This window comes from Python bivittatus, unplaced genomic scaffold, assembly GCF_059951505.1.
Source record: "Python bivittatus isolate LINGU-HERP-01145 unplaced genomic scaffold, Pbiv_v1 ctg000210_np1212, whole genome shotgun sequence".
Lineage (NCBI taxonomy): Eukaryota > Metazoa > Chordata > Lepidosauria > Squamata > Pythonidae > Python > Python bivittatus.
This window is the reverse complement of record NW_028277053.1, coordinates 7833022-7977200: the sequence shown is the minus strand read 5'-3', so window position 1 is coordinate 7977200 and position 144179 is coordinate 7833022. Positions and strand designations below refer to the sequence as shown.

Here is a 144179-nt window from a genome sequence, read left to right as displayed (position 1 = left end):
TGGATGCGGAGGGATTATTCAACTTCTGTCATCCACAAGCTTCTTTCTATTTTAAAATTGAAGATTCTAGTCATATAAACGTCACACACCATCTTTCGCCCCATTTTATTACTGACACAGTATGAAGCAGGGAGGAGGGAAGACTTTTCCAATAAGCACGGTGGGGATTCTTGCTCTGTGTGCCTTCTTTATACAGTCATAGACAGAGCCACCCACACACAAGATGAATTACAAGAAATCCAATATAAAAAGGGAAAAGTCAGTATCAGACTGGCAGACTGCCTCTGAATTCCAATTAAATGGTACTTTTTGTTTCAAATGAGATTCATCTCAAAGCAGCTCGGAGAATTGGTTGTTTGTTTTGACACCTAGGCATAATTATACTTTGTACGTAATGATCCTTTGTCTTTGTAAAGTACTACTGTACGGCAATTTCAAACTGAGTACCTCTCATAATTTTGAAATGCTTAGTCCCTTTTAATCTCAGATCCAAACTGCAAAGTTCATGAAAAAGTAAATGCTCCCTTGAGTCAGGCTTGACTCCTGGTGTTTTCATGGATACATTCATGATGTTTGGTTCATGGCAAACACAGAAGAGTTCTGCCATCAACTTCTTTGAGAACATTTGTTTAATTTCCCAATTTAGTCTATTCCTCTGAGGTTTCCTAGTTGTCCCTTACCCAAGTATTCACAGATCTGAGCCTCCTGGTCTTTCTAGATCATCCAAAGTTGGCTAGATGCTGCCACCTGCTGGGCCCATCTGAAATAACACTATTTTATTTCAGAACTTTCTTTTTGGATCTGATCTATCTACTCTACCTATATCCATCCATCCATCCATCCATCCATCCTCTCCAATCTACAAATGCAAATCTTTTGTTTGTTTTGTAATCTTTTCTCTCCTAAACAATCAACTGTTTAAAATTTCCCTAGAGTAGCTCTGCATGAATGGGCTCATGACTGCAAAATCTTTCTTCTGAGGGAGGACTCTGTCAGTCCCTCCATTCAGTTTTCCCACTCCTGACCAAGCATGCAACAGAAAGTGTTATTAAAAGGGGAGGGAAAGTTTTAATGCAATCAGTTAGGTCAGACCCAAAGGCCTACAAGGCTCCATCCGCCTCTAGGGATCTCTGGGGTTGCAATGATGCCATCGTTTGCAAAAATGCTAAATTGAGGTTCAAACATCATGGAGGTTTTTTAAGCAGGACTGGGTGGCCAAGAGATCCTGTTCTGTCCCAGACAAAATGTCTCTGCCAGAGCTTGCAATCAGGAAGCGTATGCTAGTCTGTAAATAGCCAGAGGTCAAGCAAGAGGTCTCACAAACAGTCCAAATATAAACAGAAGTCAGGAGTAAATCAGAAAGGCAAGCCATGGGATAATCCTAGATTCCCAGAACCAAAGTAAAGAGATAGCAGAATGGCAGGAACAAAAATTATGACGATTGATTCCAGCATCCACTGAAGCTTATATAGCCCACTGCTTGCCCTCCCCCTTGGTTCTGACTGGAGCAGAGAAGCAAGATCCTTTCCCTGGGTCTGGAAAGAGGGAGAGAGAGAGTAGGAGACTCTGTGACCTTGGCCATCTTCAGCAGTCCTTCATGTCTTGCTCTCCTTCCTGGGCTTTTGCAGCAAGGAACCAATCAGGGGGCCGCATTCCCAAGAGAGTTGCTGCAATTCTGACACTGTACACATTCCGTTGTGCTGCCTCAGTGATGGCTGTGGGGCCCTGCTTCTCAGGGCACGTGCTTAGGCTGTGCATTCCCCCCAGCTTTTCCCTTCTGCAAAAGTTGGCAGCAGAACCAAGGGAGAGAACGGCTGGACAGAGAACAGAAGCTGTGGCGGAAATGGCCATCAGAGGCCAACCAACTTTGCCTGGCCCAGGGGTCTCTTCCTAACATTTCTTGGGGAGGATGTGTTGGGGGCTGCCATGGACAGGATGCTGATACCAAGAATGCAGAGCCACGTCCTGCACATGGGTGGAGAGGAGACAAGACTTTCAGCATTTTTGCTGGACCCACAACATGTTTAGCAATTTTTCTCTCCATTTGGACTAGGTTCAACCCACTGTAGGACCTGGGCTACTGCTGAATGTGTCTCTGCCACCAGGTTTTGATCATTGTGACTGGATCAAAACGGGCTTCATGGGCTGGAAAAAAAAGAGGTTCAGAGATTTGACGCAGCCCAGCTGACTGAGGTTTCTTACCTGGGACAGCATGGATGCTGTTGCAGAAAGAATGGAGGCAGCTGAATATTGGCAGCAAGGAAACACCCGAAGAAACAATATTCGCATGAATGCAGGCACGGATACAGACAAATGCTATCACACTGAGTACCCCTCTGTCAGTTTCCCAGGAAATAAAAATAATGTGGTTGCTGAAATATATTCCACTCTTCTTTTCATAGTAAGCAGCAGTAAGTTTCCTTTGCTTCTGCATCCTCTGCAGTGCTGCTGATTCAGAGCAGAGCTAGGAGGACACGTTTAGCCCTCCCTCTAGCTAACCTAGGACAGGTGGCAGGAATGGAATAAAATGATGAACAGCTTAAAATAGTTTCTCTTTCATATTTTCTCTGGTTGGCAGGAGAAGATGTTCAGCTATCCGCAAGGAGACCATGATATAGATAATTGGCTGGCTCATAGCTGTCCCTCCTGAACTTACCCTGCTGTTGATTGGAACTATGTGCCATGGTGACACCCATGTGGTCTAGCCAACTATCATAGGTTGGTGTAGTCCTCGAGGAAGGGCTTTCTGCAGGGTTGCTTCCCTAAATACCAAGAGAAAAATTTATGATCCAGAGTTTCACTCTAGGAGCCATGATAGTATTTCCATAGCCTGGGAGAAGACAGTAACTGTGCATACCCTGGACTTCCTCAGTTCAGTAAAACTGGCAATATGCTCACTAGTCAATACGGCATCTTCTATAAGAATTAATACAACCTTAGAAGAAGTACTGCAGAAGATCCCTGGCTACGCACAGAGACTGCATTTTCTAGAATCTGCAATCTAAAAGAAATAGTTTTCAGAACCTTGGTAGGCACTTCATTGAGGGTCAGGTAACTGGGAATGTGGAGGTATTAAAAGTAGGATTATTGCCTTCCCTGTTGTAAACAGCCACAGAAATGACCTTGGAGAAACTATGATTGCAGTTAGCAAAACATGATTTAAGCCCAGGGCAGGAAGAAAACATTAGAAAGAAACTCAAACAAACTCTGCCTTAATTCCCTGGAATATAAGAGGGAGGGAGGGAAAATGCTGTCAGGCTTTCGAGATTCTGCCTATATCAAAAAAAGCAGAGTTCCAGTATTACTTGTGGAGTCTATTTCCTGACCTGGACTAGCTTGAACGGCTGACACCTTGTCAGCTTTGTCTTCTTCAGAGATTCTAGTCATCTAGCAAGTAATGAACATCTGACTCTCCTCAAGGTTGTTACCATCTTGCTCCTCATTTTTTAAACATAATTTTATAGAGGGCATAGAGTTCAGTGAGTATTCGTGACCAAGAGGGAGCATATAAACCTGCACAATATTAAATGAAGAATCCCACCTCTTCCAACAGACTGCTATCTTCCTACCAGCCACCTCCAAGTTTATCATTCCACCCTTTCAGTCAGCAGCACAACAAAACATTCCGAGAAGAAGGCCAGCTTGTACAGGCTGGACAGGATCTTTATTAGGGAGATCCACATCTGCTTCAAAACCAAAGAGTGCTTCTCAATGGTTCCTCATCAAACCACAAAGTACCAAGTCAAAAGTTGTTCCTCAGTCCAACAGGCTTCAATATTATAATTAATGACTTGGATGATGAGATTAAAAAGGAAGTTTATCAAATGCAGATGACACAAGACTGGTGGAATAGCTAATAATCTGGAAAAAAGATTACAATTCAAAACTATCTTGATAATTAGAGGTAAATGATGAGGAGGTAGATGAACCCTCCTTCAAGCTGCATTTGACTCACAGTGACATCATGGACACAACCATGCAGTTTTCTTAGCAACAAGCTGGAAGTGGTTTGCCCTTGCCTGCTTTCTGGATGTTACTTGATTTCCCAGATGAATAGCTTCTATTGTAAAAAAAAAAAGGGGGGGGGAATAAAAATGCTTTGGATAAGGTAAAGAAGTGGACTGAAAATAAATGAATTTCAGTAGAGACTAAAACAGAAACCTTTGCTTAGGAAAATCACACACACAGAGATATACGATGTGGGATTCTTGGTCTGCTAACTGTACCTGTGAAAAGGAGATTAGAAATTATATTTGATCACTAGCAGAACGATCTCTGTTGAAAAACAAATGTGATTTTATGCTTCATCAATAGAAGCATAATTTCCAAATCACCATAAGTAATAATTCTACTTTATTTTGCTTTGGTCAGACCCAGTCTTAAGTAATATGTCCTGGTTTATGCACCATACTTCAAGAAGAGTTCAGAAAACTAGAACAAGCTCAATGAGATGCAACAAGGACAACCAAGTGTCTAAAATTATGTCTTAGGAGAGACCAAGGAGACTGTTATATTCAGCTTTAAGAATAGCTGATGGAGACTGTATGGTAGTACTTGCCAGATACCTGAAAGGGTGTCACACAGAAGGTCAGGGGTTGCTCTTTATCATCCCAGAATGCAGGACATGAAGCAATGACTTAAATTATAGGATGACATATTCTGATAGAATGCTAGGGATAAAAAGTTCTAACAGTAAGAGGAATTGAATAGTGGAGGAGTAGACTTACCTTCACTGCATGTATTCAAGGAGAGGTTGGACAATCATCTACCTGAGATGATTTAATTAGCATTCCTATGCAGGAGATGAGGACTTGATCGCCTAAATGACATCTTTTCACAGAATCATAAAACAGGGATATCTCACCCATGACCAAACTATAACTACATCTTAGACTCCAGCCTAAAGGGCAGGCAACTGTTTGGCTATTGTGCTGGACTTTTTTATCTTGCTCTTCCCTTTTGACCTTGCAGCAGAAATGCTTTACAGTTAGCTCAGAGTAAATTCTGTGAAACAAGGAAGAAGTGGTATGCAAAGGATTATTCTATACCAAATTTCAAGAACAGGTAGAGTCCTTCTAGGAAGAGTCCTCCAGGTGGGCATAGCCAGATTTATATGATAGACCCGACTGGCTACATAACCCCCACAATATATCAAAACAGTCCATGTCTTCCTTCTCCACAATGGAGTGTGATGTAGAAAGCTATCCTGCTACTAAGTACAAGGGGTGCCATTGTGGGGGAATGTTGAAGGACTCGGGTGCAGAAACAGTCTGGTCTTTCTTATCTGTTAGTGAGAACCTCTTTCTCTCCATCCTAACTTTATGGCCTGCAATATGAATAGAATTCTTTCTTTCAAAATGAGTGATTCTTATTTGTTTCAATATAGAATAAATGGCATTGATATCTACGACTATTTTAATAAAATCTCAATGATCTGAATTCATGCTGCAATCACACACATTTTTTTATAATGTTCATGACTATTAGCAGAGCACAGAATTCCTTATAAAAGTTCTCAAGATGATTCTTTGCTCATCCCTCTGGCCAAGAACAGACTCATTGTTTGCCCATCTGTGAAAACTTCGGCATTGATGTCAAAAATTTCTAGACTCTTCAGCTTCATAGCTATATCCCACAGACAGGGGACTGAAAGTGTCACACACATACAGCACAGAAACACTTGTGTAAATAGAATCTTATTTGATAAAATTGAAAGAACATTCAGAGTCCTTATTAGAAAAACAAACATGAAGAAACAGATAGAGGTAAATTAATCTAAAAATTATTGCATTCCATTTTGGCAACCTTTAATTAACCTTTAAAGTTAATTGCTATTACTTTGCCTCCTACAACAAGCATTTAGGAGTCTGGTTCACACATAATGTGCTATATGTGATCATTTTCTGCCTCCTTGGGACTGTTTCTGAGGTCATGGACAGAAAGAAAACACAATTTTGTGGAGGAAAGAGTTGTAGTTACTCTCGCCAGTGAAAGCAACTCTGTAGGCAACTATTGTGGTCTTTATCTATGTGTAAGGTGAAAGTCAGTTTCTTAATTTCCACAGTGATGACGGGGGGGCCACAAGTTATGGCAGAAAAACCTCGAGATGGCAGCAGTTAATGGTGCAATCGAATATTCACCTGTTTTTTATGTGTGTTGCACACACACACATGTAAAAAACAGGCAGACCTTCGCTTGCTCCATCGCAACTACCATCCTGAGTTTTTTTACTCACCCTGTGGACACCCATACAAGAGAGCATGATCAAATGTAACGGGAGAAATGAATAGATATTATATTTAAAATGCTTATTTAAAAACAGAAAATGGAAAAAGAGTGATAGACATACTAAGCAACACATTCTAAAAGTAAATTATATAGAGATGAATATTTGGGGAAGAAAAAATGCTTATTATGCATGAGGTGCACCAGCAGAATATAAAACATTTAATAACCCCTGAAAAGGACCATTGTATTTATAAACCATAAATTATTAAAAGTGTAAACTAAAGCTGCTTTTGTTAAATTTGATTAGAAAGAAATGAAATTATCAGATAAAATAGCAACAGCAAAAGAAATTATAGAAGCAAAATAATCATATTAATAATATTCATATTTTTGCTCTACTTTGTACCTCAGCTTTATCTACACTTCTATTTTATTTTATATCTATTATATACTTCTGTTTTCTATACTTCTATTTTATCTGTAGCTCAGCTAATTACATTTAGCTCCTAAAGTCTGCAGCTATGTTACAGATTGGTCCAAAGATTTAAAGGGGGTAAAAAACTAGCTTAGCTGCCACGCCCAGAGCAAAGACTTCTGTTTAGACCAGTGTTTCTCAACCTTGGCAACTTTAAGAAGTCTGGACCAACTCCCAGAATTCCCCAGCCATGCTGGCTGGGGAATTCTGAGAGTTGAAGTCCAGACATCTTAAAGTTGCTAAGGTTGAGAAACACTGGTTTAGACCTACACAAAAGTTGGAAGAGACCAATCTATAAATCTGTGAAAAAATATTTAACTCCTTTCGAATTTTCTGAATTTGTGCAATTCTTTACCACTGAATGTGTTCAGAGCTTCTGGAAAATCCTGCTAATACATAAAGGGAATCTGAGAGAACAACCAACAGCAAAGCTAGTTTAGTTTATTTCATAAACAAAATAATCTAATGTGCAGTGTATGAAAAAAAAAATACTACCCTAGTTTAATCAATAAAATATTTCCCCATACTTTTAAGGCATTTTTATTTTGGGAAAGGAGTTCGGCATATGCTTTTTGGTTTTCCAGTGGCAGTTAGGAGACTGCTAGTATGATGGCAAAGTAGTTATTGCAAAGAAATGTAGAGGTGCCTCCATAATTTTCTACAGAAGTGCCAAGAAGTAGCAATAGAGAGATATTTATTTATTTATGCATTTATGCATTTATTTATTTAAGCAATTTGTATGGTCGCCCAACTCACTCATGGTGACTCCGGGCGGCTTACAGGAATAAAAATCCCAAATACAAAAACTACCACATACCCACACACTCCTGGCGACAACAACACATTTACACCAACCATTTGATGGGCTCCAGAGCAACCTGGGTTCCACAGGGCTGCTGGCAAAACCAGGTCTTCAGGGCCTTGTGGAAGAGCATCAAGGTGGGGGCCACTCTGATCTCTGTGGGGATGATGTTCCACAGGGAGGGAGCCACCACCACGGAGAAGACCCTTCTTCTCAGTCCCACTAGATGGATAACTTAACAGGGAGGACCCATAACACACCCTGCCTCCCGATCTGGTGGGTTGGGCAGATGAAACTGGGAAAAGGCGGTCCTTCAAATCACTTGGCCCCAAGCCACGTAGCGCTTTAAAGGTGACAACCAGCACCTTGAATTGGACCCGGAAGCAAATCAGCAGCCAATGCAGCTCCCGCAAGAGAGGTGACATGTGTACAAATAGATAGACATAGATTTCAGTGAAAAACAGTTTCATTTTCATTGAATTTTGAAGAATTTTGTACAAGGCTGCCACCTAAAAGAGATGGATTTGGATGCACTCTTTGTGGGAAAGTGTCACTGTGGGGAGTATTGCTGGTTCTCCTGAACTGGTTAGATGCCAGACAAGCAAGGGGTGGTATCTCAAACTCTTCTCCAGAGTGGCCCAGACTCCACTGAAGAACATGATCTGCTCTACGTTTTTTCTATACCACGTAGCCATGCTCACACAGAACATGCTTCTATTAGAATGATGCCTTCTGCTTGGAGAAACTAGAGGAACAAACTGGAAGCAGACCTGATAAAAGCAGAAGAACTCCACCTGCATTACCGAGACATGCACACAATTCCGTTAGACAACAGAAAGCTGTTAGATCCTCTCAGGGGTGACCCCATCTTATGGAATGACCTTCCTCCCAACATACGATTAGCCCCACCTCTGCTGGCTTCAGAAAGACTGTCAAGACCTGGCTCCTTCTCCAGGTTGTGATGTGTTGGAACCCCATCTGCATAATCATGTTATTTCTATTTGGAATGACATTGTATTATTTGATTGTCTGATTGTTTCATTATTGTTTCTTGGTTTCTGTACTGTGGGTTTTGTATTCTTTTTGTCAGGCCTTGTTGAATTTTCTGTAAGCCTCCCAGTCACCTTGGCTGAGTTGGATGGCCATATGCATGTTTTAAATAAATAAACAGATAGCGCCAGGAAACTGTGTGTGTGTGTCTGTATTAGTCTGTATAGGTTTGGTGAGTACACATTTAACATCATCATCATTAAAGGGTTTTTAGCAGTTCTTTTTAGTTTAGATCAGTGTTTCTCCACCTTGGGAACTTTAAGAGGTGTGGACTTCAACTCCCAGAATTACCCAGCCAGCGGCTGGCTGGGGAATTCTGGGAGTTGAAGTCCACACCTCTTAAAGTTCCCAAGGTGGAGAAACACTGGTTTAGATAGACGTATCTATCTAAACTAAGCTTGGAATAAATGGGTACTAAGATATTATTGCAGGAGGACACTCATGGAATGGCTTTGGTTGTTCTGCTTTCTTTGTAGGCTGTTCCACGTAGCCTTGAGCTGCTTGTCCCCCTTTTAAAACTGGCTGGAAATGAACCCAGCTGGAAATTAACCCAGAAAATAGCATCTAGATGTAAATCCTTCTTCAACTTTAGCAACAATGCTGACTAGAGCATTATTTAGCAACTCTAGCAACAATGCTTTGTGTCTAGAGGAGAAATTACCATGGCTCCAATTGGTTGATTCCCATTTCTCCATTCCTCCTCCCGTTCCAGGAAAGCAAGCACCAATTGTTTTCCTTTCCATGGCCATGTCTCTGAGGATATATGGTTTCCACTGAATGTTGAATGTGGCTTCCTTCTGTATAAACTCTGCTCTGTTGACTCCCCCTTGTACTTGATACCTCCCTGTCTGGCACATCCAAAGATGACAGACTTCTGCTTCTCCCAGACTTGGTGGGGTGGGGAAAAAAATACCAGAGGGGAAACTGGCGGCCCATCAGTTTCATCTGCAGGAGGAAGGAAGGACAACCAACCAACTTCTTTTAGGGTTTCAAGGGTGAACTTGTTAAAAAACCCAAACTTCTAACTTTTCACTGGTCCACCAAAGAATTTGTAACAATAAAACAAAAAAGAGGTCCAGAGTTTTATCAGTTCACTGACAGAAGGTGCTTTCAAAGGGGTCAGGCAGTCCAGTGGCAGAAGAGGAGGGTGTGGCTGTGGAGTGCAGTGACTGGTGACCAGAGGGAGGGGGCATTCCTGTCGCTAGCCAACTGGAGTGGAGGCATTTGTCAACAGCAACATAAAGCCCAGCAGGCAGACTTCATGGCACCATTTGTACTGGTAGAAATGGGAAAACATTACTTTTAACAGGGAGCAAGAAAAGGCGAGTAGAGGTTGCTTTTGTGGGAGGTTGAAGATGAGTACAGTATCTGGACTGAATTAAAAGAAATAAGAAACAGAAAAGAATACCCTTCTGGGGAGCTTACTAGCCCACCTACCCAGGCAGAAGGTATGGATAATGCCTTCCAGATCAGTGTGCCAGTGTCTCAAGAGAATAGGCTGCAGTGGTAATGAGATATCTCAACTATCCCAATAACCAGGTTAACTAGAAGTAGGAAGTTCAGCAAAAGTCTGATACCTTTTGCTGACAATTTCATTTTTCAGAAGGTGAAAGAAGAAACAAGGGAGTCAGCTGTCCTGATTTAGTTCTGAACAACAGAGAGGAATTGTCAGGCACCTTGGGTGAAAGTGACCGTGTCTTATTAGAATTAAAAGAACTGGAGGGTGGGAGGAGCTGATAAAGTGAAGGACATTCCTTGGACCAGATGCTGGCTGGGGAATTCTGGGAGTTGAAGTCTACCCTTCTTAAAGTTGCCAAGGTTGAGAACACTGCCTTAGATGTCAGGGAGGCAGATTTAAATGAACTCAAATAAAATTGGCAGGCAGCAGATCATGATCTGAAACCTGAAATGATAAAGCGAGCACAAGATGGGCACACGCACACACCAGGAGAAGGAGAAATGGGGAGTTTAAAAGGCCTGTATGGATGAATAGTGAGCTCACTGACAAAGGAAAGGGCCTAAGGAGGAATACAAACTGAGAAATTGAGCCTATCAGGACGAGGTTAGACAGACTAAAACCCAGAACAAGTTGAGGTTGGCCAGGAAGCAAAAGAAGGTTATATTTGGGCTACATCCAAAATAAAAGAAGAATCAAGGAGGCAGTTGGTCTGTTGTGTGAGGAAGGTAGGAATGTAATGGGAATAAAAAGAAGATGGAACTGCTTAGTACTTTCTTTGTATCAGAATTATAGAATCATTGAGTTGGAAGGGAACATCTGGGCCTCAGTGTGTCCAACGTCTTGCGCAGTGCAAGACTACAAATCAAAGCACCCCAGACCAGTGGCTCCCTTGCTTCTGAACACACCCACTGAAAGGGACTCATTTACCTCAATTTAGGTAATTGATTGTACTACTAGAACACTCGTATTAAGAAGTTTTTTCTAAGGTTCTATTAGAATTTGCCTTCCTGGAACTCAGATCAGTTCTGTAATCTGTATTCTGGAATGAGAGCAAAATTGTCTTGATCTGCTATGTGATTTTCTTTCAGGTATTTGAATGTCGCTGTCACATCCCCACTGAGTCATATTAAGTCATACATATTAGGTATTTCTTATCCCCTAATCATCCTTGTTGCCCTTCTCTGAATCTGTTCCAGCTTCTCCCTGAAAACTGGTGCCCAGAACCAGTCAAGACAAGATGTGACCCAAGCAGAACAAGGAAGAATTCCTATTTCCTGTGATTTAGAAAATATACTTCTGAATATGTAAGAGAAACAGCTTAAAATAATTAAAATGATCCAGATAGAAATGAGCAATAATCGGAGATGCCCAAAACATAGTATAAAAATATTTCAGTAGCAAATAGGTTGGGGGGAGGAAGGGGGGCGAAAGGGGGGCTCCTAAAATGCTTTTTCCTATAATGGTTTTTTTCTTTTTGTTTGCTTTGCCTTTTAATTTTTAAATTCTTTGTATGATCATATTTTCACTTCAACCTTTACTCTAGTGTAAAGTTTATTCTATATACATATTCCTTTCCTTTTTTTCTTTTTTCTTTTTTGTTGTTTGTTTTACTTAATAAAAAAATAAAAACGGGAAAAAAAGAAAATATATTTTTGTAGGTGCACCCTAAAGTTACATTTCCCTTTTTGCAGCTACATCACATTGCTGGCTCATGTTCATCTTATAATCAAATTACTATTCCAAAATACTTTTGACAAGGGTCATTATCAAACCAGGTATCTCCAGCCTATACTGATTTTTATTCCCTTTTGCACTTTTCTCTGTTAAACTTTCAGTTCATTTCTTCAACCTATCAAGATTGTTTGGAGACGGAGAGATTGAGGGAGTGCATCCCTGGACTTTAAAAAAAGAGCACAGGGAGAAAACTAAGTAGTCAGGAAAAGAAAAATTATAATTAAAAATAGTTCCTGCCAGATTTCAGGATAAAAGAAGATCATAACCACATTTCATCAGTGTTGATAAAGGGAAATATAGAAATTATTACAGTGCATGGTAAGCACTGGCTCAGTTGAATGGGTGGTCTTTCCTCTACTAAGTAGCCAATAAACTGCTGAGATCAGCCTGCAACAAACTGAAAGACTCCTGCCCAGATGCACTGAAGGTGATAAATCAGGGAAAAGTGTACTTTGGAAGTGGAACAGAAAAACATACCAAGGTCATTTGGATTAACAGAGGGCATTGTTTGTTTCTGCCCTCCAGCAATGGTTGCCTGACAGTTCTGGCAATGGGGAAACCAGGCAGTGTGGATAAAACAGGTATCTTTCCTATTATTTAGTATCAAGTCAAGGGTAGCCAATTGAAACCACCCCCTGGTTTTTAGTATGGGAAAACAGTGCACCTGTTAAGCTGCTGCTATGTCTGAATAGATGGTACGTATCTTTTCCTTTCTCAAAAAGGCTCCTGTATAATCCTTTTTATGCAGGACCATGATTGATAAATAACTATGATTATGTCCTTTATAATTCAAACAACAATTGTTAGGAAAGTCCTAAATCCACTAGGTAATTTTCTGTTTTGCTGGCTAGAGCCCAGACATTAGGAATGGAACATTTTGCTTCATTGGATAGAACCCACCTCCCCAGCATGGCTAACTTTCACTTACTGTATCCTCCGTATTGTATAAAACTGAGGGTGATGTTACCAGGAAAAAAAAAAAAAAGATGAGGAGGAAGAGGAGAAGAGGGCCTGCCCAACAACATCTAAGCAGGAGGCCCAGATTTTCTTTCTGCATCTATCTCTCTGCAATATACTGTGAACATGTGTTAAACTCAAGTGTAATCAAGAAGGTAATAAATAACTAGTTTATGTAAACTACCTTTACTGGTTTTATTTGGAAATTGTGTTTGTGACTATTGTGTTTCCTTATTTTTCTGGAATTCTTTTTCCCAATAAACTCCTTTTTAAACCTAGAGATGTGGCTTCATTATTTTAATAAGGCAATTGCTGTGCAAGACTCCATGGTTGTACAGCTACCTCTTGTTATTCAGAATAGAAAATGGTTTGTTAAATTTAGTACTTCTGGGCTATGGGCAGGAACATGTCAGGAACCTTCCTGTATACTTTTTCTTGGTAGAAGAACTTTCCAGCTAGGTAGACAACAGTGTGTCTGGAAATTCAGTCTGATTGGGAGCAGCCTATCAGAACCTTCTTTTAGAGGGAGCTCTTGAGAAAAGAGTAATGCCAGTGAGGTTTAAATTGCCATCCTCTCATCTTGCAATGTTGATCCTCTTCTTTCCACTCTGAAGGAGAAAGTTGTCAGTAGGAGAAGTCAAGAATTTTCTGGAATGACCTTGCTTGGCAGTTTGTCTCCCAACAGATGTCAGCATAATTAAAGTCCCCAACCACTTCATGCCTCTTTGAAAGAACTGTTATTTGCTTTTGGAAAGATTCATCCACTTCTCCTTGGGTGGGCAGGCGAAAGTAAAAATCAACATCATTTGTTTTTCTGCTTATTTTAACCCAGATGTTCTCTACACCACTGCCAAGTTCATTCAGTTGGATTTCTGAGCAGGTGTGGAGATTTTGAACACACAATGCAACTCCTCCTCCCTTTATATTCTGTCTGTTCCTTTTGAACAAATTGGATACGTTGATTGCTATATTCCATTCATGGAAATCATCCCCCTGGATCTCTGTTATGCCGGTTAAGTCATATTTCCATTCCTGCACTAAGAGTCCAGACTCATGTTGTTTATTTCTCATGCTCTGAGCATTAATGTATAGATAACAATGGCAATGAACTTTATGAGCCAAAGTTCTTTTCTATTTTTCATTGAGTGGTTCAATAGGTCCCATTACAGCAATACTCCCAACAGTGAACAAGTTCTTGTCTGAGATCCTTTTATCTCCAACTTGCACACCAGATTCAGTTTGAAGTCCATCTGATCAGATTTACCATGTTTTAACCAAACTCATATTTATAGTCTTTATGAACTATACCCTACCCCATCTCATTCTAATAATCCATCATCTAGATAACTCAGATGTAGAAATGAAATCTCTCCCATAGACCCCATTTCAACCATTTACCTTCATTATTCTTCTCTTCCTCTCTAATATCTCCTATCGGCTAGAAGGATAGATGAAAACAACTTCTGAGCCCCAAGGATCTTGAGCTTCCTTCCTTGAACTTCTAAGTCCATGGTAATCCTGTTTTCAGCAGCATCATTTGTCCCCACATGAATTAATTATTTGTGGACTTGGTAAGTCCTATAGACCGTATATGTAACCAGTTTATGGGTTTAGTTGGCACACATTTGCTTTGGTTCCTTGTACTGTAATTTGTTACCAACCACCATGAATCTTCTGAATGACTTTCTGCAGTGCACACCTGCATAATTACCTCCTTTGGGATCTACTGTTTTGCTTCCTATTCATCTAAAGTCTAGAGTCTGTGAAGACTGAGGTGATAAATAAATGGCACAAACAAACAAATGAATATTCAGCAGAGTCTTTTGTTTTCCTTTCTTGAGGGCTCAAAACCTGTTTATTCCTGAAAGGCCCAAGAACTATTTCTCAGTTCCAAAGGCACAGAATAACTTCTTTCTCCATTATGGAATTAAACTGTTCCTTACCCATCCTTGAGTTGGCAGAAACGTATATCACCATAAATTTCTCTCCCTCCACTGCTGATCGCTGTCCACATTGCCTCTATTGTCACTCAGTGAATCATCTGACTTTCTTCCAAAGTAATAAACCCTAACAGGTTTTATGCATCTTGAAGCTGCCCTGGGATTAAGGAGGGAAAATACTACTTTGATGCTGGTACAGTTCAGGATGACTGAAGTCTGACTCAGCTGAGGATATGGTGAAGACAATATTATGGAGATACGTGAGAAAAAAAATGTTGCTAAAACATTATTTGTGCTGTATTTAGGAGGACAACTATATCCTATGAAATAAAGAATTAATAACAACCATCATCACAACAATAATAAGTAGGAACATATCTGCTGTTTCTCGCTTCTGTTTCCCGTTTTCATCCACTGCTCCTTTGTTTGATGCTCTTCTCTATAGAGAATTGCTTCTTCTGCCAGTTCCTGCTGAAGTGTCTCCTTTGTATGATCTGATAAATCTTCATGCTCATGTATGGACCCTCACTGCTCTAGTAACCTTTTTTATTCAGGGGCCAATGCAAGCTTAGAGCTAACTACCCTTTCAATTTTATTGCACTGTCCTTCAAACTGCTCCACATGACTTCTCTTTCCTACTCCACTAATTAAAAGAAACTTTTCGAAATCTTGATGATATTAGATTTGTATGGGCAGGATCACCAAGGAACATTCAAGTGATGGTTGTTGTTGCAGTTAGACAGTGCTATTATAGATTTGTATAATTCATTAGGTATTAGATTTGGTCTAGTGGTGAAGGCACCAGGTTAGAAACCAGGAGACAGTGAGTTCTAGACCCGACTTAGGCATGAAAGCCGGCTGGGTGACTTTGGGCCAGTCACTCTTTCTCAGCTCACAATGTCAGGCTTGGGTAACAAGCTGGTCAGTCAATTCCTGTTGCAACCAATGGATCAACATTCAGTTGAGCCAAAAAAAAGGGGGACCCTTGCACCTGCGGGAAAAACACTAGGAAGAAAAATTAGGTATGTAGGTGTAGAAAAACAGGCAAGTGGAACTTTCTTTTTTCATTCTTGAGTCTTCCATGTGTGGCTAGCTCTGGACTGCAAAAATTTTGTTTTTGTTTTTGCAGGATATACTTTCTCACATAGTGGCAGGTATTTCAAATCAAATCAAAAACCTTATCAGTTATCAGAGTCAAAGGCGAGCAAGGCAAGTATTTTCTGTATATCCACCTACAATACTGAAACATCTTATCAAATATTCCTTCTGCTCAGTGGTCATTCGTCCACAGGATAAATGCTTAACTTTCAACAGTAGTTGATAAGATAGCAATTACACATTTGCTGTTTGTGTCAAAACTCCAATAGCTGGCAGTTGCTTTTCATGCTTAGATTAATCAAGAATCTTATTGCTTTCCCATATTCTCTCTTAATTTCAAAAACTTCCTTGGTTACCATGTGAACTGGCTGTTATTACATATTCAAATCAGCACTGCTCCTCATATTTCAGCTTTTCTCTCCTCGAAAGTTGTATTATGAAGAAAACATTTTTAAGAATTAAATTTGAGTAGGACAAATATTCAGATAAACTAAGGGAAAGGTCAGCAGTTGCCTTAGTGAAACACATGCTATTAATTTCATGTTATTAATTTCAGATGTTTCTTTTGTGACCAGCCAAAGAGCTGTTAGGATGGTTGGAAACCTCATTTAGAGTCAAGGCATTTACATGGAATGTACAGTGGAAAGGCAGAACCAGCCAGCTTTGGAGCTACGGTCCCTTTTCTCAGAAAAAAAAAAAAAAGTGAATAATTACAACCACATAAACTCACAGCCAAAACTAAGAGACAGCCCAAACAATGCAAGTATTAAAGATCCAAAGTTGCACAAATGGTGATAGAACTCAACCACGATAGAACGCTTCTCTGATCTCTTAACACCTGGTACAGTTTGGCATCTTCCTTTCACAAATCAACTTTCTATTTCATCTATGGGGCATAGCTTCCTTGTTAATTCCTGCTCTTGTCTAAACATGACAGGATACAATTTGAAGAGCTGTTACAGTTACAGGATACATAAATACGTGGGACCTATTTTTTTCCCAAACTGGAACAAATGAAAAGAAGAAATCCCGTGTACCTTTAGAATGATTTCAGAGCATCCCCGTGTGCCTAATTCTTCTGAGGATCAGGTGGAATTAAAGGATACGACAAGGCTTTATTTCAGAAATCCAGGATGGGAAGTATTGGTCAAATACAACTCACACACACCTTACAGAGGCATCTCCTGAATCCTGAGGTGAGCCTAAAAGGACTTAAGACATTGCATAGATAATGCTGGGGGGATTCTGTAGTAAAAGGCCACTACTGATAAGTTTTCTAAATTATTTTTGGCAATTCTAATTTGGCTCTAATGAGGACTACAGTTTAAGTCAGATTTATTATTTCTAGGTATTCTTACTTCATTACTTATTTACTATTTTTACTTATTACAATTTTTAAAAGGCAGATTAGTGCAATACAACAGAATCCTGCTGATACTACAATAATAATTTATTCTTGGCCCAGGTCAAAAATGTTCTAGCTCACAGCTGGGTTCAGATACCATGCCAGGTCATAATGTTGTTTATTCAGTTTAGCAGAGGGTGGTTTGTACATTAGTCAGTAACTGAGGCCTTTAATGCCTGGGGTATCACAGTTGCCCAACGGTGCAAGATAACCCTTACTGCATTATCAGATAATATTTTAATTCGTTCCAAACAAGCTCACTAAAAGTATAATGCAAGCTTTGACACACTGGAGCTCTTTATTGGGTGAGACATATAAAAGGGGGGGGGGGGACGGGATGAGAAAGCAGCAGAAAATTCCAAGATCTAAGATCTCAAAATGAAAATTACAGACTGAGTGCATTAGTTAATGAGATGTCACCGTCAGACTATATTTAGCATCCAAAGACAACTTCACGTAATATTAGTATGTCTCTCATCCAAACATGCTGAGCCACGGTTTGAAACCTTAATTCAATATAAGTACTCCCTGAGCATGCTTCCATCCATTTTAGCCCTCAGTCTTTCCCTTTATCTGACTCTTCACAATTGCCTGATGAAACATGTGCCTCTTTATCGCCCTTCTGAGCTCCAGCATTTCGAAGACCATTTCTGCCTGCCATTCTGGGCTATCTGTATTAATGATGCCAAATAATGTTACAAAAGAAATAATAAGAGACAAGTTAGTTGTTCCTTTGTGGACTTCTTAAGTTCTAATATTTCATATTATATTCTTCCCACTACAATTATAACCACAAGGTTATACAAAACTACTGCCTTGTTGGTCCATGAGAGCCATTAAACAGTAGAACTTTCAGCCCCACTAGGTAGACCCAACCAACAAATCAACTCCACCAGAACACTAAAACTTCTTTTATTGAGATTGGCTCTAATAACAGAAGCTTGCAAGTTTGATTATGTTGTACCTCCTCCTCCTTCTTATAGTTCAGTGAATTAGAGAAGTGTCTGTCCGAAGCACCTCCAAATATTATCTGTTGTGGACTTAAAATATGTTTCACCCTTGTTGTCCTGGCAACAGATCTTGCATACATCTGTCAAGCTCACCGTCTTTACTCTCTGCAGGAACAGCCTGCCTCCTGGAATCATGGATGCTCCATTTCTGAGGGTTTTCAAGCAATGATTGGACAGCCATTTTCTGGAATGGTCTGAGGATTCCTCCCCTGGGCAGGGGATTAACTGGAAGATCTCCAAAGGGCCTTTCAACTCTATGATTCTAAATAGTTTATCATGTATCTGATTTAGAGTGACCCATTCTATTTATTCCTAAAACTTCTAAGTTAGTGTGCTTAATTTCCACTTTGAAAAAGTTAAGATTTTCTTTGTTTATACTTTCCATTCCATTCCATTCCATGTTCCAAATGCACATGCCCTTGTAAAAAGAGAAATGTTAACCATCTTCTCCTGTGGCTTCCAGGTTTGAATTCCTTTTTCTAAGGGTGGCTTTATTTCCCTCATAACTACCCAGCCCCACCTCCATCTGTCCTCATCCCCATTGTAGATTATGGTAAGCTTTATCCCTTTCTTTTTGATTTTACCAGCAAGAGCGTTCCTACTAGGAGCTCCTACTAAAACTGCTCTCAGTGTCATTGGAGCTGTGGAGGTCTTCCATTACATTAAGGTTGCAATCCTCCAAGAGGATAATTTCTTCAAAAGATTTTTCAGTTTTCCCTGTTTAAAAATATTTTTGGATACCATGTATGCATTGTGTCTGCAACAAATACTTCCGCAATTCTACAAATTCATTAAGATTTGCTCCTGAATACATTGTATAGCACTGAACCACTGATCTAGAATTTATCTCTTTCTGCTAACAAATAATAAGGTAGCTTCCATTTGGGATTTTTCTATGCATCCTGTGGGAGACTAGAGCTCTGTTTTGTTCCAGTTCCAGGCAACAAGCCGGATCTCTGCTACTAGAAGAATTCAGAGGAGGGCTGTTTCTAGAGCCTTAACTTGGGTACTCAAAGCAGACATGAATGGTCCATGTGTATCCCTGCTGAAAAATTCCTCTCCATATTAGGCCTTCATTGAAATGATATGCTACCTTCATTGCATGAAAGATGAAAGCCACCAGGAAATTATTCACACATAAAAAATTTCCTGAACACATATTCTAAGTCAAAAAAATAAAATAACAACAATCCCACAAGTAATTTACAGACACCAATACTGCATGTTCTGAATTCTCTTCCTATAATAGCTTTACATGAGGAGATAGATGAGAGAGAGAGAGGTAGGTGGGGGGGGGGGAGAGAGAGAGAGAGAGATTTATTCCAGGAAAACATGCACTGATAATTAGGAATTATCCTAGTAGCAAACTTTGGCATCAGTTTGGGAAGACTGAGTTGATTTTGAGGCGCTTAGTCAGAGCCCAGAGACAGCACATCAAGAATACATTTATGATTTATAGCAAAAAAACCAAAACAAAACCAGGGTTTGTGAAATGAAACAATACAAAGCTGTAGAACATGTTGGCAATGGTTTTGAAGAATCAAGATATCATTAGTTAGGGGATTTCAGTAAGTATCTAGAGGGACATCTCTTTTTTTAAGAGTTTACTTGACTCTTCTGACCAGTGGTACAAAACAAAGGCTGTTTGCACATCATGCTTCACAGGATAGAGGTGATTTGTGCGCCAATGCTAGTCAGCACCAGTGTTATAGTGAGGTTTGGGGCTAAATCTCTTGGTTGGCTGTGACAGCTAAAGGGGGATGAGAGAGTTAATGGAGAATTAAACCTTTCTTCCTATTACCGAAACAGAGATGAAGGTCTGCAAAAAATGGAGTTCTTCTACATACTCCCTCTGACTCTTTTTTTACTCCCATCACAGCCACTTTGTCAGAAGCCTCGCAATCAATTAAATAGTTAAACAGCTTGCTGACTTTGTTTCTGCCATTATGGAAAAGGGGAGAGGGAGAGAACCGTTAAGTGCAGGTGGACTGTTATCAGGTTCCCAGAGACAATCAAGGTGGTACCAGCCTGAGTCCCAGGAAGAGTTGAGATCACCAACAAGAAAGGGATGGACTGGGAAAAGGGGGCAAAGAAAAGGGGAAAGAAAGGGGTTTTGGCGCGTGTGGGCTTTTAGTCTTGCCAATGACTTAGAACTGTAGACTGCCTCTTAATAAAGAATTCTTCTGTTTTGAAACCAACCCATGGTTCAACTGAGAATTTCTTTCATTGGGATCTGAGTCTGGCAGATTCTTACACACTTGTGGGGAAGGTAGAAGAGGGATAGAAAGAGCTAGGGTAGGCCATCTTGAAATATATTTATTTATTTGGCTCCAAGAAAAAAAAAATGTCAGAAATGGAGACTTCTGAGGTGGTGGGTCTCCGTTTGGGCAAGGTGCCATTGTGTACTGCCAGCGTGGGGAAGAGCTATATGGTTATTCCAAAACTGTCCTGCAAATACTTAGATTTGTAGCTCCCAAATGTCAGATTCAGCCGACATGGCACGGCAAGGCGAAAGCGCTGCTCAGCTCCGCCTAGTCAATTTCACCGCCCAGGCGTGAGCAGAGGAAAAGGGGAAGTGAAACCGCAAGCAGACGCTCTGCTGATTGGCAGCAGGTGGCGGCGCTTAACTCAAAACCGCAAGCGGATACTTTGTATCAGCGCGGCTTCCCTCGGGCGCTGCAAACAAAGGGAAGCGCAGCGGCTCGGAAGCGCAGCAATCAGCGCGTGATTGAGAACTCCCGGCTTTGCGCGCAACAGGAAAACCCAACAAAGACAACAACCGCACAACCAATAGACAACAATTAAGAACACAAAAGAACCAGACTGAATCTGCCATTTGGGCAAGGGGGGGGATTACTGCGGGTAATCAATAACCAAGCAATGGGGCAAAGTGCGGGGATGGGGTAGCTATAAAATACGTTGTAAGATGTGCCAAGCCAACCCTGGCTTTGTCTGTACTTACTTACGTTATGCTTGAGTAAACTTCTTTGCTGAACACACGTGTCACGAGAGTTTCTCTGAGACGAACGGGGTAAACCTTACACCAAAAAGACATGCTGATGGGCACCTTGCATTCTCCAAGCCACAATTTTTGTACTTCTTCTATATCCCATATCATCTCCATGAGAAGCATAAACTCAGCAACATCTCGGCACTGGCCTGAGGTGCATAAATTCTGACTGGCACGGATATATTGAGAATCCATTGAATTCAACCTACGGGATACTCCCTTTCATGAAGATTTGGATCTTAGCGAGCTGTAGAAAATGAGAGAGTTAGTTAAAATGGATTACTTTGTAACTTAATATTAGAAAATGGGAAAACTTTGTACTTCATATCTGAAATATTTAGGGCAAATATACTGTAATTTCTGTCATTAAAAAGTGTCCATCTGGAACAGTTCAACTGCATATCTCAACCCAACAGGAGAAAAGAGGGATACGTAGTATTCTGGGAAGTGACAAATGATAACCAGCCTAACTCTGTCACTAAAAACAGTGGCTAAAAATAATGGATAAGTCATCTTCCAAAGAAAAGTTTCAGTTTGATGCCTCACTCAGATTCTGTATTCTGAATTACCCAGTAATCTGGGACAAGCTGTCTCCCAACCCTGAACCTTGGAGAGAAGCCCAGAGCAGAAGGGTAATTTGTAACTCTCATGAAAATGGGTTTAACAACACTCACACAGAGCCAGCTCCTCTGTTCAGAAGAGCAAAGGATTGTTTACAAAAGATGGACAAATTAAATCACATTAACACCAACACTCAAACTTAAGAATTTCTCCTGAACAACATTCTCCCCACTGGTCTGGGCTTAACTAATCATCTCCTAGAAGCTGTTGCTTAAAATTCCATTCATCTCTTTGGTAGCCACATTACACAGCTGGCTCATATTCATGTTATTTCAACTAGTATTCCAGGATCTTTGTCACATATTGGTAACTCAGACATTTTTCAGTCTACAATTGCGTATTTGATATCTGTTTCTTATAGAGGAACTAAACATTTACCTTTGTTAAGTTTCAATCTGTAACTTTCTGCCCATTTCTCTAACCTCTCAAGATCGTCTTGAGACTTCTGTCTTCTAGAGCAGTGTTCTTCAATCTTGGCAACTTTAAGATGTGTGGACTTCAATTCAGAAACAACCAGTAACCAGAAATATTTACTGAATTGTTCTGTATTACTTATTGGGAAAATACGATGCTCTTGTAAGCAAAAGAAACAACTGTCTTGTCCCCCTGTTGTTCAGCCGACACTGGTGAAACACCTTCACCTTTTCAAGAAGGATCAGCAACTGAGAGGATTACATAGGACACAGTTCTCTTAAACTGGTTAAACATTAAGGATTTATCTTCCAAATCTACATATCTCATTTAATTTTCCTGACTTTAAGCTATTAGTTAACCTAATTAATGTACTGGAATGGGAGTTATATATCTCCTGTTATGGGCCCAATTGGATAGTATTTGCGCCCTTGAAATACTGGTAATTCTTGGTTCCAGTTTTAATAGAAATTCTGAGATAATGCTAAAGGCAGGTGGGCATATTTGGGCATTATGGGGTAAGAAATTAAAATCTGATCTTAGTTCTTTTCTCCAGATTGATGGTTTGGAATACCTTATTTAAAAATGGCAGGAAAGACATTTTTTTATTTTTTTTGGAAAACGGGTGAAAAATGGGATTGCTACTCTTAATTAGTTAATGATCACAAAAGGAATATAATTAATCAAGTTCAGGTGAGTGGTATACAGGTGAAACATCTGTTACCCTCTTTGAAATTCTGGTAGCTTTGAATATATTGAAGGTTTTTATAAAGGGTAAATTAACACTTCAATATTATCAGTAATTTTTAAAAATTACAAAATAAATTTGAATAATATAGAAATGTGGACTAAAGAATTGAAGTATCCTATGTTAAAAATACAATGATTTCAGATATTAAAGAATACAATATATAAAAATAGATTAACTCAAGGAAAAATCTTTTTCAGTTCTTTGGACTCACCAACAGATTTCAAAAAAAGGTTGATTATTGTCCGTCTTACATTGACCATGCAATAAATGTGAAGGTATATTCATGAAGCTGCTTTGGTCAAACTTATTGTTAGTTCCTTTTTGGATGTACATTATTACTATAGAGAACATTTTCTTGGAAGGATGTAAAAGGAGGACATGAAGGTTTAAAGAAGTTGTTGCACTGTTAAATTACATTTCCAAATTTTGGATCTTGTCTAATATGTTGAGCTTAGACACCTGCATAAATAGTGATTATGCAATCCTGGAAGGAAATATATATACCTCTATAGATTGGTTTAATAAAATTTGTCAGCTCTCAGCCTTTATATTGTTTTTATTTTTTACAAAGGAAAGGAAAAATTGGATAATTTGATTCAGTATGGCCAAGGTTCAATTTGTTGTTTAAAAATTAACTTGTAATCATTTGTATAAAGGTCTAACTATGTAAAGGAATTTAGAGCTGACTTTGAGGAAGGTATGCGAAAGCTATTAAGGGGGGAAAGAAGGAGCAACTTAAGGGAGACTTGGAGAAGAGATTACACAGTCCTGAGATAGAGGGAATCATGAGAAAGAACCCAAAATGATCTGACCTCGATTTGTTTAGAATTAATATGGGACAGAGAGAAACCTGGACAAACTTTCAAGATTCTGTTATTATTGTTTGTTTGTCTGTTTATTCATCACATTTACTGTATATAGCCACCTATCTCAGATACATGGCTCTGGGTGGCCTACAATAAAAACAGACAATAAAAAAACAAACATTAAAAATTACCATAATAAAAAATATAAAAATAATAAAAACATTAATATTAATTAAAAAGCCTAGGAGGAATCATCTTGATATTTTGTACAGTGCTCACTGGTTCTCCATTTCCCTGAGATCTCCAAGCTTTCTGACATAACCATGTTTTAAGGGACTTTCGAAAGTTTGGCAGAGATGGGGCCAATCTCACCTCGGGGGAATGATGTTCCACAGGGAGGTTTCCATGGCAGAAAAGGCTTGCCTCCTGGGTCCTACCAGATGTAACTCCTTAGCAGACAGGACCTGTAAAATACCCCTTCTGCCAGACCTGATAGGACAGGCAGATGTAATTGGGAAGAAGCAGTCCCTCAAATACCCCAGCCCCATGCCATGAAGGGCTTTAAAGGTCAAAACCTTGACCTTGAATTGGACCCAGAAGCAAACTGGCAACCAATGCAGCTTGTGGAGCAGAGGTATAACATGTGCCATCTTAGTGGCATACATAACTGCCCACGCTACCACATTTTGTACCAGCTGAAGCTTCAGAATACTCTTCAAGGGCAGCCCCATGCAGAGCGCATTGCAATAGTCTAGCCAGGAGGTGACCAGGGCATGAGTGACTGTGAGCAGAGCCTCCCAATTCAACATGAAGCTGTACAAAGGCCCTCCTAGCTAGAATTGCCACCTGCTGTTCAAGCAGGAGTCATGACTCCAGGAAGGGAGATCTGTTGCATACTGGATCTGTTTGGGACAGTGCCACCCCATCCAGTACCAAGATGGAAAATTTTTAGAAACAGTCCAAAAAACCAAAGCCACTCACTCTTGCCAGGGTTCAGCCAAAGCCTGTTGTTCCCCATCCAGGCCACCACAGCCCCTAGGCACTGGGATAGGCATCAACAGCATCACTTAATTCACCATGGGCAGAGATGTATAGTTGAGTATCAGCGTACTGATGATACCTCACCCCATGGTGGTGGATGATCTCACCCAGCGGCTTCATGTAGATGTTAAACAGGAGCAAAGAGAGTACCGAATCCTGCAGCACTCCAGATAGTAGAGACCCAGGGTGGGATCTCTCACCCCAATCAACACGAACTGGTATCAACCCCAGAAAAAGGAGGAGAAACAGCACAATAAAGTGCTAATCCCCAGAGTCGATCCAGAAGGATATCATGGTTGATGTATCCAAGGCCACTGAAAAGTCAAGTAGAGCAAGGTGGTCACACAACTCCCATCCCACTCTTGCCAGAGATCATCTAAAAGCACTACCAATGCCATTTCCATCCCATACCCAGACCTGAATCCTGACTGGAAGGGCTCCAGACAACCCGCTTCATCCAGGGTCCTTTGGAGCTGTTGCATAACTACCTTCTCAACCACCTTCCCCAAAAATAGGAGGTTAGATACTGGATGAAAAATGTTCAGTAAGTTGGGATCCAGTGACTGTTTTTTGAGGAGGAGTGAACCAACACCTGCTTAAGAAGTGGAGGAACAACCCTGTCACTCAAGGACGAATTAACCACAACTAGAACCCACCCACACGACACCCCCTGGGCAGCTTTAGTTAGCCAGGAGGGGCATGGATCTAAAGAGCTTTATTACTATAAAAAGCCTTTCTGGAATCCCTGCCACCCCTATTTTTTTAACCTGGTTTACCTTGAAGCATTAAGAAGCTACTACTATTCATGTACAATAAAAAAGCAGATAATGTTATTGTTTTTTTTCTTTTTTCCTTCCTTATTTTTTCTCTTTTTATTTCTGAATTTTTTAATTTGTTGTTGTATTATTTAGTCTTTTTATATATAGTCTTCTTTGGATTATTTTCATAAATAAATAATGTTTATTTATTTATTTATTTATTCATAAATAACTTTTTCATAATTTTTTTACAATTTCATTTGTAGTTTTTAAGCAAATTAAAAAATGCAATAATACAATTATTATATGGAAAGGATATATTATATCTAGATCATTTTCATAATCTACTAAAATAATCTGATAAGAAGATATAGTGTTAGTCTGGCAAGTTTGGTTCTTTAAAAATCCATGCTGAATTCTGGTGATCAAGGTGCATTAAGTTCTGCTCTAGCATCTTCTCAGGCATTGATATCAGACTGACTAGCCTACAGTTGTCTGGATCCTCATTCTTCCCACTTTTGAAGATAGGATTTGGACAGCATTTGTCCACCTTCAGCCATATGACACTTTATCTCTTCTTGAGGATTTCTCAAACATAATAAATCTTCTGCATATTCCTTTGGTTTCCTGGAGATTTAAACTCAAAGTCAAGAGTCTCTTTTAATGTTTCTTGAAAAAAGTGTTGGAGTGTGTTGTCTTATTTTATTGGTCCTTACAGTTTCATAGTATTGACAGTGGACTTTTCTCTACTAATGTGCTGAAGTACTATCAACCCAGTGTTTGTTTCCCACTTGGAAGAGAAATCTTTGAACTGACACAGAACAGAGGTCAAAGAAAGGTTAATATCACCCATGTGCCTCTCAGCAGATCTACCCTTTCTGTGAGATTTTTCCTACTACTGAGCTGAAGGGTTCGCAACTCATTCTTCAGAAAATAATATTGGCATCAAATTGGGGTCCTCACTGCCAAACCCTTTCCTGCCTTTATTGCCTCTGTTCCCAGTGATTCCAGTCCCTTGACTTCCCTACAGCATAGTGCAGTGTTTCTCAACCTTGGCAACTTTAAGATGTGTGGACTTCAACTCCCAGAATTCCCCAGCCAGCAAGTCCACACACCTTAAAGCTGCCAAGGTTGAGAAATGCTGGCAGAGTGGGTGAGAAAGCCTAAGAGAATGTTTGCATATTGACCTTGCCTTTGAATGGTGTTAGAAGAAGGGGAATATGCTACCTTAACCTTACAGATAACTTAAAAGTTGAGGGTTGAGATCAAGGGAATGTCATGGGTTATGGCAGCAAAAAGAGGGTGCCAGGTCATGTTTGTGCCATGGTTAGGGGGAATGGGGGGAGACCTAATGACTGGCAGTAACTCTCCAGAGTTAGAGAAAAGATACTCCAGGAGCTGAATCTGAACATCTCGGCATACAAAGTATTTGCTCTCCCACTGAATAATGATCCTTCTTAAATGCTTGGAAGCTATTTTTATGAAGAGTTACTTGGTTCCTTTGCTGGAACCTTTCTGATAATATTTGTCTGCTTCCAGCCTTATTTTCAGAATTCTCATTAAATATAATTGGAGGGTCTCGGATTCTATTTAAAAATTCCTTTTGTATTTTGGAGTGCTACGCACCTATGAACATTTTAATTCATTTAGGGAGGCTAGGTTTCTCTGTATCCCCTGTCCTGAACTTCAGGTATGCAACACATATAAAAAACAGGCAGAGCTTTGATCACACTGCCATAGCTGCCATCTTGACTTTTTTTTAACCATACCCTGTGGACACCCTAATTGTAAGTTTATTCCATACAGCAGATCTACTGTTTCCGGGTTCTTCCTCTTCTACTGAATGCAGTCATTCCAAAATCAATTTCTATAAATTGGTTTATTCTGAAATTAAACTCTATTGACAATTCACCTATGAACACTGCACTTGATTTTACTGTACTTGGCCACTTTTCCCAATTTTCTACATATTTCTTAAATCTGAATTCTTTATGAAGCTCACCATCCTGGGCTTCGTTAATTCCTTCTGTTTTTCTGCCTTGTTGTATTTTTTGAAATTGTGCCTTTAATATAGGTAGTCCCCAGTTTAAGAATGAGTTCCGTTCCCAAGGCCTGTCTTAAGTTTTGTATGTAAGCCGGAACAGTATTATTGTATAATACCGTATAAGTAGTATTATGTAATGAACTCAGACCATTGTGTATTTAACTCCAGTCATTGTGTACTTGACTCAATTTTGCTACAATAAGCTCCATTCTTTTTTTTATAAGAACTTATATAGTTCTTATAAGTTATAAAAAGCATAAAGAAAAAAGCAAACAAAAACTAATAAAGAGAGAAATAGAGAACAAGAGAGTTAGAAATAAAGAATCCAAAAGTGATGAAAATTAAAGAAAAGGGAAGAAAGGAAAAATCACAAAAAAATGACTTCTGACTCCTTATACAGCAGATATAGATAAATCATATAGTGACCTCTTACTCTAAAACTACATCTTAACATACATATTTTGTATAACCTATTATTTTAACTAATAATCAAATCCATAAATCGTAATTTCATTTTTTTCCCTGTCTTCTGCAAAAAGTCCAAAAGGGGCTTCCAATTGGCATTAAAATTAGGCAATGTTTTTTCTCTCAGCAAAGCTGTCAATTTTGCCATCTAACTCCAACATCTTCACGATCCATTTTTCCATTGTGGGTAATGTTGAGTCTTTCCACCTTTGAGCATATAAAAGTCTAGCTGCAGTTATCATATATAAAAACAAAGATCCATGAGCTTTTTCCAATTGTTTGTCCATCAGTCCCAAAAGGAAAGTCTTTGGTTATAACTGTATATTAACCTTCAAGATCTTCTGAATTAATATATGAATTTGGGTCCAAAATTTTTTAGCCTTATTACATGTCCACCAAAGATGATAAAAAGTCTTTTCTTGTTGTTCACATTTCCAACATACTGTATGTTTGAAACCCCTTTGTACATTTCAGATAATCTTTCTGGTGACAAATACCATCTATATATCATTTTATAAAAATTCTCCTTCAAATTATAACACAGTGTAAATTTTAACCCTTCCATCCACATATTTGCCCTATTAGGCTCCATTCTTAACTATGGGTCGTCCTTAAACTGGGCGTTCTTAACCCAGGGACTTGTTTTTAGAAAAACTCCCAGTCACCCTGCAGTTTGTTTTGCTTTACTGTATATTTCTGCTAAAGGAATATGACCCTGTAACTTTCTTCCTGTAATGTTCTGAACTGGAACACAGTCTAGTGTTCTAGAGTCTAGTAGGTTGTGAGAACAATAACAAAAAAAGGAGTCAACTAACCCAGTCAACTAAATTCCAGACCCAACAGATTAAATTTTAACCCCCAAAACATCCAGTTTTCACAAAGATTTAATTTGTCAACTCCACCCAGTCAGCTGTGCAACAGGAACGGCTGATAATGGTCTAACTAATATTCAGTCTCCCAAGATCAACACCAGACTCTCAAGGCACTACATCTCTGGATGTTTGCGATTTTGTCCTGTTCCCTGCTGCGATGCAAGAGGTGAAAACTGAATAGAAATGGTGGGAGATGGGCAACAGCCCCCCTTTCCCTGATGGTGCTGATCCACATCTCAGCAAAGTGGATTTTTTCCACTCTGGTTAAAAAAGAAGAAAGAAGGAGAAGTGGAGAGGTGAGTCTTAGCCCCCTTTGCAACAGGGAGAGCTGTACTTAGCAAAATTAGCTTTTATGAATCCAGGGTGTACATCTAACTATATTTCCCTTTCCTTAGTATCATGAATCTCAAGACGATGCAGTCCTGCCACTATTTTTACACCATCAACCAGTTCTTCCCTGCTGATGAGAATCAGGTCTAGAAGAACTGATCCTCTTTTCTGGATCCCTTCCAGAATATGAAATTATCAGCAAGAGTACCTATTCAGAAATCTGTTTGGATTGGAAAGATTTTTATAAGTCACTTATTTCAGACTTAAAATAACCTATGCATGATTAGGGATGTAGTTTAGAACTGAGAGGAGGCCCCCATCTAGTGGTAATCATACATGGTGCACTTAGACTTAATTAAGTAGAACTTAATCCTTGTGCTCAGGTTCAAACTATATATAAAAGTATGTACTGTATGTGATGTTTTCTCTGAGACACTTAATCTGTTAATCTAAAACTACTTTGGCAACCTGCGCTCTGAGTTTAACATTTATGCTGTGGACTATTTTCTTCCCACATCTATCCCATTCCTGTTCCCAAGTACTCACATAGGCTATTTTCCTAGTAGCGAGTTATAACATCTTCACAGCATTACCCAGCCTTCACTGAAATTATATAAAGCTTGTCTTCATTACTAATCTTTTGGCAGAACACTGGTTGAATGACTCTAGAAGATGCTAGCAGACCACAAATGGAGAAATGACCATATCGTATCCTAGGAGACTCAGTGCAACTTAGAAGGGAATTCCTGGTTAGAACAATTAAAAGCAAAAACAAAAACAAAAACAAAAAAAATGGAACTATTCATCTAATTAACACTTATAATAGATCCTGACTGAACTTATACTTCTGTTTTTTGGGTGTGCCACTTCAGGCTCCAAATAAGAGTTCATATGATTGTTCAATATATTCTTGTAATTTAAAATACTGAGATTTTATAGATGTGGTGCTACCAATTTCATATATATATTTCCCCTCATTTGCTAGGATATTTGAAGTTTCTATTCTCTTGCATCTTTCACAAATAAAGATACGCATGCTTGAGCAACGTATGTTATAGCAGTTTGCATTTCTCTCTCTTATTGGTTACCATCCTATGCATTTACTAAACAGAGTACGGTATTTCTTTTATGTAAACTTGCATAGGATTACTTTGTGATTTTTATAAATAGCTTAGAAGGTTAAGAGACTAATTGTTGTTGTTGTTTAGTCGTTAAGTCGTGTCCAACTCTTCGTGACCCCATGAACCATATTGCGCCAGGCCTTCCTGTCCTTCACTGCCTCCCTGAGTTTGCTCAGTTTCATGCTCATTGCTTCAGTGATGCTATCTAACCATCTCATCCTCTGCCGTCCTCTTCTCCTTTTGCCTTCAATCTTTCCCAGCATCAGGGTCTTCTCCAAAGAGATCTCTCTTCGCATTAGGTGACCAAAATATCTGAGCTTGAGCTTCATTATCGATCCTTCCAATGAGCAATCAGGGTTGATTTCCTTTAAGATTGACTGGTTTGACCTCCTAGCAGTCCAGGGGACTCTCAAGAGTCTTCTCCAGCACCACAGTTCAAAGGCATCAATTCTTTGGCGCTCGGCCTTTTTATGGTCCAGCTCTCACAGCCATACATTACTACTGGAAAAACCATAGCTTTGACTATGCGGATCTTTGTCGGCAAGGTGACGTCTCTGCTTTTTAATATGCTATCTAGGCTTGCCATAGCTTTCCTCCCAAGGAGCAAGCGTCTTTTAATTTCATGGCTGCAGTCTCCGTCTGCGGTGATCCTGGAGCCCAAATAAATGAAGTCTGTTACTGCTTCCATTTCTACCCCTTCTATTTGCCAGGAATTGATGGGTCCAGATGCCATGATCTTAGTTTTTTTAATGTTGAGTTTCAAGCCAGCTTTTGCACTCTCCTCTTTCACCCTCATCAAGAGGCTCTTTAGTTCTTCTTCACTTTCTGCCATTAGGGTGGTATCGTCCGCATATCTGAGGTTGTTGATGATTCTCCCTGCAATCTTAATTCCGGCTTGTGATTCTTCCAGCCTGGCATTTCTCATGATGTACTCTGCATATAGGTTAAATAAGCAGGGTGATAGTATACAGCCTTGTCGTACACCTTTCCCTATTTTGAACCAATTGGTTGTTCCATGACCGGTTCTGACTGTTGCTTCTTGGCCCGCATACAGATTTCTCAGGAGACAGGTAAGGTGGTCTGGTACCCCCATCTCTTTAAGAATTTGCCACAGTTTGTTGTGATCCACACAATCAAAGGCTTTTGCATAGTCAATGAAGCAGAAGTAGATATTTTTCTGGAACTCTCGTGCTTTCTCCATGATCCAGCGAATGTTGGCGATTTGATCTCTAGTTCCTCTGCCTCTTCGAAACCCAGCTTGTACATCCGGTAGTTCTCGGTTCATGTATTGTTGAAGCCTAGCTTGTAGGATTTTGAGCATAACCTTGCTAGCATGTGAAATGAGTGCAATTGTGCGATAGTTTGAGCATTCTTTGGCGTTGCCCTTCTTTGGAATTGGAACATAAACTGACCTTTTCCAATCCCGTGGCCACTGTTGCGTTTTCCAAACTTGCTGGCATATTGAGTGCAGCACTTTAACACCATCGTCTTTTAGTATTTTAAATAAGTCAGCTGGAATACTGTCATCTCCACTAGCTTTGTTGTTAGCAATGCTTCCTAAGGCCCACTTGACTTCACTCTCTAGGATGTCTGGCTCAAGGTCAGTGATCACACCAGCGTGGACATCAGGGACATTAAGATCTTTCTTGTATAGTTCTTCTGTGTATTCTTGCCACCTCTTCTTAATCTCTTCTGCTTCTGTTAGGTCCCTGCCTTTTTGTCCTTTATCATGCCCATCTTTGCACTAAACGTTCCTTTCATATCTCCAATTTTCTTGTAGAGATCTCTAGTCTTCCCCATTCTATTGTTTTCCTCAATTTCTTTGCATTGTTCATTTAAGAAGGCCTTCTTATCTCTCCTTGCTATTCTCTGGAAATCTGCATTCAGTTGCTTATATCTTTCCCTTTCACCCTTGCTTTTCGCATTCCTTCTTTCCACAGCTATGTGTAAAGCCTCATCAGACAGCCATTTTGCTTTCTTGCATTTCTTTTTCTTTGGGATGGTTTTAGTTGCTGCCTCCTGTACAATGTTACGGACCTCCGTCCATAGTTCTTCAGGCACTCTGTCTACCAAATCTAATCCTCTAAATCTATTCATCACCTTCACTGTGTACTCACAAGGAATATGATCTAAGTCATACCTGAGTGGTCTAGTGGTTTTCCCTACATTCTTCAATTTAAGCCTAAATTTTGCAGTAAGAAGCTCATGATCTGAGCCACAGTCAGCTCCTGGTCTTGTTTTTGCTGTCTGTATAGAGCTTCTCCATCTTTGGCTGCAAAGTATATAATCAATCTGGTTTTGGTATTGACCATCTGGTGATGTCCATGTGTAGAGTCGTCTCTTGTGTTGTTGGAAAAGAGTGTTTGCTATGACTAGCTTGTTCTCTTGACAGAACTCTATTAGCCTTTGCCCTGCTTCATTTTGGACTCCAAGGCCAAACTTGCCTATTATTCCGATTACTCCTTGACTTCCTACTTTAGCATTCCAATCCCCTATGATGAAAAGGACATCTTTTTTTGGTGCTAGTTCTAGAAGGTGTTGTAGGTCTTCATAGAAGCGGTCAACTTCAGCTTCTTCAGCATCAGTGGTTGGGGCATAGACTTGGATGACTGTGATATTGAATGGTTTGCCTTGGATACGCACTGAGATCATTCTGTCGTTTTTGAGGTTGTACCCCATTACTGCCTTTCCCACTCTCTTATTGACTATGAGTGCAACTCCATTTCTTCTAAGGGTTTCTTGGCCACAGTAGTAGATATAATGGTCACCCGAATTAAATTCACCCATTCCCGTCCATTTCAATTCACTGATTCCCAGGATGTCGACGTTCAATCTTGTCATCTCATGTTTGACCACATCCAGCTTGCCTTGGTTCATAGATCTTACATTCCAGGTACCAAGAGACTAATTAGAGGGGGTTAAAAGGAAAGTCAGGAAGATTAAACATCTCCAGAATGCTTGCAGGTTACTCAAACTTGTCAGTTGCCAGAGTCACTTGTTGAGACAAGGACAGCAGATGGAAGTCCCCCAAGATCATAAAGATCATGGAGACTCCACCACCAACCCAGTCATGGACTCAGCAGCCCCTGACTGAGGGAAGGGGAGGCTAAATGGGCTTTTTAGAGATGGTGTAAAGGAAGTAAAAAGGATACACACACCAGACTGCCACCACTCTGTTTAAGTTTTGTTTTAATTATTTGGGTTTGCTCCAATTTTTCTAGTTTTTAATTTTAATTATTTTACTTTTTTTGTTTCCTAGGAAACCATATTGAGTTATGGTTGAAGGAAAAAAGAAATGAAAACAATTGCCCCTGAAGAATTATACTATCTTATGTCTTCATCTGCAAATATCATTAGAGAGGGGATGTATGTGCTAAAAGATATATTACTCCTGAGATATCAGTATTTACATCTGCATAAACCATCTAAAGAACTAGGAGTTACCAGGCACAATGCAACTTTTTATTCTTAGGGCCTTTCCCTATTTGCAGCATGAATATATCCCATCAACCTCTTTTTTCCCAGCCATGTCCTCATGACATTGCCTTCATCTCATTCCCAGTCTATCTAAAGGTCATCCTTAGCTGTTCCTGTGTTAAACTAGTTCTCCTTTAAACAGGCAACTGGGGTTGTTTTGCCTTTAAACAGGCAAAGGAGCTGTTTTGCTTTGGGTGATATCTCATGTACTTTAGCCACCATTTGATTTCATGTTGCATCATCCTACAACCTCCAGGCTATTTTAGGCTGTGTGGGCAGGTGCCATCCCTTCCAGGTGTTGACTCAGACACCTGGATCAGGCTGAATAGCAACTAAAGCAGGAAAGGTTCTCTCTCTGCTGCTCACAAAATGTTTTTGGATATGGGTTCATTCCTCATTCAAAGAGTACCACAAGAGCAGGGAGGGGTAGGAGGAGAAAGTGGGCATTTCCACCATCCCACATCCACAGGGGCTACATAGTGATGTAGGAGAGCCGCTGGCACCCTATGAATCATCTGGGGGGAGGCTTTATTGGGTAGCCCCCACTGATCCCACATATCAGCTGGCATGGTACCAGATTCTGAAAGAAGACAAAAATGATGTCTGTGGTCATCTACAGGATCAAAACCTGCCTCTTCCCCAGCTGCAACCCATGTTAAGAGAGTGACTGGTGCATATTGTCCTGCCAGATGGGTAGGTTCCATGGAAGGAGAGGAAACAAATATTGGAAGAATCAATAAATCCCTTTTCTTAAGTTGCCCTGCATACCACAACCAAGGATACCATATCACTACAGAGGCAGGATGGAGACGGTCAATGGGGCCAGCAAATCTTATGCCAATATAGTTTTCTGCCAGCTTGAGGATGAGTCAATAGCTCTTTAACGTGGCTTTGGGGAACAGCTCTAGAAATGGTTTCCACAGAAATGGTAACGTCCTTCAAGCTTCCCCCCTCTATTGCCATCCCCCCTCCAAAAATAGATTTTCAAAAGTTCCAGATAAGCAGGTTTATTGCAGAAAAGCAATGAATCCAATGGGAAATAATTCCAATGACTGCTGTGTATCAGATGTGAGTCCTATTTATAGGGATATCAATGCTCAAATTCTTGTTCCTCCATATGAGTCTTGTTTTGAGATATCTGATCTTAGGCTGTTTACTTTTGACTGAGTAAGAACTAGTTCTCACAACCTGAAATATGAAGGGCTTCTCTGATCCCTGAAATAAAAGCAGATCTTCAGACTTTTTAAAAAAGAGCAGGTAGATACCGCCTTTCTGCAAGAAGCTTAACTCTCTAAAACAGATATGTGGACTGCAAAATGATTACATAACATATTCAGACATATTCATTTACCATCATTATGTTGAATGATTCTTGGACTTATGAAATATACCTTAACAAATATGTATGTTTTTCACAAAGATTATTCAGAATTCTTTACCTACCTCCATACAAAATTGACTCAAGACCAGCATATAATTTAGGCTGTAGACTAATGAAGAATTACAACCAGTTGTGGATATAGCAGCATCCACAGCAAACCATGGTAATGCCAAAAGGGCTACACACGCGCGCGCACACACACACACACACACACACACAGAAATGTCATCACACAAGTGCCACCATTACATACATGCAACATAAATGTTTGATAAAGTACTTAAATCATGACATTTGCACAATGACATTATCATATACATTTCCTCATCTCTCCCCCTTGACCTTCTGCACAAATCCATGTCGGGGTAAAAGTATCATGATTTTAAGAGCCATCTAAATCACATATGTATTTGTAGCTTTATAGAGGACATGAATATCAAAATGGATGATAACCAAGGGACACCCTGATGCTGTTAAGAATATCTGAATTAAAATAAATGGAGGGAGAAATTTTTTGAAAAATGAAAAACACACTTTGTGAACAAAGAGGGAGAGCTAACAAGAGTTTGCCAGTAGAGATGAACAGGAAACTATGGAGAATGACCAAAGAAAATGTATGTTCTAAAGGATTCTACATTCATCTGTCAAGATTTGGAAAAACATGTCCTGGAAACAGTTGATTTCCCACTGCGTATGATTAAGTGACTGTTTCCTGCTGAGTAAGCAAAGACTATACTAGGAATGTAAAGCAACTAGATTCCAGAGAGCAAACCCACTGAATGAGTCAACAGGGAAAGAGAAGTTTGCCAAGAGGTTCAACAGAGAAAGTTAAGGGAGAATCTCTAAAAGATTTTCTCTGTAAGTCGGGAATTTGTGTTTGGGTAACATATGAGCCTAAGAAAAGAACGAAAGGAAACATAAGCCTTTCTATTGATACTATCTTAATAAACAAAAATGAAGATGAATGGAAAATGCTTGTGATTTGCATGGGTATCCCCCACTATGAATTCTATGTACGATGGAAAGGCGGGGCTGCCCCCTAGAAATGGAAGGGGCAGAGCTTGTACACCAGCACCCAGAAGCCCCACACCACTATAAAACTGGAAATGGAGTTTGTCACACTCAAAAGCCCACCCCCAGCACCCTGGAAGGGTCAGGGCCTACAAAATGATGCCCTAGATCACAATTCAGCCCAAGCTAATTTATCTCCATTCTGGGTGCTGTTTTGATATAACTGAATCTATCACTTAAAATAGTCATCCAAGTTATTCAAAAATTCAAGGGGTGTCAAATATCATAATTACTCTTAGGATTGACACCCTTGGTGACATGTTTGTGTTCTTGCATTGTGAACAACCTTGCAAGCATTTGCAGCAAATGGTTACATTCCAGTTAATAGGAAGATTTATCTGTTTGAAGAAAGGGAATTTTACAACAGAAACTGGCAGTAGAATAAAATCTCCATAAAGAAAATAGACAAATGAAAGATTTAACCCATGGGACTAAAGTAAAAACAATACTGTTGTTGGGGTCTACAACTGGCACTCAACAACCATGACTTGGTTGTGTATAATGCCTTCCAAAAAGGCACAGTATATTGAAAATCTTTCAAAGAGATGTGATGCAATTATTATTTACTTAATTACTCTAATAGCTGTTGGGAGACAAAGTTGAGTAATAAGTTGAAAAGATTCTAGAGCAGATTATAAAAGTAAGCACTTTAAAAACAATGCAGTGATTATTACAAGTTGTCAAGATTGCCAGACTAAATTTATCTCACTGAGAGGGTACCTTAGTAGAATGTGGAAATATCATTTTGACTTGAGAAGTACCCCATAACATTCTGAATAACAAAATACTCAAATTTGGGTGGAACAGTCTGACACTTGTGGGATAGACTGTTTACTCAAAACCGTATTTAAACGCTGCTCATCAATGGTTCTTCATCAAACAGGAGATACTGAGGTTTGATTTGAAAGTCCAGATAGTTGGAATGCACCCAGGCTAGGGTTAGTGATATGGGCTGAAAAACACAATGAAATGTAACAGAAGCTGTGCTCACACCTGTAACACATCTATTTACCAAATCAATAGGATATGAGGGCCATGGCTTGGAAGATTCTCCAGGGCGTTACACATGCTAGCCATAACTGATGATGGGAATAATAACTCCTGTAGGTTTGGTATTGGCCTTTTCACCAGGACATTACTGACAGTAAGGCAGCAGCATTGCCCAAGCAGCCTTCCTCTGTTGGTCTTGGCCTAGAACTGCTTCTGGATATATGATTAGGGATAACTTGAAGGTGAGGGCATTTCTGGTTAATGCATCATATGACTGCATAGAGGTGGATAAGTGCCCCATTATTTGTACAAAATGGGGGTTGGATATGTATATCTCTGCATTCTCATCCAATATATAGTTTAGGATAGGGAGGAGAGTCCTGGTTTGGATGGGAATGCTACCTTTTTTTTCAGGTGAGTTGACTGATGCCTGTCCTGGAGGAATATCTGCTGTCACTGAGTTCCCAACAGTTTACTCCTTTGGCTAGTAAGTGGGCTATTAATAATTTAAATTAATTCATAAATACTTGGAGCGGTATGGTGGGTTTATGTTTGTAAGCGGTAGGATGCGTGTGGAAGTTTGGTGAATGAAATCTATGAGCAAATGTCATTTGATTTCACTGCTGGCTGGGATTGTCAGTTAGCCAGTCAGTTTCTGAGAATGATGTTTTGCAGCTTCTGGGCCTTGACAGCAAGTGTTTAATGTTATGCCTCGCATTTTCAGCTGGCTTATGCCTCCTCAATTACTTGATGCAGATGTACCTTCAGGGTTGATCAGGGCTGTAACTGAGAGGTTTATAGTAAACCTCCACAACCTGGGATTCATATCCATGAACTACTACATTTTCCTGTTATGTTTACATCAAGATTGCAGCAAAACTCTAACCTATATCCTTTGGGTCCATCTGAAAAGGATGACAAATGTGTGCAAGTTCAGAGAAATACTAAGCAGTGGTGTTACCTTTTCCTTAAGGTTTTTATGAAATTCCAGTAATGTAAGGATAATTAAGGAAGCTACCTTCCTTATTATTCCCTTATTTATTTATGGTCAAAGGCCAAAATAATACTTCCTTAATTTGGATTGATTTTACAGTTCTTAAATATTCAGATGTTCACTAGGGCTGCCAAGATTCAAGAGAGGAACGGGTATGCTAGCTATGCAGTTGTACAAATTCAACCTGCCGCAACATATTGTAAAAGATGACTCATGATAGACGTCAGCTTTACAGATTAATCTTACTTACATATATGTCTCATTTCCCCCTTAAGGTTTTGCAAGAGCATTTATTTCTGCTACACTAGAACAAAATCACGGTAACTCTCTTGAGCATTACATACTGCAGACGCCATCTCTTCGGCCTCCCACATTAATTTCCTTCAAATGATACCAAGGGGCCTATATGCTACATTTACACAATCAGTTTGACAAAATTTTGGCTTTTATTTATAACCATTTGTGTAGAAAGCATCAGTTTGTGTTTGCTTATACCTGTTGTGCAGGGAATTTCTTCACCACAAAGCACTTAAACGGCTTTTGCATTTGTAGTTGCTGAGGTTTCTGTTTCTACCATAAGTAAAATCTATTTGTGCTATAAACAAAATGTATGTGTCTGATGTGTAGACTATGGTAGACTAGGGTTGGTTGGCAGACAGGAATATGATACTGATCTACTGTAATCCTTAGTATGTGTACGTGTGACTAAAAGTCCCATGCCTTGCTTTCATTATAACTCAATGACCCATTACAAAATTTATTGTAATGCATTTATTTATCTCTCTGTGCTGCCAGGCTCCAAAGACTTCTAGCAGTTAACAGTCTGTCAAAGATGTTGGTTGGAAGATGCTGTGGTAGAATCCATGGTTAGTTCTCTCAGCAGCACAACATCAGCAGTTACAATCTTCAGAAAACATGCAAACAGAAGAGCACATATTTTATATTCCCCACAGAATCTCCTTCACAAATTATTTCCATTTGTCTCCTTTTTCAGTTCTGTCATTTTTTCTCTGGTGGGCTTATAATTTGGGGGTGGATCATGCTGACAGAGAAGTTATGCCTACCCTTCTGAAGTCCCCAGGAATTGTTCAAATCACAATTTGATCTGCTGCTGCTGCTGCTGCTGCTGCTGCTGCTGCTGCTGCTGCTGCTTGGTTCAGCCTTACAGTCCCAGGAAGAATAAAGCAAGGGGGAATGCCTGTTAAGGAGTAGCAGAAATGAGCAAAATACTCATCTCATAGACATTGAGTACAGTTTCCATTTGGTTATTCTGGGAAATTTCTCCTCTTGGGAGAGATTTTGTCCTCTTAAATGTTTTACCTTCTTTTGCAAATTTGAGATTCTTCTGAGCTTGCTGATATTGTACCTTAAATCTTATTTTGTGTTCTGCGTTTCTAGAATGAAAGATGTCTTGAACCTCTTCTCTGTGACATCCTTTCAGGTATTTGAAGACTGCTCTTCTATTCATCTGAAGGCTAAAAATGCCTTCAAACTTCATAGGTCTTGGTTTTTTGTTTCCCTTTGATATATTGGTTCCAGTTTACCTGAATCTTTTTAAAGTGTGGTGCCCAGAATTGGACTTGGTAGTTGCAATAAAGTGAAGCTTGATTTGGAAAGTGTAAAATTAGCACTGCACTTGACTTTTTTGCAGCCATAATAGGAAATTACCCAATTAAAAAATAAGATAATCCAGAAAGACTAGTTCTTCACAAATTCATACCTCATAATTACTGTATTGTTTTCATGGATGAATCTCATTATGATCTGCTTATGGATGAATTTCATTATGAACTGTTATAAAAATTGCCAGGTATTGATTTCGGACTGATTGGTTTGCAGATCCTTCTCTTTTTCCCCCCATTTTTAAAGGCAGAAACAGCTTTTTTTCCCTCTGCCACTTCTCCTGTTCCCAAGAAACTCTCTAAGTTAACCCTAAATGATTGGTCACACCATTGTCTAGGTCCTTTGGATGCAATCTTCCATCTTGCCCCTTCATCCCACTAATTTTATCTTCACACACCCTTTTTTTGTTGTTGTTGTTGGTGATGATCACAGTCAAAATAAGAATTGAGAAGTTCTGCTTTTTCTTTGTTATCTGTTAGTTGTTTTAACTGATCAGATGCTATCCTGATTTTTCCTTTTATGTTGAAATATCTAAAGAAGCCCTTTTTATTATTCTTAGCATCCTTCGCCAACTTCAGATAATTTTGAGTTTTAGTTTCTCTGACACAATTCCAGGTTACCTGTAGGAACTTCTTCATGATCTGGCCCTCTTTCATCTTGTTTTGGTTTTCAAGTCTTCACTAAATTTTTTGTGTAACCACTTTTTTCCTGCAATTATTCTTTTATTTCTATCAGTATTCTTTTCTGCAAGTATTCTTTTAGTATTCCTTCTTTAGGAATTCCCACCCATCTTGAATTCTTTTTTCTATTAGCTTTTTCTGCCATGGGAGTAGCATCCGTGCCATGGCACGCTACTATCGCTGCTCTGAGTTTGTGCCTTTGACTTGGCTATACTTAGCTTTAGTTTCCCTTTAAAAGGATGAACTTTAGCATTGTGCAATTGTTGCCCCCATATATAGCAAGTCTGCAGTGAACGAAAGGCTCATCTTCATGGCTTGCTAACTGTGACCAGAGATGTCCTACCAGCCATTTTTAGAGAATATGTCCTCAAGATGCAATATGTCCTCAATAGCATGGCAAATTAAAGTTTGGATGGCGGCGCAATGCAAATGATGCTGGTATACTTTTCTGCCAACTCAAGAACTGGTGGAATGCACATTAATACACTACAGGACTACTGTTTATTAATTTCTCAGCCCAACTTGCAAGAAAGACATAGATGGTATTGATGGTAATTGTAAATCTCTCGAACACTGAATTTTTTGCAATCTGTTTGTAAGGTAATCAACGGTAAGATCTGCAGGTGGTAATGGTTCTTGGTCTTAGTTCATCCCAAACTGCAATAAGAGTATAAAATGTCTAAACAAAACCGTACAGTTCTTCTGGACCATTCAGGGTGTGATATACTGTATAGCATAAATCTGATTAATGTGATTTCAATAAGAACCGTACTCCACAGTTGTCACAACCATACCATTTTCTGTCCTGAATTACATTTCTTCTAGAATTCTTAGTTCATTAATTTAAATAATATGTCACACTAACCAAGAAGTAAATTAGAAACAGCAGGAACATTATCTTTGTTACTACTTTTTGGGAATTGGGATCTGGGTTAGGCATGTGCAAAGTCTCCCTAATCCAATTCAAGGGTTTAATCTAGAGTTCCAGAAAGAGTACAGTCTGTACTGGGTCATTCCAAGAATAACCCTGTCCAACGTTTTATTTACTTCAAATGTGTAATTCAGAAAAACAGTCCGCAGTCTCCCTGAGAATATCCTTGTGTAGTATTTTTAAAAACCTAGCATCTTGATTAGAGAAGTTAGAGATCAGCCATTGCTTGGAACTTCTCCTGGTAAGACTGGTGAAAAACAGTTGCAATGGAGCCAAGCACTTTTTCCAAAGATTTTATTTTTAACTGGTTCCTTCGTTTAGGCTTTTGAACACAACACTTCTGTACAGAGGCCCAAAGATGTACGCCTAACTCCTTTTATTCCAAAAATCCTACTTCCCCTCTTGTGTATAAATTCAGTCACATTTTGACTGTGACTCACTGTGCCCCTCCACCCTGCTCTTCTGTGGCCAGTCATAAGGCATCTGAGCTGCTCTATGAAACCATTGAGAAAGGTAACTACTGTTTGAATATTGGTTTATGAAAGTTTCCCCAGGCATAGGTTGAGAATTTGGTTCTCCTTATTGATGGGTTCAGTTCATTGAACTTCAGTGTCATTGAATGACACTGAAAGAGTTTCCTGGGCACTTGGTATTCAGGCAACAGAAGATGGTACAGTTACCATACTTATGTCTCTTGGCCCCATCTTCATGGTCCTGCTAAGATGCTCCTAGTGTTTAAACTGGCTTCCGGATGTCAACTCTCATTCCTATGCAAGTGTTCTTGACTTTTGAAAACAAGCATAGCTTATCTCTAACTCAAATAAGGATTATAAAAATGTCATTATATAAACCTTCTTTGTTGTTACATTATTCAGGAACAGCCTGAATACATTTGTGATATGTCTGGATTTATACCAAAAACAACCATAGCTGATTCAGTCAGAAGTGTACTAAACATAAACATTATGTTAAATACAAAAAATATATATACATTGAAACTGCACTCACTTTGCTGTGTTTGGATGTCTTTAAAGTATTTGTTACTGAAAATGGGATTAAAATATAAATTCATTTCTGTGTTTAATCAGATACTTACTAGCAGAAGCAGAAATAGCATCCATGAATTGGATACAGATTTTTTTTCCTTCTGTTGTTCAATTTCATAAAAATATTAGCACAGAATATTAGAAAGAACAAGAATGTCTGCCCAGCCCCTGACAAACTGAGAAAATCTGTAAAAGTGGATCTGTGGTAATTGGGTAAAGAAGACCCCCTCCTCCAAATGTATCTGCTTAAGGGAGGGGATGCTGAGGAGAGGGACTTGGAAGGTGTCAGAGGAAAGAGGTATCTTAGGGAAGCTCAGATTCTAACCCTAGAAAACCCATAAGAGGGACAGTTTATGAATATATATTTAATGCCAAGGAAGGCAGCCTACAAAAATATAAGGGACTAGCAGTCATCTTGTGGTGCGACCTAAAAGAATATTCTAAAATAGTTAATCTGAATTATAATATTAAGGGAACCTGTTTACCACCCATTTAACAAAAGTCAATTTGTCTCCTCACTGAAATGTGGAAAAATGGACTGTGCTGTTCTGGATCTTCTTCATGTTCCAGAATTTCCAAACCACAAAAGGCTTTGGTGGTGGCACAAAACCAGCAGATATTGTGAGATATCCTTGGGTTTATGAGATTATGTTTTAATTTTGAAGAAAAAGAAAGAAAAAGAAAAAAAGACAGTGTGGATACACAACAATATCACTTTCATCAGGTTTTTAATTATTAATTGATTTTGCTAGTAGTAATAGTAGAATTTATTTGGTAATGTAATATCACAGGAAAACCATACCCCAAGCTTCTGTATTTCAGTCCATAATATCAATAGCATCCATCAATTGTTTCACCTGGAACAAGAATTGATTTTAGAGGCACCAGGACAGCCTGCCATTTCACAAAAATCTGATTTATGCTTCTGAATTCAATATGGCTAAAATTCATAAAATGTGGAGTTTGGGAAGATGTAAGCTGATTGTTGAACAGAAAATGGGATGTAAAAGTATGGTTTGGGGATCCATTTCTGTTGTAGGACTAACTGCTATGGAGCCCATCACAGCAGAGCCAGAAAGTTTCTCAGTAACCAACATCTCATTTTCTTCTATGAGGGCCTAAGGCATAATGTCCAGACTACCCACAATATAAACATAAGTGGTTCTGCCTTTGTTATTCTTTCTCTTCAGCTGATGGAAGACTTAGGGTAACACTCAGCTGCATTGGTTCAGATTGTTTCATTTCTTTCATAGGAGCATTGAAGTTATGTTGCAATTTTTTCAGAAAAACTGAAAAATTATTGAGAACCAAGCTACTTTGCAGCAATATCTTTAAGAAGACTAATGAGAATGTATGTATAGATTCTGTTTATTAGAAAACCAGGAAACATCAACTTTATTTGGGGTACCAATTGGACGACTTTCTTGAGATCATGTAACTGCAAGCTTTCTGCTGCCTTGTGCTCTCTACAACTGATATGCAGCTGGAGGTTGTAGAAAGAGAATTAAGCCAAAGGCAAAGCCTAGTTTTTAACTTAAGAGGCTTAAGTAGCTCTGCTTGCATCGATGGGCTAGAACAGGCTCTTCTGTCTTGTCTGATTGATGTAATGAGTGGATAAACATTGATGTTTTGCCACTTTTATTGCCACGGTGCAGGCTTGAACATGAGCTCTTACTCATGTTGAGTGAAATTCACTTTTTGTCTTCCTTCACCAGCATGTCAGGTGTTCCTCCTGTCATGTCACTTCCTGGGTCATAGTCCAGGTCATAGTCCATTTCACTTCCTGGGTTCATAGTCAACCATATGTAAATTGCACATTAACTGCTCTGAGGCAAAGACAAGGTCAAGCATATGTCCCCCAATGTACATCATGCCCAAGATAATTTAATACAAGCTCATGGTGGCCATGGAGGATATTAACTTCTGAGCCTTCCCAGGTCTTCTCCTAGGGCATGGAGGCTAAAACCTTTCAACATCAGGAATTGGAAAACTTCAAACACCAGTCCAGTGACAAGGTCCAGAAGTTCAGGAAGGGTTCCCTTTGAGCAGTAGGTGGGTAGTAATGAGCAGGAGTTTCAAACTGTGCCTATGGCCTAACACAAGCATTCACACACAATCTCCCCCAAAATAGGGCTACTGGTTATAGCTTCCTACAACATGAGGCATGAATGGGTTGACGTAGGAGATGCGGAGGAAAAGGATTAGCATGTGTGTGGATATGAATGAGATGTTCACAGTTGCTCTGGGAAGGTGGAAAATCCAGAGAAATAGCACTGAGGTTGGAGCTTCTCCAACCTACCCGCCCCCCGATTAACAGGGGAACTACACGTCCCAGAATTCTCACCCATCGTTGGTTGGGAACTCTGGGAGCTCTGGTTCCAAGACATTGGGAAGATGCCAAGTTGGAAGATGTTGAGTCAGAAGCAATATTGGTGGACCACCACTTAAGTATGAGTCAGCAGTGTGCTGCAACTGCCAAAAAAGCCAATGCAGAGTGATAGTATCTGGATCAAGGGAAGTGATAGCACCATTCTACACTGCACTGGTGAGGCCACATTTGGAATACTGCATCCAGTTCTGGTTACCACAATACCAAAAAAAAAAAAAAAATGCTGACGCCCTAGAAAGAGTGTAGAGAAGAGCAACAAAGATGATGAGGCTAAATCCTATGAAGAATGGCTTAAAGAACTCGGTATGTTTAGCTTAATGAAGAGAAGGCTGAGGGGAGACATGATTGCAGTCTTCCAATACTTGAAGGGTTGCCACAGAGAAGAGGGCATCGATGTATTTTCCATAGCACCTGAGGGCAGGTTAAGAAGCAATGGATGGAAGCTCTGGAGTCCTTGGGGTTCTCTGAGCTTGTTTGTTTTCTTGCAAATGTTTCATCACCCAGCTAGGTAAGTGCTAGAATGGAATGGGGTTTGCTCTCTGTTTATATAATGTGCCATGCCCTGCCTGTGTTGGTGTGGGTTTTGTTTTGTTTTATTTTTTTCCCCCCTGTGGTAGTTCCTTGACTGGGGTATTGTTTACTGCTTGATTGTATGCCTGGTGTTAATCTCTTCTTATCTGGGTGATGATTCCTGGTGAGGAAATGTTCTGGTCTTTTGTTTTCCTTTCTATTATCTCTTTTGAATAGTGTGTAGATGTTGTTTATCTTTATGTGCCTGTTGATGGCTGCCTTGTCTGAATACCAAGCTTCCAGGAATTCCCTCACATTTTTAGATTTAGCTTGGTCTAAGATGCTGACAGTTTCTCTTCTATTGGATGGAGGGACATCCAACCTGGAAATAAAGAGGAATTTCCTGGCAGTGAGAACTATTAAGCAGTGGAACAGCTTGCCTCCCGGAGTTGTGGGTGCTCCATCACTGGAGGTTTTCAAGAAAAGATTGGACAACCATTTGTCCGAGATGGTATGAGGAGTCCTGCTTGGGCAGGGAGTTGGACTAGAAGACTGCCAAGATACCTTCCATTGAGGTCCAACCTCAACACTTTCTCTGGATTTTCCACCTTCCCAAAGCAACTGTGAGCATCTCATTCACATCCACATACATGCTAATTCCTTTCCTGAGCCTTAACAGAAGAGTTTCAGGAAACAGTTCACCTGGACACCTAGATCCCTCTCATAGGTGCTACTGTTGGACCAGGTAGTGCCCATCCTGTACCTATGCATCTGATTTTTCCTGCCTAAGTTCAGGACCTCACTTTTCTCTCCACTGAACTGCATCTTGTTGGATAGGGCCCAGTGCTCAAGTCTGTCAAGATCCTTCTGAATCTTGAATCTATCTTCCGAAGTGTAAGCAATTCTTACAGCAGCTTTGTGTCATCTGCAAATTTGATGAGCACCCCTTCAATCCCCTTATCTAGGTCACTTATGAGGATGTTGATGAGCACTGGGCCCAAGACAGAACCTTGAGGTATCTCACTGCATACTTTCCTCCATGTAGATGTAGTTCCATTAAGGACCACACACTGAGTGTGGCTGATCAGTCAACTGCAAATCCATCTGGTAGTGGCACATTGTTCTATTTTACCAAGAAATAGGCTGTGGTCTACTTTATCAAATGCCTTACTAAAATCTAAGTATACTATATCCATAGCATTTCCTTGATCCACTAATTTAGTCACTTTATCAAGATTTGTTTGGCATGACGTGTTCTTAACAAACCCATGCTTGTTTTATGAGAAATGTGTGCTTTATGATTGTACAAGTCCATCCATGTGCAATAGTCATTTCTACCAGCTATACTTGAGAGTACCCATGACATTGTCCTAAATTCTAGGTGTGCCATCAGACCCTCAAACTGGGAACTCTGTTATATGCGACAATAATGTATTAGGGTCACCCAAAAGAAACATCTCAAGTTGGAAATTAAAAAAATTAATAGACAATGAAGAACAAAAGAATTACACAAAAGCACATTTGAAGGAATGCAGCTTGTCTGGATAACCCCAATGGAATTTTTTATTTATTGGGGCTTACATAAACTCTCAAGCTGTTTTGAAATGGCAGGCCTCTTTTTCCCCCCCTTCTTCAATATTTCTGACATTTTTAAGCTATCTCCTACTCTGTGACACTTTAATTATTGAGAACATCAGGGTTCTGACAGTGGAACATGCTATCTATTCTCTGTTTGCTCGTTCATTAGTTTTAATTAAACTCTTTAATTTTATTTATGCTGTCACATACTGATTAACAACTTGCCAGCACAAATCAGGAAGTCTTAAAAAGCACCTTGAGAAATCTTCCTTTCTCTAAGTGAAAATCTACTACAATAATGTACAGATCTGCAGGATTCCATAAACAGTGGTACAGAAATCTTGTCAGCAGTTCCCACTGCAAATTTCTTTTAACTGTTTCAGGAAAACCACCTAGCCTTGGTTTCTTCCTATAGAAATATTTCCCACTAAACTGAATAGTCAGAATGGTAAAGATAAAAGCCTGCTTCAATTGTACCATACAATATACCTTTGGGTGAAACAAGGCTGTGCTGGCCCACCTCCTCTGTCCAGTCTTAAAGCAATAAACAGACTGAACTTCATGTTCCCCTAATCATGGCATGAAGATGCCTTGCTAACCATTTTTAAAGGGCATATCCTTATGACACTGCCTTTATCCAGCCCAACAAAGAGGCAGCCTTTGGCTGTTCCAGTCTAAAAGTAGTGTTTTCCCTCCTCTCCCAACACAGTTTTGGCCATGGATATGATCTAGGATGCTTCATCGAGAACGTAGTTGATGACACTGTCTGGGACTGAGATCCACCTGGCTCTCATTGGCCATTTTAGGCTGCTGCAGGTATTCTCCATGATCTCCAATCCCTAAGCAAAGTTTTCTAGGGCCGTTGTGTTATTGGCAGTGAGAGAATCTGCTTTTTTCCCCCCCAAACTGGGCTCTCTTCTTGTACCTGCCATTGACAATCCATTGCTTCAGACTCAGTTTCCCCATTACACTCCTGCCAGCCCTCCCCGATCTGGCAGCAGACCCCCAGGCTGTCGGGGCTTGAGGAGGTAGCAAGAATAACTGGTTGAGTGGGAAACCAACTCTTTATCTGCGGGGTCTCTGGAGCTGTACCATGGAATCAGAGACATTGAAAGTATCAATGTAGATAAATAGAGCACCCCACTACCATCACCTGTCAGCCAACCAATAAAGCCAACAGATGCTGTGGCAAGAGGATATGTTAAGCTGGAGAAATCCCAGTTTACCACACTGACCATCCAATACCTTCTTCAGGCTACTTTAAATGTGAGTTTATCACTTTTCTGGAACAGTTTTAGAAATGTGTTAGAAATACCTTAGAAGCAGTTGCCAGGTATGGGGTATCCTCTCTATTCCATATTGGCCACATTACAGGTAGAATATTGCATCCAGTTCTAGACAACCACATTCTGGAATGGAGAAATATTAAGGGTCCTGTAAGGAAAAATTTATAAGGAAATGTTGCAGGCATTAGGCATGTTTAAGCCTGTAAAAGAGAAGACTTCAGGGAGATATGATAGCTATCTTTAAGTATCTGAAGGTTTGTCATTAGAAGAATTGTTCAGAATTGTTCCAGAAGACAGGAAGAAAAACTGTCAGCCCTCCAAGCTAGACCAGACTAGGAAATGCTATATTACTTTTATTATAAGATTATAGTAATAGAAAGTATAGAGTAACAGAATTTTGCAGGTCCACCCCACCTTTGTCTTTGTGAAAACTAGGCAGCGTCTTGTCTGAGATGCTTACTTGGGTTACAAATCTGACTCAGACTCCGTTTTCTTTTATCTGACCTTGTCTTGGTTGCAGCTCTTCCTCCTGATCCTCACAGTTATTCCTTCTGCCCATTACAGAAACTGTGTTTAAATTACAAGGAAATAGATTTTGACTGGACATCTGGAAAAAAACCCTCTTAATAGTAAGAAATGTTCAGCAATGGAGTAGACTGCCTTGGAAGGGGGTAGACTATCCTTCACTGGAGGTGTCTGGATGGCCAACTGTCAGGGATGCAACAGTAGATAGAAAGTTGGATTAGATGATCCCCAAGGTACTTCCCAATCTTTACATTATATGATTCTACAAAAAAGAATTATCTTACGAAGTGCCACAGAAATGTGAAAAGAAAATGCTTGGTGGAATGATGAAGTGAAAGGGGCTCTGGATGAGAAAAGAATGCATTAAGAGAATGATTGTGGTACAAAATGATGACAAAGAAAAGTTATTGAATAATGGATATACAGCAAAAAAGACAGTAAGTATATTGTAAAAGAGTAAGGTTAAGATTAAAAGAAGAAGAGAATCTGCAGAGTGATTTTGATAGAAATAAAAAACAACCTTGGACATGAGTGAAAAAGGCTAAACGTGCAGCTTCCAACAGGGTGAATGGGATTAAAAATAAAAGTGATGAAGTAATTTGACATGAAATTCAAGTGACGGAATGCTAATGATATGCTAATGAATGATGATTTATGAAACAATAGAAGTGAAACAAATATTATAAATGGCTGGTGTGGGTCTTCCGGGCTGTGTGGCCGTGGTCTTGAAGTCTTGTTTCCTAACGTTTCGCCAGCACCTGTGACCGGCATCTTCAGAGTGCGGGAGCACAGACAGGAGCAGTTCTCTCTGTGCCCAGGGTGAAGTGACCCTTCTGTGGGTATTTATAGAGATCTGGGGTGGGGGGGGGTTGGGTTACTGAGTGGCTGCTTGTTTTGGAGTCAGCACTCCAAAACAAGCAGCCACTCAGTAACCCAACCCCACCCCCCACAGATCTCTATAAATACCCACAGAAGGGTCACTTCACCCTGGGCACAGAGAGAACTGCTCCTGTCTGTGCTCCCGCACTCTGAAGATGCCGGTCACAGGTGCTGGCGAAACGTTAGGAAACAAAACTTCAGGACCACGGCCACACAGCCCGGAAGACCCACACCAGCCATCGTATGCCGGCTGTGAAAGCCTTCGACAATACAAATATTATAAATGTTAGCATCCAAAAATGGATTAAAAGGTAGTCATAAATGCCAGGAGAATGTTGAAAAAAGATAAGGCTAGAGCTGTAACTAATGAAACTGGAGCAATGTCAAATATATATGGATGTGTTTGCTAATAGAATAGCTGTGTGGCTTGTTTAATGAGTGTGAAGACTGTATCTGTGCTGACAATGGGAAGAATGTGATTACTATTCTATTATACAAATGGAAATATAACACAAGTGAATGCAAAAACTATTTGTTAAGTGTGCCAGGGAGATCCTCAAAGAGAGAGATATGAGAATTTTAAAGAACAAAAGGCAGTATACACATTGGTGGAGGGACATGTGGAGGTTTGCACCAAGTTAAGGAGAGATACGCTAAAAAGTATTGGTATAAACAATTTGATTTAGATTTCCTTTCCTTTCTCTTAGTTCCTGCCTTTCACTCTTTTTATTCAATACTTCTGCCCTTTGCACAATGTTGCTTACCCTGAATGGAATAGATGATGTGTAAATATATGTACTGTATATACTGTATATTATTTTTAATTTAATATTAATTTGCCTGTGGGAGAAGGATGTCACAAACTCAATGGTGATAGTAAACATTTAGATTATGCAGATTAAAACATATTGATCTGCAAAAGGTTTCAACAATGAGATAGTAGACCATGTAAAGGAAAAAAAATTGGGAACTGCTGGCTTTGTCCTGGCAGATGTGGGTGGTTTTAGCTATGTACACTGTCTGAATGTTCTTTTTTCACTGCTGAGCTCTGATTTTTGGCCTATCCAATTGCTTTTTATATATATTTTCTTCCTTGTTTGTTCCTATAAGCAGCTTTTTGTTATTTCATCTTATGAGCCTGGTGCCATTTCTGGATATCATGGCCAAGTCATGAGCCCTTTTCTTCACAGTTCACCTTTGCAACTGTATATGTGTCTTCTCTGTCCCAATTTCCCACTGCAGCTTTTGTAATTTTCCAGCTCAACCTTCACTCATACTCTAAAATACAGCATATTATCCTAGCCTTTATAAAAATCAATGCAGTAATACAGACTAGGATAAATGGATAGTTATATAAAGCATTACATCATACGCATACACAAACGCTAAGAATATAACTGCATTGCCCTTACATTTTATTACAAGCCCCCTTTCCAATTGACCCCAGAGGAATAGATAGATTTTTAATAGTTAGGCTAACTTTCCACCTGATCTTACAGCTTTATTAGTATGATTTATTTAGAATGATATATTTTGAATCCTTAACTGAGGATGCCTGGATGGCAAATTAATGCAGCGACAGAAGCAGTACCAGAGGTATTCAATAAGAAACTCTATGGGAAGAAACTCTTTCTTACTTGGGATTGATAGTGTTGGTCATTGGAAGAACACAGAATGCCCAGGTTTTGGGGGTGGGGCAATTCCCAGCAGCAGATTGGAATGAAAGGGTTTTTCAAGCGTGAGTAATGCTGTCAACGTTACCCTGCAACTGTTTAGATGCGAACTTGGTGCACCAATTTGTAGTCTGTTCCTTATCTTTCTTGAACAGAATACTTTCAGTGATGATCCTATAGGGAGAATTAAAATATGTGATTAAAAATAAAAAATAAGAAATCACACTGAATAAAAGTTGGATTGAAATTGGACCCATTACTTGTAATTTTAATGCTGTTATGAAATAATGAACTTTTATTTAGCAGGCCTTGATACAAATGGATTTTGGATGCAATGGACAAAAATCCTGCTGTATTTATGATGTTTTATGTCATTTGCATGTCATACAAATCATGTAATTTGTGCCAGTTTGCATCATCTGTGCAATGATGTCATTATACAAAGACATAAAACAATGCCAATAACATAATTTGTGTAATGATGTTGCTGCAAATGACTTACTATCTGATTTAATGGACAGTCAGGAAAAATGGATACCACCTTGGTCCATTAAGACAAGATTTCCCTGTATTTAACTTTCCTCCCCATTAAAATTATTATACAACTGAAAATTATGTCTAAGTCCAATCCATGAAAGTCTTTATAAAATAAGAAGGTTGAGCTATTTCTAAATTTTGCATGGCTTTTTCCCAAAATCATACCTATATGATAGTGCATCATGACTTGATGCTGGTCATATAAAGCCAGAGAGGATCTACAAGGACCTGAGTCTCACTTCCATATTTCTGCACGTATATACAACCTTTACAAATAGTTTTAAATCCACCTCATCACCCCAAAGCTTATATCTCTATTTGTACTCATGAATTTTTTTAAAGCTGATCCCATCCACCATAGCAGGAGGAACATTTCTCTTGTTTTATGTTATGTGCCCCTTGATTTCTGCAACATTTTTTCCAAATATGTAGGGGTCGGCAAGTGGAGAATGCCCCTTTCTCTATCCATCCATCCTTGAAAATCCAGAAACCAGGTATGACTTGCCTTCGCCAGGCACTCCACTTGTTCTCCAGTATGTGAGGAACAGCCGGGACCACTGCTTGCTTCACCCCATCCCAGCTCATAGCAGATGGAGACTTATTTCCTCAGCTTTGTACTGGTCCTTTGCAGTTTTTAGTATCCTGCGTGTGAGAGGAAGGGTGAACAGGAAAAGTTTATTTGCTTTTACGCGCTCATTGCCATGCTAGAAAAGAAGACCTGGAAATCAAGCCCAGTCTTGGGTAATTGAAAGGCGGGCCACTTTGAAGAGGTGAATAGGCAGGTATGGATGTATCTGAAATTGAGGAAGATTTAGTTTCTGATGTTATATGGACCCAGTATTCATACCTTTAATATGAATGATTGTGAGAAAGAACTTCCAGCAATGTATTATAGTCCCAATCCTGGCTATACATTTCATGAATTTAGATATCCAGTATGCCGTTCCTGTCTTTCTGCCATCCTCCCCCTTAATTATCCCCTACCAGCAGGAATTTGGTGGAATGCATTTCTTCTCCAGAGGGACCCAAGTCTGCTCTTTTTGGCCCCAGTGAAGACCCAAACTTGTGTTCTTTTATTTATTAGGATCTATGCTGTTATTCATTGGTGACATTTTTTGCATTGCTTCATATCATTCTAATGTTCTTGGTCTACCACAGTATTTCTCCACCTTGACAATTTTAAGATGGGTAGACTTCAACTCCCAGAATTCCCCAGCCAGCATGTTGGTTGGGGAATTCTGGGAGTTGAAATCCACCCATCTTAAAGTTGCCAAGGTGCAGAGACGCCGTTCTGCCGTCTAAAGAAGCCTTGCTATTTGGGAGTCGGAACTGCAACCACCTTTGACCCCCTTAAGCAAGCGAAGGGCTCACCGCACGTTGCCACCCGCTCCCAGCTCCAGCCACGTGCCTGAGCCGCCTATGTGGGGGGAGTCAGGCCCCAACCAGTGGCTCACCAGGAGACCGGAAGACGCTCTCCCTCGCGCAGGCGCCCTGAGCGTTCCGTGGCGGGAGAGCTCGACTCACCGGAAGCGGGCGAGCCGACGGGCGCGTGCGCAGAGGCCTGACGGGGCAGCGGCGGGTTGAAAGTGGCCAGAAGATCCGGCGCCGGAGCTGGCGGCGGCCTCGTCTCTTGCCTCTCCCTGAGCGGAGTGTCGTGGCCTTCAAGGGTGCGGACGGCCGGGGAGGGTTCGCCCATCCGTCCCGTGGCTTCTCAGCGTCTTTTCTCACGTCCTGTCGCAGTAGGTGCCGCTTTTGGGCTGCCTCGTTCTTCGGTTCGTCTCCCGCTTTTGTGCCGGAGTCACGGCCGTCCAAGCAAGGCGCCTGCAAGGCAGCCCCTGAACCCGCGGCTAAGAGAGAGCCGAGATGGCGGGGGGGGGGGGGGGAGAGGTAGAGGAAGAAGAAGAGGCAGGTGGCTCTAAGAAGCAAGCCGCTCTGCACTTGGGACCTAAGTGCTGGGCTGGAAACCAGGAGTCTGGGCCTGCCTGAGGCATGAAAGCCGACCAACCCTTCTCTCAGAGTGGTTGTTGTGGAGCATTAGGTATAGTCGCTGCCTTGAGTTGACCTTAGGGATAAAAATCTAGTGACAATACCATAAGAATGTAATCATGCTTTTTGTATAATGGAACTGTTAAATTATTAATTTAAAAATTGAAATTTTTATAAAGTTAACAACAATCGCAGACCTTGGGCAGCCTTGAGTTGCACAAAAAAAAGGTGGGATAAAAATCTAATCATCATCATTGTAACTCAGGTAGAGCAATGACTAGGATCAAAATGGTGCATCAAATGGGTAGTTAGCATTGGTGTCTCGCCAAAGGGGTGCTCCCCGTTAGGGTGGTTTATATGTTGATGGGAGGCCTGAGCTGTAGGCTGGGTGGGAAGTTGAAAATAAATCTCAGGAGAAGGTGTTGACACACCACTTCCGCATTGCTGCCAAGGAAAATGTATAGACCTGTCCAACAAGTCAACTCATGGCAGACTTTTATGTACTGTATTGCCTGATTTTGCAGTATTTAAGGGATAGTTGGGTAAAAGGACCAAGATGCTGTTCTGTAACTGCAAACATTGCAAAGTGGGTGGGGGGATATGCCATTGTATTCTGGAGAGATTCCTAAATAAATTATTTTCTGGAGAGAAAGATTCTGGAGAGATTCCTAAATAGATTGCTTTCTATTTAGACATTTCTAGTTAAATCATATGTGACCTCAGATATTGCTAAATAACTCTCAGGATTTCTAAGCCGTCTAAGGAATAAAGAAGAAAAAAGCTTTATTGTAACTTTACATGTAGAAGGTTTGAAGTATGCATCTCTGATCTCCCAGGGAGAAATGAACTTTAGAGCCCAGTTTTTTTCCTAAATTTATTTTGTTAACATAAAATGTCTAGACAGCACATTTCACAAAATCAGATCAATATTTTTTTACTTCTTAGAAAGCAAGGAGATTTTTAACATGAATATTCAGTTTATAATACTTATATCTTGTATAATGGGTGATAAAATTATGTAGGTGGTTCGTTACTGTTTTCATAACTAGAGTACTTTATAAAGCCATATAATACAGGGAAAAATGCTCTTATTTTCTTCAGCTGAGTAGGTTTCCTGCAGAGTTGTTGAGCAGAAGCCTAGGAATGGGGTTTCCATTCATTGTCTAGTATTTCTCTCTCAGGATCTTAAGTTCCCATATCTTCAAAGATTGGTTATTTCCAGTTTCAATTAATAATTTATAAATTTTTGCAAAATATTCTTTTCTACCATTATATAGTAAATGTATGTTCAAGTTCTATAAATGATCTGTTGGCTTGAATAAAAATCTCATTTTTCAAAACAATCTTAATCTGCATCCACTACAACCAGTTTAATTCAGTTCCTAATTTCTCTCCAATCTCAACTTTAAAGAATGAAGTCAAATTTATATTAAAATCTTTAATACAATACAGCCCTTTCTCTTTCCAGCTAATATATATTTTTTCATTCTGTCTCTATTTAAAAATAGAGGATGTAGTAGTATAAGGAATGAGGAGAGAAAAAATTAGCATTAAAAGATCCTTATATGATTTCTGCATCTTAAATATTGAGTAAGATCTGTTTTACAAACAACAAATCATTCCTAAAAATGTTTTCTGTAAAGATTTATCACCTACGTTGATGTTTTCTGATTTTATGTAGTGACTATTTAGATCTTCCTTACCGAAGACATTTTTTTTTAGTAAATTTAAATGCCTAAATATATGATTTCAAATTTGGAACCCCCCATCACACCTCATTAAGATGTAAATATAGCAAATTTCTTTTTATTCAAAGCTGTTTTGAACCAAAACAGAAAAACGTCAAGTTTGCATTGCTAATCATTTAATTGTTTATCAAAATTAAAGAAAAGAGTTTGAAATAAAAATAGTTTTGGTAAAGCAGATATTTTAATTGTTATGATTTTATTAAAAGTAAATGAATTGTCTTTAGACCATTTAATCACATTCTGTGTAATTATTTTTCCCAGAATCATAATTAGATAGGTTCATTTCTATATTTTTGTACTTTGTTTATTTAAATATCTATATACCTAAATGCTGAAAAAGTTTGTGTGTGTGGGTATTCCTGTTGATTTAGAAAATAATGTTTGGGGATGAGAAGGTCTATGGAAAAATGTAAGGTTAGAGTTTCCAAAATTAACTGTTAATTCAGAAAGTTCTGTAAAGCCTTGCAACTTTATTTAAATTCAAAAACTGCTTGAAGTGATTTAAATATCGTAAGAGTCATATCATCTGCAAATAAATTCAACAAATACTCTTTTCTTTCCACTACTGTTCCTTTAAGGTTCCCTTATTTCTTAAAGTATCACTAATGGTTCATAACTAGTAAAAAGCAGTAGTGAAAGGGAGCTATTTCACTACAGTGCCTCTTATTAACAATATTTCCTGTGAATTCAAAGAATTTCTGTATTTGTTGCATGTAGTGGTTAATAGATTAATCTATAATTTTCAAAAATTATAGCTAAATTTCAAAAAAAAATCCAATCCACACAATCAAAGGCTTTTAAATAAATAAACCATGTATTATTAAAGAAAACTTCTTTGCTTTAGTGTAAAAATGTATTTAATTTCCAAATTAAGTCAGTAACAGTTCTGTTTGGAATGAAATCAGTTTGATGTAAATGTATCAGTTTACCAGTTGTTAATGTTAAATTGTTGGCAATTAATTTTGAAATTACTTTCAAAAGGAAAGTAGGCCTATAGGACCTAATTTGAAGGGTTTTAGAATTACAATAGTAATTGAGTCATTCCAAACATTAGGAGTGAGTTTGAATTTCAATTCATCAAATTGTCCATAACTTAAGAAATTCTGTTAGTAATATATCAGGCCTAGGGTCTTGACCATTTCTCAAAGAAGAGAGAATGTTTGCCAGTTCACTTTTTGTAATGGAGGCAATCAGTAGGGCTCTATCTTAAAATGTGTCAGATATTTGACTATGGCGATTTAAAATTGGATATATGTATATGATTATTAATCTTCCCTCTAAGCTATTTAATTTTTATAAAAATTAGCAAATTCTCAAATCCGCTTTAGTCTGTTATGACCTGATTCTTATCAGGTATTATTGAACCAATAAATATTTTATATTACTTAATTTGATTTTGAATAGTTGGAATTTTTATTAAATCCATAATACTTTTGTTTCACATATAAAACTTTTTGTTGAAATTCTCTTGATTTCCAATAACTTTTTTCCCAACTATTTGAGCTTTTTTATTTTCAGATTTATTGAATTTATGCAGTAGGATTGAATATCTAATCCTAATTGTCCTGCCTTAAATAATTTCATTAAAATGTTCCTTTAATGCATTCCAACCCCCCCCCCCCAGCAACAGCTTTCATTCCACCAGTTTTACACTGCTGTTTGTAAATAGTCATTTTCTTTAAAATAACGTTTCCTGTTTTACTTTTAAACATTTATTTAGTGGCTAATAAAGAATTTAAGTGCCATGTTTTAGAGTGAGCATAGGAATGATCAATATCTAACTGAAAAGTTAGACCTCTCCATCACACCTAACGTCATTCTGTTTAGATTTGCATCAAATAAAACCCATCTCAGATTACATTGTTTCTTTCCGTCCAAGTCAAAAGCACAGTTGAACTCAGAAAGGAATTTATTCTCACTTTGAAGGGTGATATTCCTTTTTAAAGAAGGGGGCACATTCTTTAATGTGAGGAACCTTGTGGTTGATTATGCTTTCTGTGTGTCTATCATTTGCAGGCAAAATACAGAAGGAAATAACAAACATAGAGTGCTTGTTTCCCACATTAATACTTTAGTAATTTATATACATTAGGCTTATAACTCAGTGGCCAACAACATACCAGAGGCCTGTTCCAGACCTAGCATCTCAAATTCATCAATTGCTTGAGCCAACTACATTATGAATAGACAGCTCTGCTTGCTCCCTGGGAAGTAATGGTTCTAGAGTAAATGGATTGTGCATTAATTATGTGAACCCCTAATTATTTTTAAAAAATAAAAATTAAATTAACGATAGTTTTCTCCTTTACATAAAATTTCCCATAGTCCTTACAAGTACAGATAAAGTCATGCATCTTAATTGCAAAATGTTCTCTTAGAAATTTTGTGAGAGAAGGTGGTGGTATGTTAATGTTTAAAGTAAGGTTGCAGAACAGAGATAGATACTGAGTCTATAAGCCTCTCCAGTATGATGCTGCAGTGGCTGTTGATTTTAATTGGAGATTAGGGTTACATTTTAAAGTGTCTAAAAATATTATCTTCACTGATTTTTAGCTTTGGTCGTATTTGATCCAGGAGAATTCAAAATTGGAGATTCTGCTTGAAACATAAAATCCTTAAATTCAGTGTCCAAAAGCGCTTCTTTCTCTTGTGTTTGAACAGAGGATGCCTGCTCAGAAACTTCAGCCAGAAGGTAGCATTCAAGAACAGAATGATGATGATGGCAGTAGTAATTCAAGTAATATTGGAGCAAAGGAAGCTAAGCAGGGGAATGATTTGCTTCCCGGTGAATATCATATGGAAGACCATTGGAAAGTGCAAGCCTTGGAGAACAGAGTCTCTGCCTCATCAACCGATACTTCTTTTGGAACATTACGAAAGGGGTCCATGCTGCTAATTGATCGGCAGCAGATTCAGTCAGTAGCACCTAATGATCAAGCGCTTGAGCTCAGAGGACTAGGCGTTGATGTGTATGACCAAGATGTCTTAGAACATGGAGTCCTTCAGCAGATAGACAAGGCCATAAATGAAGCAGCTAAAGTGGATCGAATTGATGATGCTGAAACAGAGCAGCAGCCCAAATCAGAAGACGTGGGGTAAGTTAAATAACATTTTACTATATGCCTAGAGGTTACATTTATAGGACTTCTGAAAGTTCAGAATGGGATAGCATGCTTGAAAAAGCAACTGCCTTGGTGAACAAAGTCTCTGCATCGTCAACAGATACAGTGCATTCGGAAAGGAAGGAAGGAACCCCCTTCACTTTTTTCAGTTTTGTTATGTTGCAGCCTGATAACTACAATTGTTCAAATTCGTTTTTTTTCCTCATTAATCTATACTCACTACCCCGTAATGACAAAGTGAAAACAGAAATTTAGAAATGTCTGTAAATTTATTAAAAAGAAAAAACTGAAATATCACATGTACTTAAGTATTCAGACCCTTTACTCAGTACTTTGTTGAAGCACCTTTGGCAGCAATTACAGCCTCGAGTCTTTTTCGGTATGACGCAACAAGCTTTGCACACCTGGATTGGGAGATTTTCTGCCATTCTTCTTTGCAAATCCTCTCAAGCTCGATCAGGTTGGATGGGGACCGTCAGTGGACAGCCATGTCCAGGTCTCTCCAGAGATGTTCAATAGGGTTCAAGTCAGGACTCTGGCTGGGCCACTCTAGGACATTCACAGAGTTGTCCCTAAGCCATTCCTGTGTTTTGGCTGTGTGCTTAGGATCTCTGTCATGTTGGAAGGTGAACCAGTCTGAGGTCCTGAGCGCTGTGGAACAGGCTTTCATTGAGGATATCTCTGTACTTTGCTCCATTCAGCTTTCCCTCAACCCTGACCAATCTCCCAGTCCCTGCTGCTGAAAGATACCCCCACAGCATGATGCTGCCACCACCATGCTTCACTGTTGGAATGGTATTGGGCAGCTAATGATGAGCGATGCCTAGTTGCCTCCAGACATAACGTTTAGAATTGAGGCCAAACAGTTCAATCTTGGTTTCATCAGACCAGAGAATCTTGTTCCTCAGAGCCTGAGAGTCCTTCAGGTGGTTTTCTGCAAACTCCAAGCGGGCTTTCATGTGTTTTGCACTGAGGAGAGGCTTCTGTCTAGCCACTCTGCCATAAAGCCCAGATCGGTGGAGGGCTGCAGTGATGGTTGTCCTTCTGGTGTAAGATTTACCCCGTTCGTCTAGAGAAACTCTTGTGACACGTGTGTTCAACAAAGAAGTTTACTCGAGCGTAACGTGCGTAGTACAAACAAAGCCAGGACTGGCTTGGCACATCTTGTGGTACAATTTATATTTCTCCCCTTCCCGCGCTTTGCCCCATTGGTATGTTACATATTACAGATTGCAGATTTCAGATTACCCCCAGTAATCCCCCCTTTTACTTGAACGGCAGGTTCAGCCCAGTTCTGTTGTTCTTTGATTGTTGTTTCCCGCTAGCGTGGTCGTTGTCTTTGTTGGGTCTTTGCGCAAAGCTGGGAAGCTGATTGCTCTTCCTTGATCCGCGGCTCTCCCCTTTGTCTATAGCGCCCGCGGCCATCTGGCGTTAACACAATGCATCTGCTTGTAGTTAGTAAAGCGGCGCCAGCTGGCCCATTAATTAGTTTGCAGTTTCACACTTCCTCTTTCCTCGCTAGCGCTCGAGCGGTGAACTGACTAAAGCGCGGCTGGGCAAGTTCCTAGCTGTGCCACACCGGCTGAACCTGACATCTGGAACTTTGTCCCATCTCCACACAGGATCTCTGGAGCTGAGTCAGAGTGACCATTGGGTTCTTGGTCACCTCTCTTACTATGCCTCTTCTCCCCCGATTGCTCAGTTTGGCCCGGCAACCAGCTCTTGGAAGAGTCCTGGTTGTGCCAAACTTCTTCCATTTGAGAATTATGGAGGCCACTGTGCTCTTGGGAACCTTCAGTGCAACAGAAATTTTTTTGTAGCCTTCCCCAGATCTGTGCCTTGCAATAATCCTGTCTCTGAGCTCTGCAGGCTCTGAGCTCCTTTGACCTCATGGCTTTTGCTCTGATACAGTATGCACTGTCAGCTGTGATGCCTTCTATAGAGAGGTGTGTGCCTTTCCAAATCATGTCCAATCAATTTAATTTACCACAGGTGGACTCCAATCAAGGTGTAGAAACAGCTCAGCAACAGTCAAGAGAAATGGGAGGCACCTGAGCTAAATTTCTAGTGTTGCTGCAAAGGGTCTGAATACTTACGCCAATGTGATATTTCAGTTTTTCCTTTTTAATAAATTTATAGACATTTCTAAAATTCTGTTTTCACTTTGTCATTATGGGGTACTGAGTGTAGATTAATGAGAAAAAAAAATGAATTTGAACGATTGTAGTATCAGGCTGCAACATAACAAAATTGAAAAAAGTGAAGGGGGTCTGAATACTTTCCTAATGCACTGTACTTCTTTTGAAACTTTGAAAAGGGGTCCATGCTGCAAATTGACCTGTGGCAAATTCAGTCAGTGGCTCCTAGCTTAATTTCAGCAGTGAAATGAAAAGCCCTTTTCCACCCTTCTGAAAATGTTGGTTTCAAACTATCAAATGTCATCTTCATTATAACTAAGAATACAGTATTCTGGTTAGTTCACTTAATATTCTTAATAATCTTAAGGTGAAATCTACTGATTTGGGTAAGTTGAATCTATGTTCAGGATTAATATAAATACTTTGTGGACTAAACTTGCAGGTGGACCTGCTGCTCAGAGCTCTGTTGTCAACATTGTACGGCAGAGTGCTGCTCCACAAAAATAAAGGGGTGTTCATATTCCCCATTAATATATTTATGAGCCACTTTTTAATCTGAATTTCAAATATAATTGAATTTTATTTTCAGAACATGTACCTCATCTCTGAAACCATACGCTACAGTTCTTGAACAATTTACTCCTCAGACTAATAAGGATATGAGTAGAAAACTGGATTCTGGGAATGAACAAAACTATAACAAGGTAATGAAAAATTATTAATTGTGTATGAAATTTGTGTTAATTCTTATTGATGTTGGAATGACCCATGTTTAATACTCCTTGAAATTAATTTGAATTTTATATTTTATAAAATAATTTTACCAATGATCTCTTATTGGTAAATAATAATTGGTTGCAGATTGCTACTGCCGCTGAAGTCCTCAGAGAATCAGCTATTATCTGGTTTTGGTGTTAATTAAATCGTTAGAATATGTCCTGGTGAAAAGAAATGATAAAGCCTTATTAACCTGATTCTTAATTTTACCACTGAGAAGTTAAGTGATTTTTCTGAATTTTTATTGTCCTGATTCTTCATTCATTTGCACATGATGTCCTTTGCACAGTCACAGGTTTAAAAATAGTACAGTGGTACCTCGGGTCACGAACTTAATTCGTTCCGTGACTCTGGTCGTGACCCGAATTGGTCGCAACCCAAATCAAATTTTCCCACAAGGTTCAATGTAAATACGGTTAATCCATTCTGACCCCTACGAATTTGGTCGCCAACCGATTTTGGTCGCGTCCCGAATCAAATTTTCCCATAAGGTTCAATGTAATTACGGTTAATCCGTTCTGAACCATATGTATTTTTTTTTTTAAAACCACAAAAATATGAAACAAAATACAGTACAGTGCAGTACAAAGAAAGAGAATGCTAACCTTGCTCGAGGCGACTTCTGGCGTGGAGGACAGGAAGGCGGGTGGGGAGGCGGTTATTGCTTGGAGGGAGAGTCCCCCTCCCTACAGGAAGCCACGACCATGTGTCACAGCACAGAAAATGGCCGCGGGTCGTGTTCGTCACCCGATGCGGAGTTCGCGGACGGAAGCAAAATTTTGCGAACGGTGCTGTTCGTGACCCGAATCAGTCGTGAACAGAAGCGTTCGTGACCCGAGGTACCACTGTACTTTAAAACCAAATGCTCTGTCTTAATGATATGAATACCTACCCAACCTGTAGGTTAAAAAGCTGAATACTTGATCAAATATATCAAGCGAGATACCATAGTGCTCATTCATGGTCAGAAGCCCCTAAAAAGAGTGGGAGATCAGTATAGACAGAAGGACTTTCCTAAAAAAGCAAGAATAGACAGTATGGTGAGAAATCCTAAAGAATGGGCAGAGAGAAGAAAAAACAGATTTGCTTGTGTTCCTTAAAGCATACATATGAATGCAACTCTCACTATATACAGAATTCTTCTCAGATATAAAAATGTGAATATTCAGGTATATCTAATCCTGTGCTTTTACCACCCCTTTTGCATTGTGCAGAGTATATTTGTATGTATAAAAGAAAACTGAATTTCACAGCCATTTAAAAATGTTGCCTGTCATAGTGAGGAACTCTGTTGAATGAAGAACATTGATGAGTTTGCCTTAAATCTAAGCATTAGGCCAGGAGTACAGGAAGCATAGCTTTTCCAGTGATGTTGCATTTTCCATTGCTGAAGTACAGAACCTTAGAAAGCCTTAGCAGAATGTTGGAATATAGAAGGAGGCTTTCTCCATTCAGCTCTTGCCTGAGCAGAAACAAAGGTAGATAGTTTATATGGAGAGATTGAGAGAAACAAAGGAGAGGGGAATGAATTCTCCCCTAGTCTGGATATAAGCTGTAGAAGTACCCAGTATAGCTTTGCACTTGAGATAAACATTATTAGTGAATGTAATATTTTATATATTTATCATTTTCCATAAAATATAGTAAACTATTGAAAATAAAGCTGTACAAATGTGAATACAAACAAACATGCAAGTTTCTTTTTTGGAATATCACATACTTTAGCATTTAGGACAAAAACAGTAATCTTTCCTTGAAACTTTGGAAGATTCAAAATAAGCAAAAAGGGAGGGAAAATCCTGATTAGTTGCTTTATAAGATGAAGAGGGGAAATATTTATGTATAACATTAAAAAGACATGCTAAATGCAAATAGTCTCTTCAGTTGCACCAGAGGTTGCTGTGAGAAAAACCAAAGTTCTGTTTAGAAAGCTAGAAATTGTTTAGAATGTCCTGATATATCTTAATAATTAAGTTATAAACATATCCTTTGTAAGGAGAAGTCCTTAAATTTTCACTTCTGATACAATTTTAGATGGCACATTAGCCAACAGAAGCTAGATAGATAGCTGATACTACTACAGGAATTGCAGAAAATAGATTGGGATACTACACTAGATAGTGTGTGATATACAATAGTTAGCAATACTGCCACTAGACATAAATAGCTAATATATTAGTTTTTTTAAAGATAGTTCTCCCTAAATTCAGTTGATGAGAGAGAAAGACAGAGAGAGAGAAGATCAGCACAAGATTTATTGTGAGCTTTATTTCTGGAACCGAAAACAAAATTTTAAACTGAGCATGTTCTCACAGGTACCTTGTTTCTCAGTTCTTAGCCCTAAAGCAATTTGCACTGGTTATCTGTCTATGTAGCCGGAGTCTAACATCTATATATTCCTAGTCTAATGGTTAATGGAGGACAGTTTCTCTGTATCAACAAATGGAGAATATACTCTGAAGATCTCATTTTCTAGAAAACTAAGCATTGTGTTCTCCAAAGTTATTGCAAAAAATGCACTGGCAGACCTCAGACATACAGTATAAAAGGTGTGCTGTGCACACACATGCACATACACAGGAGGGAAATTCAAACACATACTTAATCTTAGAAAGTTTTAAGCTAGAGGTAATGGGAATCGTAATGGAGGCACCTGCAATTTTAGAGGGATAAAAGAGGTGCCCAAAAATATAGATTGCTATGTCTTTTCAGAGCAGCATTGTTTTAGGGTTAATTCTATGTTATCTTGCTTTCTGCTGTCCTTGAAAGGTTTAATCAAAAAGAAAGCTCTAATTCTTAAATAATTTTATCAACAATCTACTTCTTTTTAAAGTGCCTGGCACTGAATTGGTTGTGGTTTTCTGGTGAAAAATGAGGATTCAGCAGATACTAACAGAAGGCAATTTTTGCTAGTTCCTCTGAATGTCTACTCTCAGATAGTTAGACATTACATGTTGGCTAAGAAATTATTCTTAATTTACTTTAAAATGTCTTTAAAATCCCTGTAACAAACAGTAGGAGCAACTGTTAAACACCCTTGTTGCAGTGTGGCCTCTTTGCACAAAGACAGAACAGAACCAAATGATGAAGCAAGTGACAGAGATGGATTCCCTTCAGCGTAATTCCTGAACATCTGAACAGTTAAAAGATATTCTTTACCTACGTATCTGAACAGACAACAATGGAACATAGTTGTTAACAGTTACAGTTTTATACCTCTCAGCAGCATAGCAATATCTGCAGTGCCCGTGTATTACACAGAGTGCGCTGCTGTATTTGATATTCTGCCAGAAAATGAAAAGACAGCACAGGTAGAACACAGAAGGATAACAACGTTATATTACAAACCATGAATTTTAACTTCCCTGGCAAAAATGTAAAAGCAGCAGTAACTTATCTGCTAGTTTGTTTTTTTCTTACATTCGGAGTTGCTCTCAATTTTGCACCACGTATTTAACTGAACTTCCTCGTGGCCAACTCCTCCTCACCTCAGTGCTGGCCAGTGTCAGTAGGGATGGAACTTGCTCATTTTTGGTTGATGCAGTCTCAGTAGCTTGAGAGATTAAAAAAAAAACGGATGCAACAGGATGCCGGGACATCTGAAACTTGTTTTAGAGAGTGTTCCTTGCAGCTCTCCCAGCATTTCCTCTCAATAGTAGCTGGAGGGGTTATTGAAGATGGTATGTTTGGAGATTCTGCACTTGTGGTAAGAAGCTGTAAGAAGTTCTAGGACCAGCATCATCCACTGTGCTGAAGGGCTGGCCTTCCAAAGCCTTCATCTGCACTCATCTCTGATGCCTTTGGGCCTCCCTACATTTGTTCACCAACTGCCATTGCGTAGGCATCTGGTTTCAGAACAGGTGCCTTGAAGAGAGTTGGCAGCCTGGTTTGTCATGGCTGAAAGTCCTTAGATCGGCTGACCTGAGTCTTTCAGGGGAAGCAGATTGAGCCTGGAGTGGCCCCATACTGTACTGCCCTTGAGCCCATGGTAGCTGTGGCAGTTGTCTCTTGGTTCCTCTTGGTGATCACTGATAGGAGTGGGATAAAGGTGGGGCAGTTTTTTCCTCGCTGACATATGGAGTAAGTATACTGGGATGACAGTGAGCACTGCCACCTGCTCTACTTGTGCTTGGGGGATGATTCCCTGCTTCAGTCTCCCACATGATGCCAGCTGGTGGCATCAAGTTGCCTAAAGAAAAAATAGCATCCAGCAGTCTAGCTTTTGTGCAGCTGACATCCTCCTTAGACTAGTAGTCCTTTCTCTGACTTTCCCTCTAACACTCCCAGTCAGGGTTCTTGACGATTGAACTGCTGGAGGGGCAAGGTGTAGCCATAAAGGGCTGTATTAATTGGGTATTGCAAACAGCAGAACAGTACTAGCATTCACCAAGCACTAAATCTAAAGAATTAGTTTTCCCAAATAAGCAGTGTTTCTGTTTTAAAAAAGGTGAAATGTCCTAAAGTGGGATGAATTGCAAAGCAGGGAGTACGGACCTCTCTCCCTTCTAATATACTGGTCTTTATACTGATTTGAAACTGTTAAAAATTAAAAGTGAAGTAACACTAAAACTAAATTGTCCCTAAGGGCGGCAGACTGATATTTACCAGAAGAGTTCTAGCACCAGTCACCAGCTGACCAGTCAGTTGTAGCAGAGCAGTGTCCCAGTGGCATTTCAAGCTTTGAAGCTTTCTGCCCCATCAACCCTTCCAGTCTGAACCAAGACCAGCAGGAGCCTGACTGGTCCCAGCTTGAAAAGAGGAGCAAAAAGGCAGATCCTGGTGCTTGGAATAGGTGGAATGCTTGAAAGTCATTCAAAATGGTTGTCTTGTTCCAAGCCTGGGAGAAAACCAGAATGTTCTGTTTGAAGTTTGAAATGTTTTAAGCTCAAAATGTTCTATGTACTCCAAAGCTTCAGGTTTTTTTAAAAAAATAACTGCTAATCTTCATCCTGTTCGGTGATTTTTAGAATAGAACATGAGTTAGTCTGAGTTAATGCAGAGCACTCCTTTATCATTTCAGGAGTTTAAAAAAATGAAAACAAAACAAAAGCACCTTCAGCGTATTGGTGAAGAAAATCCTGATGAAGGAACAGTTGGTGCTGCAGTTGAAGAATATGAAGCTAAGAAATCAAATGATGAGTTTGGAGACCATTTTGGTATGTGTTTGCTTTAAATGAAATTTTGATAAGTTGAGTGCAAATGAACATGCTAATACATTTCAGCAGATTGTTCTTTAGAGAGATTTAGCACTGTTTTAATTTTGCACACCTGCAAAATGGGATATCTGAGTACTCGTACGGGAATTTTTCACAAATGAAAGTAAATCTTGGGATGGTTCAGAAGGGATGCTTACTCTCTTGAGATTAGAACATTGGTCTTAATAAATTGAAAGTGTTAATCAAATGAACTGAGCTACAGAAAATGTTTAAGCTGACAAAAAGCATGATTGAAGTATATTTTTCATTGCAATACTATCTGTCAACACTTAAAATTATGCAAAATAGAATAAAATTGTTTTAATGGAGCATGCTATCTTTTGAGTATTGGTGGTTATGTATGTATATTGAAATACTAAACACCAGCTGGAGACTCACAGAAAAAATATGACTTTGCCTTTTAACAGTTAAAATAAAACTGAAGGTTTGAGCTCCAGAAGGGTCCATGGGATGAGCAATTTGTCTGAAAAACTTGGAATCACAGAGTTGGAAAGGGCCATTTAGGCCATGGAATCCAACCCCTTATGTAGTACAGGAATCCAGTTTGAAATATCGCTGACAAATGACTAACTAGCCTCTGTAGAACACAGTCAGTGAAGGGAGTCTGTAATCTGTCTGGGTAATTAGTTGTGCTGTTGAACTGTTCTTACTGGTAGAAGGTTTTTTAACATTTAGTCAGAATTTGGCTTCCTGTAACTCACAACCATTATTTCATGACCTGTTCCCTGGATTGATAGGGAATAGTTCTTGCTCTTCTTTTAAGTGACATTCTTTTTCATGTAAAACACATTTCCAACATGGACAAATTGCATACATGACTCTGTTTGCACTGATTATTGTTGTTAGGAAAAGAAAATCCTGTATAGATCTTTAAAACAAAAGGCGTGTTTGTATATGAATGTATGTGTATCTTTTTTAGATCCTGGTCCTTCATCCCTTGGAAGTATGCTTATGTCAGCGCAGGGAGAAACTGAATGGGAGAAGCTTATCCGAACTGGTCAGATGACTCCTTTTGGAACGAAAATACTTCAGAAACAAGAGAGGAAACCCCGTAGGATAATGCTGAATGAGACATCAGGTTTTGAAAAGCATTTGGCAGATCAAGAAAAGCTCTTGTTTGAGAGGAAGAAAGCATCATTTCATAAAGGGGGCAAGCATAAACTGCCCTCAGAGAGTAATCAAACCAAATCTCTAGTTTGTTTCATAAAAGGCAAGGGAAACAAGAACAAAGGGCCATCAAAAGATGATAGCCATCTTCAGAAGCATGCTCTTTGTGTTCAAGCAAAAGCCAGGTTTCATAAGGCCAAGGAGTTGGAGGAAAGGGAACAACAGGAGGATTGGGAGGATTCTGGATGCATGTCTTATGAAGACCTTAACATTTCAGATGAGGAAGAACAATTTTTTCAGGAGGATGATAATGAGAAACCTATGTCATGGGAAAAGGAATACTTGCTAAAGCAAGAATGTCATGAAGACGACATGGACCATGATTTCTTCCCAAGCTCTTCAGAAGAAGACGACGACATTATTAGGAAGCGGAGAATAAAGAGATACAAAGATGATGGCAATGAAGATTACTATAAGCAAAGGTTAAGGTCAGTATACAGCACATATTTATATTGTGGAAGGTCCAAATTATGGGATTAAACCGGGTTAAATTGCAGGTAGTTCTCATTTAGCGACCACAATTGGGACCAGCAATGTGGTCACTAAATGGAAAATCACATGACTGCAACTGTGCTTATAGTTTTACTTCAGCTTTCCTTTTTCCCCACTCCCCCACCCTTTGAAATGCTTACCCCAGCCCTGGTATAATTAATAAGAAGGGAATTAATGTTTGTATTTACATTCATTGGAGAAGAAGGAGTTACAAGAGAGTAAGCAGGCACACAGTGGGGAATACACATCAGAAGGAATGCGCCAGTACCATTTGCCTAGCACCCTTGCAGCTCCCAGACTGAGCACACTAGGCAAACAGCCGGCGCTAGCATATTCCTTTTGATATGTATTCCCCATTGTGTGTCTGCTTACTCTCTTGTAATCCCTTCCTCTCCAATCTCTCTGCGAGGAAGGAAAAAAAGAAAAAAAAGGTCAGGCACACAGTGCATACTAACTGACTAATAGCGAGGATATGGCTGAGAGGGATGCTGCAAAGATTGTAAATGCACGCCTTGGTCACAAAGTTTTTTTTTTTTTAACACCATCATAACTTCAAATGGTCGGTGCACAAGGCAGCTGATGAGCAAGGTCTATCTGTATTCTAATTTGATTCTCACTGAGTACAGTGGGACAAATTAATCATTTAGTTCAATGATAACTGAATATACATTCCTTGAATGATGTTCTATGGCTTTACATTCTATATTTGGTAAATGAACAAAATATTCTTAGTTTCAGAATAAATCAAAGGATTATCTTTTTTTAGTGGATGCTTCTGTCTCAAAGATGTAGTTATTTCAACATTTGTAGTAAACGCAAAGACAAAGAATTGTTATCTGGTACAAAATACTGGTGGACACTCATTTCACATTGTTAAGGAACTGCCCATCTTGGATAGATGAAGTTAGTCATTTTTGTGTGCCTTTCCCTCTTCCCTTGTTGCCTTTATTTGTTCATAGGCTCCAAATTACTTTGAATGCTTGGGTTATTTCAGTTGTATAGCTCCAGTTATTAGAAGATTATTGGAGTGCACAACTCTGGAATTTAAGACCAGTCTGATAGATAATTGAGAAGTTATGCCCTTGATACATTTTTTACTTTTTTAAAAAAATCAAAAGATGTAGTTTAATATTCCTTTTAAAATTACAAATAACCAGCCGATCCTGCCTTTGCGTATCTTGGAATAAATGCTCTAGATTGGCCTGGAGCATTTAGCTCACAATATGTAAAATGCTTATTTTCAAAGAACTATATCTGGGTTCTAATCTCGTTTTTGAGAAGAAACCAAGAAATACCTGTAGCTTAAGAAACAAAAGCCTTTCTGAGAGATACTGCAAAGAATTAATACATGTTCAATGTAAAATATTTGCTATTTTATTAAAAGTTGGCTTTTTTGATTGACTTAGCTCAATATTAAATCATTTTTAATTCAGTGTTTTCATCAAGAGTAATTTATTTTGATTGAAAGTTTTAATATGATCCACATTTTAAATCCATTCCAACAAGTTTTTTTAATAACATTAAGACTGTAGCAATTTATCCTTTCTAAAGTCATACATTTCCTACAGTTGCTAAAGTTACAATAAAAGCCTAAATGAATTTTAGAGATATCCATAAGTATAATTGCTAGGAAACATTACATCTGAAGTTTCATAGACATAGTTATGGCTGTTAAACTGCATCTGTCCACATTGATGTTGTTGTACTACCACTCCCTAGATGATCTGCGTTGAGGGAAATGCTTCTAGGAGATAAAATGGAGTGAAATTGCTAACAAAGTATCATTTGCTCATACTTGCATTTTATTTCTTGATTATAGTTGATAAAAACAACTGAATGGAGATACGGTGAGTTTTCTTTTCCCCCTCCATCAGATAATAGAGGCAGTCCTCACGGATTGCTCAGTTGAGCGCTTTGCCGTGTGGGGAATCCCACTTACGTCAAAAGAAAGAAAACGAATTTTCTTCCCACAGAGAAGCTTTCAAGATTGCATTGGGGAGACGGTTCTTCATCATGACTAAAATATTATGTTTGTAAAGCTTGACAGCCAGCTGGGTGTCTCCTCTGAACATCTGAAGCACAAGACCAATTAAAAAATTGTGATTCCAGAGAGACAGGTGGGAAACAAGCAAGAAGGAAAACTCTCAGGTAGTTCTGACATGCCATTTGTCTGCAGCAGATCATTCTGAAGTAGTAGAAGGGTAGGCACTCAAAGGAGACGACAGGATAAATGTAGGAGTTTATGTTGCCATGCATCAGCGTAGCAGCTTGTGTTACTGTACGTCTAATGTAAGGACTGTCCATTTTATGATTTGCAAAAGACAGTATAAAACTTGAAAAGGTTGAAAAACTTAAGTCATGTAGTTTTTGTGATTTTTAACTCTTTTTAATTTTAATCTGAAATGGCAAAATGGCTAACCTAAAAACCTACATCAACTAGATTGTTTCCTGAGAATCTGAAGTGTAATTCACAACTCATTCTTAAATTGATATATTTATAAGACCATAAAAACGATAAACTAGTTAAACTGGAAGTCACAAGAACAGGGAATCGCCATTCATGAAAAGTTGTCTTAAAGGGATTAGGAGTTAGGAAAGTGGCAGAAAGGGCCATGCTTTTCAGTTGCTCCAGTCTTTGTTCTCAATCTTGGGCTGTGGGTCAGACAAAAAATCTGAATTCTGCTCAGATTGAAGTAATCAACATTGAGAAACATTACGGCCTGAAAGAGATGAAGTTCCCAATCGTTGTTGCCCCTTAACTGTTGGTTACATAAGCTGTCTCCCTGAAGCAATCTTTCTTGACACAACAGTGGCCAGCTGTTATTTCAGAAGAAAACAGCTGGCCACTACATCTAGAAGTGCTTTCTGCTACTTTCATGTGATGAAGGGATCTGCAGCCCTGCCTTAATTAGAATGGCATAAAATTGCTGATAATGGAAGCACTTTGGTTTTGGCCCAGATATGAAGTTTCTTTCCAAGGAAGTTATTTCTAACTTTGAAATGGTTATTTATAAAAACCAGAGATGTAAAGATACTTTTAATTGTGTATCAGGATATCAGTGGCTGAAATGATTACATTTGCATATTAAGAAATTATTCTCTCCCCCTCGAATTCTGATAATTTTTGTATTTTATGTTTAATACGGTCCTACAACCCCCTTCAGTCAAATGAATCCTTCAGTTATTAAGTGTCTTCACCTAGGGGCTATTTAGGTGTAATGCCACACAATGATTTGCCATTACATTCATTTGAAGAAGCAGTGGAATCTTGTGTTTGCCTCTCTCTCCACTGATTTCTGATGATTTACTTCCTACTTTCTAGCTGTTTAATAATGTTAATAATAGCTTTAATAATAAAGTAAAGACTCCCCTAAATCAGGCTTAACTCCTGGAGAACTACATAAGCCCATCTGTGTAGAGGCTTTGGCGTACTGCAGTGGAAATGATTTGGTGGTTCCTTCTTCTGAGACAACTTTCTGACTTCTCACTTTGTTCTTATAGTTTTGTCTAAGCAAACAAATATATTTTAGACTGGGAAAGAGAGACATTGATACATATGAAAGAAGGCAAAGTGTGTAAGCCCACTTCAGGACCAGCCTTTAGAAGTGGCACCTGTTAATATTTCCCCATTGTTCCTCTTTCACATTCTAGCAGGAAAAGAATTAAAGTGTATATTCTACTTACTGGATTATGTTTGGATGGCCATATTCTTAATAGTGCTTTTTCCCCTCATAAGGAAGAGAATGCCCAAGGGAATCTGTAAGCAATTTTTGCATCACAAAATCTCTTATGTCATTTTTCCATGATACTGGTTTTCTTAGAACCTCAGAAACTTTAGCCAGTGATCATTACAGGTAGCTTTAACTTGTCTTTGTCACCAACTGAGGGCAGTGAGGAGGTATTGTAGCTGCCACTTCACTCCCAGTGTGTTGATTGTCATGGCCCACAGTTTTTTATTGGCTTTAGTGTTGTCTCCTCTCCTTTCTGTTTATATAGAGAGGCATGTAGAGCCATATTCTACTTGTCTGCTTAGGTAAGACTGGCAACCAGAGATGAGCAACAACCAAAGAACTTCTTCCTTTACCATGTTGCCATGGTCAAGAGAGCCATTGCGGGGCTGGACATATGTTTGCTGTTTGGCTAAGGAATCCTCCATTGTTGGAAGAAGATAGGTAATACCCAGAACACGTACTGGTGGAAGAAAAGTATCTTTTTTAAATAGTGAGAAAATTGTATATTTAATAGGTATTCTAAAGCAACACATACAAGTACTCCAGCCTCTCTCCTCATAAAAATACTCTCATTCTTTTTTAAATGGAGTTCTTTTGAACCTCCTTTAAAACAAATACAGTGCTTCAAGAGACATTTAAACGTTACTGCATTTTAAGGACTGGGTAATCCAAAATACTAATAGCTTCATAAAACTCAGGAACATATATTCTGACTAGGGATCCAAATACAGCTTTCACTCCTAATTTCCAGTCAGTTTTTATTTATTTGTTAAGACTCATAATTCTAATAGCATACATCTAAACTGCCAAGGAAGCAGCAATTAGAGCGACCTAGCACAAGTCATAAACAGACTGATCTGAAGAATAAATCATTCTCTCAATTTCCAAAATGATAATGATCATTAAGGGATTCTTGCCTTTTGAAATAAAAAAGTATTATCTTCTAGAAACATAAACTATAAACCCAGCTTGATTCCTGGATATATTTTGAAAAATCAACTTGTTCGTCTTGTTCTTGCGGTACATAGAAAAGGATCATTCTGCTTAATCCTATCCTACTTATAGCTATTTGACTAAATAATAAGTTTTTTCTTGTTTATTACAAGGTGTCTAATCACTTAAAAATAGATGGGAATTCTGAAGCTGGTGTAGCTCAACATTTACAGATTGTCATATTATTTCAGTTTGAGTAATTTGATATTTCTTTTTAAATATGTGGCTCAGAAAATGCCAAGTTGGGTTTCTTTAACCTGTACAGGAAATTAAATGTATTGATCATAATTCAACCTAAGTGCAGATATGCTGATGCAATCAGCCATGCCATTAGCAGTCACTAATGCTAATACAGTGGTACCTCGGGATACGAACGCCTCTACTAACGAACTTTTCGGGTTACGACCAGCTCTGGCCGCAAAAATTTACCTCGATGTGCGAACTCTGCCTTGGGGTACGGTCATTTTTCCGCCCTGACACGTGGTCCGCATCCATTTTTCCGCCCCTGACACGTGATCCGCGGCCGTTTTCCCGCTGCGTGGCGCCCAGCCATTCTCCTGCTGCGCCGTGCCGCGCAGCGCTCGGCCATTCTCGCGCCGCGCCGTACTCCCGCCACGCCCGGCCGTTCTCCCGCCGCACGGCGCCCAGCCGTTCTCCCGCCCCTGACGCATGGTCCGCGGATGCCAGAACGGATTAACGGTAATTACATTGAACCTTATGGGAAAATTTGCTTCGGGGTGCGACCAAATTCAGAGGGCGGAACGGATTAACCGGATTTACATTGAACCCTATGGGGAAATTTGCGTCGGATTACGACCAACTTGGGATACGCCCAGAGTCACAGAACGCATTAAGTTCGTATCCCGAGGTACCACTGTAGTTGTGATAAATAGAAAGTAGGTGACCAAAAAACTGCAACTGCCAACTGCTCCTGCCAGTGTCTGAGGTACTGCTCCCCCACTATTGCAGGGACATTATTTCACTTCTATACCCTGGCCAAAAGTCTTTTGTCTTCCATGTGTTGATTTGCTCCAGACTAACTCAGTCTCCTATGTACACAACTCCTACTATCAAAAATCAGATCCATGATGAGGTGAGGAACACAGATATTTTTCCTTCTAGGACTAGCTTGGAAATGCTCATTCTCTGCCTCTTCCTACATATAATCAGACTGCCTTTCTTCCAGCACATGCTTTTTACTCCAAGCTGGAAGATAACCTGGCTGTCATTTCTGGTCAGTTGCCTGCAGCAAAAGCTAGGTTTACTCCCATTGTAAACTTGTGTGAAGCACAAATAACAACACAGCAGCGCCCTGCCACTCTGTACAGACAATCTCATGTTGCAATAAAAGCCTGCCTCCCCAAGACACCTACAGAGTATCTCCATGGCCCTGCCCCAAGGAATGCTGGGAATTGTAGTCTTAGTTTTAATTGATTGTCTTCATGTGCCGCCATGGTGGCATATACCTGATCCTAGTTTATAAAGATAAATCTTTAATTTTTAATTCTGCCTTTCATAGAAAGAACTGTGCTTTGCCTTGCAGGAATGAAGGTTAGAACAGAAGACAATGATAAACTGAGACAAAGCCATAAAAAATAGAAATATTTCAGTAACAACAAGGAATAGTTAAAATATTGATTTAAAATACAGCTGTGAAAGTTAGACACTGAAAAAAAGCAAAAGAAATAAAATATGGATTATGGATCTAGATATAATTACTAAAAGTATTATAGAAGAACAAATCAGCTTAATGATTAATTACTTTTAATTGTGGCTTTGGAATTTTTGATTCCTAGCATATATATGGTTGATTTATCATGTATGGTTTTGGTTTTAATCATTATTATGTATTTCAACTTAGATTGTGGACTTGAGTTTTACAGTACTTAGTTGATTGTAATGGCCTATAAGCCCAATAAATAAATTTGAAACACATGTTTTGAGCCCAAACAGATCATTCAGTTATACTGAAATGATGCTGTCCTATCTAGGAGTGTTCTAAACTTAAAAATGTGGCTGTTTTGAGCTTGAACTACTTCTGGTGTGGTTTGGGAGAGCTATTTTGGACATGAAAAAGAGCTTTTTAAGTTTGAAACGTATTGCACACAATTATGAAATATTTTACAGTTAAAAAAAAACTCATTCAAGAATATTGTCTTTGCCTGAATTAAAGACAGTGATTGTCATAGAGCTTCCCAGAAGAAAGGCTTGGTCAATACTGGGTAAAGCCCTGTTTTGATAAGGTAAAAATGGGAAATAATGGTAAAAATGTTAAACCTTATGGATATAAACAAGGACATGGAGTCAGAAGGGATGTTTCTTTAGAATGTAGCCAGATTTGAGATTCTGGTGTTTCAGATTTCTGAGATGGTGTGATGTATGAAGTCCATAATAAAAAAAATACATTTTAATAGCTAATTAATTAATACCTAATTGACCTGAACATTTTTTTAAATTTATACGGAGAAACAATTTTTAACCCAGTGGTTCAGTTCAGACCTCCACTTCAAAAGTATGCCACTCCCCTGTTTTTGGTTAACAAGAACATGCCACAATTTGAAATATGTTTTGATGCTACGTCTTAAGCTTCCTGAAAAACACCTGCAATCTGGGCAATTGAATTGAAAGTGTTAATTTCAGTCTCTTTACAGTGGGCAAAAAGGAACAGTGGACAAAGAAGTGTGCAAGAGCAAAACAGCATAAATTGCTCTGCAAGCATTATTATCTGTGGGATCCATGTAAGTGTGTCACTGGTTAGTGTTGCATTTATGAAAAAGTTCAACACTCTTAAGTTAGGGAGACTCAGGTAACATGAGTATGCAAAATGTATAAATTTCATAACATGAGTTATTTTATTTGTTTATGTGCTTATGCATCACAACTCTGGGTTGTTCACAAAACTGTAATAAAACCAACATCCAGAAACAAATCCCAGCACACTAATCAATGTTCCCTAACCCATCAGCAATTGCAAATGCAATTACTGAGCTCCAGTATCACCTTATCCCAGTGTTTAAGAGAAGAACTGCTGTTTTAAGGCCTTTGGGAAGGCAAGGAGAATGAGGGCTTGCCAAAGCAAGCTTTTATTTTTTTTATCATTTATTATTTTATTATTTTATTTTTATTTATTTTAGCTAGGAGAGTGGGAACTTGCCAGAGCTTTGTTTTGCTTTGCTTTGATGCATTTCTTGAATCCATAATTTGAGTCCTAGCAGCTCTTGACAAGAGTTCATGGAGAGACTCCCAATCCGTTTCCCTTCTCTCTTGGGTGGAGCTGGGAAAGCATGGCCCAGGGGCTACATGGAACCTGCCAGCATCTCTTGGCGGCCCTCAGGGTGCTCCTGGATATGTAGGGACAAAGTTTTCAGGCCTTTTTTCTCAACTTTGGAGGGAAGGGTAGGGGGCTAATGTGCACACGTGCCAATTTCACCTGGTCAAATTATCTAATTCCTCTTCCTATCTATGTACTGCCCACTTTGCTGTGGGCAGTACATAGATAGTCCTTCCCACTTTGCTGTGCAAAGCCTTGTGTGGCCTTAAACAGGATCTCACCCCATTTGATACCAGGAAACAAAATTAATACTTTGTAGAAAAAGATATTTTTTAATCATTGTGGTTCAGTAGCATGAGTTTGCCTCCATCAGTGCTGTTAACCCTATACTGATCATTTAGACTTGCAGCACTTCCTATGGTAATTGTTTTTCTGAGAACTAGTTTATCTGTATCCAGTATGACTCCCTGTCCATGCTAAAATCTGCAAATACAGTATTTTCAACTGCTGAAAGAAACAGGCATGGAAAACATGAAAAATGTTTGTACTATATAAATGACTCCTTGGTCCCCTTGAATTCCTTGCATGAATTAAATAATTTATTAACAAGTAATTTGCAGCTTTTAACTCCTGGTATATTATAACATGCTTCTCTTGGATTTTGGCTGGTATTTCAGTAGTTTCTGTCATAGTTGCAAAACAAGGAAATAGCACATTCGTCATTTTTTGCATCCTTCATCTTAATTACCTGTGTTGATTCATGTAGAGGGCAGAGGGAATGGCCTTGAGGAATAGGAGGAAGAGCTGCTGCCAAGGTAACAGTGAGATAAAAGGAGCCTGAGTCTGGACGCAAATATCTCAGAGAAGCCCCTCCCTATTCACACAAAGATAAAGGGAAGGAGGCAGGTGCATTCAGTCTTATAAGATTCTGTTACTATAACTTTACACTAAAAGCAATATTGGCCTACATGACATTAGTTTCCTAGTCTTTTCTATATTGAAGGACTGACAATTCCCCTTTATTGTGTCCCAAAGACTGTTACGTTCTATCAGCTAGATCGAGTAGGGACAATATGTGGCCCAGTTCCATCTCTCATCAGGCTTAAGGAGCATGAGGACTGGTGAGTGTTACAGATCAACTTGTGGGAAGCCACATTCCCTGTGTTAAATGAGACTTCAGGACTTCTGTTTTCTTGATTTAGAATAGGTCCCATTTGCTTCTCTCATTATGACAGTCGCATTCTCTGGAAGTACAGAATTACACTTTGAATATATAGGATATTCATTGCAGATAGGAATTACCATTGTCTTTACAAGCTTATATTTTGAAAAATCCTCATCTGTTAAATTTTCAGTCATTAAAAAAACAATTCAAAATTTCAAAGCAGAAAACATACCCCTAGGAGGTTTCTGTTTGCTTTTTGTTTCCCTTCAAATTTTCACCTTTTGTCTTGGAAGAAATTGGTTTCATTTTGCCCCCAGTTGAAGAGCCAGCACACACTGTACAGTGTGGGGTTTTATCTTTTTCAATAAATAGGTGGAAATGTGTCTATCGTGCACCAGAGGGCACCCTGTTTCCTCATTCTCTAGAGAGTGTAAAACTTGGGTTTTTTTTTTAAATTAGAAATTATGCTGCTTATGAATAAAACTAGAAATTTAATCTGCTCTTTCACGAACTACCTAATTTCCACTTAGTAAATTAATTTGAATTTTTAAGAGAAATTATAATTCCCTTTATTCCGAAGTTTAGACCTCATATAAAAGCAAAACTCTCATATGCGTAGTACTTTTGTATTATGAAATAATGTTAATTCAAAATAAGTTTCCTCCAGACAACTAGTTTGGTGTGTAGTAGTTAAGGTGCTAGACTAGGAGTGGGGAAACTGAAGTTTTAGTCCTGCTTTAGGTGTGTAAGCCAGCCAAGGCCCATCACTTTCTCTCAGCCCCAGGGAAAAGGCAGTGGCGTGCCTCTTCTGAAAATGTTGCCAAGAAAACTGCACAGACTTGTCATGTAGGAATCAAGACTGATTTAAAGGCATGTGTGTGCGTGCGCGCTTGCGCGCGCGCACACACACACACACGGTTTATTTCAATTACTCATCTGCCTAACTCAGTTGAGTATATTGTGAATTTTTCACAATGTACTCTGAACAGTGCACTGTTATATAAATTACCAGTCTATGAGGTCAGGTTGAAGGAGAGTTACGGTATTTTCTGTCATTGGCACTAAGTTTAGCAGACATTTAGTATTAGTCATGCTGCCTGCTCCACAAAATGCCTTGGGTATCAAACTGGGATAAGTTGGAGGAGGATGCATTATGGCCCAGATCTTAGGATTTGGATGAGAATGGAACAGACTACTATGAAAAGAATATAGTTGGATTTGTATATTGCCTGGCTAAAATATCTCTAAGGCTGAAACTGTACATTGGTTGATTGATTGTTGAGAAATATTTAGATCTAATTCCCTTAAAGGATGTACAGTACTGTGATGGAACAGATTCCATGGCAACATTTTTCCTTTGGTGGGCTTAGTGATTAACCTCTAGGTTGCATGTTTTGGGTCTAGATATTGTAAATGTTGATTTGTTTTGTTTAAATTTCTGTCCACTTCCAGACAGCCCTGTTGTGCTTTGAGGATTTATTACTGTGACAATTACATTAGATATGCTTCTCAGGGTTACTTTTTCTTCTCTACAAGCTCCCTAAAGTATCAAGTTTTCTAACTTTAGTAATGATGTGGTGATTTTTATTGTAATTTCAGGAAGTGGCACAGACAGCAACTGAAAGACCAAAAAGGGCGACAGAGGGCAGGAGAAGAGTCTGATGAAAGCGATGTGGAATTTCTTGAGGGTTTTAAAGTTCCGGGTAATCTCTTCAAGAAACTTTACAAGTAGGTATATTAAAATGTGACCTCTAGGTGGTTATAAGTATACAAATTTTACATTCTTAAAAGTTTTGTTTTAAAAAACTCTTGTTTCCTCCTTTTGTCAGTGCCAGAATAATTTTGGGTAAGTGTTGAAGGATTGGAAATGGAGAAAGTGAGGTAGAAAGAAGCTCACTATTTATTTATTTTTTTAACTATCAGTCACCTATATCAAGAACAATCAGCATAGTTAGTTTGGTCATGTTTATGATAGATTGTTATGGCCTGTAGACTGAGGTATATTTAAGAAGATATCAGAAAATGGGGAATTCAGAAATGGGGAAAGTACTTTAAAATGTTAGGAATTGTTAACAATTTGTTGGATATTTTAAGGTGTGAGGCTTAGTTTTGTAGGCTGTCAAGGAATGACTATTTTAAAAATTAGTGTCTAGATATGAAAAAAAAACACGGAAAGATAAACTATAACTTAACTAATATCTGTTCTCTGTTCTTTCATAAATAAAGTCTGTTCTGTTATTAAACAGCCTAGATGCAACTGTTGGAATTAAATTATTGGAGTAATAGTTCTTAGAAAATGGTCTTTGGGACACCAGTGTTTTTCAAACATGTGGAAGGTGATCTTTGAGTATCTTCAAAGATATTCAAAGACACTTAAACTTTTCTTTTACCGTACCTTTGTGGAAAGTGGAGTTTCAGAAGTCACTTCAGTGAAGACCAGTATTGAAATAGGTAATACGCTGGGTTCTGGCTCTAACAAAATCATACTTCAGATATTGGTGAAAGTTGCTGTCATATGTAAGGTCATGCATCCCATTAAGATTTATAATCACTGTGTTTAATTTGCATGTTTATTTTTTGTGCCAAAAAAATGTTTTGTTTTATAAAATATGGAAGTATTGTTCTGTTTATTTACTGCAGCCTTGACTGTTAGAGAGAAAGGCTTAGAAGTTTTCATTATGCTGTGGAGTGGACCGTGCAAATTCTGTTTTGCAGTGTGAAGGAAAGAAAGAGAGGTGGCTTAAAACAAGTGGCAGAAATCATTGTTGAGCTCTGCATGAGTCACAGAAATATTTGATAAGCTGTTGTGGAAAAGAGTATCAGTGGATGAGAAAAAAAGATTAAGGAAACAGATCATGCATACACTCTGCTTAGAATGCTATGTATAGGTTGGTATGCCAATATAGGACAGAGGCCTCTATATAGTGTTAGATGTTAGCCATAGCTTTTGGAGTCACTTGCTAGAGTGAATTGATACAAATCCCTCTGCCTACTGTAGTGCTTTCAGAGAACAGTGTCTTTCTGACCTCCCTTGACCATCCCAGTAAGCAGTGACAATTGACCTTCATAGATTCATCAAATTACTCTTTTAAAGTTCTTGTTCTTGTTCCCACAAATTGTTCCTGATAGGCAGGGCAGAATTTGTTGAAACCTATTCTTTATCCTAGCTGCTCATTTTGCTTCTGCTGAGAATCTATATGGTTTTTGGCCTTCCTCCAACTGTCACCTTGTGGCAGCTGTTTCATCTGGCTCTGAACTGTTTCCATGCCAGGTGGTCCTTGTAAGAAATGTTGCTTCACACACTGTGCCTAACTCACATTTTTCCTCTTTTCTCCAGATCCCCTTTTCCCTTGGGGGTGTAATATGTTTTCAGTGTTAAGCCTGAGGCCAGAGATTGTTAGCACCACACTCCCTTTTAACAGAAGAGCCATGGTGAGGTGGAAAGGAAACATATTTTAAGTAAATATGAAATAGATCTCTATTTTCAAGCTTCAGTTGACTAATTGACAATTTCAGTCATGGATTTGGAATGGTTTGTTTATTTTAAGACGTAGAATTACTTCTATTTGGTGTTTTTTCCCTCCTAATTTATTTACCAAGTATGAGCCGCCTGATTTTGCCTATTTTAATTTGGCTTAATTGGCTGGAACTTGTGTAAACATTTATTTCAATACTCTTCTCACCCCCACTCCCCAGGAGAAGTTCCTGGGTGGATTGTGTCCAGGATAATAACGGATACATAAATTAAGTTTGGGAATTTTGTTCCTGCTCTGTTACGTAACATGATATTGACTGGTTTCATATATGGTGTTAGTAAACCATAATATTGATTGTTTAATTTCACCTTACTGTAATGTCTAGTTCCAGCTGCACGTTCCTACTTTGATTTCCTAACCATGGTTGCTGAATAAACTACCCTTGCCTGGGATTACATAGCATGCTAAGCCCTAAACCATGGTTTATATACTATAGTGGCTGGATTTATACCACAAGCTAAGCCAAAGCCAAATAAATTACATAATGGCTTAGCAAAATGTGTGGATTCGATTTTATTCATAAACCATGATTATATGGTGAAGTTTTACCATATGGTTGGACAACCTGGGCCTCAGATAGTCATTTAGATGTCATATCTATTTTGCAGCTCCCTTTAGCTACAGTTTCCAGAAACTGTTTCGTGGTTGCCTGTCATTTTGAGGCAAGAAATGGGTGAAGGTGTCTTACACTGTAACTTAGATTTACTGCACCTAAAAAAAGAAGGAAATATTAATGCTCCACAAAACACCTGAGGAAAAACAGAAAACTTCAGCCCAATCTATGTAATCCTTGCCATCCCCCTCATGTGTACATAACCCCTTTCCCTTTAATCCATCAAAAGTATGTTGTCTGGAACCCAGCCATTAGCTTGCCATCGAAGTGCAATTAATAAAACATCATCTTTATTTGAAGAAACCATTTTACTCTTTGTTCCTTTGAACAGACCATTTGGTTACTAGGAAGCCACTATTGTGTTTCAGCATCTCTCCCAACTTATTAGGCTGCTAAAAACATTGTCCTTACAGATCTGATGAAAGATCTGTACAACAGGGAACTGTTGTATTCATATTAAATATGAAATACCCTTTAAAAAATGTCTTAGTATAATTCAAAACTCTTTTAACATGTAACTCTGGCCCTCCTGTAATATACATTCAGATGTTATGATTTGCAAGAATTAGAACATTATATACAACTAATCCATGTTATAATCTCTGTTTGCTCTTTTATTTTGCTTTCTTCTTTGTAGGTACCAGCAGACAGGTGTTAGGTGGCTCTGGGAATTGCACTGCCAGCAGGTAGGAGGAATTCTGGGAGATGAGATGGGATTGGGCAAGACCATCCAGATAATTGTGTTCTTGGCAAGCCTGAGTTACAGCAAGATCAGGACTCGTGGTACAAATTACAGGCAAGTGCTCTTTTGCAGACTGTCAGTCTGTGAAACTTGATTAATATTTCATTGGATGTATTGCCATAGAGAAGAAACATATTCATTATTAATGATATTTCAATTACAATATTTCTTTAATTCTTACTGGGGAACATCAAAGAATTTTTTTATGAGACAGTGGAGCTAGAGGGCAGGAAAAATTAAACATGTAACACTCTTAATGAATTCCAGGCATTGATGCTTCATTTTTTAGATGAGCCTCACCAGATACTATGGGTCAATACTGTTTGTAAGGCTAGGTAGCGCCAGTGGATTGTTTACAAGCTTTAGATATGTTAATATTGATAGTTTACATACTGTGGAATTTTCAATTAGATGTAACACTTTTAGAGGTTGTATTATATTTAAGGAAAGGGAATTAGATCTAAATATTCGTCATCAATCAATCAATGTACAGTTTCAACCTTAGAGATATTTTAGCCGGGCAACATGCAGTGTGGTCAATACAAATCCAGTGTATTCAAAAAGCTGTATTATTTTCATAGTAGTCTGTTCTATCCTCATCCAAATCCTAAGATCTAGTCCATAATGCATCCTCCTCCAATTTATCCCAATTTGATACTCAGTTCATATACATTCCTACCTCAGAATAAGAAGCAAACTGCTGAGTTTGTGCAAAAAGCAGGAGGAGGAGAAATCTCAACATGAAAACTGCCCAAGCAGGTAGGGATCCCTCTTAGTAGGAAGAAGTTTCAGGCTCCATAATGATGACAAATTGAAAGCTGATTAAAGCACCTCAAATTGTTATTGATTTGGGCTTCAGCATTAGATACAAGGCTATAAGCACCCCAGCCTGAATGGAGCAACATAGCAGGACCTGAGCACTTGCTTGGGATGCAATTGTGTGTGGTAAGCTACCCATACCTGCTTTCTTTACCCTCTTCATACCTGGGCAGCTAGTAGGAAACCCATGATGTACCTTATCTCATTCCAGTTGGGTCTTCATTGAAATACAAGGACAAGTGGCCTTGTGCAAACAGAACATCCAGAGAGAATCTGTAATGGAGTCCCCAGCGCCTGGGAAAGTAGATAGTGGTTTGCAAAATATGGGGCTGGGACATTTACACATTCACCCATCTCAGGGAAGCAAATAACAATCTCTCCACTGCCTTGAAGAGGTAGTCAGCAAGAAGATCCTCACCCTAACAAACTTACTGATGCATGGGGTACTAACATACTCATACAAGTAGTCCTCGTTTAGCGACTTCCTCATTTAGCAACTGTTCATAGTTATGACGGTGATGAAAAAGTAACTTTACGATTCATCTTTGCATTTATGACCTTCGCAGGTCTGTAAAGCAAAGGAACGCTGAAGGAAGTTCATAAGCATGGTCACTGTTTCACTTAGCAACCACTTTGCTTAATGACAGAGTTACCAGTCCCAATTGTGGTAGCTAAACAAGGACTACCTGTATCAATTTTCTAGGATTGTTTGAAATTAATTAATTAAAGCTCCTAGTAGCTGCTCTCCACCAAGAGGGCTAGATTCTCACAGTCTTATTAACCAGAAATATTGAAAGGAGAAAAGGGGTTAGGTTACTCTCATTAAGCATGCGAGAATCTCAAGGACTATGTGGGATAAACAACGGACTATACTGAGATCATGTTGAAATACCTGCGCTGCTTGCCATTTGTTTTCCAGGCACAATTTGAAGTGTTGATTTTAAGATTTTAAAGCCCTAAACAACTTAGGACTTGACTATCAGAGTGTCCACTTATATTGATATGAACCTAACCAGACGTTAAGGTTAGCAGAAGAAACCTCTTTAAGAGGCTCTCACATTCTGAGGGCCATTTGCTGGACACCTACAGAAGGGCCTTCTTCTATATTGCTGCCAAGTGATAGAATGCTCTTCCTTGCAAGTTGTGTTTAGCCCTGCTCTTTCTACCTCTAGGGAAGGAAACAAATCAGTCCTGTTTAGCCAGGGCTTTTCAGTTTGGATTAGTGATTTTAACTTTTTATCAGATTAACAATTTAGTTTTTTATAACCGGGCCTCTAGGCAGAAATGTGGATATAAATCAAATTAGTATTAATAATATATCCTCCAAATCAATTCAGTGCTGATCAGTCCCATGCTGCTGGTGTTCTGCCCCCTTTCCATTTCCCTAGATCATGAAGGGCAGGCACAACTAGAGATACCTGCGTTAACAATTCATGGAAGAGGATTTCCCAAGGAAAAAATGTGTAGAGTACATTGGGCACTGCAGACCAGCTAGCTTGTGTAGACAGCTACACAAAGGAGCTTCCTGTGGTTTGCTAGTCCAGTTTCTTGCATTGTGACGAAAGATAGACTCTATTGGTGATCCCATGTATTTGTAAAAACAGTAATAATGTTTTTTTATGATTGTAGTTGAGAATAACCTTAGCGCGCACACAGAAGACTACTCAATAGGATGTTTGGGAACCTCACATTCCACTCCCCTTAAGGTCTTTCAGGAGGTGCTGACGGTCTTATTAAGCTCTCACTTGTATCCACCTGGCTATGTCAGTGGTCCTATGAGGCTTAGCTTTCACCCAGAACATTTTGTGCTTTCCCTCTGCAGGTTATTTTAGTGAGGGCCACTTTTGTGACTGTAGACTCCTAATATATTTTCAAAAAGTCAAGAGGGGACTTGTCTGAGATGTTTTCTCAAGTTATTTTCTTGGCCCGGGCTCAAATCCCACTTATCTGACTGTTGCCTTGGTAGTGGTTCTCCTTCCTGCCCTTCAGAACCATTCCAAATGCCCTCTACAGATATGCCATGAAGCCTGAAAATATAGAGAGGTTTATTTGGCCTTCCCTAAAGGCTGAAGCTAAAAATGAATTAGTTGGCACTAGATGATAAAAATAAGAAAGCTCCTTCATATATATTCAAAATAAAAGCAGAAATAATTAGTATACCAGCTATTCAGTAAACAGAACAAAATGCCAGAAAACAACAACAAAGTAGAATCTAAACTTCTACTCGAGCTTAATCTTCTCTAAGGTTGTGTGTTCCACCAAGTAATTGTGAACAAGACAAATGAATACAGATAGTCCTCAGTTAACAACCATTCGTTCAGTGACCATTCAGAGTTATGGCAGTGCTGAACGAATGGTACTTATGCCCGGTCCCTGAGGTTACAGCCATTGGAATGCCCCCATGATCATGTCAAAATTCAGGTGCTTGGCATCCTGCCCGCACTTACAACCACAGGGTCTTCTGGAACCTCACAAGAAGGCTGCACCCGCACTTCTCCAAGTCACGCACAGCCTTTTCGCGAAGCTTCTGAGGCCTTCTGAAACCTCACAAGAAGGCCGCACCTGCACGTCTCCAAATCATGCACAGCTTTTTCACAAGGCTTTTGGGGCCTTCCAAAGCCTCACGAGAAGGCCACATGTGACTTGGAGAAGGACGTGTACAGCTGCCTCACATAGGGCCAGGCTGGGCATGCCTTGTCAGCAGCAGGAGGAAGTAGACAGTGAAAGTCAGCTGGGGGCAGCAGGGCTGGCAGAGTGCATGTCAGCAGGGGCAGCTGGGGCTTTGTGTTGGGGTGACTGGCCATGGTGCAGGACTTGAGGTGGCACTCCTCAATGGCGCTGGCAGTGCTGGGGCTGAAGTAGACGCCTGGGGGTGGCAGCGGCTGGCTGAGACTGCTAAAGGTCCTGGGCCTCTACTTCAGCCTCAGTGCCACCAGCACCTCCACTGCTGCTGAGGAGTGCTGCTGTTTGGGGAGACCAAAAGGGCAGAAATGAGGAGATAGGCAGGTGGGGGGAGTTCAAGAGGAGGCAGTCTTAGTGGGCTGGGAATGGCTTGGATCAGGGTGGGTCCTTGCCTAACAATTCAGTTAACAATGGCAACAGGGACTGCAATGCGGTCACGTGATGTTGCACTTTATGACTGCATCGCTTAACAATGGAAATTCCAGTCCTGGTTACCACTGTTAATCAAGGACTACCTGTAGATTGAAGCTCGGGATAAAGACATGGTCAGAGAATACTTATTTGAACTAATTTCTAGTTTAAGTCTACATTACATCCTAAGGTACTGAAGGAACTTACTGTATATATGCATTATCTTTGAACAATTCTAGAAGTGCTAGATGTTTGGATGAGGCAAGTGTCTCTGTCTTCGAAAATGGGAATGGGAGGATCTGGGAAGCTAGAATTGTCAGTCTGACATCAATACCTGATACTGATCTGTAAACACATAAATTTAGGGAAAAAAGATTTTGCCAAAGTATAATATCATTTTATGATTTGATAACTTCCTTAATAGATTTAGGGAATGCTGTAGAGATAATTTATCTTGATTATAGCAGGCATTAGGGAAAGTATCAGATGGCATTCTGATTAGCAGACTAGTTAAGGATGGGTTGAATGACATGATAGTGAAGTGGATTATTCAACAATCTGGCTCAAACTTTATATCCAAGGAGTATTCATCAGTGGTTCCTCATCAGATTGGAGAGAGGTATCAAATGGGTATCAAATCTCAGAAAGGAACTTAACAAAGTTCCTTAACAAAGACTTTCAGAGAGCTGTTAGAAAAGACAAGAAACAACATCTGTAAAGACACTGAATATGGAAAAAGACATGAAAAAACAAGAATTTTTTCAAAAGATTTCTGAGCTCAGAAGGAGGTTCCAACCTTGAATTGGTATGCTAAAGGACCCAATGGACAGATAGTAACTGATTCAAACGAAGATAGAAGGAGTATACTGAAATACTGAACAGCAGAGCTGTCAGTATCCAAGATATCTTAGAACAGTGGTTTTCAACTTTTTTAATCTAATGGCTGATGCTAATTTGTGCAGTCATATATCTTATAGGGGGGACTTCAGGGTGTGAAACTGAAAGTCCCATGATGTCACAGGTTGCTGGGACTCAGGAGAAGAAATGGAGGCAGTCTGCCCCTGGTGATCATGGAGGCAGGGTTCTGACTGCAGAACTTTCCATCATTTACTTGTGGCTCACTGATGCAGCATATCTGCAGACCTTTTGTGGCACACAAATGTGCTGCAGCACAGTGGTTGAACCACTACCTTAGAAGATACTCCTTACTTACAAGAACCTCTAGTACTAGAATATGAAGTTAGATCAGCGCTCCGGTCGTTGCCAAATCAGAAGGCTACAAGAACTGATGGGATACCTACAGATTTATGGCAAGCAACAGAAGAAGATTCAGTAAATGTTCTAACCAAGCTATGCCAGCAAATCTGGAGAATGACACAATGATCAACCAATTGGAAGAGGTCAATCTACATTTCAATATAAAAAAAAAGAAGACTTAACAGAGTGTGAAACTGTTGTACAATATTCTTAATTTCACATGGTAGCAAAATAATGCTTAAGATCATCCAATGCAGATTAGAGCCCTATCTAGAAAAAGAGATGCTAGATGTTCAAGCTGGCTTTAGAAAAGGCAAAGGAACATGAGACACTATAGTTGATGCACACTGGATGACTGAGAAAACCAAAGAATGAAGTCAGGATGTGCTTCATTGATTATATAGACAATATAACTATAAAAGTTATATTGTCTATGTAACTTTATCTTCATTAAAGATAAAGTTAGCAACATCAAATCAGAAGAAGACTGTCTGAAATATCTTGGTCTTCAAAGTTCCCCCCCCCCAAAAAAAACAAGAAAGAGGGAATTAGCTTAATCTTTACAGGGAAGCTGTTCTACAGTGTGGATGCTGTTACAGAAAAGTTCTTAAGGGGAAAAGAAATCAAATTCAGGTATGTAGCAGAGAGGATAGATAGCTTGATAAGAATACTTATGAAAAGGATCTTGGAATTGTAGACCACAAACAGAATCTGGTGTGACAAGGATAAGAAAAAAGAGCAGACACAATTATAGTTTGCATAAATAGAAACCTAGCTGCCAAACCATGAGAAGTAGTAGTGACTCTTTATTGCGTCACAGTCTGACCACATGTTTAGTATTTTGCCAAGTTATAGGCATTGTGTTTTAGCATGGAATTTAAAAAATTGCAGCAAGTTTTGAGAAGAGAAATAAAGATTTATATGAAAATTTGGGAACCTCCAATCCCAGAGCTCTTTGCAGCCCCTGAAGCTTGTTTTGTTCACACCAGATGAATATGGTGTGATATTCTGCACTTTTTAATCTTTGAATCTCAGTGTAACACCTACAATAGGTATATAACGGTTCGGGGGGAGAGAGGAGAAAAAATGCTCAATATCTTAAAAAGGAATGTTCCTATAATGGAATGGCCGGTGGGTTCCCAAAAACACTTAAGTGCTGCCTCTTGTCCCAATTCTTTTGTGCATGTTCAGCCTGGAGACAAGCAGATTGATTTGACAGCTGCCTAAAAGGAAAAGCAGTTTGTGGAACCGATTACCTGAGACTATGATTGACTCCCTCTTTCTTCATGCACTTAAGCAGTGTCTGGACAGCTATTCGTTGGGGATGGTTTAATTTTAATTCACTTACAGAACAGGGATTGGACTATATACTTCTCTTTCAGTTTTACGACTTTAATATCCTTTAGCTTCCATTCATGAAAAGGATCACGATTACCTGGAATCCGAGAGAGCAGCATTCAGTCATTCATATTATGTGTACAACAGAGGCATGTTACTTTCCCAGGGTGCCAGTGATAAGACACTCTTTTTTATGAGAGTTCAGTAAGAAGATAACCTAACTAGTATGATCTCTCTCCTAGAGCACTGCAGCAAACCACAGTTCAGTACAAAGTATAGTTATGAAGTTTGAGATTGAATGTGAAGTATCATATCCTTACCCCATGGTAGGGATATCCACAGGGTAATAAAAAAAGTCAAGATGGTAAGCAGGATCCAAATCCTGTCTCCTTTTATACGCATGAGACGACATACATAAAAAAGGGACCAGGCTTTGATCATGTGGTCACCCCTGCCATCTTGACTTTTTGACTTTCCCTATGGATGCACTTGCTCCATGGTTTGCTCTCATACGCTCCAAAACCTTTCCAGCAGCTTCACTGTTCATCTCCATCCATTATCTTTAGTAGCAAAATGGTGAGGTTTGTTTACGGGGGAGAAGCCAGAAAGAATCCAAGAGGCAGCATACAAGTTTAAGAAATTAATATTATTATTGCTGCTGCTGCTGCTGCTGCTGCTGCTGCTGCTGCTGCTGCTGCTGCTGCTGCTGCTGCTGCTGCTTTGGGCCATTTGATTCACTGTTTGAAAAGTTGATATTTCCTTAATAGTCTTACTGTCAGGAAGATAGCATACAAATTATTTGCATTACAGCTGCACTCTTTAATAATTTTTAAAGGGAAAAATAATGAAACTGTTGATTCATAAGAAAGGAAGGGATGCTAAGAAAGTAGTGTAAAAGTTGTTTTCTGGTTACATTTGTAGATGCCATGTTCCCATGAGGACACATAAAGGAAATGGAACTAAGAGAGGATTCTGTAGAAAAATGGACAAAAGAAGCAGGATCATGAGCAAGTGTTAGAATGCCAGGAAGTGGAATGTGGGAAAAGCATGATGGTAGGGAAACTCACAAGAAACAGTAAAAGAAAATGTAGCAGTTGATGTTACATCAATTTGATGAAAGATTGTAACTAGACAACACTTCCATTTCATTTTTTTATGTTAATATATAATGAAGCAATTACTGTATTTCCCAGTTTGATAATGAAAAGGCATTTAATAATGGGTTAATTTTGGCTACCCAGGAAGGGCAGGAATCATGTCGAGTATATTTTTGTCTTAATAAAACTTGTGGTCCTGCCTGCAGTTTCATTGCTGAACTTTGAGTTGTATGTTTTCTTTATTTATTTATGCTGACGTGTAAAATTTCCACTTTCTGTATTTTCAGTTCATTACTGTCTTTTTTTCTTTTTAAATAAAAAGCTTCACTTTGCCTCTGTCATCAAAACACATATTTATTACAGCTGTAGACCAACAGAAGGGGATGGGGTACAGTCATTACAAAAAAGCATAAAGCATCAAGAGTGAGAATGAAAATCTAAAAATAATTATAAAAAGACAGAAGATATAAAAGATATATAAATTAAAAACTAAAAGTATATATAAAAAGTGAGAACCAAAAAGAAGGGGTGGAAGCAGTAGATGGGTGCAGGGGAGCATAAAAAGTTAGTATATGGAAGATTGTATCAAGATACAAGCACTCTAATATGGCAGACTCAATGCTCGTTAGATCTAGTTTATTGTCTTATTCTCCCTTTTTAATTTCTCTTTCCTACTCGGTCTAAAGCTCACATGCTTTGTAGTCAGAATAGACAGTACCCGTTGAAATGACAAGGAACCGTCCATTAAAATTCCCAACATAACGGTACCCCAAGTTTGCTGCTAAGGGTAGAACTTTGTGTCTTGTCCATTTCACTACAGCATCTTCAAAGCATACTCAGCGCCACTAAACAAATCTCCTTCGTATTTTTCCACCTTTCCTCATTTCCAGAAAATGCTTTCCACAATCAGGACAAAGAAAGCCCCCCATGTCCTAGCCCTGTGCCATACAAACTCTGGTTCCCAGGGATTGAGAGTTCTAATTTCTTCTGGCAGTATCTTGTGTCCTCTCCCAGAGTTTGGTCTTACTCTGCCTGGCTGTCTGGTTTCAACACACAGGGGATGATTATCCTGACAAGGTAGACAAACTTTATTCTAGAAGACCATCTATGATATTTGTCTATGAAGTGCTATGTGAGACATTTACCCATTGCTGCAGTTGCAAACTGGTGTAAATTTATTTAAGTATGTTGCAGGTTAAGTTGGATCTAGGGCCAGTATTCTACACAGCTAAGCTTCTGTTTTCTCTCTGGTTCTGTCAGAAATAAGTTCCAGGCCTCTTAGTTCATACCACTCCTCAGGATGCATGTGCTCTGTAGTCTAACAGTATAGGCGCAAAGTTGTCTATAGCTTAGATGAAATTACTTTGTGTGCCACTGAAGTCAGAATCTCTTTGTTTTCTTAGGTGGAATCACATCTGCCAGAGCTGTGCTTTTTAGAAGAGCAACAATAATGATATTCATTTCACAACTTAATTCTCTTTTTCACAGACCTAGGAACTTTTGCCCTGTCATCAGAGAGTGGCATAATGTCTATACATCTGCTGCATGGTTAGCATCAGACAATTGTTATTATTCCCCACTTACTAGACATAAAAGGATCTTTGGACATGGTCACAGTTTATAAACAATGTAAGTTTCTGTCTGTCCATTCATTTGTTCAGCAGAGGTTAAAAAGCCCTGTTAAGTGCTTACATGGTCCAGTCCCACCACTTCAATCAGATGTTAATCTAAACATGTAGATCTGGTGGGTACTCTACTAGGTTCTACTCTTTCCATAAATCTCTGCCTCTTCCACTCATCCATCCCATCATTCAATTTAGCTTATGCAAGTCCCTTTATCTGATGTTTCCTCACACCAAACTGGAAAGGGGATTTCTATTTGTTTACAATGCAGGTAGTCCCTGGGTTAAAAACGGCTGGTTTAAGGATGACCCATACAGGTAGTCCCCAGTTTAAGAACAAGTTCCATTCCCAAGGTCTGTCTTTAAGTCGAATTTGTATGTAAGCTGGAACAGTATTATTGTACAATACTATATAAGTGGTATTGCATAATGAACTCAAACCATTGTGTATTTAAGTCAAATCATTGTGTATTTAAGTCAGATTTTGCTACAATAGGCTCCATTCTTAACTATGGGTGGTCTGTATCCTGGTAATTCTTAACCCAGGGTTGACCCATAGTTAAGAATGGAGCCCACTGTAGCAAAATTCGAGTTAAATGCGCAGTGATTTGAGTTCATTATACAATATTACTTATACAGTATTATACAATAATATTGTACCAGCTTACATAGAAACTTGACTTAAGGACAGACCTTGGGAACAGAACTTGTTCTTAAACTGGGGACTACCTGTATTAATCACTCAATCAAGGAGGACTCTGGACAAGGCACAATAAAGTCATACACTAAAAAGCAGAGAGACCCCCAAAACTATGAAAACACCTGGTAAGCAATCGAAAATTTCATAAGCACACAATACCTTCAGTTACCCTAAAAGCCAAAGGTACTGAAACAATACTACTTCAGCAATTTTGTGAAACATCAGTAGGATAGGAGCCATCTGTACCTTCAGGGAGAAGGTACAGTGGGGCAAAAAAGTATTTAGTCAGCCACCAATTGTGCAACTTCTCCCACTTAAAAAGATGAGAGAGGCCTGTAATTTTCATCATAGGTATACCTCAACTATGAGAGACAAAATGGCCCCCCCCATTTTGGGCAATATCAAAACTTCATCTCAATACTTTGTTATATATCCTTTGTTGGCAATGACAGAGGTCAAACGTTTTCTGTAAGTCTTCACAAGGTTTTCACACACTGTTGCTGGTATTTTGGCCCATTCCTCCATGCAGATCTCCTCTAGAACAGTGATGTTTTGGGGCTGTCGCTGGGCAACACGGACTTTCAACTCCCTCCAAAGCTTTTCCATGGGGTTGAGATCTGGAGACTGGCTAGGCCACTCCAGGACCTTGAAATGCTTCTTTCGAAGCCACTCCTTCGTTGCCCGGGCGGTGTGTTTGGGATCATTGTCATGCTGAAAGACCCAGCCACGTTTCATCTTCAATGCCCTTGCTGATGGAAGGAGGTGTTCACTCAAAATCTCACGATACATGGCCCCATTCATTCTTTCCTTTACACGAATCAGTCGTCCTGGTCCCTTTGCAGAAAAACAGCCCCAAAGCATGATGTTTACACCCCATGCTTCACAGTAGGTATGGTGTTCTTTGGATGCAACTCAGCATTCTCTCTCCTCCAAACACGACGAGTTGAGTTTAGACCAAAACGTTCTACTTTGGTTTCATCTGACCATATGAGATTCTCCCAATCCTCTTCTGGATCATCCAAATGCTCTCTAGCAAACTTCAGATGGGCCCAGACATGTACTGGCTTAAGCAGGGGGACACGTCTGGCACTGCAGGATTTGAGTCCCTGGCAGTGTAGTGTGTTACTGATGGTAGCCTTTGTTACTTTGGTCCCAGCTCTCTGCAGGTCATTCACTAGGTCCCCCCGTATGGTTCTGGGATTTTTGCTCACCGTTCTTGTGATCATTTTGACCCCACGGGGTGAGATCTTGCGTGGAGCCCCAGATCGAGGGAGATTATCATTGGTCTTGTATGTCTTCCATTTTCTAATTATTGTTCCCACAGTTGATTTCTTCACACCAAGCTGCTTGCCTATTGCAGATTCAGTCTTCCCAGCCTGGTGCAGGTCTACAATTTTGTTTCTGGTGTCCTTCAACAGCTCTTTAGTCTTGGCCATACTGAAGTTTGGAGTGTGACTGTTTGAGGTTGTGGACAGGTGTCTTTTATACTGATAACAAGGTCAAACAGGTGCCATTACTACAGGTAATGAGTGGAGGACAGAGGTGCCTCTTAAAGAAGTAGTTACAGGTCTGTGAGAGCCAAGCATCTTGCTTGTTTGTAGGTGACCAAATACTTATTTTCCACCATGATTTGCAAATAAATTCTTTAAAAATCAGACAATGTGATTTTCTGGATTTCTTTCCCCATTTTGTGTCTCATAGTTGAGGTATACCTATGATGAAAATTACAGGTCTCTCTCATCTTTTTAAGTGGGAGAACTTGCACAATTGGTGGCTGACTAAATACTTTTTTGCCCCACTGTATCAGATTCTGTTCTGTTCTGTTCTGTTCTATTCTATTCTTTATTTTAGTTACTTGATTTCTAATGCTGCCCACTTATCGTCAACTTAATTCTGGCAAGACGTAATAGCTAATACTCTGAATTGGACCTGGAAGTCTAATGGCAATGAATGCAGCAAATTCAAAATCGGTGTTCTAGCTTGACAGGATTGTAGTCTGACTGAGTGGCAATCAAGTTGCTGACACTGGAGCATCCTGGATGCTTTATCATGAAGGCCTCTTTTTAGGTGTACTAGCAACATTCAAACTCATACTAATACTTCATGGATGAGATACTCTGATTTATAGTGTAATTCTAGCAGAAAAGCAAGTGCCTGTGGTTTTGTGGTGACCTGTCTCCTTGGAAATGGTTACTTTAGCTTTTGGTTTTTGTTTACTTTAAAAGTAAATTCAGTACTGTAATTGGAACCAGAAGCTATTACAAGACAATAATTGTTGTTACATTGTGATTCCTGCCATTTCTGGGTGGTAGTGGGTTAACCTATTCTTATTGGATGTGTCTGTGACATAATACTGGTAAGAGTCTTCATGGTAAGTGCATACTGTACTTACCTTTCTGCTTCAAGACCTCACTAGGCAGCTGCTGTCTATAAAACAATAGTAAAATACAATTTTGCTACGCTGAGCCATAACTTTACCTTTAGGAATGCGTAGTACCCTTCAGTGAGGTCTTTCAGTATACAAATTTTTTAGCAACTTTCTGAAAGGGTGGGCATCAGATATTTTCACTTGTGTGTATCCCCTGAAATATTCAGTGAAGAGTACAATAAGAATGCCCTTTATTTCTGATACATTTGATAAGCAAATTATTTTTTTATACTGTACAAGTGGCCAGTTAATATTTTAGCTTAGATAATGAAAACCTTTTTTTTTTTTAACTCTTATGTTCCTATTCTCTGTTACAGGTTCAGAGGACTGGGTCCAACAGTGATTGTGTGTCCAACCACTGTAATGCATCAGTGGGTGAAAGAGTTCCATATGTGGTGGCCACCATTTAGAGTTGCAATTTTACACGAGACAGGTTCTTATCCTAACAAAAAGGTACCTGTTTTTTCCTTATTCTGTAACTTCAGCCTTTCAAGCTTTCTTTGCATTTATTAAATAATCCCATATAGGAGCAATCCTTATTTATTTCAAATATTGTATCAACATTTTCTGAATGTTACTCATGAATGTTACTCATAATCAGTATTTTAGCTGTTTCTTCTTTTTTCGGAAGGGGGATATGCGTAAAGTTACAGCCCTCTGACCTGGAGGGGGGATTTGCTTTATTTGTGGGGTGCCTTAAGATTCTACATTGCTTTGATGTCATGTCCCATGAGCATGCCATATTAAAGATCACACTGTGGTGTAAGTCAGGCTAGCAGAAACTGCTTTTATAAATCTCTTCCTACTTCATCCTTCCTCACTTCTTCCTAGGGGACTACTATCGCTTAGAAGGCATGTCTCTTTGTTTTCAGTTTCATAGCCTTCAGAAGCTACACAAGAAATAGGGCCATTGTGGAATGTCTTTCCATAGTTTTGGAATGGTGCATTTGCCATCTTTGCTTCAGGCATTCCACTTTGGTCAATGAACTCCTCTATTTTGGCTGCTATTTGGAGTTCTAGTAGTTAGCCCTACCAATATATATTCCACCCTTGCTCCTTCACGTAACAGGAATATAATTGTACCAAGCTTGGTTCTGCCCTCAGTAGATGAACCAGTACTTACTTTCTGGCTATCTGATTCTCAGAGTACATCTGAAGGTAGTAAGTAAGTAAGAGCATATAGAATGAGACCATGAGTTCCATCAGACACTTTACCCCAATCAGGCTTAATAGCTGGTCATCCAGTATTAATGTTTCACTGATGCAATCTGGTGGTAAAAACTGGTAACTTGTGATACCATGGTTGTCCTTATTCTTCGTAATACCCTGCATCCTGGAAGGAGGTTGAGAGATGTTGATAGTCTTTATTCTGCCAGTCTTGCTCTTACCACTAGAATTCTCTGCTCCTAATAGAACCAAGCTCTAATACCTTCTCAATTGGAGGATCAGGCCTGAGGTAGTATAGCACATAGTTTCTTTCCTCTGTTTTGGGAATACCAATTGTCAAATAGGTTTTATTGGGTAAAAAAATTGTTTTAGATGTTGATAAATGGCATATCTGCAATCCACTGCTGTAAATTAGATGTGGGTTTATTCTTCCAGTATTGCATAGTTATTCTGGCAATCACTCATGTGCAGAAACTGACATTCCTTGATGTTGTAATGGATTTCAGCTAATGGGGAACACAGCCAAGAAGAGCATATTAATATATACGTAGCATTTTGCCTAAAATCACTAGAATAGTGCTCAGGATTTTTGTCCAAACTCTGCCAGAAGTAAGACAAGTCCAAACTATGATAATTAATATCCCCATTCCTGGTGTAGTAGTTAAGGTGTTGGATAGGAGCAGGGAGAACCAAACTATAATCTGTCCTCAGCCATGGAAAGTCACTAGGTAACATTGGGCTACTGGTAGTCTTCAGGTTACAATGGCAATTGGGACTGGAATTGCCGTTGCTAAGCGATGTGGTCATAAAGTGTGACATCACGTGACTGCATTGCTTAGCGATGGCAGTCCTGGTTGCTGTCATAACCCCAAGATACACAGGTCATTAAGCAGGAAGGGTGGGAGTCCCAGGTAATGAGTGCAGGGGAGTGAGGGAGGCTGGGGGAGGGCTTGGGAGGCCCAGTGCAGGCTGCGCATGAGTTGAGGGAGGGCCTGGGAGTGCTGGTAGAGGCTGCGGGCAGGTAGGAGCAACTTACCAGAGTGACTTGCAACCTTCCCTGCCGCCTTCCCCGTTGACTTTGCTTGTGGGAAGCTGGTAGGGAAGATTGCAGATGGCAATCACATGACTGTGACTCCCTGCGATGTCGTAATCATGAGCCTGCAATCACATGATTTCAGGGGTGCCGCAATGGCCCAATCTTAAGGGACTGGTCCATTTTTTCAGCATCGCCGTAACTTTGAATGGTTGCTGAACGAATGGACATAAACCAAGGACTACTTGTACTTTCTCTCAGCTCAGCCTACCTCATAGAGTTTTTGTTGTGTGGAAAATAGGAGGAAGCACTATATATGCCATACTGATCACCTTAATGAAAGGTGGAATATAAATCTAATAAATATACTATTTAATGTATCCACAGTCAGAAGGTGATTGCAAACAACTCTTATTAAGTTATCTCTGAAGTGTCCAGTACCCATAAATATGTTAAGATAAAAAGTGAAACAAATATAAGAACAGGATATTCAACAAAACTTTTAAAAAGTTCTATTAGAACTGAATCAGATCAAGATTAATAATATTAAGAAAGGTCCAATTGATCAAGCAGATGTATGGAGTATTTTAGTTGGGATTATCGCATAATACAAGGTTTTCATTGGTTAAAAGGTCCCAATTATTCCTGTAATCCAGTATTTTCTTATATATCTTGCAACTTTAGGTGCATGTATTGACACTGATCCCTGAACGTACAAGGGTCTTAATAATAGCCAGGATTTTAATGGGGTGAAGCAGTACTGTAGTTTGCATGCGGAACTATTCTGAATAGTTCCACATACAAACTACTGAATATTCAGCTGAATTCTGAAATACCTTATTCCAGCCACTGACTGATGTTAAAATTAAAGCCCAGGGATCCACTTTGCCAACCATCCTGTAAAATATATGGTGTGAAAATCTCATGATGTCCTGCTAAATTTTACAGGCTTTACCGTTCGTTTTGATTTCCAAGAAATGTAAAGCATGTCATTAAGGAAGCTCAAGGTTTTACAGGAATCATCGAGCCTAACACTTCTTCCCTCTTATTTGCCATTATCTTGCCTCTCTCCCTTCTGATGGGATGAGCATGGTGTTATGGGACCAGTTGTGGAACAATATTTAATAAAGAAATTAACTCAGCAGAATTGAACTTCCATTTAAGGAGTGGCAGAAAGGGGGAAGTACAAACTGGGAACACATTGTGTAGTCCTCTCCACTGAACCCTGCAAGCCCATTTCCTTTTCAGTATTTAAAAGATTTATGGCAAATTTTACATCACCTTAACCTGAAGTGGAGAAGTGGCCGTGATGAATTGCCTTCCTGTGTTTTCCTTCATTGTCAGCACAACTCCTTGTTTAATAAAGTTTTGGCTTGAAGGAAATTTTAATTAATTACAGCTTCAGTAAAACCTGAGTAGGTCTCTGCTGTGCTGTGCCTACAGTGAATGGCCTTCATGTGCCTGTGTTCCTGCTCCTGTTCTCTCTGCTGCCTGACAGTGTGATTTATGAATGTTGTTTTCTACCACTGCACTGATTGCCCTCTAGGAGGGATTGGTCTCCTGAGCCTCTGTAATAACAGCAGCACTTTCGCAGAACATCTTTTAATGACAACGTTGCAGCAGCCTTCTGTAAGTCAGGATAATTGCAGACGTACCCTATTAATTGCAAAATCTAGGAGAGGTTACATATTTTACAAGCTTTTAATTTGAAATCGCCTGAGATGATTTGTTCTAGGTCTGAGTAGAGATTTCTGTAGTATTCTGCCAGAGACCATTGCCACAGGCCAGGATATAAAGATGCATAAATGTAAGTTGAAAACATAACTGCCTTGGAATTACAGTTTCACTGATGGAGGGTTTAAAAGTGACAAATTTGTTCCCTGAATAAGAGGCCTTGTGGTTTTTGAAGAGACTTACTACCAAAAACACCAGTGATGAGGAATTGGTATTATTTTGTTAACTACTACTTAGATTTCCTCCTTTGGAGACAATGTAATTTACAGAGTGATACTGTGATGCTGAAGAGGTCTTCCAATAAATAAAGCTCGTTAGAAGATTTGTGGCCTGGTCAGCAGATAATGAATTCAGAAGTACAGAGGCTCTCTGAGGTAGAATTTTCAAAGAATCCATTCAGTAATGATTTCTGCAAGCTAGGCCTTTTCTCGTTTTAAAGAGAAGTTTAAATAACGTATTTTTATTAAAAACATTGGTACCCATGTATTTTTTGTTGGGATGCAAACTGCAAATTTTCAGAAATTGCCTTTAAGGCTAATAATAGCAGAAAATAAAAGTATGGTATTTAAACAGGCAGGATGGCCGTCTGTTAAGGATGAAGTAGTAGTGGATTCCACAACTGAGAGGGTTGGACTAGATTGGTCTCTGGAATCCTACAGGTATCTACATTTTCAGCCATCTTTATGTTTAGTAATGGCTTCTCAGTTCTATGTATTTCTCTGTACTGTGTTGTTTCTCTATTGTAACCTTATCTGCTAAAAAGAAAAGCATGAGAAACAAACTTACATTGTTTTGTGGATGGGAAAGAAAGAAAGAATTTGAAGGAAGTATTAGACATCCCTGTTGAGGCAAACAAGTACAGTGGGGCAAAAAAGTATTTAGTCAGCCACCAATTGTGCAAGTTCTCCCACTTAAAAAGATGAGAGAGACCTGTAATTTTCATCATAGGTATACCTCAACTATGAGAGACAAAATGGGGGAAAAAATCCAGAAAATCACATTGTCTGATTTTAAAGAATTTATTTGCAAATCATGGTGGAGAATAAGTATTTGGGATTTAGCTTGGGACTGTAGCTTGGATTTATTTATAATCTCATTTGTTTTTGGAATTGCTGGTCCGGATCTTAATGGTCGGTTTATGCAGTCAAAAAGAATATAAGATGAAGATTACTTAGCTGCACTAATAAGTAGGCAGTTTGGTCTAGCCGTGAAGGCTCCAGGCTAGAAACCAGGAGATGGTGAGTTTGTCCTGCCTTAGGCGTGAAAGCCGGCTGGGTGACTTTGGGCCGTTCACTCTCTCTGAGCCCCACTCACTTCACATGGTTGTTGTGGTGAAAATAGGAGGAGGAAGGAGTATTAGGTATGTTCACCTCCCTGAGTCATATAAAAATAATAAAAGCAGGATAAAAAATCTAAAAAAAAGGGTACTTTTCTTGAAATCAACGACTACTTGACTTGTCTGTTGTAAACTATATGTTTCCATAATTATAGATGTATTTGGACCACCTGCAGTTTTACCACAACCCTGAACCGAAGTGATCCTATAAGAATGAATTTCCAGTTTTGCTTTTTGTGTGCTGTACAGTAGAAGCTCCCCACTGAGTTCTGTGGGGTGCAGCAAGCAAGCTACACTGAGAAAGACTGTGTGCACACACACAAAAATCACCCCGGCTCATGCCGCAAACAGTACTTGAAGCTGGGCAAAGTTAATTCCCTTCTCCCAATATTCCTGGCCCCATTGACTTAATGCTAACAAACTCATAATATATGGTGATGGCAGCAGTCATTCATGAGAGGTGCTATATGTGTATATTGTATACATTCATTTGTCTTTAACCAGCAAATAAGTGAATGCAAATTTACAGTTCTTTTAAATTGGGTCTAACAAATGGGTCATTTTCTGCTCCATTGATAGCGCTGGTTTTCTTCTGTGCCTGAGAATTATTTGTAAATTGAGATTTTTGCTTTCCCAGAAGTCGTCTTTGCCTTAGACTAGCTTTCCTTTGTTGGCCACTCATGTTGCTTCTTCACAAGATTCTGCAATATAATGCCATCTGTCCGCTGTTCAATATACGAAGCACCACACTAAACAGCTGTAAAATGCCCAAGGCATAATCTATGTTGCATCCTCCTTTCTCTGCCTGCCAGCTTTTCTTTGTACTTTTTTCAGTTGTAGTTTGAAAAAAACAATGTATGCCTTTGTGCAATGTGTTTCATCACCAAACCATGGTTAAATGAAACATTACTTCATGCAGAGCCTACTGGGTGTGAATCTTGAGAGGCCCCAGAGCTATGTGCAACTCAAAGGCTTCTCCAGAATCAAATTTTCCTCATGAGAACTTAGGTATGAACTAAAGTGAGATAATAGTTCTGAACTGAAAGAGGATAGGAACAAGGCTGTGGCTGGGATGCAAAATGGTGGAATAGTGTTAAGGCTTATTATTGTCTGTTTAAAGTGGCTTGAGCATGTTGCTTGAGCCACCATCATGTGCATTAGTAGATTAAGGGCAGGTAGAAGCATATTTCTACAACTTCAGTCATGGACCAAGGGAGGTAGAGGATTAGTAGAGCAACAGGCTATTTGAGAAGAAAAGACAAATGTTTCCATGCTGTCCTCCTTTCTGGTTGATCTACCATCTCTTGGCACCTGAGTCATTCTATCAGAGTGCTTTTCAACCTAGTGGTTACTTAATGCCATCTGTTGTCATAGATCATCTTTGCTTAAGGCCCTCTCCATCTGGGCCAGGGTTGAACCTTGTGATGGTCATAGGAACAGACCAGGGATGTGGAAAAGGCAGTCTCGGAGATGGGACTTCAGAATCCAGCCTGAGGTCACTGTTGGGTTAATACTGACTTAATGTTGTCTGTGGAAATGTCCCAAGTTGTTACTGGCCTTGTATGTAGAGCAGGACATGCTTTTTATATTGCATATTTGGTTTTGCAAATGGCCGCTTTGTTAAAGTAATTACCACTGACGTGTACATTCTATATTTCATTTACAATGCCTATTTGTGATATAATTCTTCATGTGGCTGATTCCCCTGTGACTACAGTCCATGTAATGATATGCTATCATCATCATAATCCTTATTATTCTTTAAGATCTCACAAGACTTTGCTTTTAATTTAATATATGGCAACTGTTGAACTGGTTTGATCAGTTTGGTCAGGAGAGCCAGTTTGGTCTAGTGGTTAAGGTACCAGGCTAGAAACCAGGAGACCATGAGTTCTAGTCCCACCTTAGGCTTGAAAGCTGGCTGAGTGACTTTGGGCCAGTCCCTCTCTCTCAGCTCATGGCATCAAGCTCAGGTGACAAGCCGGTTGGTCAATTCCTGTTGCGACCAGTGAATCAATATTTGATTGATCTGGGGGGGAAAAAAGCAGACCCTGCACCAGTAAGAAAAATGCTAGGAAGAAAAAACTGTTGTATTAGTTATACAAGAAAATAATAGACCCTTCACTGTTTAATAATTTTTAAAAAAAACTTTGCAGGTGAAACTGATTCGTGAAATTGCAGCATGCAATGGAATCTTGATAACCTCCTATTCTTCTATTCGCTTGTTACAAGACAACCTCCATAAGTATAATTGGCACTATGTGATTCTAGATGAGGGACATAAAATTCGGAATCCCAATGCTGCAGTTACACTCGCTTGTAAACAGGTATGATTCTTAAAAAAACAGGAAACTTGGATTGTCTTTGATTGTTATTTGCTGCCTGAAAACCCTCCAACTTATTTTCCATTAAATAATATTCAAGCAAGGTATATTTACTATTATATAATTCTTAAAAATAAATATTGTTGTCTGTACATATAAACTTGGCAATTGATTGATTGTAAATATGCCTTGATGTTCTAGACCTACTATAAGTCTTCATATGTTCCATCTTCTGGCATGAGGTATATAATCAAAGGCCGTAGGAAAAGTGAATGTTCTCCTATGTTCTTGCTCTTTCCTTCAGGCTGTCCAACTAACACTTGTATTTATCCATCTTACCTCATTTTATGTCCATCTTTCTTTTCTGAAACCTTTCTGTCCTTCTTTCATTTCCTTCTTCATGCATGACTCTATTCTTCTTTGTGAGCCCTTAAGCAAAACATTGCATAGGTGAGGAATTGAAGAAATAACTTGGCAGTGCATACATTCTGAATAATAATAATAATAATAATAATAATAATAATAATACTGCAAAAGAAAGCAAAGATAGTACCAATAGTTATAAGCGCCTTAGGTACAATCCCAAAACATCTGGAGCACCACTTGAAGACCATCGGCATTGACAAAATCACCATCGGTCAATTGCAAAAGGGAGCTTTACTCAGAACAGATTATATCCTGCGACAATACCTTCAACACCATCAAACACTAACATCTTCCTATCCCAGGTCCTTGGGAAGGACTTGAGAGATAAGTAAAAATGCCAAATCCAGTCTAAACATTTGGCTGACTGTGTGACCAACCATAATAATAATAATTTATTAAACTTGTATGTCCCCATCTCTCAACAATTCCTCCTCCTCCCTTTCACTGCCTTTTCTCTTAATTTTTGGTTTAATTTTTAATATTAGTTTAATTTTTAATTTTAATTTGAGCTTAATTTTCATATCAGCATCCCAGAATTTTTAAGACTTTCAAGTGAACCTACTGTTCTTATTACAAAACGTTTGGGTAATACTGTCAGGTTTCCTTTGATTTTAAATGAAGTAGATGTGTTCCATTTCCCAAATGAGGTTAATGAGTGTAATTAATGAGTTCTGGTAAGCTCACTAATTAAAAATTTGAGCTTGACTCTTTTGAAACCCAACTAGCGCTTGTGACTAATCCTTTTTCAAAGTATATTCAGCATCAACAGTGTTTCCATCCATAACTCTAATTCTATAAAATCCTTTATCTCCCTATTCCTTGCACTGAACAAATTTTTCCTTGTGCTTAAAAAGAGGATCATTAAGGAAATGGGAGAAGGGCAGATGTAAGAGGACTCAGCTATTTTTCCACTATTTCCAGGGATAGTTTTGCCTTATTCAGTGGGGAGCCCAGTGCTTAAGTCACTTTGTATCTTTAACATATTATTTACATTATAGGAAATGTTTTAATTGAAAACATCAAAATAATGTTTTGAATTTGGTTGATTCCCAACCATACTTTTTCTTTTGTTATATGGTCTTGGTCATAGGGAGTTTTTTAATAGCTATAAATTAAGAGAAAATTATTTGCCATGCATGAAATCGTATAGAAGGTAGTGAGATTGAGAGTATTTGAAACATAAACAAAATCTTAGAAAGAATAATCATTTTAAGTGGAGTAATTCTGCCAAATGGTAATAGTGAAAGCTGTCACCATGATTTTAGTCCATTTTAATATTGCACAGCACTTTTGAAGGTACTATACCCGCTAAAATACGATCATTCAAGCAGACCATGTGTCTTTTGGGTTTCAGTGTGACATGGCAGTTTTTCTTCCTGTTGCAGTTCTCCACCCCTCATCGAATCATCTTGTCTGGATCACCTCTGCAAAACAATCTCAAGGAGCTGTGGTCCCTCTTTGATTTTGTATTTCCAGGAAAACTGGGAACACTACCTGTCTTCATGGAGCAGTTTTCTGTTCCCATAACCATGGGAGGATATTCCAATGCCTCTCCAGTTCAGGTAAAGATAAGAATGGTTGTAGCATCAGACCGTTGAAAGTTCTTTGATAGATCTATACAAGACTGGAAACCCTTTATAGACTTTGCTGAAAATGGTTAAAAATGAACTGCTGATTTCGGGAGTAACTGATTAAAAAGGTTTGTTTGTGGAAAAAAGGGAACTGTGTTGTGAATGTGTGAGGGCAGAGATGGTAATTGCTATGCTTGTAACTGCTGCAAAGAAGATTGGATTCTTTTTCTTGCTTTTTTGTTGTTCACTTTTTCTTTTACCCTTTTATAATCTTTTTCTTTTTCTATTTCTTCTATGTTTCTGTAGTTTTTAAAATCTTGGTAAAATCTTTTAATAAAAATTATTTTAAAAAAGAAAGAAAGGAAGCTCTTTTATAGACCTAGCATGTATATCCTCATACAGTCCTTAAACATATCTTAGCAGGCATGTGTCCATTACACAAAAATAAAAAGTTAAAGCATCAGAAAATATGTATCAGAACATTGAAAAAAAAACATAGCTATGTTCAGTGGTGGTACATAACTTATGTCCAGTATAGTAAATATACTTACTTTAATGGAGAAATGGCAGAATAGGGATGTTAGACCATTAAAGGTGAATGAAATTTTATGGATGTGTAAAATGGCAAAAGCCTTTTAAGAGTGCCCCACATGTCCCATGACAGGCCCTGTTTCTGCTTGGTGAGAGGAGACTAGAAGGCAAGGAGGGTGCCATGACTAAAGGATCCTTTTGCTGTCAGGATCTGCTCTGGTTCTTTCTCGAATCAGCCTTTTTCTGCCCTCCATTGCAAAAGTCTTTTACTATTGTTTTTCATTCTTTTCTTTTTCAACATGGAAGTAGACATTTGTTTGCTAAATAGCTTGTTTTACAGCCAGATACCAATGTCTCCCCAATTTCTAATAACTAAGGATTGGTGTATTCTAATCATAGTCTCTCTCATCCATGGATATGCTTTTGTTAAATAGCCTCGACTAATTTTTTGCCTTTTAGGACTGACAGGTAAGCTATTCCAATTCTGCTGCTTAATGTCTGAGGTTGAGAAGAGAGCATCAGAGGACCTTATGAGTCCTCCTTCATCTGACTTGTGCTCAGTTTCCTAACCCTGGGCTTTCAAACTCTGGCAACATCTGTGATCAATGGAGCTAGGGGCATATCCCTCGGGTGCAAAGTGACTCATATCACTTCTGTTCCTTTGGTACTAGGTTTTGATTGTTTGGTTTTTGGTAAAGAAATATATAAATTATTTCCCCATCATTTTCATGCTGTAATTAAAAAGAATGAGAAATACATAGTAAATGCATTGGCATTTTTTTTCTCCCAAAGGTAAAAACGGCATACAAGTGTGCATGTATTTTACGGGATACAATTAACCCCTACCTGCTGCGCAGAATGAAGGCAGACGTTCGGATGAGCCTCTCCTTACCGGATAAAAATGAGCAGGTATCTTCAATTGCATAATTTCCCTGTTCACATGTTAACGTTTCTCAGAGACAGACTTTTCATATGAAGAAGTGCTTTGAGCAACACATCACTGGAAGGAGAAAGGTACTTATGGTACATAACCTCTCATCCTGAGGAAAAGGAGGCACAGCTCACTTTCATTTGGTCAGATGGTTACTTGGGGGGAATATGAAGCCACATATGATTTAATGACATTTTGGTCCAGCAGAATAAAGCATTACTTCTTTATTTCCAACTTTAAATTTAAGAAGTTGAAATGAGATCAGATCTTAGATAGACAGGTTGCCCCTTGTTCAAGTAGATAATAATCCTGGAAATAAATCTTTGTTGAAAGATGTCAGCATGTATCATTGAATTAGAATGTATAGTGCTGTTATTTATGTAGCATGAATTATTTTGCAGACACCCCCAAGAAATCATGGTTTTTCTTACCCATTCTGGTTATATTCGCTCCTACCACCCAGTAAATGCATACCCCTTTGCAGCACGATGGAACCCAGTCATAGAATAAGACACAGAGCTTGCCCTGGCATTTCTCAGAGTCAACTTTTTGAACTTTACCATCCCTGGCCAAACAGTATGTTTCAGTGAATTTGTAGGGGAGCAGAAACTCCTACACAGTACAGAGTTGGATGTGACATCTTTCAGAAAATTTGAACCCCTGCATAATATTTATGCGCTCCTTTTTGGCTTTGGATTTGCAGTTCTGCACTTCCTTACATTCCAGGCAGTCACTCCTGCTGTAAGTTTCCATTATTTCCATTATTTCTTCTGGATGACAGCCGACTCAGGCTCCTTAGGTCACTCTCCAAAGGAGAAAAAAAAAATAGTTCCAAGATGAGGAACAAAGATTTATATGATCTGCTACCCAAGGAATAGATCCACTGACAAACATTTATGGGAGAGATGGAGCAAAACCCATACCCAGTTCTTGGGGAATGCTCTAGAAGAGCCACACTGGACAGTAACAACCCTGATCTTAAATCTGCTGCACATCAAAACAAGTTATAGAGCTGGAACTTCCTGTTCAGTGCAGGAATCGAAATTAAATCTCAGACTATCAAATTGCTCTTAGGATTTTTTTCCCTAACATTCAGTTGGAATCTGCCTTCCTGTAACATAAATCTATTAGTATTTTTAAATTATACTTCTATTGAAAAAAAATACCCTTTTCTACAACTGCATCACATTGCTGGTTCATATTCAGCTGATTATAATCAGCTACTTTTTCACAAGTACTGTTGCAAGCCAGGTATTGTGCAACAGCTTTCTAGCATAGCCTCTGTCTCTGCAACAGCTAAACCATTTGTTGTACATTGAAAGCAGAGTTAACCAAATAAGGATAAAGAGCTGTTCCAGTACAGGTAAAAAGAAAATTAATGGTCCCCTTATTTAATAGCCTTCTCCTTGTAGTCTTCCTCAGGCCTCCCCAGTCACTGCCTAGACCTAGGAATGATGAAGGCCCAGGCAGAGAATGAGCCTCAGCTAGAGGAAAATACAAAACAATCTGTGTCACAGCTAACCACATAGAATATCAGCTTCATTAATGGACTGTTCCACATCCATTCAATCAGGGATATCACACCTATACAGGACATTAAACAGAGGCTTAGCCTATGATTTTTAATCCCTGATTCATATTTTGGTGCTTAACCTGAATTATTACCTATGTCAACTCAGTCTGACCAAGAAACTCTGTGGTCCTGATTCAACTAGAAATGCAAAAATGGCATCATAGACATTGCACAAAATCTTCACCTGTCTACTCTGAGAAATCTATGCCAAAACCTTCTAAGGAGGCAGATACTAACCAACAGTTTGCTAGCACAAAGTCAAAGCACACCAAGCCAGACACAGCATATTCCTTCTGCTTCAGAGAATTTAATATTTATTCCAAACATAATGATAAAATCCTCCATGGCCTCTCCTGGACCTATCTTCTGATATGTGGTTTTGACCCATTTAAATTCTCCTTTATCTTTACAATCTGCTACCTAATATCTGGGAAACGTTTACAGTGCATAGTGAATGCTTATCAGGAGTATGTTATGGCAGAGGAAGAATGTTCAGTTTATAACTCACTTTTCTATTCCAGTGAATACTTAAGGTAGTTAAGTTTAAGAACATATGTTAAAATTAAAATACTGATGTCCTGAAAATCGAGAAATCTGTAGTGATATTTGAGAATTACATCTGTCTGTAGGAGATTGCCATATTGCTTGGTAGAGCATTCTGATATTCATAGACAGGGGAACTCATCTCACAAACTGAAATTAATTAAAAGTTATGCTTGCAGATAAAGTGTGATTACATTCTGCATGATGGGCATGACATATTGTGAGTTTTAATAGATAAGCCAAGGAGCTTGGAAATTCACCATGGAGATGCTAATCCCAGTAATGAAAGCCACATTTATTTTAATTCATAAGTTGTAAAATCTTTGGGAGAAGATTTCTATTTGTCATTTTATTGCTTTATTTATGGTATTATGTAAGTATAATAACTTCTTCAATGTCTCTGTTTAGGTATTATTTTGTCGCTTGACAGATGAACAGCTACAACTTTACAAAAAATTTATTGATTCCAAAGAAGTCTATCAGATTCTCAATAGAGAAATGCAGGTAAAATGCAATAAAGAAATCAATTAGGAGGTTACTGAAAGAAAATATTATTGCCATTTGAAATAGAATAAATTAAAGGCAAAGATTGAAGAAAAAGAAAATCTAACTAGTTTAAACTAACACCATTCACTGCCACCTCTGCTTACCTTTCTATCCTTTTCATTTGGGGTTCAGGCCTGGGCATGGGACATCAGTTGCATTGGTTGCTCTCAATAGATAATCTACAGCAGGATTTGGATATGAGTAGTGTGACCTTTGTACTGCTTAATCTCTTGGTGACCTTGGAGTGTCCCTCTAAATCTCCAGGAAGGGTTGGGGATAGAGGGCACTGTTCTGCACTCCTTCCTGAGTGGAAATTCCAGTCAGTATCTAGAGGAGGAGAGGCTGGACTCCAATATTAGGTATCGAAGGGCTCAAATCTCTCCCTACTTTAAACAACATCTACATGAAGTCACTGGGGAAGATCATCTGGCAATATGGGGTGCACTATCATTAATATGCTAATGATCCCCAGCTGTATATCTCTATTAAAACTGAATGTATCATGCTGTAGAAGTCTTGATGTGATATCTGGAGGCTGTGAGGATCTGGATGAGGAGAAAGAGGTTAATACTGATATCTAGCAAGACAGGGTGGCTGCTAATTCAAAAGCCAGCTGATTCCAGTATGGTGCCATCTTTGCTTCTAGGCAGGATCATGTTATCCCAAAAGCAACAGATCTGCATTTGGAGGTTCTTCTCAATTCATAGCAGTTAGAAGCCATGAGCAAGAGAACATTTGCCAGCTGCAGCTAATTACTCAGTATTATGCCAATATTGCAAAAAACACATTGGTTGTTAGTGTAGGGAGCCATGGAAATGATCTTGGAGAAGCCATCCAGAAGTGGTTAGGACAACAACAGGTGCAGAAGAATGTGTTAAGCCCAGGGAGGCAAGAAAGTATTTAAAAAAGACTGAGGCAGGCTCTCTCTGACTCCCTGGGGTATCAGAGGGAGGGAAAGGAAAACACAGATTTGCAAGATCATGTTACTGTAGTCTATGTCAAAGTACAATTCTAGACTGTGGAGTCAGCTTCCTGATCTGGTCTACCTCATAGGGCTAACAGTTTGGATTGTATCAAAGTGCTAGTTACATCCTGTTAAGTTCTATATAATTTGGGCCAGGGATTATTTTCAGAACCATCTACTCTACGTAGAATCTGCCCATCCATCACCCCATGTCTGCGACAGGAAGGAGTTCAGAGGCTAGCATTCTCTGATGGGGGCTCCTTCTTGTGTGTAGTAACTTCCCCCTGAGATGAGAGCAGCACCTTTTTGATGTTTTGGAAACTGGTAAAGACCTGATTGTCTTTTAGAGACTTCAGGGAGCTGAGGCGAACGATGAGTATGTTACCATGGAATGAGTGATGGGCACTTGGTAAAAGTATTATTGTATTCACTGTGCATTTTTGTATTTTTGCTTTGATATGTATTTTTATTGGTTATTTTCTTATATACTATGGTGACAACGATGTGTGTCAAAATATTTAAAGCCACTTAGATTTGTTTAATTTAAGTGACATAAAAGAATCAATCAGTGCCTTTGGCTGCCCATGTCTCCAGTGAAGCTTTGGGCAGTGAACAGAATAAGAACAGCATCAATCCATAAAACTCCAAAAAGGAAACCAACCCCCCCCCCCCAAGTTGAAGCTCCTCAGAAAAATCTCAGATCATACACAATGTGTATGCACACATTCCAGAGCTCTTAGGGGAAGAGCCAGTAAGGATCCGAAAGACCAGCAGGACTGGGGCCACCCTTACAGTATCAATATAAATAAGACAAAATAAGTAAACCATAACTGATTTCACCAAGACAACATAACAATTTATACGCTGCTTTAAGTACAGCGGTGAGAGAAAGATTGTGAACTATCAGTAATCCTGTAATGTGTGACCTACCATGTGATCTGAGCTTCATCTTAAAAATAGAGGATGATATTTTGATTAAACAGATCACATCCAAAACAGTGGACTGTGTCGATATACTTCTTACATTCACCATAAACATTTCTTACATTTTTATTCATAAATGCATTGAACCACGTGGATATCCTGTGTCCTTGTCTTATTTCCTGCTCAGTGTTGATCCATTGATAAAGCCTTCCATTCTCATGCATACAAATATGCAGCACACTTGCTTTTTCACATTCGTATAATGTACACATTTTATATATATACATTTCTGAGAAGCCTTATATGTATATACATAATTTTTGCTTTGCTTCCTTTTTTTCTTTTGTTGGTTTTTTTCTTTCTTTCTTTTTTCTGTTCTGTTTTATTAAATGAATAAAGCCAGAAAAAGATTATACATTCCTCAGTGACCTGCTAAAAAGCAAAAAATCTGGTCTGTGCATCCTTTGCCCTGAATAAAGCCAAACTGCCCTTCTCAGATTTTGCTCCTCTCTCATCTACCCTTTCAGTCAGACCTCTTGCCAAGCCCACTTAACAATGAATCCCTCTATGCTTTTTACATTCACTCTTGCCACTTTTTCCTTGTGTAAGGAACAGGCATTCTTTCCCTCATATGCAGACCATCTTTCAGGCACATTTCATAATCTAGTTAAAAGCGTGCGTGCGCGCACGCTCTCTCTCTCTCTGTATGTGAGTTCAAAACTTACTCAGAAACTCTGCGGGAGTCAGGTTTCCCCATTGACTTTGCCTTTCAGAACTGTTTTCAGCATAATCATTTATAAATTGGTTTATGATTCTGTTCATCAGATGCTTCCTAATAGGATTTTGTTTGGCTATGTTTTCTATGTAGATTTTCCCAGGACTTCTATCCCTAAGAAAAATTTGCAACCATCCAGACATCTTTTCTGGTGGACCTAAGATTTTGAAGGGTACACCTGATGAAGACTTAAAAGAAGAAGATCAGTTTGGATTCTGGAAACATTCTGGGAAAATGATAGTCGTAGAGTCTCTGCTGAAAATATGGCATAAACAGGGCCACAGAGTGCTACTGTTTACTCAGTCTAGGCAGGTAAGGATATCAGAAGCATGCTGAATATCTGCTGAGACGTTGCTGTAAATTGGAAGCTGGTTTGCAACAGTATACATTCATTGGAATAAACCAGGAATGGCCTTCTGGAACTTGATGGACTATATTTCCCAGCAACCCCTGCCAATATAGCCAGTGATGAATTCTAGAAGTGACAGTTTAGCAACATTTGCCAGGCTATAGTTTCCCAGGGAAGATCGTCATTCCTTGCTGGATAGTTCAAGCCATTATTCCTGTCCATTTGCAGGTGTGCTTTAAATCAAACCTTGCTACTCCTTGTAATAGCATTTCCTTCAGTATTTCCAAGTTGTAACTATACCATTTTTGGACTCAAATCTTCATTTTTATTCTTTAGTAAATTCTACATTAAACTAAATGAGTGCAGAAATATGCTGATGAGGATTACTCCCCACATTGTTCATTAGGGATGTGTGGATGGACACATCTTTTATACAGGAGCTTAATGTAGGCATTCAGCTTTGTGAAGCTTAAATGCTGCCTTTTGTTAAATGTGGGGTAAATATCCCCTGTAATCTATGCTGCTAGAGATTATAACAAGATAGCCCTGTTTAGCAAGATTTTTTTCTTCAATGCTGCAGATGCTGCGCATCCTTGAAGTGTTTTTGAAGCAAAGAAACTATTCCTATCTCAAAATGGATGGCACCACAACAGTTGCCTCAAGACAGCCTCTTATTATGAGATTCAATGAGGTGAGAAAGTCTTGGTAAGGCATAAGATGCCTGGTCCTCATTGGGGAAGCATAAGTTTCGTATATGTTCGATAAGGGTTAACAACAAAAGAGCAATGCCCAAAACGTACCAATTAACAGCAGATGCATAGAGCTATAAGATTTGCTAGGTTCCACATTCCAAACACCTTATGCTTAAAATTCCTCAAACGCTGGTCTGCTTCAGATGATGCTCTTATTTTTTCCTTCTTGCTTCATCTTAAGTGTACTTTCTGAACTTATTCCTTCCATTTGGAAATTCCCTGGAGTGGATTAAATCAGATTTTGCAATTCAGGTGGAAGAGTGATTATGGGAAAGGTTGCTGTTGTCCTCATTTACAGTGTTTGCTGAACAAAATGTCAGTGCTGAGGATTCAGGCAAACTTTCTTTAGAAAGCTGTCAACTACTGAAGTGTGATTTTATTTGAGTTACTTTGGAACGAGGTGATAGTTTCTGTTGGCCTGAACTCACCATCAAGACTCTCAAATTGCAGACAGTTGTATGATAGGTCTTTCCTGCTATATAACCATATTAAAGGTTTCTGCCCTTTTTTCTCTAGGTTTGTCTCATGCAATCCATTATTGAAATAAGGCAATATTTATGGGTATTGATTGCTTCCATGGTCAAGGGCAATAAAATTACATAACATGAAAACATGGATGCCCCCTGCCCCCAAGTTTAAAATGAAATGTAAGACTCACCTGTTGCTAGTATTACATTTCTTGAGATAGCGAGATGGATTACTTAAAACTTTTCCTTGCATATCTTTATAGGATGCGTCCATATTTGTCTTTCTTCTTACTACTCGAGTTGGTGGGCTTGGTATTAACCTAACAGGTGCAGACAGAGTGATCATCTATGACCCTGACTGGAATCCCAGCACAGACACTCAGGTAGGTTCACTGGAAAAGAACTGTACATTTAATAAAAGCATGTTTTCATTGAGTCAGATTATTTTGTGTACAGTGTTCAGTAAAGCCCCAGATTCAGGATACAGTGGTACCTCTACTTATGAACTTAATCCGTTCCGTGACTGATCGCAAGTCAAGTTGGTCGCAAGTTGAGATAAATTTTCCCATAAGGTTCAATGTAAATACGGTTAATCCATTCCGCCCACCGAATTTGGTCGCACCCCGAAGCAAATTTTCCCATAAGGTTCAATGTAATTACCGTTAATCCGTTCTGGCATCTGCGGACCACGCGTCAGGGGCGGCAAAATGCCCACGTGGCGGGACGGCAAAACGCCCGCACGTCGGGTGGAAAAGCACCTGCGCACCGCACGGCGGGGGGCAAAACACCCGCGTGTCGGGCAGAAAAGCGCCCGCACGCTGTGCGTCGGGCGGAAAAGCGCCCGTGCACCACGCGTCGGGCGCAGCGGGGCGGCAAAACGCCTGTGCACCGCGTGGCGGGGCAGAAAAACGCCCGCGGACCACGTGTCAGGACGGAAAAATGGCCGCGGACCACGTGTCAGGGTGGAAAAATGGCCGTACCTCAAGGCAGAGTTCGCACATCGAGGTAAATTTTTGGGGGCGGAGCTGGTCGTATCTCAAAAATTTTGTACGTAGGGGCGTTCGTAAGTAGAGGTACCGCTGTATTTAATTGCTATTTCTTGTATGTTAATGGCAAGAGGCCAAACTCCACATTGCATCAAAATTGCTTGCCTTGAACTGGCTTGGTCTCATCCTTTCAATAAAGCAGGCAGAGGGGCCCTTGCAGAGAGGTATTTTTGCCCTGGTCTTATTCTCATGCCGAAAGTTATCCTATGTCTGCTCTGCACCCTGAGAGATAACTAGCATCTGAGGGTTTAGCAGGAAAACAAGTGTTGGGGGCCACCGTGGGAGGATGGCCAGAAAGTTGGGATGAGTATTAAGAGCTTTGGTAACAGTGTTTACTCCAGCAGTAAGACTACCTTGTCCTTCTGTACTGTCTGAAAAGGTTATTTGCAAAGCAGATATTTGTGTTCTAGGCTCGAGAACGTGCATGGAGGATTGGCCAGACAAGAAACGTGACTGTATACCGACTTCTTACTGCAGGTACTATTGAAGAAAAGATTTACCACAGGTCAGTGTGATGTTGCTACTGTGTTCATTTGCTGCTGTTCTACCAGATGCAAGTTTAAGCTGCAGGATTTACTTATTCCCTTTACATTCATCTTCTCCTCCTTTTGTCCTGATGTCACTTCAGGTGGTATACCGGGGATTTCCAAATGATCTCCCATCCATATACCAATCTGCTCCGGGCCTCCTTAGCTGCAGTCTGTATGCTGTATTATGTCCCTTCAAACCATGCTCTGAGCATGGTTATTTTGGAAGTAAACTTGGGATGATGCTACAACTGTCCTTTTTTTTAGTATAGTTTAGTTTGGGAAGGGGATCCCAAACAGACAAAAGATTTGAGTGATTTTGAGGGGAGGGGGCTTTTTCAGTAGCTTTTGAACACAACAGTGGAGTTGCATTCCGGGAGGGAAAGAAGGATAACTTGGTCCCCCCCCATCCCTCTTGACTTGGCAAGCTACCTTTCTTCTGCCAAAGCCATTTTAGCATCTTACAGTGTGCCCTGCCCTATCCGTCCCCAGGGCCTGAGAATCATCCACAGATGGCACAGTGAAAACCATGCTGAAGAAGCTCTGGTCCTTAAGACGTGAATGGAGTCTCTCCTGGGCCAGTGATGTGCTTCTCTGGTCTCACACACAGCATTCCACTCAGGAAGGGTGAATTCTGCTGTGGAAGCAAAGTTCCACTCGGTGCTTTTCATTCTTATGAAGCCAAATGTGTTCACATGGCATAAGAAGTTCTCTGGTTTAGGGTTCCATCAACCAACATAAGGTTTTTTTAACCGAGGTTTGAGGTAGACTGGAAGCCAGGACAACTAATTAACAGTTTTGTGCAGTCCCCATTAACAAACTCAGTGCTGCATTTTGCATATTTTGAAGTTTCTTAATATTCTTTGTGCAGTGATCCAGATGTGGCTGTGGCCTGGCTATTTCTCATAAGGAAAGGTTGCCATTGCAGGAAGTTGTTTGCCACAGAGGCAACTTAAACACTCAGTGGTTAGGCCACATCATTCACCCAATAGCACTCCTCAGTTGAGGACTGCTCCCTAACTATAATGAGCTGCATTAGGAACAGTGTAGCCCCTTTCAGGACCCCTTGGAGATCATCTTCTTGTCCAGGTCATAGTGTCAGATTTAGAATAGTTAATTACAGCACCAACTCAACTTTTCAAGACCATGAAAAACCAAGTGGTATCTATCCATCCATCCTTCCCTCCATTCACCTCTCTATCCAGAAAGGTGGATAAGCTGGTCCAAAGGGGAGCAAAAAATTATTAAAAACCTCACAGTGAGCCATATAAGCTTCAGCTTCCAAAGTCAGGAGGAAAGTGGTAGAGACACTGTGAATAGGGCTCCTTACAACCCCAAACCTGGGAACTGTTGCAATTGCGTAAGTAATGCACGTCAGAAAAAGGGCTTTTTTTTTGCTTTTTTTTTTTTTGCTACTTCTAATCACAGGATCAAAGTCGGGAAGGACTTTAGAGGCCATCTAGTCGAACCCCTTGCTTCCCATAGCCTCTCACAGTCAGTCGCTGCCAGATCAGGCTCCCCATTTTATGTATATGTGAAGCATGGATTTAATGCCACAGTATTTGCAACTGTTTACTGAGAATTTCCATTCCCTTTCCTGAATAATTTACTGTCTTCAGGAAATTTGGCCATCTCTCTGTTTATGCCTAACTTTATGGCCCAAAAAAGGCTTTGGGATTCACTTTGCAGACCTCTCTCGCTTGTGATGATGGGCCACTTGTTGCTACTCTATTTCTGTTGTTCTATGACCAGTCCAGGAGAAGTCCTCACTTTGTTCACAAGCTTTTGGTGAGGGTGCTTAAAAAGGATTGGAAAGGCTGAGTTTGCAGATGTTTTAATCTTAAATGAAGTTTTTCACTAATTTGCCAGTAAGAAATGCTAAACTAACTGTGGTCTCATTGTCCCTCTTTGTAATATATACATGAATAATCTCAACCTCTTTTTAAAAATTAAAGTTAGTGGCAAATTTTAGCCCTTGAGGATTTCTTTTTGTTAGCTGTTTAACTATTTCCCATTCGATGTATTAAAAACTCCTGGAAATACCATCTGGACCCAGTGATTTGTTTGTTTTTAATTCATCATTATGGCCTATAACTTCCCTTGTCACTTCTTTTTGTCTCAGTTCCTCAATTTCTCCTCCTAAAAAAGCCAGTTAAGGCAGAAGCATCTGCCCCCCATCTTCAGGATGTTCTTGGCCATATGCCTCTCACGTCTCTGGAGGAGCAGAATGAATCCTCATTGTCATCTTGAGCTGTCTTTGCTGAACTTGGTTGTTCTCTTCATTTGAACAAGTCTTACATTCAGCAGCTCCTTTAACTTTGCTGATTAACAGCACTGGAGTGTTCTTAGACATTGAGCCAACGTTTTTGAACAGAGTAGAACATGCTAGCTGAGCTTCTACATGGATAATATTTATAGTATTCTTGAAAGATTTACTTTTCCCTTTCCACTTTATTTTTACCATTCATTTGGGGAAATCTGTTCTTCTGAAAGCAAATGTGAGTGTTCTAGATTTTTTTCAGTAAATGTCCACTTCCAGGTCTATGGAAAGTAGCAGTTTTACGGTCACCAGTTGCTTTGTTAAATCACCTTGGAAAAGATGCTGAGCATTATTGAGGTTTAAGATCTCTTCCTCTTTGGCTGGCTTTTTGAATAGCTGTTCTAGAAAACAGACTCTTAGGATATATAGAAATGTTATCATTTTGACATGAATAGAATATGTATGTTTCCAGTGTATGAGAAGCTGATTAAAATTGCTCATTATTTTGACAGTTTCTTTTGTTCATTCCTCTGATTTCGTTTTTCATTGCTATGAAGTCAAGGAGCCTATATAGATATAGGTATATAAAAATTAAATAATTCTAAGCATCTTGGGTGGCAATATTTAATTGAGTATCATCAGCATATTGATGATACCTTACTTCAAATTGCCGGATTACCTTTCTGGTAATACTATTTTAGTCCCATTTCTAGGCCTGAAACCAGAGTGAAAGGGGCCCAGATAATCCACTTCCCCTGGGACACTCTGCAGTTGGATCTCCATCACTTAGTCAATTTTCAGGGCAGATTGAAGACAAAGGTTATCAACAGCTGGATCCATAGAGGGCCTCTTACGTAGGAGGCAAACCAGAGCACCCTGTTCCAAAGCAAGATGTTGTTTGTCTCCCAAATTTATACCATTACAGACACAGCTCCTTGCAGAGGCCATACTGGAGAGAATCTTTCCCACTTCTAAGAGTCAGTAGACCAAAATTATATTTCATTGTAGATATACCATAAAAATATATGTCAGTTATAAAATCAGTATTACTGGGGGTATTTTTAATATCCCTTAACATACAGTCAGGTCCAGAAATATTGGGACATCGACACAATTCTAACATCTTTGGCTCTATACACCACCACAATGGATTTGGAATGAAACAAACACGATCTGCTTTAACTGCAGACTGTCAGCTTTAATTTGAGGATATGTACATCCAACTCAGGTGAACGGTGTAGGAATTACAACAGTTTGCATATGTGCCTCCCACTTGTTAAGGGTCCAAAAGTAATGGGACAGAATAATAATCATACATCAAACTTTCCCTTTTTAATACTTGGTTGCAAATCCATTGCGGTCAATCACAGCCTGAAGCCTGGAACGCATAGACATCACCAGACACTGGGTTTCATCCCTGGTGATGCTCTGCTAGGCCTCTACTGCAACTGTCTTCAGTTCCTGCTTGTTCTTGGGGCATTTTCCCTTCAGTTTTGTCTTCAGCAAGTGAAATGCATGCTCAATGGGATTCAGGTCAGGTGATTGACTTGGCCATTGCATAACATTCCACTTCTGTCCCTTCAAAAACTCTTTGGTTGCTTTTGCAGTATGCTTTGGGTCATTGTCCATCTGTACTGTGAAGCACCGTCCAATGAGTTCTGCAGCATTTGGCTGAATGTGAGCAGATAATATTGCCCGAAACACTGCAGAATTCATCCTGCTGCTTTTGTCTGCAGTCACATCATCAATAAATACAAGAGAACCAGTTCCATTGGCAGCCATACATGCCCACACCATGACACTATCACCACCATGCTTCACTGATGAGGTGGTATGCTTAGGATCATGAGCAGTTCCTTTCCTTCTCCATACTCTTCTCTTCCCATCACTCTGGTACAAGTTGATCTTGGTCTCATCTGTCCATAGGATGTTGTTCCAGAACTGTGAAGGCTTTTTTAGATGTTGTTTGGCAAACTCTAATCTGGCCTTCCTGTTTTTGAGGCTCACCAATGGTTTACATCTTGTGGTGAACGCTCTGTATTCACTCTGGTGAAGTCGTCTTTTGATTGTTGACTTTGTCACACATACACCTACCTCCTGGAGAGTGTTCTGGATCTGGCCAACTGTTGTGAAGGGTGTTTTCTTCACCAGGGAAAGGATTCTTCGGTCATCCACCACAGTTTTTTCCGTTGTCTCCTGGGTCTTTTGGTGTTGCTGAGCTAACCGGTGCGTTCCTTCTTTTTGAGAATGTTCCAAACAGTTGTTTTGGCCACGCCTACTGTTCTTGCTATCTCTCTGATGGGTTTGTTTTGTTTCTTCAGCCTAATGATGGCTTGCTTCACTGATAGTGACAGGTCTTTGGATCTCATCTTGAGAGTTGACAGCAACAGATTCCACATGCAAATAGCACACTTGAAATGAACTCTGGGCCTTTTATCTGCACATTGTAATCGGGGTACTGAAGGAATATCACACACCTGGCCATGGAACAGCTGAGAAGCCAATTGTCCCATTACTTTTGATCCCTTAACAAGTGGGAGGCACATATGCAAACTGTTGTAATTCCTACACCGTTCACCTGAGTTGGATGTACATACCCTCAAATTAAAGCTGACAGTCTGCAGTTAAGGCACATTGTGTTTATTTCATTCCAAATCCATTGTGGTGGTGTATAGAGCCAAAGATGTTAGAATTGTGTCAATGTCCCAATATTTCTGGACCTGACTGTATATTAGGTCAGCTTTGACTAGAAAAGGCCAACCTAGAAAGATGTCTTCTAGAAAAGTTACCTAAAATATGTTAGCGTTGGGGCCTTGTATAGTGCAAAGATGATGTTCCCCAAGACCTCTTCTACATTGCTATCAAGTAGTAATCCACAAACATTAATCTGGGTTGATTGCAAACTGACCGCCAGCATGATCTTTGAGCAGAGGTGGATATGTGCCCAAGAAAACAATAACTTAGCCTTTTCTTCTCCAGCCTGGTCCCCACCATATGTGTTGAGTCTGCAATGCTCAGAATTCCCTATGCTGACTGCAAAGGCTATTCTAGTTGAGAATTCTGGAGATCTACAATCCCAACACAACTGGAAGGTTCTGCTTGGGAAACGTTTAACTCTGTCACTGCATGCTGCAGTAGCAGTAGCTTCTGAGTCAGTCCAATGTAGAAAGTTTTACAATAAGTTTTAGGGTTTGCTAAATCCTAATTTCTGTTCTTTCTTTTTTGCTCTGGATCTAGCTATTCTCCTTCTTTTAGTTGCTTTGCCCATGTTCCCTTCTTTCCTTGGGAGAGAAGATTAAATGCTTTGTAGTTAATCGTTACCTTTTTTGAGTTATAGTTGCAGTAGACAAAAGTCAGTGATTGAAAATTGAGAATAATTCTGAATTTAAGCATAGCAAGGGGTTTTTACTTCTATTGAAATTATTTATTCTATTCCATTGATACCTTAAATATTTTCTAAGCTTTTAAGATCTTTAGCATTTTCATGTATGAGTTAGATTGTGGAATTGTGCGTGTGTGTGAGAGAGAAAAAAATTAGATACAGCAGGAAAAATGTTTTGAACAGAGAATATATGCATCACTTATCACAAAATATTATTTTTCCAGACAAATATTCAAACAGTTTCTAACAAACAGAATTTTGAAAGATCCAAAGCAAAGACGTTTTTTCAAATCCAATGATCTCTATGAACTCTTCACACTGAGCAGTCCAGATGGAGCCCAGGGGACAGAAACCAGTGCCCTATTTGCAGGTGTGTCCAAAGGGAAACTACAATATTCATGTAATAAATTCAAAAGCATGAGCAGCAGGTGATGGTTTTTGTAATGCATTTCAGGAACTGGTTCCGATGTTCCAACACCAAAGCGGCCGTTGAAGCGTAACGATGCAAACGTTTCTGAATTTTCTAAAAGATGTCGTGCGAAGCTAACCTCCAGGCAGTTAGATTCCTTTGCAGCAAGAAAATGTGTAAATGCATCTGTTACAGCAGTAGAATCAGTTGAAACAGCCAAGAGAAACTCAGAAATATCCCCTTGTCCTCTTTCAAAAGATCCTGCCAACATTCCTGCTGCTAATACAGATTTGTTCATGAGGACAGAAGAGAAACCTTCAGATTTGGCCGAGGATCCACTTTTCAGAGCACAGCCAGGGGAAGAAGGAGCATTGAAGGAAAGGGGGTGGGCTATTCCAGGTGGTGACTGTGGTATAAGCAAGGAGGGACCGTATAACAGGGAGCAGGAGGGTAATCCTCAATTGGTTACTAATCCCAGAAAGACCTCAAAAACGGAGCATCCCAAGAGCAAACTGAAGAGGCCCAAACATTCTAGAGATGCCAGATTCGAAGGCGTACCTGTTCCTCACCTGGTGAAGCAGAGAAAGTACCAGAGGGAAAATAGTGAGGAAGTGCAAGATCCAAAGAAAAGTGATGATTACGTTTTGGAGAAGCTTTTCAAAAAATCAGGTAGTTTCCTTCTCTTGTGCTGTTTTGTTAAAAAAAATAATTCCAAATGTGACAGAGGTCCAAATAACTTATTTCTATTTAAAAATTGTTGCTGACAGATACAGACTGAGAGCAGGAACATTATTGCAGTCTGAATGCATTTGTGCGTGTTTATTATTTATTAATTTCTTGTTTTTCATTCAGGAGCCGAAGATGTATATATAGCACTCCTTCCTCCTCTTTTTCCCCACAACAAAGCATTGTCAGTATAGAATTGTTTCCTGTACTACTGTCACCACTCTGGACACTGCTGAAACCCACTTCTGTCTGCTTAGAATTTTGCCAGCTAGATAACTCAGTTGTGGCTTTTTTTTTTCCTGATAGAAAGGGAAGTAGGTATTTGCATCAGTTCCAACTTACACAATAAAACATCAGCAAGTAATGCCAATTGATATTCTGATGAATGGTGAGAAACATCCCAGATTATGTCTAGTAGCAAAGTCTGAGGGTTCTAAAATATATATATCAAAAATCAAAGGAGAGAGTAGACATCCTTGTTTAATATCTTTATAGAGAGAAAATAGATGAAATCATTAACCTTTGCTTTAGAGTGGAGACTGCATACAGGATCTGGACTCATTTTATAAATCCTTTAGGAAATCCAAATTTAGCTAATGTAGCATATGTAAACTGCCTATAGAATTTATCAAAAGATTTTTTTGCATCAAGCAACTGGGTCTTTTATGTCTTTATTCATTCAGTCAAATCCACTACCAGCTAATATTATCTGATCCATGAACACCAACTTGATTGTTTTAATCACAGAATAAATGCTTTTTAATAATCTTTTGGAGGACCTTATCCAGTATAGACATCACATTGACAGCTCTATAGTTTCCCAGGTCCTCCATCACTCCACTTTTTGAAGATGGAAATGGCATTTGCTATCCTCCACTCTTCTGGGCATTACATGAATATGTAGTGCCAATTTATATTCCAATGAATGGTGAGAAACATCCCAGATATGATGGGACTTCATCAGTCCTCCCGGAGTTCTCAAAGATTAGACAACTACTGAGAGCAGTTGTATAATCACCTCCACTAATTTCTTCAGGACCCTAGGATGTGATCCATCTAGCCCTGGAGACTGGAATTTATTTAAATTAGCTAACATTAACACAAATACTGAAGAGTAGAGGGCTCAGCCCCACTTGATACCTCTCTCCAATCCACCAAGAGAAACTAATATCCAACCTATCATAGTGAATTAGTTGAGACAAGAAAGGAATTTACCCACCCAGTTCATTAGAGTTCATTGTGTAGCCTATTATTCTCCATTCGTGCATTGTCATTTGCATCAGAAAATCAAAAAGCAAACCTCTTCCCCATCCTCGTACTGAAATACTCATGCTGGATTCAGGGATTGACTGCCTATGTCTCGTGCTTTTGGCAACAGTCTACTTTCTAAAGCAGGTCTCTCTAGGGCTGTGTGGGAATTCTTCATCAGCTATCTCATCTTGCTATCACTGTTACTCTCTGCAACAGCATAGTTTGAGGGGATGGACTCTTTCCTCAAGGAGATTTTGGGTGAGACAGATCGTAGCATTCTCCCCATTTCTTCTGTGACAGTTGGAGGTTTGTTTTTAGTAGTTCATGTGCAGAAGCTACGTTTCTAGAAGCAAGGCAGCTTGTGAGGCAGATCAACTCTACCTCTACACTTCTAATTAAATTGTTTTCAACTCCACGTGCAGAACATCTCCTCAAAACAAAATGTTTAGCCTCTGTACTGCAAAGCATCATGTCAAGGCAAAGCATGCCTATTAATCAGGCAGCTATTTCTGTTCATTCAAAGGGAATGGAGAGATGATTTTTTTTTTTAAGTAATTAATTCCTTCTTGTCCCAGGAATACACAGTGTAATGAAGCATGATGCCATTATGGAAGCTTCTAATCCAGATTATGTGCTGGTGGAAGCAGAAGCTAATCGTGTTGCTCAAGATGCCCTCCGAGCCCTAAAGATTTCTAGACAACGATACCGGGGAGCTGCTTCCACTTGGACTGGTACCACCCCAACAAGATTAAAGTAAGTCTATTGACATTCCCGTTTGGATCAATTACTTTGTCCTACTTTATGCATTTCAGGACAATTTCTCTTAAAGTATTATTAATTTGGTGATAGGCCGTATCTAAAAGCATAATTTTGCCGTTTTTCAGAGAGAAGGTAAATAGCCAAACCAAATTGCAAACCCACCCTTCTTGCTGAGGTGTGCAGATTCTCTACTTTAGTTGTTATAATTATCTATGGAGCATCAGTATCTAAATGGAAAGCTTGCAAAGTCTACTGATGCTGCCTAAAATGTTGAAGGACAAGATGTTCTGATGCTCTTTGGTTGTTAGGCAAGAGAAATTGCCTTATCTCATTTATCTTTACATTATTTTATGAGATAGATAATATTTTTTTGTTTCTTGGCTAAATTAACAGGACATGAGAAGACTGGCTTGCCCAAAGCTTAAATATTCCCACTGTGTTGTATATTTCTGCTATACAGAGAGGGCAGGGTCATCTCCATATTTCCTGCATGCTACTGGTAGCATCTTTAGCCTTAATATTTAAAGGGGTTTGCAGAGGGGAATTCAGCTTGAGTAAAACCTTTAAAGCAATGGTTAGGAAGCTCTAGTCTACAGCTGCCATTTCTCAGCTCTGTCTTCTGCATTGAAATTAGTTTTAAAGGGGAAAAAAAGGGTTCTTGACCTAGAAAATAATTTAAGCCTAATTGCTGTGTGAGTAGAGGGTAGGACTAATTCTCCTGTGTGTTGTAGCCCCACAAAAATATTTCCTTCCCTTAATAATTAGGCTTTGAGAGAAAAAGGCTCCAATCATAGAAAAAGGGACAATGAGTAATACTCGTAACTGCCACACTGAAAAAGAACAAAGGAGGCAGGAGAGATAGTGAGAATAAGATGGAAAAATGGGACTCAGGAAGTGGACAAAAGAGATGACTTAATAGATGTAGTTTGTGGGTAGAGGTCAGCAGGAGGTGTATATGGTGCTAACCTTCCTGTTTTTTGCTTTGCCATGTAGCCCTACAGCATTAATCCATATGTTAATGTATCTTCCTTGTGATGCCATGAGATTGATTTGTGAAGAATATATCTCTGATTCTTTGGTAATTTCAGAAGCAGATTTGGCCAGAAGAGGAACCCAAATTTCATAACACCATCTTCCTCCTACCAAACTCCAGGAAAAAAGTGCAAGTTGAAACATGAGCAACTCATAGTGAATGTAAGAAACATAATTCTTTTGTAGTTTCACATCTTAAATACAAAAGCAACTAAACCTATCTTATTTTTACAAGTTCCAATTGTTCATCTTAGCTTGCATGCTGTATTCCTATTAGTTCCTTTTTGTCTACCACAGTGGTAGCATATTAGGTATGCCTCTTGAGAAATTGTGATTACATCTGATTGATTACAGATTCTTCATTTTCTTGTCTTTGCTATCATTAATATCAACTGGAATACATCTGCAGGAGATAGCATTTTTTTTTCCACATTTTACTTGTACCTTGATTACATGCAGGATTAAAAGATCCCCAAAACATGTTCCAGAAAGCAGAATAGGTCCTAAGTGGTTCAAGACACATTGATAAACGTTTGGAAGCAATTTTCAAATGTCAAGAGCCAGAGATGTTCTTCCATCAACAAGAGCATCATCTGTTTTGGGAAAGGCCCATTTAGATCCCATGAGCTTCCCTAATTTGGTCTGATGCAAGATCCACTAGGGTACCAAGAATACCAGAAGTTTAACCCAGAATACGCTATCAAATCCAAGACATATCTTAAAAGCATACCTTTAAGGCAAAGCCATAGAAGATATAGATGGGGAAGAGGAAAGAAGGAAAAAGATAAATTAACTCTTCAGGCCGGGTCTTCAGTCAAGGAATTAAGGGTCAAGTAAGCCATTCCATTCCATCACTGTTACCCCACCAATTCAAATCCTGATGCAGGGGTCCTTTTTCATAGAATGATGAACATACCTCCTCTGGTAATTGGTTTCATCATAAAACTACTCTCATTGTTTAGAATTTATTTATAATATTCAATTGGATTTTGCCGACCTGTAACTTGAGTCCATTATTCCATATTCTGCCCTCTGAGATAATTGAAACAGGACCCAGCATTTTCCTCTATGTGACAATTTTTCAAAGAATGATGCCGTACCCTCCCCTCACCACCTTCTTTTGTTTCCTATGTGAAGAACTTCTGTTTCATTTGCTTCTGTTCAATGTCATTCTGTTATTTTCAACCTATTTTTCAGCCTGTCAATATTGTTTTGAATGTTATTTCTGTCTTCTAGGGCAGGTATTCAAACATTTTCAGGCCATGTAACGTATTTTTTTTTAATTCCCAAAACCCCTGATCTAGAGCCAAAGCTCTAGCGATAGAAAGTTGGCTGTGTTCAAGTGAACTTTTTGTTGTCCTAGTCTCAGAACCTCATCAATTTCTGGCTGAACCATAGGACTCTGCAGAACATAGTTCAGAAAGCCCTGTTCTGGGATATTACTTATCTCACAACACACCCAATTTTATGTCAATTCTAGAAGTAGCAAAAGAGTCATATAATAAGTTCTATTCTATGTCCCTATATAGAGAGACTGGAAGATATTTTCCAGTCAAACTGTATCCCAGTTGAGGTATATGCTTCCACCTCCAACCCAAGCCCCACTCTGTGCTGTTGCATAAGAAGACAGAACTTGGATGCTGCAGATAATACGGGGGGTTGGGGAAGGGTCCTTGACAACTGAAAATTACTAGGTCTGCACAGCTAAGAATGGTTTCTAGTGGAAAAAAGTGGCCTCATTTTTTTACACATATGCTAAAACTTAAAAGACATGATTTGAGTTTTTTACACTGAAGTCATCAGATTTGCAGAATGGCAGATTAATACTGCGAGACATGCGCTTCTGAAATCATGGCTGCATTACACACTTAACATTGCTCTCTAGCAGTGTTTGGGTTTCCAGTAGTCCCAAACCAAGTGCCCCCATGTATCAAACCAGGACCAGGGGGTGATACTTTTTTTTCCTCAAATTGTTTGATCAAGAAATTCTGTGCCATCCAGATTCTGCATAAAGAGTTTATCATGTATGGCTTGGTAGGTAGGTAAACCTTTATTGCAGTCTTTGACCAACATGCGTCATGTATGACTTGACATAGTCCGTCCTTCCTTGCTTATGGTGCCAGCTGGGTTTGGTCAATTTTAGTAGGTCCTATGACAGGTCTCAGAACTGAGGAGCATTAAGTAGAAGTCATCCTTAGGGTGTGCCAGCTCAATTCAGAGGTTGAGCCAGCAAATGGATATTTTGTAGATCAAGGCTCTCAAATGCCAGCACCATTTATAATAATATATTGTCTTTTGTTAGGCATGAGAGTAGGGAAGAGAGCCAAGCCTTCTACTCATTAACTAATCATTCCCTTCCATTTTTCTCATAGCATGCTAGTCTGGGAGGTATATGGATAGTTCTTGACAGCTTCTTGAAATTTTCCTAAAGGCAGTTGCAGTAGCAAAACATTTGAGAAAACTATATTCCCATATGATTCACCACCTCCTTTGTCTGAGAAGCACTAATTTGTATGGTCTCCCATAGCTCCTATTGGTCTTGGAGGGAGAAAAAGGAGAGGTCAATACACAGCAGTGAGAAGAAAACCATGGCTCCTTCTGTTTGATTCTTTATCTTTCATAGCTGGGTTGCTTGTGAGTTGTTCTCCACTTGGGCAAATAAATTGACTTCTCTGAGATCAGCATCAGCAGAGGAAGGACAGGAAGAGCTCTCCTTTAAACAGGTTTACATGTTTGTGAGAGTAAGGAAGAAAGGTGGGTGGGACATGAGAACAATGCCATCTACTCAACTACTCAGAAGTTCAGTTGTGTTCAGTGGAGACCATATCTAGGAAAGTGTGCATAAAATTGCAGTTTTGCAATGTAAGCTTGTCCCCATTTATTCAAAAGTAAGCCCCATAGCATCTAAGGAGGCTTCTTAAATGTCTTCTTCAAGATAAGACTATCTCCTTCTATAGTGTTGCTAGTTTAGTAGATCAGGGGAATGCCATATTCATAATGTGCTTGAACTTCAGCAAAGTCTTTGTCAAAGTCCTTCACAATATTCTCCTTAATAAATTTGTAAATATGGGCTAAGTGCTGCTGCTTTGAGAAGAATTCATAATTGCTGATTGACCACATCCCAAAAATGATTCTTTAGGTTGTACAGGGAGTTACCCTGCTTTTTGGATACTGGCATCACACAAATCAGAAAGAACTTTTCTGATAAGCGTTAACTGTTTTACATTCTACAATGTGAGAATTCCTTCCAACATTTCCATTTGTATTTGCAGGATGTTGAGAAAGGGAGAGAAGAGAATACAAGTAAACTTTCTCACTTTGATGGACAAGCAGGAGCAGGAGAGTCCTCTTCAAGTGTGTTGGACTCATCTTCATTGCTGGCTAAAATGAGAGAAAGAAATCATCTGACTGGATCCCAGGGGAGAGATGATCAAACTGAGGGGAGTTTCCAGCACACAATCACCGTACCCCCCACAGCAACAGAACATGATGAATTGCTGTTGGATATCCGGAACTTCATAGCTTTCCAGGCCCATGTGCCTGGTCAAGCTAGCACTCAGGAAATACTGCACGAATTTGAATCAAAGCTGACCATGGAACAGTCTTGTGTCTTCCGAGAGCTCCTAAGAAATCTCTGCACTTTTCATAGGCGGTCAAATGGAGAAGGGCTTTGGAAACTAAAACCAGAATTTACCTGACCATTCTCTGGAATTGATTGCCCCATCCAACACTTTTTAGCTCTTTTTAAAATGATATGTCACAGAGAAATGTGTCTTATTACACTTTTGTGTCCTGTTCTACATAAAGAGTACCACCAACTTATAAAACAGGAATAGAAACCAATTGAACATTTTCCTTATTTAAAAAAGAATTAAAATGGACCTTAAAATGGATTTCTAGTAAGCTTTCTGGTAAATCACGCTATAAAAATCAGAAAGTACAAGCTGTTTATTTGAATAAATAATACCTTAAATAACAATCAAGTGATTAGCCATGTACATTAACAAATTAGTAAGAATTATTTTCAAAACTGAAAAATATTAGTGTCACATAAAAATGTAATCTGTATGAGATAAATTCTGGCAGTAGAGAAAGTTAAGTGAAAATTCATAAGTCAGGTCATCTGTTTTGGTTTTGAAATTGTAATAGAGCAGATTTCTCAACATTTTGGGGCTGTTTAACTGTTAGATGGGATGAATGTATAGACATTATTTTGCAATGGTAGTTCATCCTGGTTGTAAAATGAACATGATTGTGCCAAGTTTGTAGAAAGCAGTAGAAAACCTGTCTGCTCAGTAGAATTGATCTGTTCCGCCAGCTGTCCTCTCAGGCCATGTTCTCCTTGGCCCTTTTCCCACATGCTCAGTTGTAAACTCCAGTTATTCAAATGCCTGATTCTTCCCTTCCTGATCTGCTTAGATGGTTGAAAATTTATATTGAGCAGCATGGAAGAGGTTGCTGTTGTATCCTGTGTTATGGAAATCTCCAGTGACAGAAATTTGTTCCTAGCTGTATTCACTAATTAACCAAACATTCATTCATTCATTCTGTATGGCTGCCCATCTCAAACAAATGACTCTAGGCAGCTAAGAACAATTTTAAAAAAATACAAAATAGACAATTGGCAGCTGAAGTTTTAAAAAAATCAATACAGATACCGTACAAATATTTCAACAAAACTAATTCTCAGGCTCCAACAGATGCTCTGACCCTCAAGCCTGGGAACACAGCCATGTCTTCAGGATCTTGTGAAAGGCCAACAGGAGCAGGGCCAATCTTATCTCCAGGGTGATGGTGTTCCACGGCAGGCACAGCATAAGAAAAGGCGCTCTTCCTGAGTCCCGCCAGCTGGCATTCTTTAATGGATGGGACCCATAACATGCCTTTCCTGCCATATTTGATGGGATGGGACAAGATCAGGGAGAGGTGATTCTACAAATAATGGCCCTATGCCATGGAGAGTTTTATATGTAACCACCAGCACCTTGAATTCAACCTGGAAGCATATTGGCAACCAGTGCAGCTTGTGGATAACGTGCCAATCAAGAAGCACACATAACTGGCCAAACTGCAGCATTTTGTACCAACTGCAGCTTCCAGATGCTCTTCAAGGACAGTCCCACGTAGAGCATATTGCAATAGTTCATCTGTGAGGTGACTAAGGTGTGTGTGTCAATGAACAGAGCCTCCCAGGGTGCAACTAGCACACAATGTGAAACTGCAAAGGTTCTCCTGTTCATGTCCACTACCTGTTTCTCAAACAGGACCCCCAAATTGCACACCAGTTTTGTTTGGGGTAGTGCCACCACATCCAGAACAAGAGGTGGAGAATCCCCAGAAACACGGATCCTGGAACCCAAAGCCATTCTGTCTTGCTAGAGTTCAGTGGAAGCCTAGTCTGCCCCATTCAGACTTCTACAGCCACCAGACACAGAAACAATATCTGCAGCAACACTTGGACCGCCCAGGATGGAGATGTAAAGCTGGGTATCATCAGCACATTGATGATACAGTATAGGGAATAAAGCAAGGTAATTTTATTTAGAAGGATTTTTTTTTTTTTTTACAAGAGGTACCCTTTCTAGGAGGGAACCTGGAAAAATAATATTGCTTTTTATAGGATAACAGAGTTCTCATTTAATACAGTAGTTACACTATAAGCATAGTTTCTGTAAGCTCATACAATACAACAAGCTTCAATTCCCCTTCTTCAATTTTGATTTCCCCTCAGGCCCCCTTTCTCAAGACTTCTAGGAATCTTCTACTTTTCCAGGCAGAGACAGGATGTTGAATCCATTATCTTGATATGCTTTTAACCTAGCTAAGGAAAATTCCACAACACCTGCTATGAAACTGCAATGGAAAAGGAAATCATTCTCTTACTCTTTAGGCAACCCACTACATTTCTGTGCTGTGCAGTGTCAAATGAAGCCTTTTTGCATCCCAGTACAGAAGCCAAGCAATTTTAACACTGGTGTTAACAGTACAAGTTGAATAAGCTACATGAGAGAGAGGAGGGCAGTGTGTGGGTGTGGTTATTGGGATTGAGATGGCATTATGGACTTTCCACATTTCTCTCATCTTAGTACAGCTAGGGACTTGATATTATCAGAAGGATTTCATTCAGAAAAGACTGGCTTAACTAGGTGACAGAGATTCTGCATAATGGGGATGTGCAACGAGAAATATTCACATCTCATTTAGGGTTTGCAGGCATTCAGTCAAGGAAGACAGAGAATGATGTGACAACGTTCTCTAATTCACTCTCTTAGGATCGTCCTCTTCATTCTTGCCTTGCGTTCCCCAACCTTAACTGTGCTTCTCGCTCTCAACTTTCTGAATCTGTTGCAGTACTTTCAAAGAAGGATGAAATAACACTAATGGGGGATCGTAATTACTGTATTCTGACTATATTATGATTATTACTATTATCTCTCTCCTGTAGGTTGAATCTCTTTTTGACTGATGAAAATCTTGCTAATTTTAAAATCCAGGGAGAACTCCTTAGCACCTATTCCTTTTTGACAGATGCCACTATGCAACAATTTTAAGAGCCAGAGGTCATTTTAGCTAAACCTTATTTCATTCAAGATGAGTGTAACAGTGGTATACCTATAAGGAGTGCACCTATCTGGAGGTAAATTCTTAAGCTCATCCTGTTGGAGATCAGAGTCAAATGCAATAGATCAAAAACAAAAACAGGAACATCTCAAGCAGATTTCTTGTGTTCTGCCCAAAGGTCCATGTCATTTTCTTATGGAAAAGACAATAGATATCTCAAACCACCCTGATGTCAGTCCCAACAGGTCTCTTCCAAGACTCCACTGACAGCCACAAATGGTGGTGACTGAAGCCTAAGTTATTTCAGCCACAAACTCCTAGCTGATATAAACCATCAAATCAGGGTACGTTTGTCAGCAGGGGTCTTGTCTTTTCATCTGCCATCTAATGATTACCTTGGTGACTCACTAAGCCTCCATAACATTTCCATTCATGCACTGGCAACTTACTGATAAGTTGTCAGTGCATGTACATACCCTCCCCAACACACAAATTTAAACCTGAATAAGTTCCTATTATGTCTACAGGAACATCTTTCTCATCAGCTCATAGAGAGAGCTCTGTCTCCTCAAAGAATTAATCACTGAGAAGCCTGCCTGGACAAGCAATCAGGAATTGCTTCATTTTCTTTGGGGAAGATCTTAAAGCTCCAAAAGTGCATACGGACTCTGCAAAGGAGACATTAAGCTAATAACTCATGTTTCCTACTCCAGCCTTCCTACTTCTGGCACACTCCATACTTGCTATTCCAGTGACTTCTGGCATATCAGACTAACATAGTCAATAAACATTACATCAGTGTTCTCAATTACCTTCATCATGTAGCTTCAGACCAAAATCCTGAACTGAACCTGGAATCTCCTAGATTTACAGTAATAGCTGGCAGCTTTACAGGCTGGGGAGCTCACAGCATAAATCTGCCCAAGAAAGTAGCCTACAACATCTGGAGAGAAGATGTTCCGTGCTCCACGGAAACTCAAAAACAGCTTTCAAGCCCTTGCAAAACAGACTCTCAGCCTTCAGGAGAAGAAATAGGCACCGAAACAGGAGTTCATGGATTGATCCCCAAAGACACAATATGTAGTAGATATAGTACTATAGAGTACAGGGATACAATTCTATATGGATCCAAATTGACCCACTGGCTTATGAAATATGCTGTCTGGCAGGAGCAGCTATCAGGGATATGAAAGATGAGCTTCCAAAATATCAAGTACACTAGCCGCTCTCCTTTTCTGCCAATTTATGTGGAGACTGCAGTTACAGATACAACCATATTTTGAAACTTGAAGAAAGAAGCTGAAGACACTGGTGGGTCAGTTGGTGTGATTAATTCAGTGAATGGACTTGGCAGTGCTGTGGAGGACAAATATGTGAGAGAAGAAATAAAAACAGTAATGCTTTTGGTGTCTAGTATCACCTGCCAACCAAGGGAAGATGTGGGCAATGCTTCCCAAAGCAAATTGCAGATATTTCAAAGATGGGAAATAATAGTGATGGAAGATTTCAGTTCACTCAGTAACTTGGAAGGCAAACTCTGCCAAGTGTGGTCATTCCAGAAAATTCCTGACTTGTTGAAAGTTTTTAGAGAGTGAAGGAAGGTGCAGGAAGATTGGCTAAGATTGACTTGATATTAATCAGTAGGGAGACCTAGTTGAAGAAATGGAAATAGCAGGAACATTGGGGGAGAGTGCTAATTTACTACTAAAGTTCTTGATTTTAAGGGAAGCTGAAGTTCAGTGTAGTAAAATGTGTATCTTGAACTTCAAAACAGCAGGTTTTAATTAATTCAGAGCAACAATAAATACAATTCCATGGTAGAATAAGCTAATGGGAAAAGGAGTTCAAGATGGGTTAGAAGATCCAAAACAAGCAGATATTAAAGACACAATTGTAAACAATTATAATGGAAGAGGGAAAATGGAGTGCACAGAAAGCTTACTGAATATTTGGAAACAAAAGCGGCATATGAGAAATGGAAAGAGGACCAGGTCATCAAGGAAGAGTGCAGACAGGTAGCCCAGAACAGTAAAGAGAATGTCAGCAAACTGAAAGTTCAGAATGAGCTGAAGTTAGCAAAGAACACCAGAAACATCAAGAGATTATTTAAAATACATTCAAAATAAAAGGAAGAGGAAAGGATCACTATGCCAGCTGCCATGTGATGATGGTAACATGCTTGCAGGTAGGGCTGTTCAACTCTCAGTCTTCTCCAAGAAGAAAATATGTTTCCCACCAGCCAAATGTTAAGACCAAAATAAAAGAAAGCACTGAAGCTTGAAATATTCTTTGATCATGTATCTTATCAGTTTACTTTGAATTAAATTAAGTGTTCCAGGCCAAATAAATTTCATCTTAGCATTGCTTGATGATGTTTTAGAGAACCCTTTGAGAAATTATGGAAGACAGATGAAGTGGTACATGACCAGGTGAGAGCAAACAGTCCTGTCTTCAAAATGGGGAAATGGAGTACTTAGGAAACTGCCAGTCCAATCCATGTGACACTAAAACTTGGGAAAATCTTAAGAGATAAATCTGTAAGGTCCTTGAAAACACTGGTAATAGCTTGTTGAATGAAAGTGTATTAAGTCAAAGGACCCAAGAACAAATGTAATAACAGCATACATTTTGACATTTCACTGGAAACAAATTGTTCAGCAAGTAGTTTCTTCCTACATCTAATCATGGCAGTGGAAAATTTAGCTACTGCCAGAGTCACACTGGGCCTAGAGTCAGGTAAAAGAGACTGAAATGTCACTATGTGTGCTGTTTTCTGGTCTGATAGGACCAAGAGGGTGCACTCCCTGTATTCTAGGTGCTGCCGATGCTCTCCATAGTTTTGGTGCAATCACTTCCATAGTGATCAATGCCATTTTGATTCCATGCCCAAACCATGGCTGAAAAGGATCCAGATCATCCATCTTCTCTTTGCTGCTACCTTCTCAACAACCTTTCCCAAATGGAAGATTGGAGACTGAGCAGAAGTAACTCTGCATTCATGGATCAACAAAAGGTTTCAGGAGGAGGTACATTACCACCTTCTTCAAAACCAGTGTCATGACATCCTTCCCCAGACAAGTGTCTGGAGAACTTCCACTCTCCCTGGCATCTCAAAGAAGCCAGGATGGTCGAGTTGATCTTAAAGAGAGTAATGTTCCACCAACATTACCCCTATCCACTTCCTTCCACAAGTTCAGAAGAATCCCATAGTATGACAAGATGAGAGTGGATACTGCCAAATGCCCTCCAACTGTTTATCCGCTAAGAAACCCACACATTCGTCCTGAATGCTTTTGGTGTTTTATCCTGCCCATCCTTCCTGGACTGCCCCACACAATAAATACAAAGAACTGATGCTTTGCCACTCTTGCCACCACTAGGTAGGCTTGTATGTGAGCTGTTACCAGTGCTTGGTTGTGTTCATTTTGAGTTTTAACCATAGTAATTTTAGGTATCTTTAGTCACTTTATTTCCCATTTGGGAAGGAGCTGTTTGGGGCTGATGACTGAGCAGATGCTTCCCTGGAACAATCTCATTTAGCACTCTGACTACCTTCCACAGATTATTCCACAGACTGACTAGGTGTGAGACCGAACTGCCCACCAAATTGTTGGGAAAATCCTCATGCAGCATCTGGAAACCATCTGGATCAATTAGATGCTTGGAGAAAAACAATCTAAAAGATCCGCCACCCTTGCAGAGGTCCAGGGTGATCTGCAGTTTGATGAGGAAGTAAGGACCATCGCAAAAGGCAGATGTTAATGTCCTCCATCTGCCCCAATGTATGTGCCCTTGCATGTATGTTGGGGCCCATGGTCATCATGGAGGCCATGAACTGGAGGCTGAAGTTGCTTAACAGTAAAAGCCTTTGGAACTCCAACATCAGCTTCAAGACAAGATCCAGGAGAGGATAGTTGGTACACCAGCAGCAGTCCTAGCTTGTCAATGAAACCCACTTCCACGCTCAAGCATTCACAGCCAGTCTCTTCTGAGGCAGTGTTCTTTGTCACCATGAGAATGTCACAAGTAGTCATTGCTGCTACTCCTCTTTGACTTGGAATTTGTAGCTGCTGTTGGACCTGAATCTCAGCTGGACAGGTTTCCAACAGGGCTATTGCCCAGCCAGGTCTTAGTAATACATGCCAGATCCCCACATTCATCTATCATTATGTCACAGATGAACACAGACTGGGTGCTTATCAAAAAAAATGGAAGGTCAAGGGGCCTGACAATCTGGCCTGAAAAAAGGGATCTGCACCAATTTGTGAGGCCCCCTTCTGCCATTGCTTCTCAGTATCCCCCCATTTCTCCACCTGCCTGTAATGGTCTTAATTTGGGGTGCCACTACTTCACCTCTAAGAAACAAACCTGCCCTAGCAATGTACCAGCCCACCATTGTTAGACCATATGCAGGCAGAACAATTTGTGGACCTGGCCTAGTCACAGATGGTCTCTCATTCACTCAACATTCATACCCCCCACCCCGAATAACTACCCTACCTAACCTCTACCTAATCAACACAACCAGTTTCTGTAACCAGTTGACTACCCACTAAAAAAAAACTCTTCCTGGGAGCTTCCCCAAATCTTGTCTTGTCTTGCTTACAGGGCAGCTCTGCAATTCCTCTGCTCTCCCTTTCTGAGGACAGGAGTTGCTTCTGCCCAGGAGGGAAGCTTGCACAGTCCTCATTCAGCCAATTCTGATTTATTTCTTGGGCCCACTGATTTTGTGAAACACCTCTAAATTATTTCTGAGATGGCCAGCTCCTCTTTGGCGCTGTAAAATCCAGCTTTGGGAAACGTGTTACAGTTCAGTCTTGCCTGTTTTATAATCCTTGGTCAGTTTATTTTTCTATGGAAAGAATGAGTAACTTCTGCATATCCCAGACATGGATGATTTCAAGGTATGGTTGGCCAAGTATTGTGCAAATGAGTTTTATCTTTGTAGCTAATTGCCATCTCTCTGGGATGGGACATGTCCTTCTCCTGGCTAGCTTGGTCACAGACAGAGCTGAAAGGAGAAGCATAAGAGAAATTTTATTATATTACAGATTATATTTGATTACATTGGTTCCTGCTTTCCTGGGCAATAGGAGAAATTAATCCATCCTTAGGTGCCTTGTTTGTACCAATCCTGAAAGAGCTTCTGAAGGCAGTCCAAACTAAGAAACAAACATTTACATGATTGGGGTTTTTTGTTTTTTTGTTTTTGTTTTACTTCTTTAGATTATGGAGTAGCTCTGGAGGCAAGAAAGACTGTCTTCTAAATATCTTGGTCACTCAAAGTCAGTCAGTTTCTGTGGACTCCCACCCATATGAAATTCTGGGTGGCTTACAAGGGTTAAAAACAACAATATAAACAAATTAAAAGAAGAACAAAAACAGCCATGGCAAAGAGGATATTGGGGAAATGAGACTGGAAATGAGCAATATAATTCTGGGAAGATAGCTGAAGAAGGAAATCACAAAACATCTAGAGAAGCTTACTAGGGAATAGAAAGTTAATTTTGTGTTGGATGAACCCTGGAAGTTTTGTAAGTTGTCTTTATAATGGTTAACAACCTTAAATTTCTGATTTCTTTGAATATTGAACTCTCATATTTGGTTCAATGTGATAATGCCGTGTTTCTTCATTAAATTCAAATTTGTTTTATGGTTCTGTCCGTAAAGCTGTAGTAATCAGGTAGACAAATGTCACAAAATGGGATGCAAAAGCAAACCTGTTTGGGCTACTGGAAAGACAAAAAATAAGTATAAACTTTAAAAACCAACAAAATGAAACCAGCCTCATTTTTAGTCACCTCCCCCTAAGCAGGAGAAAGAAAATCCATTGTTTCCTGCATATCATGTTAGTTACCTTTTGTCTCTGGAGCTGAGTCTAAAACATGGAACAAACGTCAGAAGAGAATTGGGCCACCAAACAAATCACGAAGCATCTCTTCCCTCAAGCCCTGCCTTATCAGCCCACTGGAGTCATACAATGTTTTCGTGAAGTGGCATTTTAAAACACTGTTGGTACTGGTGCATTCTTAGATGGACTGAGTCCCAAAGACTCCATTCCATATTTTCTTATTTAAAGATAACATTAAAAGAGAGAGAGAGAGAGAGAAGAACTACTGAAAACAGCATAGGTGAATATTTAATTTCTAACTTCCCTTTGTTGTACTCCGATTGATATACAATATTTATAAACATTTAAAATTTTCATGTATTTCTGATTTCAGTTCTTTGATCAATTCTTCTTCCCCTTAAAAACCATACTCTAAATGCTTCAGTTTACCTTGCTGTGTAATATGTAATATATATGGAAGCCATTCTTGCTTGAATTTGGTCAAACTTCTGTTATGAATATCTGCTGTTAATTTTGCCATTGCTGCACATTCTCCAAGTTTCAGTTCCCTGAAGCGCCAATCCACTCATGTGTGGCAAGTGTGTGCTCCGCTCCAAGCCCTCATGTATTTCAACATATCCTTCAGATATACCGAAACTGCGTAGCTGTTCGGGTTTAGCCGTAGCCTTCTTTAAGCTTTAAAACAATGGAGGCAAGGCAGCACCATGAGAAACGAAAGCAGGCTGAAGTGGCAGAATTACAGTTTGGCATCAGCAGATGGTTGCAGAGTATTAATCTGAAGGCATACAGAATTGCAAAAGCGGAAGGGTTGCATCCCAGGGTCTGGCCAAGCAGCTTTCTGTCCGATTCAGGACAAATGTGGAAGTTTCTAGAGCAGATCCTAAAGCAGGAGATCTGTAAGCACTTCAGAAACAAAGCAGCAATTACTAGAAATCAGCACGATTTGTCAGAACAAGTGCCTTCATTAACATCTAATATTTTGAACTAATTTCCTTGCTAAGAACAGAATGTATCTTACTCTCAGCAAAACATCTGATGTAGTACCCCATGATATTTTATTGGGCAAGCTGGTTACGTAACGGTGGATTGGCATGATGGCTCAAAAATCATACTGTAATCAGAAAGCCTTATCAGAAGGTCCCTCTCTGATGGAAGGAGGCATCCAGCAGAGTGCCACTGGATGTGGTCTTGAGCCTGATCCCCTTCTGTATTTTTGTCAATGGCTTGGGTGAAGGAGTACAGAAACACTGATCAAAGCTGCACCTGACATGAAATTGGGTGGGTTAGAAGTCAGAAATACAAGTCAAAATTCTTTCAACCAGTTAGAAATATTGGGTGCAAAGAACAGGATTAAATTCAGTGGAGATAACTCTGCAATTCTTCATTAAGGAAGCAGAGGCATAGGATGGGCATACCTGACTTAGTAGCATATGTGAAAAGAATCGTGGAACTGTAGTTGATCACAAGCTGAATGGGAGTCTACAGTGTGTGAATACAGTGTGTAATCAAGGATAATGTGCAATTAACAATGGGGCTGTGTTTAATCAAGGATGATTTGTAATTGGCATCAATGGGACTGAATGTAATTAAGGATTATGTGTGACAAGAGTATATTTACATGTCCAAGTCAGTGGAGAGAAGGCAGGAGTGACTGGTCGAGATGTGGGGAAGAATAAGAAGCTCAGCTGAAAGGGAAATGTGCCTCGAGACCCAGGGCCAAAGCTCTTCAGAGCCCACCTAGGTGATAATGAATATTTAAACCCTACCACTATGATTCAAAACCTACTCTAGACCTGGGAGATGATTCATATTGTCAGAGTGACAGTGGAATTTGGCTTGTAAAGTGACTTAGTATATAAAATAAGGTCTCTGAAAATGGGATTATAATCTATTGTACAGATTTTGGTTTTAATTCTGCTGGATCCCAGTTCCCATGGATATATAATATCAGAATATGAAAAAAATAGTCTGTGTAGCTAAAGTAGAATTTAGTCATACTTTAATTAATAATAATTAATAATACCCTTTATGCCTCCTTTGGTAGTAATATTTCAGATAAAGTGGGATACTCAGGTTGAATGAATGTCACTGACAATGAGAAATGGGAATTGCTTGGAGGAGGGTTTAGTTATTTTGCCCCAATATGGATGATTTCTGGTTCTTTGGCCAACAAGATCAGACCGAACAGGTCCTCATGTTTTGCATCTTAGACCCAATTACAGTATTTGAAAAAGAAAAACTTGCATTAAGACTGTGACATACCTGTGGAGAAAATGGTAGACCCTGTTAGTGTTTTGGTGACAGAAGTTTGTTTAATGAAGGATTGTTTGAAATACAGTAGAAGGATTCCTTCAATAGGAATTATTTGTTGTGATTAGATACTTTAGGATATGATTTGAAAACTCTGGAGTTTGCTTGGTTTTTTGGAGGGGTTGACATTTGGAATTTATGATATTTTATAACTAAGTAGACTTACAGGTTTTGGTCCAGTAGGTGGCAATAATGGGGCTTGTGCAGATTTGCTTCACAAGTAAAATCAAGGAGGAGGAGGAAGAGATTAGAGGTGGATGAAACTGTCAGTGTTGCTGCTGATAGACACGACACTTGCAATTTCTCATTTTTGCAGATATGTCAAGTTAATAAAATCTGATCTTTTTAAAAGCTTGCATTAAAATTTGAAACCATTCTGATAGATGTTTCTCCAAACACTTACATTTTGTTTGCAATTTGCCTTATGTTCAGTTTCTGCAAATACTGTAAGTTTCTCTAATATAATGTACTTGTGTTCACTTTCTTCGTGAATATTGTCATATTCATACAGACTTTCTCCTAATACAGTATACATTTTAACTGTTAATGCTAATGTTAACAACATTATTGATGTGTTTCACTGTTAATGAACTAAATTGCAAAATTAGACTGTGAATTTCAAATGATAACTAAGCTTTGGTCCATGTAGTGGTTCAAAAATATAAAATTAGATCAAAAGTGGTTTTAACTAAAGATGGATGCAAATATTGTATCTTATGGAACAGATCTTCAACTATATGGGAGGGTAAGACTAGTGAAAGAAAACGAGGGCCAGCCACAGTTACCTATGGATAATGGCCATGGTGGTTGACATTCTTGCACTTGTGAACAGATTCACTTAAAGAATTCTAGCACAATGATTTTCTAAGGAAATCAGTTTTCTTAGTTTCTTTTTTCAAAGGTTCCTTCAGGTTATTATGAAAGTGTCCTGAAAAGTTGAGGTGAGTAACTGAACCAAGATTGCTAACAGGAGTTTGCTTGTGGAGTTCAAGAGAAGGAAAAGAGAAGAGTGACTAATTCAAGTAATTGCTATTTTCTGACCATGCTTCTACCTGCCTCAAATTGCGGTCCTTCTCCCCGCTCCTGCTGTTCCCTGTATTCTGTTGAAAAAGAATGCACCCAAATACGGTTTTTATGCTTTTTATTGTTTCTATTCTTTTATTACTCTTCTGAGCCCCCCAGAGCTATGTTACATAAGATGGGTGGCTATACCAATCTAATAAATAAATAAATGCAATGAAATAGAAGCTGAGTAGCTTCTATTTGCTTTGTTACCTACTAGCATTTTGCCTTCTTCGCTGATTCCAAATGTTCCTTTCATTTGGAACATATCTAAAACAGAGCTCTGAGCACTCAAGAAGGCTTCATCTTCCTTAGCTTATCCTGGGCTTTTGCTTTCCTGACGTGACACCCACTCCACAGTTCTGGGTGACTTGTTTGCCATCTTCCTTTGTGCCCTGTATGTATCTTTTTGTTGCTGTTGTTTTCAGGTCCTCATGAAGGTTTTTATGTACAGTAGTTACCTTTGGCCTTTACTGCTGTTTTCCATGTTTCCTCCTCGTTGGAACTGTTTGCAAGTGTGCTTTTAATATCTCATTCTTTAAGAATTCCCATCCAGTTTGAACGCCTTCACTTGCTATTTACTTATAATTCTTCTGAATGTATTAAAATCTGCCTTTTTGAAGTCCCAAAGTCATAGAATGTAGGAGTTCAAAGGAATGTCGGAGAGCACCAGTCCAACCCCCACCCAGTGCAGGAATCCACTACTATAGCATATTCAACACTATTTAATCATCAGTGAAGGAGAGTCCACCACCTCCTAAGGCAGTCTGCTCTCTTATTATTAGAATTTCTTTTCTGATGTCCAACTGAAATCAACTTCCTAATAAGTTGCACTCAATGTTTCCTGTCCTGTCTTCTGGAATGATTCTAAAGAGTTCTGCCCTATCTTCTACATGATACCCCTTCAGATATGTGCTTGACTATGTTTGGTTTTAGATTGCCTTAACATCAAGATCTCCAGCATTACACAGTCACTTTCCTTTCTTCTTAAAAGGAAGTTTTCTCGATTGATTAGGGGTCAGGGGTAGACCTAACAAGTCTTCTAGTGATCTACAACTGGAGAATTGGAAAAGCAATCCATTGTCACTGCATATGATGAAGTCCAAAGAATGGGATCAAATGGAAATCCTAATTTCTCACTGGTTCCCCTGGTAAGCTGGGATAATATGTCTTATAAATGTTACATTGAACAATCCATGCTTCAGTGTTAATGATAAACCAGTACAGTGTCTCTGAAACATCTCTTTCATGACTTTCATGGGCTATAATGAGTGAGTGTAATGAGCAGAAGGAATAATCTTGAGGAACAGGAGGAAGAGCTGGAACCAAGACAATAGATAAAAGAAATCTGAGTCTGGACCAGAACTGTAACTCAGGTAAGCACCGCAGAAAAGACCCTCCATAGTTCTCACAAAGATAAAAGGAGAGAGAGGAAAAGACATTTAGAATTGCAAGATTCTGTTATTATAACCTTATAATAAAAGTAGTATTAGCATGCATGACTTTGGGTTCCTTGAAATGAGGCATGATGATGTGATCTTGAAAAAGCAGACTTTTATATTCTGAAAGCTCAGACAAGAGGAACTGAAAGCATCTAGAAATTTATCCTCTTGTGCAAGGATGGATTACCCCATGAGCTTCCTCAAGAACTTCATCTGCTTTTGGTGGCCTCTGTGATTTGTTGCTGCCCAGAATGGCTCTGCTGTATCCTGGTTACATCAGTTTCAGGATTATAGTCTCTTTGGTGTTTGTCATTCCAATTGTGAGTTATGCTTCAGACAGAGCACCTCCCATTATTTAAGTCTGTCTAGATCAAAGACATACCACTGAAGTACCAGCAATGGTCACAATGATTGGAGTCTTGTGATTGGTTTCCACTGTGAACTTCCTTCCATAGAGACAGAGGTGAAATTGTTAACATCCAAGCAAAAATCCAGATGTCTCTTTTTTCTGTCTCAGCATACATGTATTCATTGTTCATTGTCCTGCATATAGTATTGACAACCATGTCTTATGTTCCTGGAAAAAGATAACACCTAAGCCATCCTTGGAAGCATTTATGGACAATTTGCTGCTTTTAGAAAGGTCATAAAATTGCTGCACCTGACGTATTCTTGATGTAATTTAAGCTTTTATAAAGTGCCAAAACTCAGCACTAGACGGAATTGTAGTATGGAGTGGCATTTCCAGAAAGTAAAACATTTTCAAAATCTTGCAGCAAATGCTGCGTATATTTTCTAGGACCACAAGAAGCTTTAATTCTGAGATTCAATTTGAAGTCAATTTGGTTGAAGTTCCAAATTGAATCTATTCTCCTAATTGAATTGAAAAGTTAAATTGAAGCACTGAATTAAAGTAGATGCCCTCAATTTGATTCAGTGATTTGGAAGGGTTTAGTCAACCTTTGTCAGTACTTTGAGTCAAAGAATCAAATTAAATGCCTCTATTTTCCTAATTGATTTGAATTGTTAAATTGGATTAGATTGACGATCAACAATCAACAATTGGATTCAGATTTGAGCAAATTCATGCCTTCCATATTTAATTACAGGGTAGGACTTCCTTCCAAGCTGCTGTTTCCTGAAAGCGTGAATATTAACTAAATAATGTGTGCTTTCCTAGCATATCAGGAGCATCTTATGTGTAATAATCATACTTTTGTGGCCTCCTCCCCCTGTTAATCTTCCAACCAACCATTCTGTGCATTGCAATTCAGGAGAGGGGGTTTCAGAATAAAGATGTAAGAGGAGAAAATAAAAGAAAACTTCACAAAATAATGACACATTCCTGGGTCAAAGCCCAAACCTTCCTGATCTTGTCTACCTAGTTCCATTCTTTCTGTAGCAAGAGAATATGCTACTTCTTAAAATTAAGCAAAGTAAAATGATACAAGACGTGTAGTCTTATCTTTAGTCCAGATAAGAAGCACGCCTAGAAGTACTAGCTCTAACTTTTTGTAAGGTTACATTAACAGGATCTTGCAAGTCTGAAAGTACATTTCTCCCCATTGCCTTTACAGCCCAAGAAATTAGGGAGGGACCCTTCTGAGACATTTGCCACCCCCTCATTCCTCCTATGGGCTCAGCTGCCTCTTGTCTGACCATAGCCCTGTCTGTGGCTCTTCCCCCTGTCTCCCAAGGTCATTCCCACATACCATTACAGACTTGAGAGACAAATTATCTGATCGGAAGACACCCACCATTATGTACCAGTGATACCCCCAGGATTCATCCAGATCTCCTACTTTCTGCCATATGAAGACACCCACTAATAGTTGGCAAAAGGCAATGCCCCCATCTTGTTACTAGACCACTGCTGAGGCAGCCTGGAATTTCAGCCTCCACTTACTGCCCTTCCAGGGTTACATGATGAGGCTGTAAGCAACACTTCACAATCCCATTCCAGGGGTTCATTAAGAGTGTGGTGTGGGGGGCAGCAAGATTTACACTGACCCCATTCCCTCCTGGCACCTTCTTGTTGGTGATTACATCATCTCTTTGCACACATGAGCCCATTTGACCACTAGGGCACATGGTGGAAGGTAGAAAAGAAGATCTCATCTATCTTTCCTTCTGGGTCTCCTTCCCTCCTGATCTCTTGTGAGTTAAATGGGTCTCTGGGTTTAAGAGACAAAAGGAACTTCTCTCTCTCTCTTTCTTGTGATTATAAATTAGAAATTATTCTCTCTTCACATAGTTCTTAATACAACTAGCTTCTCCTTCAAAAACTATCAATGTCTGTTATTCACTGATAGCAACGATAGCATTCATTGACATCATCCATACTTTGCATCCAAGACAACTATATTCATTTTAATTATGATCATTTTTATGGGATATCCTGCTATTTAATTACTCAGTATTCTTTCAGCACTCTGCTTATGTTCAGGAGCACATCCTCTAACAAGATCTCCTGAATTCAGATCTTCAGCATTCCCCTGAATTGCATTATTATTATTATTATTATTATTATTATTATTATTACTATTACTATTACTATTACTATTACTATTACTATTATTATTCTCTGAACACACATTCTGGTGCAT

General features: G+C 39.4%; 2 protein-coding genes across 8 annotated transcripts; one reads left to right on the top strand and one right to left on the bottom strand.

The window, feature by feature from the left end:
• Positions 1-43298: 43298 nt before the first annotated feature.
• On the bottom strand, positions 43299-53476 carry LOC148216158 (uncharacterized). 5 transcript variants are annotated; one of them, XR_015795897.1, is made up of 5 exons: positions 53330-53444; positions 52464-52600; positions 51386-51595; positions 48374-48492; positions 43299-43438 (listed from the first exon to the last, which is right to left on the bottom strand). XR_015795897.1 is itself a non-coding variant. In XM_088139415.1 (5 exons), exons 2-5 carry the CDS (start codon positions 52541-52543, stop codon positions 43400-43402), a joined length of 324 nt encoding a protein of 107 aa, XP_087995541.1. In that variant the 5' UTR covers positions 52544-52600; positions 53413-53476; the 3' UTR covers positions 43299-43399. The 5 variants fall into 5 exon arrangements, 2 of the variants coding, with proteins under 2 accessions (XP_087995541.1, XP_087995539.1); XR_015795898.1 differs by having other exon boundaries at positions 48374-48467; XR_015795899.1 differs by having other exon boundaries at positions 48374-48467; positions 51510-51595.
• Positions 53477-53517: 41 nt separating this feature from the next.
• ERCC6 (ERCC excision repair 6, chromatin remodeling factor) lies at positions 53518-128284 on the top strand. Of its 3 annotated transcripts, none has more exons than XM_088139410.1 (21): positions 53518-53697; positions 58354-58787; positions 61542-61656; positions 66750-66885; positions 67865-68540; positions 79364-79492; positions 82551-82709; positions 95327-95462; positions 102436-102606; positions 104415-104591; positions 105924-106040; positions 108587-108682; positions 111481-111699; positions 112317-112427; positions 113219-113338; positions 114412-114506; positions 120395-120540; positions 120625-121248; positions 123132-123309; positions 124404-124509; positions 127620-128284. In XM_088139410.1, exons 2-21 carry the CDS (start codon positions 58357-58359, stop codon positions 128043-128045), a joined length of 4368 nt encoding a protein of 1455 aa, XP_087995536.1. In that variant the 5' UTR covers positions 53518-53697; positions 58354-58356; the 3' UTR covers positions 128046-128284. The 3 variants fall into 3 exon arrangements, with proteins under 3 accessions (XP_087995536.1, XP_087995537.1, XP_087995538.1); XM_088139411.1 differs by having other exon boundaries at positions 53518-53730; XM_088139412.1 differs by lacking the exon at positions 53518-53697 and adding an exon at positions 53842-53996.
• The last annotated feature ends 15895 nt before the right edge of the window (positions 128285-144179 follow it).

Excerpts from the sequence above, each read along its gene's own strand:
- LOC148216158 (XM_088139415.1), bottom strand. The coding sequence starts at position 52,543 with ATGAGCTGGGATGGGGTGAAGCAAGCAGTGGTCCCGGCTGTTCCTCAC. Across the intron at positions 51,596-52,463 it reads AAGTGGAGTGCCTGGCGAAG|GATCATCACTGAAAGTATTC; the intron begins GCAAGTCATACC and ends TTCTCCCTATAG. Across the intron at positions 48,493-51,509 it reads CGCATCTAAACAGTTGCAGG|GACCCTTAATATTTCTCCAT; the intron begins GTAACGTTGACA and ends TTTTCCTTACAG.
- ERCC6 (XM_088139410.1), top strand. The coding sequence starts at position 58,357 with ATGCCTGCTCAGAAACTTCAGCCAGAAGGTAGCATTCAAGAACAGAAT. Across the intron at positions 79,493-82,550 it reads CTCTTCAAGAAACTTTACAA|GTACCAGCAGACAGGTGTTA; the intron begins GTAGGTATATTA and ends TCTTCTTTGTAG. Across the intron at positions 120,541-120,624 it reads AACCAGTGCCCTATTTGCAG|GAACTGGTTCCGATGTTCCA; the intron begins GTGTGTCCAAAG and ends AATGCATTTCAG.